This window comes from Eumetopias jubatus, unplaced genomic scaffold (genome assembly GCF_037043125.1).
Source record: "Eumetopias jubatus isolate StellerSeaLion01/CBP00866 unplaced genomic scaffold, mEumJub1_p1.0 scaffold_6, whole genome shotgun sequence".
In the NCBI taxonomy this organism is placed as follows: Eukaryota; Metazoa; Chordata; class Mammalia; order Carnivora; family Otariidae; genus Eumetopias; species Eumetopias jubatus.
The window spans coordinates 115,856,269-115,962,037 of record NW_028274812.1 but is presented as its reverse complement, the minus strand read 5'-3'; the positions used below and the strand labels follow the sequence as shown (position 1 = coordinate 115,962,037).

General features: G+C 40.7%; 2 protein-coding genes across 7 annotated transcripts; one reads left to right on the top strand and one right to left on the bottom strand.

Moving 5' to 3' along the window:
* The first annotated feature begins 21,490 nt into the window (after positions 1–21,490).
* Positions 21,491–58,809, top strand: KCTD20 (potassium channel tetramerization domain containing 20). Of its 4 annotated transcripts, none has more exons than XM_028120516.2 (9): positions 21,491–21,589; positions 44,045–44,247; positions 47,009–47,282; positions 50,116–50,218; positions 50,577–50,697; positions 50,786–50,902; positions 51,983–52,180; positions 53,620–53,730; positions 55,162–58,809. In XM_028120516.2, exons 2-9 carry the CDS (start codon positions 44,091–44,093, stop codon positions 55,452–55,454), a joined length of 1,374 nt encoding a protein of 457 aa, XP_027976317.1. In that variant the 5' UTR covers positions 21,491–21,589; positions 44,045–44,090; the 3' UTR covers positions 55,455–58,809. The 4 variants fall into 4 exon arrangements, with proteins under 4 accessions (XP_027976317.1, XP_027976320.1, XP_087880134.1 ...); XM_088024008.1 differs by lacking the exon at positions 21,491–21,589 and adding an exon at positions 21,950–22,026; XM_088024009.1 differs by lacking the exon at positions 21,491–21,589 and adding an exon at positions 42,810–43,261.
* A 3,812-nt stretch (positions 58,810–62,621) lies between these two features.
* On the bottom strand, positions 62,622–102,573 carry STK38 (serine/threonine kinase 38). Of its 3 annotated transcripts, none has more exons than XM_028120753.2 (14): positions 102,288–102,573; positions 98,046–98,181; positions 86,986–87,037; positions 85,967–86,089; positions 84,113–84,196; positions 80,336–80,459; positions 77,927–78,081; positions 73,364–73,466; positions 72,477–72,538; positions 67,637–67,754; positions 66,453–66,576; positions 66,155–66,250; positions 65,093–65,187; positions 62,622–64,631 (listed from the first exon to the last, which is right to left on the bottom strand). In XM_028120753.2, the coding sequence occupies exons 2-14, from the start codon at positions 98,174–98,176 to the stop codon at positions 64,501–64,503; spliced, it is 1,398 nt and encodes a 465-aa protein (XP_027976554.1). In that variant the 5' UTR covers positions 98,177–98,181; positions 102,288–102,573; the 3' UTR covers positions 62,622–64,500. The 3 variants fall into 3 exon arrangements, with proteins under 3 accessions (XP_027976554.1, XP_027976553.1, XP_087880133.1); XM_028120752.2 differs by having other exon boundaries at positions 98,046–98,178; XM_088024007.1 differs by lacking the exon at positions 102,288–102,573 and adding an exon at positions 96,745–96,794 and having other exon boundaries at positions 98,046–98,124.
* Between the last annotated feature and the right edge of the window lie 3,196 nt (positions 102,574–105,769).

Sequence of the window (105,769 nt, the reverse complement as noted above, 5' to 3'; positions counted from 1 at the left end):
ACATTTCCGGTGCTCAGTAGCTACATGTGGCTAGTGGCTGCATTGCAGCTTTAGACAAAGAAGCCAAGAACTAAAAAGAAATGACTGAGAGAAAAGCAATAAGCAGTTATCTGAGCTATGCAAACCAAGAGGGGGTGGGAATTAGCAAGTAGAATTCTGACTCATTATTTTTCAAAGTCACTACATTTTCCAGAGCAGAATACTACTTGAATATTTTGATTTTTATAATCTGGGCCAGATTAGGGAAGAGGGTGCTGTGGGTTGAAGGGTTGTGGGTGTCTGGGCATTTTTGGCACCTTGGGCAGCTTGACAGTTCTTTTTTTTTTAATCCCTGTGACTTCTTTATTTTATAACTGAAAGTTTGTGCTTCTTAATCCCCTTCACCTATCTTAACAGCTTGGCATTTTAACTATATGCATCAGACAACCTTCTGATCCTAATTTGATTTCTCAAGTAAACTTTCCTTTGGAAAAAGGACACGCTCTCCAGCTAATGCATCACAGCCAAACTGGCCCTGAATAGAATTATTACATTACTAAATTTGTCAAAGTCGACAGTTGAGATACAGTTACAGAGTGAGGTTCTTTTTTTTAAAGATTTTATTTTTTTATTTGAGAGAAATAGAGAGCATGGGGCAGGAGGGGCAGTGGGAGAGGGAGAAGCAGGCTCCCTGCCTAGCAGAGAGCCCAAAATGGGCCTCGATCCCAGGACTCTGGGATCACAACCTGAGCTGAAGGCAGATGCTTAACCAACTGAGCCACCCAGCCACACCCAGAGTGAGGTTCTTATCTGAAAAAGCCAGCTGATAGTCTTACCCATCAGCCCATTTTGAAATTGTCACTTTGTACTATGTATTCACATGACATTGCTAGATAACTGAGAATAAAATATCTAACCATGGTCTTTCAAAATAAACAACCGAGAATGTTGGAATTGGTTTTCCCCAAATTGGTGTGCTTTTTTTTAAGATTTTTTATTTATTTATTTGACAGAGAGAGAGCACAAGCAGGGGCAGCATCAGGCAGAGGGAGAGGGAGAAACCGACTCCCCGCGGAGCAGGGAGCCCAATGTGGGGGCTCGATCCTGGACCCTGGGATCATGATCTGAGCCAAAAGCATACACTTAACCCGACTGAGCCACCCAGGCGGCCCCCAAAATAGGTTTTTATTATAATTTTTCCCAAACAATTCTGCAGGATGTTAAGTGGTATTTATTGAAAAATAATCAATGCTAGTAGTTTTCCATCTAAAATTTATTTTTAAATATATGTAAGGAAAGCACTATGCTCTTTTACATAGTTGTTTGTATAATTAGATAATTGCCTTTAGGAAATGGTGTGCCTACCTGAAAACACCAGCAAATCCCAGGATTCATGAAAGCATGATAATGGATAGGCACATGGAAGTGAGGCAGCTACTGAGCTGATGATGTATGTTGTCTATTTAATAATCATTGGCTTATTGTATTATTATTTCAATATATATATTTATAATATTTTTCACCTAATAAATTATGTTATCTACTTTGGAAGTTGTTCTGATACAAAGTTTAAAGTATATATGAGTGAAGTTTTTATCATTTCTTGAAGAAACTAATTCATGTGTGGATTTACATTTTGCTGTCTATGTGTGGTAGGCTGAATAACAGTTCAGATATTCACATCCTAACCCCCAGAACCTGGGGATATTTTACCTTATGTAGCAAAATGCGTTTTGCTGATGTGGTCAAATTAAAGCTATTGAGAAATTTCTAATCATCCTGAGTTATCTGGGCACAACTTAATCATATGGGTCTTTATAAGAGGGAGGCAGAAAGGTCAGAGTCAGCAAAGGAGGTATGACAGTGGAAGCAGAGGTCAGAGTGACCTGAGAAAGATTCTATGAACCAAGAAATACAGCCTCTGGAAGCTAAAAACAACTGGAAGCAAGGAAACGGATTCTCTCCTCAAGCCTCCAGAAGGAAGGCAGCCTTACCAACCCATTTTATTTCATTTTTTTTAAAGATTTATGTATTTATTTTGAGAGAGTGAGAATGAGAGAGAGAGAGAGAGAGTACATGAGACGGGGGAGGGTCAGAGGGAGAAGCAGGCTCCTCGCTGAGCAGGGAGCCCGATGCGGGACTCGATCCCGGGACTCCAGGATCATGACCTGAGCCAAAGGCAGTCACAACCAACTGAGCCACCCAGGCGCCCTTTACCAACCCGTTTTAGACTTCAGACCTCCAGAACTGTAAGATAATAAATTTGTGTTGTTTTTGTCACTCAGTCTCTGGTAACTTATAGCAGCAGAAATAGAAAATTTATACACTATGCTGATCTGAGTGCATATTACTATCAGTACATTATAATTTTAAAAGTGTTCATGTAAATTAAGTTTAGAGATGGACAAGAGTTCATTTGATAGTGTTTCTATAATAATAACTAGACAATCATAATAACTAAGATCGTGAAACTCTAAATAACTACTTATTGGTGGTAGCAACTGTAAATCCAACTACTTTTTTTTTAAGTAATCTCTATATTCAACATGGAGCTTGACTGAACTCAAAACTCCAAAATCAAGAGTCACATGCTCTACAGACTGAGCCAGCCTGGTACCCCTAACTACAAATCTTTATAATGAGTAATATATGTTGATCAACAATGAAAAATACATATTTAGGGGTGCCTGGGTGGCTCAGTTAAGCGTCTGCCTTCGGCTCAGGTCATGATCTCAGGGAACTGGGATCGAGCCCCACATCAGGCTTCCTGCTCGGCGGGGAGCCTGCTTCCCCCTCTGCCTGCTGCTCCCCCTGCTCATGCTCTCTCTCTCTCTCTGGCAAATTAAAAAAAAAATCGTAAAAAAAATAGATATTAAATATAAATACAAAATACAAAAAATAAAATTTTATATATTTTATATATATCCCCTACTAAACTAGGCATTGCACTACACACTGGGGATATAGCAGTCAGCAAGACAGAAATGGCCCCCTTCTAGCAGGGGAGGCAGACACATATACTTCATTAGAATCATGGTAGGTGTTATGAGAATATATTATAGGGAGTGAGCCTAACCTAGTCTGGGTGGTCAGACGGGACTCATCTAGGAATGATGTTTAAGAGGGGACCTAAAAGATGACTTGGAATTGGCCAAGAGGGAATAGGAAGGAAGGGAAAAGAATGTCTCAGGGAGCTAGAACACCACGTGCAAAAGCCCAAAGTCAGTAAAGACTTCAAGGCACTTGAAAAACTAAAAACAAAAACAGTGGAGACTTTTCAATTCAAGATAGCTGAGATCTTCCCCATACCAGTTCTCTCAAAAATAACAAGGAGGAAAAAGAAAAATACAGATTTCATGTTTATTGAACTGGTATTTGAACTGGTAGTCACCCCAAACCACAATACATGAAAATTGAAAATGGATTGAGGGTGGTGAAGGACTTAGCAGCCTCAAGGAAAGTCAAGCCTAAGTGGTTAAAGAAGGAGAAGCAAGGCAGGTCACCCTGAGGAGCCCTGGAAAGACTCACAAACTAGAAGTAGGTAAAGTGCAGAGGGAAGTTAGAGTGGAGGTGGGAGGAGTGTAATGCTGAAAACGGAGATTTGTTTGAAAATCTGTTTAATAAGTGGACAGATCCCCACGTCCCCACTCCACCTGACATAATCAGGCTACTGCTTTTACCTCTACAGGAAACAGGAAATGTCACCTCTGGAGAAAGCAAACCAAAGGAGTTCTAGATGTGGCAACATGAGGCATAGATCAGAGTGAGAGTAAGATATCCGACTGAAAAAAGAGGAATTAAGTCTGAAACCAAAAATGAGGCTTTTTCTGCTGCTTCTGCTCAGACACAGAACTTTGCCACCAAGTTCTACTTTTAGCAAAGAATAAAGGGCACTTCTCAGGAAGAAATGAACCATGCCAGAAAAAAGAGCCACAGATACTGACATTTGGGGGTCCCCAAAGGAAAAGCTTTCAATTAACAAGACTCAAACACACACTCAGGGCCTCTGCTCAGCTTTTAGGACTTCACTCTTAAAATCTGAACGGATAAAAATCACCAGATACCAGAGGGAAAACTTTAACATGAAAAAGTAAAAAACCTCCAACATGTAGGAATCAGGGAGAGAAAAGGAATCACAAAAAACAGAGACAATTCGGGGGCACAAAAATACTTCAAAGAAAGACACGTGGGTGGCTCAGTCGGTTAAGCTAAGCATTTGCCTTCTCCTCAGGTCATGATCCCAGGGTCCTGGGATCAAGCCCCACATCAGGCTCCTTGCTCAGCCGGGAGTCTGCTTCTCCCTCTGTCTGCCATTCCCCACTGCTTGTGCACTCTCTCTCTGACAAATAAATAAAATCTTTAAAAAAATACTTCAAAGAAATTATAGTATCATCAGAAAATTATTGTATCCATGAAACAAGAACAGGATGCTAAAAGAAGAAATAGTCTAAGAGCAAGGAAGAGCAGTTGAAAATTACAAATACTAAAATTCATTAAAATTCAGTAAAAAATTATATATTGAAAGATAAAGACAAAGAAGTCCTCTGAAATAGAATGACCTTGGAAATTGATACAAGTCAGAAAAAGTCACGAGGACATTCTACAAAAATAACTGGCTGATTTTTTTTAAAAAATTAGTCTTATAAGGAGATAAAATGGTAGGCAGATGAAGGGCATTGCTCTAGATTTAAAAAGGCTAAAGAAATAAAACAACCAAATGCAATGTGTGAACTTTGGATCCTGGCTTTAAAAAAAAAAAAGGAAAGAAAAACTGCTATAAAAAAATGGTATTGAGGAATTATTGTTACTTTTCCTGGACACAATAATGCTATTACAGGCATACAGGGATTGTCCTTATTTTTAGGAGTTGCATTTTTAAAATATTTGGGGGTGTAATATGTTATCTACCACTTTCAAATAGGTCAGCAAAATAGTTAAATAAATAAAGCAAATATGGGGAAATGTTGACAATTGTTTAAATAGTGGATATACTGGTGTTGATCATACTATTCTCTCAACTTTGAAATTTTTCATAATTGTTATAAAGTACATATGTCAAAATGCTGATTACTGTTGCATCTAAGTAGCAGCTATATCCATGTTGAATTTACCATATCCTCGATTTTTCTTTATGTTTGAAATTTTTCATAATAAAAACTTAGGGATAAAGTCATGAGAGTGATCTAAAATTTTATAGACCTGTATGTTAATTCTGTAAGAATTGTGGCCTCTTTTGTTATTGTTGTGTGAGTGTTTTTTTACTGCACAACATATTTTTTTAAATGTTTTATTTAAATTCAATTTAGTTAACATAGTGTATTAGTCGTCTCAGGAGTAGAAGGTAGTGATTCATCAGTTGCATATAACACCCAGTGCTCATTCCATCAAGTGCCCTCCTTAATGCCCATCACCCAGTTACCCCATCCCCCTGCCCACCTCCCTTCCATCAACCCTCAGTTTGTTTCCTCTTATGGTTTGCCACCCTGTTTTCGTCTTATTTGATTTTTCCTTCCCTTCCCCTATGTTCATCTGTTTTGTTTCTTAAAATCATATGGTATTTGTCTTTGTCTGATTTATTATGCTTAGCATAATACCCTCTAGTTCCATCCACATCATTGCAAATGGCAAGATTTCATTCCTTTTGATGGCTGAGTAATATTCCTTTGTATACCTAGACCACATCATCTTTATCCATTCATCTGTCGATGGACATCTGGGCTCTTTCCAGCCTTTGGCTATTGTGGACATTGCTGCTATAAACATCGGGTTGCATGTGCCCCTTCGAATCACTATGTTGTATCCTTTGGATAAATACCTAGTAATGCAATTGCTGGGTCATAGAGTAGTTCTATTTTTAACTTTCTGAGGAACTTCCATACTGTTTTCCAGAGTGGCTGTACCAGCTTACATTTCCATCAACAGTGTAGGAGGGTTCCCCTTTCTCTGCATCCTTGCCAACATCTGTTCTTTCCTGACTTGTTAATTTTAGCCACTCTGACTGGTGTGAGGTGGTATTTCATTGAGGTTTTTGATTTGTATTTCCCTGATGCAGAGTGATTTTGAGCATTTCTTCATGTGTCTGTTAGCTATTTGTATGTCTTCTTTGGAGAAATGCCTGTTCATGTCTTCTGCCCATTTCTTGACTGGATTTTTTGTTTTTCGGGTGTTGAATTTGATAAGTTCTTTATAGATTTTCGATACTAGCCCTTTATCTGATATGTCATTTGCAATATCTTCTCCAATTCTTTAGGTTTCCTTTTAGTTTTGTTGACTGTTTCCTTTGCTGTGCAAAAGCTTTTTATCTTAATGAAGTCCCAATAGTTCATTTTTGCTTTTGTTTCCCTTCAGTTGTGGCCTCTTTTGAAAATAGTTCAAAATAGAATGAAGAAGTCAATACATTGGCTGAATCCAGTCAAATGAGGTAGCTATTGGGGCACCTGGGTGGCTTAGTCATTAAGTGTCTGTCTTTAGTTCAGGTCATGATCCCAGGGTCCTGGGATGGAGCCCCACATTGGGCTCCCTGCTCAGCAGGAGGCCTGCTTCTCCCTCTCCCACTCCCCCTGCTTGTGTTCCCTGTCTCGCTGTCTCTCTCTGTGCCAAATAAATAAATAAATAATTTTTTTTTTAAAGTGAGGCAGCTATCATAAGTCCTAATCAGATTGAAAATTAGTCAATGATATAACTGAAATCCTCCTTAGTTTTAGTGGAACAGTTTGGGTGTATAAAGGTCAAGTGAAATCAAACCTATATTTGGGATATCCAAGAGAATTTGGCATATAACAGAACAAACAATCACTCATATTTATAAATTTATTAGGCTTACAATAAATGCACAAGTACTTGGAAAGGCTTGTCAGTCAGACAATTAAGGTATGTAAAAAAGAATCAAAATATTTTAAATGTTTGTGATTTGAAAAGATTTATATTTAGTTAAGCGGCAATAGCCTCTATTCAATCAACTGCTAAAATCTGCTAGACTTTTAACTACAGTAATAAAATGTATCAGCTGAAATATAATTTTCTTTTTATTCTTAACAGTTTAGGGAGATTAATTTCTGAATAGTATTTTTATGTGGTTGAAAACCATCTTTGAAGTTATTAAAAGTCAAACATATTGACAAAAGAAGAAAAAGGTAAGACTAGAGGATCTAGAAAGCACAATATCTAAATAATAGGAACTGCAGGGGTGGAAGAGAGAAAAACACAGAGAAGGGAAGGGCTCATCAAAAGAAAGAAGTAAACTAATAGTGATGAAAGCAGGGATTTAGGGGGAGGAAAAAGATTTTTGTAATAAATTATTTTTTTAAGATTTTATTTATTTGATATATAATATCATCAAATTATATGATAATTTGAGAGACACACAGCAAGAGAGGAAACACAAGCAGGGGGAGTGGGAGTGGGAGAGGGAGAGGGAGAAGCAGGCCTCCCACTGAGCAGGGAGCCCCATGTGGGGCCAATCCCAGGACCCTGGGATCATGACCTGAGCCAAAGGTAGACACCTAACGACTGAGCCACCCAGGTGCCCCTGTAATAAATTATTTAGCAGTGACTGGTTTCTAAATTATGTGCCTGGATTAGTTTTAAAAAATAAAAAATAATTTAAAAAAAAAGAAGCAAAGCAAAAGAAAGCCAGTGTGATTGAAGAATAATGGGTAAGTAGCCCCCAAAAGGAAAGATATAGAGGCAGGAGCCAAATCATGCAGGGCCTTATATGCCCGACTAAGGGTTTTAGATTTTATCTTAAAAGAAGTGAGATGGGGCGCCTGGGTGGCTCAGTCCATTAAGCTTCCAACTCTTGATTTTGGCTCAGGTCATAATCTCAGGGTCATGAGATTGAGCCCCGTGTATGGCTCCACGCTGGACATGGAGCCTGCTTGAGATTCTCTATCCCTCTTTCCCTGCCCCTCCCCTGCTCACACTCTCTCTCGAAAAAAATAAAAAATAAAAAAAAATAAAAGAAGTGAGACGCTATTTGAGGTATTTAAATAAGGGAATGACAGGATCAGATTTCTGTTTTAAAAGACCACTCTGGCTACTGAATGGAGGGGATTTGCAAGCAGGCAAGAGATGACTATATTTCAGTAATCCGCTAGGGTGGTTAACAGTGGAAATGGAGAGAAGTAGACTGAAGAAGTAGAATTGATTGATTAGAAAACAGGATGAGGGGTGCCTGGGTGGCTCAGTCAGTTAAGCTTCTGCCTTCGGCTCAGGTCATGATCTCAGGGTCCTGGGATCGATCCCTGCAGTAGGCTCTCTGCTCAGCGGGGGGGTCTGCTTCTCCCTCTCACTCTCCCTCTGTACTCTCTCTCAAATAAATAAACTCTTTTAAAAAAATTTAGAGGGACGCCTGGGGGGCTCAATCGTTAAGTGTCTGCCTTTGGCTCAGGTCATGATCCCAGGGTCCTGGGCTAGAGCCCCGCATCGGGCTCCCTGCTCTGCGGGAAGCCTGCTTCTCCCTCTCCCACTCCCCCTGCTTGTGTTCCCTCTCTCGCTGTGCCTCTCTCTGTCAAATAAATAAAATCTTAAAAAAAAAAAATTTAGAAAACAAGATGATAGGGAGATGCCCAAGTTTTTGTTGAGCAAATAAGTGGATTATGGTGGCATTACTAAACCAGAGAATTCCAGCATAGAATTAATATTTTGCTTTGTTTAGTGGTAGGTTTTATTTGGGAGAGGGGTGTTGGTGACAGGAAATGCTAAATTGGATATATTGAACGCTGTCTCTGAAAATCATTCAAGTAAAGATGTTAAGTGAGCATTTGCCAAGACAAATTTGGAGTTCAGAAGAGATATCAGGGCTGGAAATTTGAATTTGTGAGTCATTATCCTAGAGAAGATGAAAAACGCTGTGTAAGTGAAAAGAACACCCTTATGTTCAATCACTAAGGAAATATTTATTAAACTCCTACTATGTGCCAGGCACTGTGCTAGGTTACAATTGTGAGCAAAACTTTTATGGTACAGGATATATAAGTGGATTCCACTGTGGGCAGTACCAGTCCCTACAGGGTGTTGTTGAAATTGTTGTCACATATTTGTATAGTGGTATTAACAGGGGGTTATATTCAGATTTAACAGGTTCAGTCAGGTACCATAGACCTACTCCAATGCCTGCCAAGATCCTACCCACAAAAAAATTGTCCTACAACCTATATGCTATATTTGTACTGCTCCTCTGGATATTCATGTAGGTTAAAAAAATCCATGTATAATTATGGATTATTCTCCATACTTAGAACTTAAGTCTGTTTCACATATAAATCCAAAGATCTTTTGCATGGGTTTTATATACACTTGATTTTCTAAGAATGCATTATAGCATAAATTCAGAGAAATCAAGAGAAACATACTTTAATTGTTGTTTTTCTGAACTTTACCAAAATTTGTTTACTATATCAGAATACCAAATCATAGACTACAACACCACACATGGTAATCGAGTTCCTAATTTAACATACCTTATCAGACTGTATTTGTGGCTGTCACATTCCCAGTGATTCTATGTATAGGTACAACCAAATGACTACTTAATTGAGCCTTCTCTTGTATTATGCCTGAGTAGTGTACTGAAATACATATTATTTTATGGTAACTCCTATTGTAAATTACTTTCCTTTCATTCTCCTCTATGAGAAGGGTATTATATAGATTTTTTCAAAAACTGGATTTGTACATAGTTCCTATTAACCATACATGTCATTCCAGGAGAGAAGACAAGATCTGACAACAGAGTTGTTTTTTAAAAAGTAACTTTCAGGGATGCCTGGGTGGCTCAGTTAGTTAAGTATCTGACTTTGGCTCAGGTCATGATCCCAGGGTCCTGGGATCGAGCCCCACATCGGGCTCTCTGCTCAGCGGGGAGTCTGCTTCTCCCTCTCCCTCTGCCTGCCACTCTCCCTGCTTGTGCTCTCTTGCTCTCTGACAAATAAATAAATGAAATCTTTTAAAAAATAAAAATCAATGAATCAATAAAAAATAAAAAGCAACTTTCAAAGTGTTCTAAGTCCCTTACATTAACCCAGAAGAGGTAAAAGTACAAATATAAATTTATGTTATACTTAGGAAGTTCTACTTTTTATATGATATAAAATTAGATCTATATCAATAGCTTCATGAGACTGGGACGGTAATGACAGTGTGCTAGCTCCAACCTGGACCTGAAGGGGCCTAGTGTGTGTCTCTGTTTGCCCTTTTGTACTTCTTGCCATCTCCAGAAGAGCTTTCCCTGGGTAGCTGCTTGCCCCTCAAACTGAGCACCAGAAAGAATGCAAAACAGAAGCCAGCAAAATGTCAATAGGTTAGAATTAGGGATTCTTCCCCCTCCCTTTTCCCAAAGAAAGGGAATTAGAGATTCTTTATTCTCCCTATTTTCCAAATTTTCTAAATGAGCATAAATTACTTTTCATACTCAGAAGATGGAAAGGTTACTAAAGAAATAAAATCATTAACTCTCCTTGCAGCAGAGTAACACATATTTATATTTCTCCTAGGACATGAATTTATTAGAGTGCACACAGTAGGCAATAAACATTTGTTGATGAAAAAAGGAACCCTCTTAACTCACCTCTCCTGGGCGAGTCTTTGTTCTTGTCTTTCTCTCCCTTCTAAGACAAGCTTCCTCATTTTCTCCACTTCCAGTTTCTCTCTCCCTCTCTGACTCCTCCTTCTCCTTCCCTATTTTTTTAAATAATTTATTCTCTATATTGTCCCAGCATTTTATAAATTTTTTTTTTTTTTTTGAGAGAGAAAGAGCATGCATGCACTAGCGGGGTCGGGGAGGGGCAGAGGGAGAGAGAATCCACAAGCGGACTCCCTGGCTGAGCACAGAGCACTCAGGGCTCATAATCTCACAACCCTGAGATTATGACCTGAGCCGAAATCAAGAATCAGATGCTTCACTGACGGAGCCTCCCAGGCACCTCCTTCCCTAATTGTTCTTAGTCATTCTCTCTTCTTTTCCTTCTCTCTAGCTCTAAGTTTTCTTCCCATGTTTCTCTCCTTTTCTTTTATTCTTCCCTTTTTTTCTCTTTAATTTAGTATTGCCTCCCACGTTCTTTCTTCTCTCCTCCTTCCATGGGAATTCTACCTCTTAGCTATCGATAATAAATACTTATAATGTTTATTGAAAGTTCATTATTTACAGAAATGTATCCTGTTTTTAGTGTTAATTTTTAAATGTAAAAATAGATCTATACTTGTGCTTAATTTTTTAAGGATTATTCTAATGACACATTAACAGCTAAATTAAGTTGCTTTTTAATTATGTGTGATTCTTTCTTGACTTTTCAGTGGTCCGTGATCCTAGATGAAAGCTCCACTACCTCAATTCATACCTCTCCAACAAAAAGGACTGTCCTCCAGTGACCTTCAGGTCCTGGAAATTCTGCTTATTTGGACAGACAATATTTACACACATAACCAAGGTCATCTTTAAGAAGCTTTTGGAGCCCAGGCCAAATTCCACCTCCTGACACATGTCCCTATATATATTTCTTTTTTTTTTTTTAAAGATTTTATTTATTTGACAGAGAGAGACAGAGCGAGAGAAGGAACACAAGCAGGGGAAGTGGGAGAGGGAGAAGCAGGCTTCCCGCGGAGCAGGGAGCCCGATGCAGGGCTCAATCCCAGAACCCTGGGATCATGACCTGAGCTGAAGGCAGACGCTTAATGACTGAGCCACCCAGGCGCCCCTCCCTATATATATTTCTACCCAGGTAGCATCAGGTTACAATGAGCATTACAGGCAAACTCAGAAGGGAAAATAAATTACAACCATGGGCTGATCACTCATCCTCTTTGGACCTTAGTTTCCTTCTTAACAATTGAAAAACCTGACACTGATGATTTCTAAGGCCCTCTCCACATTTGGCATTTTATGACTGAATCCCAAACAATGAAATTTCTAAAACAGAAACATGAAACCCAAGGGGTGGGAGTTTTTTAGTAATCTTAGAATTTCAAAGCTAAAATGGTTCCAGGGAGTTCACCTAATGTGACCTAAAATAACTTCATCTCTTTGAGCCTTGATTTCTATATCTGTAACATGGGACTAACAAACCCTGTCTTGTCAGGCTGCTAGGAGAATTAGAGCTACTATCTGCCTACTTGTAAAAAACAAGACAACAGGCCCAAAATGGAATTGCTTATGCTAAGTTCCACATCACCAAATGGAGACTTAATTACAGGTTTGGCTCTCTCAGGAATGGAATCTTAAACCAGTCAATCAGGAATCACGGATCAGCACTAGTGAGGTAATCTGCCTAATAGACCCCCTGAAACCCACTAAAGGAAAGTAACTTTGCAACAACCAACCTGTTTTTTTGCCTAGTAATAACTTCCTTGTTCCTCCTCCTTTCTGCCTGTAAGTCTTTCATTTTTACAATTCCTCAGAGCTCCTCTCTGTCTACTAGAAAATAAATCTTAATTTTTTTAATTTATGTATATTTATTGAAGACTAATTGACATATAATACTGTATTAGTTTCCAGTGTACTACACAGTGATTCAATATTTACAGACATTATGAAATGGTTACCACAGTAACTCTAGTTACTGTCACCACGGTCAACTCTAGTACATCTGTCACCATACAAAGTTGGTATAATATTATTGACTATATTCCCTACCCTCAATGTTACATCCCCGCATCTTATTTTATAACTGGAAGATTGTACTCTTAATCTCCTTCACCAATTTCATGTGTTCCCTCCTCCCCTCTGGCAGCCTTCAGTTTGTTCTCTGTATCTGTGATTGGCTTCTGTTTTGTTTTGTTTGCTCATCTGTTTTGTTTCTTAGATTCCACATATGAATGAAATCATACGGTATTTGTCTCTCTCTGACTTATTTCACTTAGCATAATATTCTCTAGGTCCATCCACGTTGTTGCAAATGGCAAGATTCATTCTTTTTTATGGCTGTAAACTCTTAAAATTTTTAATGTGCCTCAGTTTATCTTTTAACACTACCCTATGGAAGGTGGTCAATAAATGGCAGCTATCATTTGAGCTACAACTCCTTTTATTTTTTAAAAAAGATTTATTGATTCATTGATTTATTTGAGAGAGAGAGAGAGAGAACAAGTGGAGGGGAGGGTCAGAGGGAGAGGGAGAAGCAGGCTCCCCACTGAGCAGGGAGCCCAATGCGGGGCTTGGCTCTATCCCAGGACCCCAGATCATAAGCTGATGCTTAACTGACTGAGTCACTCAGGCACCCTTAAAAGCTCCTAACTTTTAGGTAAAAAGAAATGACTGACCCACAGGTGACCAGGCTGGTACCAGATGCCTAATCTCCTTAATACCTGATCAGCCTTCTCTCATCTGACTCCTTCTCAGAGTCAATTTCTTTTTTTTTTTAAGATTTTATTTATTTATTTGATAGAGAAAGACAGCGAGAGAGGGAACACAAGCAGGGGGAGTGGGAGAGGGAGAAGCAGGCCTCCCGCTGAGCAGAGAGCCCGATGTGGGGCTCGATCCCAGGACCCTGGGATCATGACCTGAGCTGAAGGCCGACCCTTAACGACTGAACCACCCAGGCGCCCTCAAAGTCAATTTCTAAGTACAGGTTTCCCCCACTACTTGAAAGTAGAGCATTCTTATGAAAACTTTCAGAACCCAAGATGGCATAAAGAAGAAGAAATCACCAGTAATTTACGTGGAAAAATTTTTGAGCATTCCCAGACCCAAGCAAATAACCTCTCTTAAGTTTTCCTGATACCTTAAGGACACATCTTGATAACAAAAGCACAAAATAAATTGAGATAAAGCACAGATGCTCACAGACACAGTTCAAAGCCATGGCACCTTGATGCCGAGATGCTGAGCATAGTTCGGTGGGGGAAGAAACTTGTGCTCAGGTGCACATTGCTTCAATGATTTGCTGCAAAACAAACGCTGAATGCTATTTTTGCTTTTTGCCTTTTTTCTTGTAAAAAACAAAAATCCTCTTCAGATTTCTTTCAGTTGGCAAAACAGTTACTAACGTAGGTCTTTTGTAAAAGCAAAGTAGCATAACTCAAACTTTCAAAAAGCAAAGGATACTTATATATGATCTCCACTCCAAGCCCCAAACGTCTACTAATTTTCAACATCTTAGGGCCTACCAGCAATTACAATAAAGAATAAGAGAGAATACCCCAAACTGCTATCTAAACTTAAGTGTTAAGTGCTTCCAAAACTGGGAGCAAGAAGACAAACTTTCCTTTTTTTTAATTTTTATTTAAATTCAATTAATTAACATATAATATATTATTAGTTTCAGAGGTGGAGAAGTCAGTGGTTCATCAGTCTTATATAATACCCAGTGCTGGGTGCCTAGGTGGCTCAGTTGGTTAAGCGTCTGCCTTCAGTTCAGGTCATGATCCCAGAGTCCTGGGATTGAGACCCACATTGGGCTCCCTGCTCAGCCGGGAGCCTGCTTCTCCCTCTCCCGCTCCCCCTACCTGCCACTACCCCTGCTTGTACTGTCTCTGTCAAATAAATAAAATCTTAAAAAAAAAAACAACCCAGTGCTCATTACATCACGCGCCTTCCTTAATGTCCATCATCCAGTTACCCCATCCTCCCACCCCTACTCCCCTCCAGGAACCCTCAGTTTGTTTCCTAGCTTAAGAGTCTCTTATGGTTTGTCTCCCTCTCTTATTTAATCCTGTTTTATTTTTTCCCTCTCTTCCCCTATGATCCTCTGTTTTGTTTCTTAAAATCCACATGAGTGAGATCATATAATTGTCTTTCTCTAATTGACTTACTTTGCTTAGCATAATACCCTCTACTTCTATCCACATCGTTGCAAATGGCAATATTTCATTTTTTGATGGCTGAGTAGTATTCCAAAGACAAACTTTCTGAAATTGCTTTCTTCACCCTTGTTTGTATGTTGCTATCATGTGATTAAAAAAGAGTGGTTGGGGGCACCTGGCTGGCTCAGTCGAAACATCATGTGACCCTTGATCTCAGGGTTGTGAGTTCAAGCTCTACTTTGGGCTTACGTTTTAAAAAAAAAAATCAAAGAGTGGCTAAGGAAGGGCTGAGTTAGTAATTTCCTGTAATTCCTTCTCCTAGGGGAGAAAGAGAGAGAGAGAGAGAGAGAGAGAGAGAGTGTGTGTGTGTGTGTGTGTGCGCGCGCACGCATGCAACCCTTAAAAATAAGAATCTACGAGGTCAATTACTTACTGCACCATTAAAAACTACACTAGAGGGCGCCTGGGTGGCTCAGTTGGTTAAGTGACTGCCTCCGGCTCAGGTCATGATCCTGGAGTCCCGCGATCGAGTCCCGCATCGGGCTCCCTGCTCAGCAGGGAGTCTGCTTCTCCCTCTGACCCTCTTCCCTCTCGTGCTCTCTATCTCTCATTCTCTCTCTCTCAAATAAATAAATAAAATCTAAAAAAAAAAAACTACACTAGAAAGCACACATCAGATAGAGAACCAAATGCCCCCTTAAGAAAAGACGTTAAGGAGAGGTGGGTGAGGGGGGTTGGGTAACTGGGTGACTGGTATTAAGAAGAGCACTGGGTGTTATATGCAACTGATGAATCACTAAATTCTACCCCTGAAACTAATAATACACCATATGTTAACTAAATTGAATTTAAATAAAAATTTCAAATTAAAAAAAAAAGATGTTAAATTCTCTTTAAAAGTAACTCAATTGTTACCAATGATTATGGATAAAAAGAGAAAATACTGAAACTATTTTGTCATCATAACATGGTTTATTTTCAGGGCGCCTGGGTGGCTCAGTCCTTGAGCGTCTGCCTTCAGCTCAGGCCATGACCCCAGGGTCCTGGGATTCCCCGCATTGGGCTCCTTGCTCCGCGGGGAGTCTGTTTCTCCCTCTCCCCGCCCCCGCCCCCCCACTTGTGTTCCGTCTCTCGCTGTGTCTCTCTCTGTCAAAGAAATAGATGAAATCTTAAAAATAAAAAAAAAGGTTTATTTTCATTCAAACTGCATGTTAAGGAAAGCAGTATATTTGATACATTAACGAGGACAACTTTATCTCATAAAAAAGTCTTTGGGTGTTCCTTTTAAAGATAATATTTGTTTGGATGGGAATGTGTGTATATGACATTAAGAGTCGATACTTGAATAAAAAATTGTTTTAAGTAAAAAAATAACATTAATACTGATAGTACCCTGAATTTCTCTAGTGCTTTGAGATTATAGACTTTTGCATACATTTTGACTACGTTTTCTTCCTCATAACAACCTCAAGGCAAAGGTGGGTCAGTTATCATGTTACAAATTAGGAAACCCAAGCTTATGCATGACTTGCTCAGCCAGTAACTGGTGGAATGGCCTCAAACTGAGGTCATCTGGCTCTTTTTCCAATGTTTTCTTTCACTACATCATACTGCTTTATGAATCTGATATCACTTCATGTTTTTGTACTTCCTTTTTCGTGTACTTTGTACATTCACAAACACAGATGTGCTTCCAAGTGGCATCATAACTCCAAATAAACAAGAACACTTTGGGCTCTTGGTTAACAAGCAGAAGAAACCTTTCTGAATCTACCTAGTTCATATTTATCTTACTGTCTTTTTTTAAGATTTTATTTATTTGAGAGACAGAGTGTGTGTGTGTGTGTGTGTGTGTGTGTGTGTGTGTGTGTGCATGGGGGGGAGGAGCAAAAGGAGAGGGAGAAGCAGGCTCCCCACTGAGCAAGGAGCCCAATATGGTATTTGATCCCAGGACCCCGGGATCACGACCTGAGCCAAAGGCAGATGCTTAATCAACTGAGCCACCTAGGCTTCCCTTTTTGTTTTTCATTATAAAGTTTCTCAAAGAGTGGAGGCAAGGGGCCAGGACACATGCTTTGGTAAACAGATTTTGCCTTATATCAGTTACTGAACGTTTGGGGAAAGGAGGAGGTAGGATTTGAGTAAGATAAGAGAATCTCTTGGTTTTCTATGGTGCCTCAGTGGGTAACTAGAGTCCATTTTGCAAGCCTAAAGTTTACTGGTTCAAACCCTAGTTTGAAGAATGTATATTTTGGGGCCTTGTTTGTTTTCTTTTTCAGATGCAGTTCATTTAAAACTCGTATGAAGTTAAAAAAAATATTCCCAGCATTCTCAGTATTGGGTTCAAGAATGAGACTTTTCTTGTGTTCTGTGTTCATAAACAGAAGCAATGTGTGTTGACAGAGCCGGTGCATGTGATTTGGAAGGTCAGAGTCTGTTTGTAAACTGTAACAGGAGTAATGAGAGATAAACATATTATCAGTTTACACCCAGCCTCTGCTGAAACACCAGGGTAACATATTTCTACATTTTCTGACTCTTCCATTCTGACTCCCAGCAGAACTTCTATTTATAGAGGTTTATTTGATTCTTGAATCTCAAGCTGAGCATTCTATGTCCTTTTAAAAAGTCATAGAATTCTGAGATGAATTGTCCTCACATGTGGGTGGGTAAGGGAGGGAGCTCTGGCCCTTGGCAAAAATCTCTATGGGTAATGTTATAGATTACTCTCCTGACCATTACTGGAATTTAACCATTAAGTTTCAAGAAACTGTTCCTTATCTTTCATTATTCCATTCACCTTTTCTCTAACATTCAAAATACACTCTACTACCTATTGTCCATTACCTGCTAAAAAAAGACAATATTTAAAAAAACTCAAAAGTGTATTACGATGTGGACTGTCTTTCAAAGGATTTGGGGTTTTTTAAAGCATTGTTCTTTTAAAAATAATTTCACCTTAATATTGTTCCAGGAAACCAAATGGATACATTTGCAAATAGCTAGGTGTGGAGAAAATGTATTTCAGCTCTTGGGTAGGTCTAGCCCGTCCCTCCAACCTTTTTTATATCTTTTTATCATAAAATAAAACACAGAAACAGAAGACACTATAAAGGAAATGTTCACCTTAATAAATTATTCTAAGGCAAACACCCTTGTAACTAACTATCACCAGGTCAAGAAACAGAACTTTGCTACCTCCCCTTAGAAGTTCCTTCCAAGTAAGTGTCCCTTCTCAATCACTCCCTGCCATCACCATCTTTTAAGTTACCATGATCCTAACCTTTATAGTATCACCTTCACTTCTTTTTTTCTTTAATGGTTTCTCCACCCAAATGTTCACCCCAGACAGTATAGTCTCTCCCCCAAGACATACAACACACTTCAAAAATTTTGTTGAAATCTTTTAAGTCATTTTTTTTTTCAACTTAACCGTTTATCTCTTGAAAAACAGAGACCCTTTGACTTGTAGAGTTTCCCTGTCAGGACTTTGCAGATTGCATGATCATGGCACAGTTCAACGTATTCCTGTGTTTCCTACAAACTGGCAGCTGGATCTCAAGTCTGCATCAGATCTAGGTTCGATCTCTTTAGCAGCATTTTAAGTGGTGGTGTGGTCTTCCCTCAGGAGGTACATAATGTCCAGCTCTCTTTCTATGATCTTAGGAGCTGCTGAGGCATAATGCCTATATCTATTAATTCACAGGGAGTTAAAAAACTGGGATATTCTATCATTTCTCTTTTACTTAATAGTGGAATACTTTATCTAGATTCACTTCTCCTTATCTCTTATTTGATTACCCAAATAACCAAACATAACTTTTGAACGTTCCTTTAGTGGAGAAATCCTGCAATCGTTATGTACATAATTCTCTTGGGATCCTATACCTTTGGATTGTGCTATGTGTTTGTTGAATTTGCAGGTGAGACATTATAAATGAGACTATAAGGTTCACTGAAGTTGTATTTAAGCAGATGTATATTTAAAAAGATCCAGTAGCAAATTCTAGCCACTAGAAACTTAAAATTCATGATCCTCTGGTTGATTGTGTTTTCAAGATCCAGTCTTTGTTTCCAGCTGCTCATTAGCCTTTGCGGCTTTCATGAAGTGATTGTTAACAAAGGTGAACTGATAGAGCAAAGGAAAAAGGATTCTTGTGAATCTATTTTGCAGGGTTCTAGCCCCTCTCTAGAAAGTCAGAAATTAAATATTTACATCTGTATTTGAACACAATTTTGGACTTCCAAATGAAAGTGATTATTCTTTCAAAAAGTCTCATTCTACATGTCTGCAGTGATCTAGAAATCATATAACCTAAATCATTTAGTTTTAAAAAATGCAAATATAGGGGCGCCTGAGTGGCTCAGTCATTAAGTGTCTGCCTTAGGCTCAGGTCATGATCCTGGGGTCCTGGGATGGAGCCCCGCATCAGGCTCCCTGCTCGGCAGGAAGCCTGCTTCTCCCTCTCCCACTCCCCCTGCTTGTGTTCCCTCTCTCGCTGTGTCTCTCTCTGTCAAATAAATAAATAAAATCTTTTTTAAAAATGCAAATATAATTACTTTGAGAGTTCAGAAATCTTGGGATTTTTGCATTGTTTTTACATTTACTACATATGATGTAGAAAGGATAATTAGTTTCTTATGCAATAACTGATACCAGCTATTTAAAAATATTTTCATTCTAAGATGGAGTTGTTTGGTGTTGACAGAGGAAGGCATTTAAGGTGCCTCCCAGAAGCTCTCAGGAGTTCAACTGGAAGCAATTAGGGAGAATTGCCATATGCTCAGTGGGTGCTGAACAAGAATTTGGGGGTCAGATGATCCAGGTTCTCAGCCCACTAGCACCACTCTGTAGTTTAATGACCTTAGATACTTAACTTGTTTATGTCTTGTTTTCCTCATTTGTAAATCTGAGTAATAAAATCTATCCCCCAGGGTTGTTGAGAAGTTTAAGTGATGTGAAATACTGGAAAAGGTGCTTTGTAATATTTTCCGGTAGTAGACAGCATATTCAAGGAGATTTAACACAGTTAATCGGATGAACTGTATTGCCTTTTGAATTAGCCATTATGGCAATGGAAAATTCCAGGTCTGCCAATTTGACATTAGAAAGGGTTTCAGCTTCAGATACAAATGCATCTGAGAGATTCAGGTTTGGAGAGGCATTAACTTACAAATGAATGATAAAAATCAGCATACACCGGTGCTTTCTATGAATATATATTTCTCATACTTCATCTCCTTGGTGTCTACCCCCCAAAATTGCTAGATCTGATATGCTATTCATTACATGAAAGTAGAAACAAAAATAGAACAATTTAGTCTTAACTATTAATTAAAAGACAGTCATTAGCCTGATTGTCTGATCTTCGTGCCAGATTTTTGTGTTACAAATCTGCACAGAGAAAACTTTCCAGAAAGGAAGAATTTGCTTCAAGAACTATCCTGCAGGAATATTAAGGTTTTCTTCCTTTCCTTCTTTTCTGCCCTCAGGCATAACATTGCACTTTATAGAAATGGAAATAAAGGTATTAGTTTGAACAATCCTCTAGGTTACTTTGAACGTAAAGTTTGGATCCTAAAATCCTCGAAGACCTCTAAAAGTCAAATTATAATGAAAAAAATGTATAGCTTCAGTTTTTAAAGTTAAAGTTGTTGACCCTGATAACGCAGTTTTGCTCTACAAGTATCCAGCAACCATTTGCAACCTATTAGAATGAGAGTCAAAACCATTTCCTCATATTCCTTCCACTTCAACTCTAATCCTAATCTTTGGCCTCAAATTAGTTTCTAGAGACTTTTGTAACAAAAAAAAAGTTGACTCAGAATTTAAGAAATCGTGCTATTAATTTACACGGTTTTCAACAAAATTTTTAAAAGATTTTATTTTTATTTATGAGAGGGGAGGGAGGAGTAGAGGGAGGACAAGTAGACTCCCCCCCCCCCTCAGCGGGGAACCCGACGCCGGCTTTGTCCCACGACCCCGAGATCACAACCTGAGCAGAAACTTGAGTCCCACGCTTAACCCACTGAGCCACCCAGGTGCCCAGTTTTCTGCAATTTTAAAACTGTTTGCATAATAAGTATAACTTTATAACTTTTTAAAAATACAAAAGCCACTAGAAATCAGGACAATAAGGACTGATACTATTTCCTTCATGTTTTCAGCACTCGTTTTATAGGACATGGACCGTACCTTAATATGTTTGAGTGTTGAAATATTTTACTCGTAACACAACCAATTCTCCAATAATTTGCTTCCGGTTGATTTAAAATTTGTAATTCAACTTCGTTTGCTATATCTACCATGTGGTTTCATGAATTCAAAGTTTGAGAAAAATGTGGATGGTTTTTTTTTCCTGCTTTGGTCAGAACGCAAACCCAGGATAGGGGCTTCTAAGCAAAACGTGTTTAAGGAACTCCGTTATTCTTACTACATACCCCCTTCCCAGATGCGTGGAGAGATCGAGGCTCCACAATCTTCTTTGAGCATTAGCTGTCCTGGGGCTGCGGGAGATTATTTTACAACTCAGGTAACTACCTTTAATAATTGAAAGGGGGCATCCGCAGCTCAGAAATCGAATCCACCCCAGCAGTGCAGGTGCGAGAGCGTCCTCCTTCGGGCGGGTGGGCGTGTCGGGAAAGAGAGAGGGCACCTATCAGCGGCCACCCCAGGCGGCGGGTCCGAAGCCCGGCCTTCCCGGCGTGCCCCGCGCGCCGAGGGGACTCTTAATGTGAAGCGCCGGGTGACTCAGCCGCGTGGCCGCGCCGGCCAGGTCGGGGGGCGCGCGCCGCTGCGGCACGGCGGGTCCCCGCGGCGGCTTCTCGCGGCGCCGAGTGCGCGCGCCTCCCGGGCGGGTTCAGGGAGCGTCAGGTAAGTGTGGCTCGGAACCCGGTAGGGCGAGTGCGGAGGCGGACAGGGCCCGGGCTTTGCCTTTGTGTCGGGGGGCGTGGGGGGGGGGGGGTGGCGTCTCCTTAGGCTGCCGCTCGGGCGGACGCCCGCCGGGTCGGACCCCAGTTGGAAGGCCGCGGGACTAAAATCATTGCGAGGAAAAATCCGCAAGTGGGTTTCGGCCGCCCGTTTTCGTGCTGAGGATAAAGTCTTACAATCCGGGAAAGGGGGTGTCACCTTATATGGAAATCGTAAACGCAGTCGCGGGGACAGCTAAAGTGTAACTTGACTGTTTTCTGCAGGCCTGGGGTGTTTTCATCCCACCAGCAGAGAAATGACGGTAACCGCGGAGTGTTTCTTGATAACGCATTTGCAGACGCCTTTTTTCCTGGCAGTTAATGGAACTCATTAAGGATCAGGTAGTTCGGACGGACCTCTTGTCAAACTCTGTCTGGAGCGGAGAGTGCTTCTTGCTCCCTCCCCACCCCTGCTTCTGAGTCTTCCTTCTCTGCCGCCCACAAATTACTGGCTTTCATTAGTAGCTCTGAGTGCAGAAGAGCTGGGCAGAGCCTTAACCGGGGATCTTCTTTTGTTTTAAGTGAAACCGTACTTTTTATAGCAGACAGTGACTTCAGGTTTACAAGCCTAGTTCTGCACTATCACAAAACAAAACAAAAAAAAAAACCTCTTCTATTTTGGAATTTGTGATTCTTCCTGAAAATTCCTGGGTTGGACCGGTTTATTTTTAAACAAGAAGCCAGTGAACAAACACGGTAAACAAGGCCTTGGAGGAACTCTTTAACCAGTTCGTGAAAATGCATTTTCTAGGCCCTTTCATTGTGCCCCTATGAACTGTTAGACAGCTAGCTGCAGCTGTGACCTGAGAAATTGAGGGGTTTTTTTAATGGTCCCCAAAACAAAATGGTGTAGTCAAATGTAATGAATCCAGAGTCAAGAGAACCTCACCTCCGTTCCTATCCCCGTCCCCACCCCCCACTCCCATTCTGGGGTAGTAATTCTCAAATGTAAGTTTGCTCCTTAAAAATGCCAGTACCACTCCCAGAAATTTGATTCTCGAGATCTGTGATGAGTCCCTGAAACTGCGTTTTAAACAGGCACCCCCTTCCTTGGGGTGTTATGCCACACTTTGAGCCACACCACCATAGGGCTGGCCTGAGAATCTTTACAACTGCCCAACTCCGTCATCCCTTTGTTGATTTACTCTCTCCTCCCCTCCAACCAGTCATAAGCCAAGAAGCTGGCCTCTCCAAAGGGAAACTTAAGCTAGTGTTTTCTTGGACTCTGACACCAGGGTAGGAAATGACTTGCATACATATTCTGATATTGCCTTGGTGGGTTAGAGATAGCCAGTGCCTATTGGTCTGCTTCCAGTATCCTCAGAATTTACACAGTGCCATCAGGCCACATCTTCCCATCCCAACTAGCTCAGTGTCAGTCTTCCCGTTAGAACCAGGGCAGCCAATGCCATGTAATTTCCATGGAATTGAGTCCTCAGATTTCATGGTACCTAGCGGTACTGGTAGCATTTATGAGAGCTTTCAGTTCAGCTGAACTCGAATTCAGTGATCAAATACCCCAGTAATGCCTATTTTGTGGAAAGCCTGTAGGGGCCACTTTATTGCAAAGATGGCACACAGTTGCGCTGCTCCCTTGAAACGGAAATGAGGGCTAAGTAACCTCTGCTGCTAAAAGCTTTTTCTAGTTCCTCTTAAATAGATATGTAGGGGTGAGGTTAGAGTTAGGCTGACTTCTGTTTTTGACATCTTTTTTGTCTCCTATCTCTTATTAATCTTTTTCTAATTAGTCCACAAATATGTCTTTCCTTCTATAGCCCTGGACTTGCTGATTATTGTTTCTTTCCCCCTACCCCTGAATCTGAACATGTCTGCCCCTCCTTGGCTAACCTGGAGTAAAAAGTTTAGGAAAGTTGTTGGAATGCTGAATGACTTCTAGTGGGAAGACCCAGAATCGTGAAAATATGAAGCCTAGAGATATAAGGAAACGTATTACAAATTTATCTAGTGCAGTCCTCTCATTTTTCAGATAAAGAATCTGAGAGATGAGATGGCAGAGGTGAGGACCCCTGGCTCCTAGCCCAGTGTTCTTCCTGCTATAAGTCTTCTCAAGAAAAATGCTTCAAAAATTAAAAAGGTCGAAAGAAATTCAGTTATAAGTAGAGAGAAAATCTAGAGACTTCCACGTGACTACAAAAGCAGTATTTTCTGGAAGAATGGAGAGTGAAGGAGAATGTGATGTAACCATATAAATCATGGAGTGGGAGTACTAAAATAGGACTCTGAAGTTTGAAATAGTAGTAAAAGTTCAAATAAGAGCAAACAGTTACCTTGTAATCCCAAGAGACATTACAAACTTAATATTTTTTAAAAATTCAGTAAAGGTTAAGATAAGTACATTGGTGAATTTTTATCAAATATTAGATGTTTGAGCAATGTCCAGAATGTTTTGAAGTTGCATAACTATACTTGCTCTTATTGACGTTATTAGGTATTCTGTGGGAGACAATATAAAACTGATCTAACTAATCTGATTTAATATATTAGGGGAAATGAGATTAATGAAATAGTATATGCATTTCTGGAATGTAGGGAGGAAATAAGAATGGATGAAAAAAGTTTTTGATATTTTGAGGAGGAGCGCAAGCGCACATGCGCATACACACATGTGGGGGAGGGCCAAAGGGAAAGGGGGAGAGAGAATCCCAAGCGGGCTCTATGCCCAGTGCAGAGCCCGATGCAGGGCTCAGTCTCACGACTTTGAGATCATGACCTGAGCCAAAACCAAGAGTTGGACGCTTAACCTACTGAGCCACCCAGGCGTCCCAGGAGAACCTCTTGATATTTTTGCTTGGAGTCCTCAAATTAAACATTGTTGGATTCTCCTTGTATATTCATGAAAGTAGAATTAGAAGGGTAAGGGCTTAATAATTAGACATTATGTGCCAGACACTGTACTAAATGCTTTTATATCCATTGTCTTATTTATCTCCATTATAGAGCTGAGGAATCAAAGGTGCAAAGAGCTTAAGTTTGCCCAAAGTCATACCCCTAATAAGTGGCAGAGCCACTGTTTAAACTTAAATCTGCCAGCCTCCAAAGCCATTAAGATATATGCTCGATAGTGCCCTCATTATACTTCATTGGGTGGTAGTTCAGGATATGGGCATTGAAGTCAGTCTTTCCTAGGTTCAAATCCCAGCTCCTCTATTTACTAACTTGGATAAAGTACTTATCAGTTTCTGTGTCTCTGAAACGGAGGTTGTTGTAGTTATCTAACTCAGGGTTATTAGAGTCATGTTAATTCATGTAAAGTGCTTAGAACTGTGCTTGACACAGTAAATTCTCAGGAAATGTTGGCTTTTTTTTATTTCAAGATATTCTTTAGATTCAGATTGTCCTTCCTACTGTTAAAATGCTAAGGCTTTATGATAAGTATAAACTTTATCTCTGTTCTTACTAAAACAGGTGGAGCCTTACAAAAATTTTGGAAAATACTGGGGTATAGTGCAAAGATCCGTGACTGGGGCCAGAGGGTTTGGTGTCTATTTGTTCATAGAGAAGGTTGTAAGGATCAGATGAAGTTAATAACTATGAATGAAATTTAAATATTATTTGTATAGCATATACAGTTATTAAAATTAGAGGAAAGTTACAGTAAATTATTGACAAGATTATTAAAAGAAAGTTTGGCTTCCTTAAAAGAGCTAGTGATTTACAGTTCTATAGGAAGATCACAGTCTCTACCATAAAACCATATAAGATTCCTTCCATGTGTTTGTCCTAAATCTCTTTTTTGGTGGCAGAGCCTGAAATTTAAATTTTGCAGGTTTATCTGTATAGTAGTTTGCTAGGGCTGCCATAAAGTATCACAGGCTGGCTTAACCAACAAATTTAGGAGGCTGGAGATCTGAGATCAAGATGTCAGCAGGATTGGTTTCCTGTGAAGCCTCCTTGCTTTGTAGATGACTCCTCCCTCTGTCTGTGCCCTCATTTCCTATTCTTAAAAATCCTGTCCCACCCTAATAACTTCATTTCACCTTAATCACCTCTTTAAAGTCCTTATTTCCAAACAGTCCCATTCTGAGGATTTAGGAGTTGGGACTTCCAACAACATACAAATGTTGAGGGGAACACAGTTTAGCTCATGACAATTTGTTTAGGGAATTGTTATTTTTTTAATTTTTTGTTTAGGGAATTATATGCCAGGTAATCTGAATGTTCCATTGCCCTTATTGTTGAGTGCCCTGTGCCCTGGGTCTCAGGCGGCATCCTTTATCCCTGTGCCTGCCTCCCTATCCTAACTTCCACCTGTTACTTAGAACCATGCTTGCCGTCAAGTACCCTAAGAAACACATCATGCCTCTGCATTAAGTCATTGCTTTTGGATTTAAAGCAAGAATCTGCTTGAGAAACGATGCCATATATTTAATCTAGTAAATTCTTAATTTGTTTGGTAAACAAATTTCTTCTTTCATCTAAGTGGAAGAATTTGGAAATCTCTTATGTAATTTTTTTAAAAACTTCTAAAATTTTTTCTTAAACTGTTTTAAGCCTTTTCTAAGGGAAAAAAACGTTCTGGGACACCTGGGTGGCTCAGTCAGTTAAGCATCTGCCTTTGGCTCAGGTCATGATCCCAGGAGGCAGACACTTAACCAACTGAACCACCCAGGCACCCCGTAATATGTGTTTTTTAAATTGTATTTTATTGATTATTCCAAAGTCTCTAAAATAAAAGTGTTACGACATTTAAAATGGAAAAAAAGAAAAATGGTTCTAAAACAGGGAGCTCTTCAAGGAAATGTTAGAATGTTTGTTTTTTTCTTTTTCTTTTAAGATTTTATTTGTTTATTTGTCAGAGCACAAGCACACAAGCAGGGGGAGTGGCAGGCAGAGGGAGAAGCAGGCTTGTTGCCAAGCAAGGAGCCCAATGCGGGACTCCATCCCAGGACCCTCGATCCTATAATGTTTTTTTCTTAGAAGAGGCTTAAAGTCTGTTTCTCCCTCTGACCCTCCCCTCTCTCGTGCTTTCTCTGTCTCAAATAAATAAAATCTTAAAAAACAAAAACATGGACACACACACTACAATTAAGGGAGAATAATATTTTCAGTCTTTTTTTCTATGAATATATTTATTTCAACATGCCTTTTTTAAATCTAATAAATATATTTCTTCTTTCATCTAAGTGGAAGAATTTGGAAATCTCTTACGTAGTAATATATTTTTAAAACTTCTAAAATTTTTTCTTAAACTGTTTTAAGCCTTTTCTAAGAAAAAAAAAACGTTCTGGGACACCTGGGTGGCTCAGTCGTTAAGCGTCTGCCTTCGGCTCAGGTCATGATGGATCGAGCCCCGCATCGGGCTCCCTGCTCCGCGGGAAGCCTGCTTCTCCCTCTCCCACTCCCCCTGCTTGTGTTCCCTCTCTCACTGCCTCTCTGTCAAATAAATAAAGTCTTTAAAAAAATAAAAATAAAAAAATACTGTTTCATGCTACTTTAGTTATTAATCTAAAACCTACTTCTTCTTAGTCTTTTAATGCAGTGAATTATATTGATTTTTAGAATGTTAAGCCAGCCTTCCTTGTAATGTATTATCCTTTTTTATGTACCTGGATTTGATTTTTTTTTTAATGTTTAGGATTTTTGTGCTTGTGTTTATGAGAGAAAATAACCTCAGAAAATGAAATGGGAAATATTCCTCCTTTTTCTTTTTTTTAAGATTTTATTTATTTATTTGACAGAGAAGAGAGATAGCGAGAGCAGGAACACAAGCAGGGGGAGTGGGAGAGGGAGAAGCAGGCTTCCTGCCGAGCAGGGAGCCCGATCCCAGGACCCTGGGATCATGACCTGAGCCGAAGGCAGACACTTAATGACTGAGCCACCCAGGCGCCCCCCTCCCTCCTTTTTCTATATTCAGGAAGAGTGTGTATAAGATTGATGTAATTTCTTCCTTAAAGATAAGGAAGAATTTGCTAGTCAAGCCACTTGGTCCTGGAGTTTTCTTTATGGAAAGGTTTTAATTATGGATTATGGTTCTGTGTGTATATATATCACAATAATATATATCCTTTATCTATAAATACACACGCAGGCGCACCTATATATATGTTAAGATATTTATCACAGGGAGTTGGCTTCTAGAACTGTGGGGACGGGGCTAGACCATCAGGAAGAGTAGGTTGCAACTCTGGACAGGAGTTGAAGCTGCAACCCACAGGTAAATTTCTTCTTTCTCAGAGAAGCCTTAGTTTTGCTCTTAAAGCCTTTCAATTGACTGAATCAGGCCCACTCAGATTATCTAAAATAATCTTCCTTAATTAAAGTGATTCTAGACTTTTAATCGCATCTACCACATACTTTCACAGTAACATGGAGATTAGGGTTTTGACTGAACTAAGACTGTAGCTTAAGCAAGTTTACATATAAAACTATCATAGCTTCTCTCCAGTCTTCAAGTCTTGGCTACTTAGTTGTCTGATGCCTTCAAGCAGTTGTTGTTCTGTTTTACCTATTTTTCTGAAGGATTCCAGGCAATAGGACTAAAACCAAGCATGGAAGTTATGGTGGGTGTGGGGAGGAAGGCAGACTTCAGCTCACCTCAAAAAGAAGAAAAATTTTTCCCCAAGGATTGCTATTCAGTGAGTGAGCAAAGCAAGAGACTTTATTTTTGGATATTTTTAGGTAGCCTGGACTAAACTGGTAGAAGTGTTTTTGTAGTCCTAGGTACAAGGTTATTGGGATCCAGATTTTTTGAGATTCATGATTGTTAAAATGTGGGGGAGGAAATTGGGAGCCCATCATAAGGTTGCCGGGATCTTTGTACATTAAAAAAAATAAAATCTGGCCATCATTTTCTGTCATTATTTCATAAAAGACATTTAATATGAAAATTGAAGGTATAATTTAGGTACAAAGGACTGTCCTTCCCAAGAAAGCATTACAGTAACATATACTATAACTCTTCAGTTCATATTTTATTTATTTATTTTTTTAAAGATTTTATTTATTTATTTCAGAGAAAGAGAGATGAGAGATAGAGAGCACGAGAGGGAAGAGGGTCAGAGGGAGAAGCAGACTCCCCGCTGAGCAGGGAGCCCAATGTGGGACTCGATCCCGGGACTCCAGGATCATGACCTGAGCCGAAGGCAGTCGCTTAACCAGCTGAGCCACCCAGGCACCCTTATTTATTTTTTTTTAAAGATTTTTTGTTTATTTGACAGAGACAGAGACAGCGAGAGAGGGAACACAAGCAGGGGGAGTGGGAGAGGGAGAAGCAGGCTTCCCGCTGAGCAGGGAGCCCGATGGGGGCTCGATCCCAGGACCCTGGGATCATGACCTGAGCCGAAGTCAGCCGCTTAATAACTGAGCCACCCAGGCACCCCAGTTCACATTTTAATATTTTTGAAATCATGATATATCAAAATCATGTATATATCTAATATGCTAGTACTGTTTCCTACAAACCTGTTATTAGATTGATGATGTCCCAGTCAATGTCCAGTGTCTTTGAACTGGAGTGATTTGTCTGTGTATATGTATATTGCATTGTCCTCATTTCTGCTAAGAATTCACTGAAAACTTTTGACACTAATTGGTACTGGTCCTTGAACCATCTTCTGGCAGTGATTTTGGGTTGTCTCCAGAAATTTGAACATGTTCTGTAGCTACAGTACAGCTCCATGGATCTCTCCCCTAAGAGCTTCAGCTCTTTCTTGCCATACATTCACTTCACTTTTTCCTATAAAATGGCCTACTGTATTGACTAATACATTTTTAAATTTTTTAATTGCACTGCCTTGCACTGTTCCTTTTAAGACATTGCTAGTAGTATGTCCCTTGGATATTTCCTGGAAGTTTACCAAAGTAATCTTTAATTGTATCTCTCTTCCTTTAAAGGACTTTAGGTTTTTAACAAGCAGAAGAGTGTCCTGGACATTAGGAAACTCACCCTGGAGATTGTGTTATATGTTGACTGGCTTTTTCTTAGGAATACTAAGCTTTGCCTGGTCTGTTACGTGCCTTGGATTGTTCTTAGCTTAAGGTGTCACTAGCATGACTATAACTAGTTGAATCCAATCAAAACAAACACCTGCGTGGAAATTATAGAATTTCATCTATGCAGTTTTTAGGTAATAAAGTTAAAAGTTAAAGCAGAATTAGCGAAGATCTTTGAACTCTGGGAATTCACACTGTAAAATCAATCCCCATGTGGAGTCAGTTGTTTTAGAAGTCCTCTCATAGCCACTATTTAAACAGAAAAGGTGGTATGTATGCCCATTATTGTTCCAGTGAGGTTGTATGCCCAGGCCCCAGATTTTGGGCTTGGGATTATATCTCCAAACCTGTGCAACTTAGGTAGAAATCGGGAAGTAAATCAGACCTATAAGAAGAGGTAACACGATGATAACTTAAAATAGACGGTGAAGCCAGAAACTTGGGTTTAAAACCTTGCTCCACTATTTATTAGCTGTGTGACTGTGGGAACTTTCCTTAACCTCTTTCTTCCTCACCTATCAAACGAGGGTAATAATGGCACCTACTTCATAAAGTTTTTTGACTGGGACACCTGGGTGGCTCAGTCATTAAGCGTCTGCCTTCGGCTCAGGTCATGATCCCGGGGTCCTGGGATCGAGTCCCACATCGGGCTCCTTGCTCAGTGAGGAGCCTGCTTCTTCCTCTCCCTCTACTGCTCTCCCTGCTTGTGCTCTCTCTCTCTCTGACAAATAAAAATCTTAAAAAAAAAAAAAAAAAACACAAGCTTAATTAAAAAAAAGTTTTTTGACTATTTTTTAAGTTTTTTTTTTAAGATTTTTTTTTTTTAATTTATTTTTTGACAGAGCGAGAGAGGGAACACAAGCAGGGGGATTGGGAGAGGGAGAAGCAGGCTTCCTGCTGAGCCGGGAGCCCGATGCGGGGCTGAGCTGAAGGCAGATGCTTAACGACTGAGCCACCCAGGTGCCCCAGGTTTTTTGACAATTAAATAACATTTATGGGGCGCCTGGGTGGCTCAGTCGGTCGGTTAAGCATCTATCTGCCTTTGGCTCAGGTCATGATGCCAGAGTCCTGGGATCTAGTCAGTGGGGATCTAGCTCAGTAGGAAGCCTGCCTCTGCCCTCCCCCCACCTCCGCTCCCTCCCTCTCTCATGGTTTCTGTTTCTCTCAAAATCTTCTAAAAATAACATTTATAAAGTACTTAGAACCATATGTGGCACATGATACGTGTGAATAAAGTTTATGGCCATCTGTACTTAAGATGTAAGGTTTGTAGCAATTTGACATATTGAACAATCTCAGCTGATTCATTTGTGATTCTAATGTAGAATGTGTTCTTGAGTACTTGGGTTTTAGATTTGATTACTGGTTTAAGGATGGAAGAAAACTTTGCTGTTTGAGAGTTGCAATATTTAAGAACTTCTTCAGATAAACTAGGTTCATCTGTTTAACATTTTAGGATTTACCAGAGTTTTTCCATTACTTAAAGATTTGCTTGGTAGGCAGTTGAAGTGCTAAAACAAGAAAAGAGAATATATGAAGATTGTAGATATAGTTTGAAATATTTGATGAAAATACCAAACTTCTAGGATAGTGGTTATAGAGTATTCAATATATTATCGTGTTTTCTATTTTAAACTGGGTGGTAAGTATAACAGTTTTTATTTATATTGCTTAAATCTTTTTGTTTCTAGTACAGTAGTTTTTTAATTAATTTGATAAATTTGTAAAAGAAACTAAGGGCAATCTTAATTATAAATTGAACACAAAATCTTAAGTCTTAACTTAAATCCAAGTAATTATAATATAGTCTTTTTGTGCACAAAACCTGTTCTTGGACATAAGTTATATGGACAAAAAGGTACTGAGGGTAGTAAATTGGGGATGTCAAGTAGAAAAGACAGGAAAATATATCCAAGCAATTATGATCTTGTCACTACTGTCATTGTGCATTTATCTGCCAGCCTGTTAGCCTGGCCTCAGCAATTCATAGGGGAGAAGGAAAGAAAAGGGAAGTGGAATCAGCTCCAGCCTTTCTGTGGAATTGGAATGTCCTCTTCTCTCCTGCATCTCTTCTCTCATTTCTTCTACCTTGGCTTTCTTCCAAGGTAGAAGAAATACGGAACGGACATCTGTCTGCCAACAGACATCTTTGAATTTTATGCCTTCCCCAACTTGTGTAGTTTTTGCCTTAAATTCTATTTTGAAGGCTATAAACAATAGCTGCACCAACTCTCTTTTGGGTATGTCTTTTTCCATCCTTTGCCCATTTTTCTGTTAGGTTAGTTTCATGCATTTTCCTAAGCTCTCATTGAATATTGTGATAACAACTCTGTGTAGTCTGTTTCAGATACACTTTTTCAAACCTATCTTTCTAGGATCCCTTACCATACAAAGGTTTTTAGTTTTTTTTGTTGGGGGGGGTTGTAGTTAAATTTGTCTTTTCTCTTTTAGCTTTTGAGTTTTTGGTCCTGATTAAAAAGGCCTTTCTACTCCAAGATTGTAAGTCTCTTAGAATATTCTTCAAAAAGAATATTGCTGTGATTCAGTCTCTCGTCCATGAAATGAAAAGTTAAACTAAATCATTTGTTCTCAAACATACCCAGCCCACAGGATCACCTGAAGAGCTTGTTAAAAATTCATTCTCAGATCCTACCCCAAACTTACTGAATCAGAATCTCTGGGGAATGGAGCCCAAGAATTTTTTTTTTTAAAGATTTTATTTATTTATTTGACAGAGAGAGACACAGCGAGAGAGGGAACACAAGCGGGGGAAGTGGGAGAGGGAGAAGCAGGCTTCCCGCTGAGCAGGGAGCCCGATGCGGGGCTCGATCCCCATGACCTGAGCCAAAGGCAGACGCTTAACGACTGAGCCACCCAGGCGCCCCCAAGAATATGTTTTTAACGAGTTCTGGATGATGCTGATTGTCGGCTAAACTTGAGAACCACTGGACAATATAATCACTAAGGTCTCTTATTCCAAAATATTACTTTTCTGTATTATAAAACTCTTGTGTTTTGAGTTTTCTCAACAACTAGATTGTAAGCTCTTTGAACATAGGCAGGACTATGTCTTCTTAAGTACTACCCTTCTTGCCATTAACCTATTAAGATCCTGTTACTTCACACTGGGACAATTCCAATAGCCTCTTCTTTTAACTATTCTAGTCCGTCTGTGGCTGTATTTATCTTGAAGCATTCATCTTCAAACATTTTGAACATGAGCCTTCTGTATATAAAAACTTTGGCCACAAGACAGAATTCTGTTTTCTTTGTAATTCAAGGCCTCCATAAGCTGGCTCCATCTTGTTTTTCAACCTTACCTTCCCCCAGGGTTTTATATATAGTCCTCTGGGTTGTGCATTGTACAGCTCCTTAGGTGATGGTATACATGGGGTTCCCCGCAGTTGTAGGATACGATCATGACCCTGATTTCTGCCATCCTTTTTCATTAACCCTTCACTCTAGCCTGATTGGTCTCCCACCCCACCCCCCTTTTATATAGTAATAAGGCCTTGTTCACGCTTACTTTCCTGCCTGTTAAACGCCATCTACACTGTCCGGCATGCCCTTCCCTCTTTTCTCTATCGAAGTTCTACATATTAACATCTACAGAGTGGAGTATTACATAGTAATAAAAAGAATGAGGATGGTTTCTAATCATACCTTTGTAGTGAATTCCAGGATATATTGTTAAGTAACAATAGCAAAAGACAGCACTTGATATAGAGGTCCATCTTTTGTATAAGAAAAAGGAATTATGAATTTATACGTATGTATGCATTTTATGCTTATTTCTTCAAAGAGAAACATGAAGGAAACAGAAATTAATAAAACTGGTTATCTGTAGGGAATAGATGGGGAAAGATTGGAGGGAAAAGGGAAGGGAAAGATACTTTTCTGAGCAGTCTTTTTTTTTTTTTTTAGATTCATACATTTATTCTGGGGTAGGGAGGCAGAGGGAGAGGGAGACAGAATCCCAAGCAGACTCCCCACTGAGCATGGAGCCCCACAGGGGCTCCATCTCACAACCTTGAGACCAGGACCTGAGCCGAAATTAAGAGTTGGGTGCCCAACTGACTGAACCAGCTAGGTGCCCCATAATACCTGAACTTTTGAACCATGTAAAGGTTTTACATATTAAGTATAAAGAGAAATGAACCTAACCTACAGACATACAGAGAAAAAATAAATTGAACATAGCATACTGATTGTACATCCCTAGTGGGATGTACTTTAAGGACAAAAAGAACTCCCCCCCCCATTAGACACTTAAAATTTGGTATATTTTTATTGTTAGTAAATAGTTTAGTAATAATATTGATGTTATAATTTTCAAACTAGTTTATGAACCAAGAATTTCATTGTGAGGGAAAAGATATACTAATTTAAGAAAAAACTATAGTGTTGAATTTGAGTTGAAAATATTAGTATAAATTCATAGTTGTTTAAAAAAAAAAAAGTTCCCAACTTTGTCCATTGAAATGGCCTAGAAGCAATGACACCCTAGTGGCTATAAGGACAGCTAGTGCTCATATCCTGATTTATGAATGCCATTGCCCACTAAAAGGAAAAAAGATTTCAGGGACAAGTGGCTGATTCCAGGTCTGGGGTAGAGATGGTAAAAGCTGAGCTTAGAGAAATCTTATACCAGAAAGTAGCCTCAAAAGCAAATAGAATTGTGTTAAAGTGATACAGGACGATGGCTTGAAGAGAACCCCACCCGCCATATTTGCGGCAGTTTGAACCAAAAATTGGGGACAATTTAAAAAGAAAATTATGGTAATGGATTATTATACTAGATTAAAACAAATCTTTTTTTTTTTTTAAGACTTTATTTGACAGAGAGCGAGTGAGCACACTAGCAGGGGGAGCGGCAGGCAGAGGGAGAAGCAAGCTCCCCGCAGAGCAGGGAGCCCCATGCAGGGCTCGATCCCAGGACCCTGGGATCATGACCTGAGCCAAGGGCAGACGCTTAACCAACTGTGCCACCCAGGAACCCCTAGATTAAAACAAATCTTTAAGTTCATAATGGTATTTAGGAGAAATGAGGGAAGAGTAAAGAAAGAGTTCTACTTCATGGAAGACTGCTATACAGCAGATGTAGGATGAATTACACAATTAGAAAGCCATCATTTTGTAGCCCCAAATGTAATAACTGATTCAGGCAAGAATCATCAGTAGATTGCTAAAACCACTGGGTGAAAGGTTATTGGGAGATAGGGTATTACATCTCTCTCTACAATGAAGAGAGATCTGGAATCACCATTTAGTGATCAAACTTATCCCCTGTAGTGGGGTAATCTGGCATTATGTGCCTCTAATGTGATGGTGTTTAGAAGGATACAACTGCCATCTAGGGTCATATTCTTGTTTAGACACAAGAAAATGTTTTACTTATATGGAAATAGATCCAGGATGTTGGAACTGACCTAGACTTTTTTAAAATGTCAATTTCAGGGGTGCCTGAGTAGCTCAGTTATTTGAGCTTCCAACTCTTCATTTCGACTCAGGTTGTGATCTCAGGGTCGTGCGGTCATGAGATCAAGCCCTGCACAGGGCTTCTGTTTCCCTCCCTTTCCCTGTCTGTACTCTCTCTCTCTCAAATTTATATTTTTTTTCAATGGGGGGAGGGAATATGTAATATTAAAAGAGAACAACCAAATGCAAGGAATGGGCCTTGATTGGATTATGGATCCCAAAAAAAAGGCTATAAGAGAAAATACGAGGCCAAATTAGTAAATTTGATTATGGATTATATGTTGAGATTACAGAATTGTTCATTTTCTTAGCTGAAAATGGTACTGTTGTCTTTTGTAGGAGAATGTCATAATTCTTAGACTATGCGTACTGAGGTATTAGGGATAGGAAATATGCCTATCTGTAACTCTCGGGTGATTTGGAAAATGTGTGGGTAGAGGGAGGAAGCGTGAGTGCACACAAATGAGAGAGGGTGAACATTGGTACGTCTGAGTGGTATATATGAGTGTACTGATTGTAATGATTTTTCCATTTTCCTGGAGATTTGAAAAGTTTCAAAATGAAAAATTGGGGCAAAAAATCTTATCTTCAGAGCCCAGCACAGATTTTGTCTGATGAAGACTTCCTTTTCCCAACCACACTAGCTAGAGGTGATTTCCTTTTTTTTTTTTTTTTTTAAGATTTTTATTTATTTGACAGAGACACAGCGAGAGAGGGAACACAAGCAGGGGCAGTGGGAGAGGGAGAAGCAGGCTTCCCGCTGAGCAGGGAGCCCGATGCGGGGCTCGATCCCAGGACCCTGGGATCATGACCTGAGCTGAAGGCAGACGCTTAACACCTGAGCCCCCCAGGCGCCCCTGGAGGTGATTTTCTCATATGAACTTCTATGACTTTTTTGTTTCTCTTATGATCCCCAAACCTAAATGCACATGGGAGCTGCCTGAGGAGTTGACTTTTTTTTTTTTTTAAGGAGTTGACTTTTTTAAGAAATTACAAACTCCTGGACCACACCGTATGCCTATGGTGGGAGGATAGGCCTGAGAATCGAACCAGTGTTTTTAGAACCACTCATCCTGTATATATTAGTTTATTTATCTTTTTCCCATATCCCCACCTAACCAGCGTGGGAGCTTAGGATCAACCCTGAAGTTGTTGCTCAATCCTTTGTGTCCCTCATTGCTGGCCCACAATGTTATGTGTGTTCCACACGGTAGATGTTTGGTAAATAGATGCTGACTATACATGTTGACTGATTTGTTGATAAACTGAAGAGATTACCAGAAACCTTTCTGAATTTTGAGAAATTAAAAAAGAAACCTAGGGGCACCTGGGTGGCTCAGTGGGTTGGGTGTCTGTCTTCGGCTCAGTCATGATCTCAGGGTCCTGGGATCGAGCCCCGCATTGGGCTCCCTGCTCAGCAGGGAGTCTGCTTCTCCCTCTCCCTTTGCGCCACCCCCCCCACTTGTGTGCTCTGTCTCAGATAAATAAAATCTTAAGAAGGAAGGGAGGGAGGAAGGAACCTAACTGATAAAAGTGTTTAGTTAATACAAAAGATTTATTAGAAGGCTGTGTAGTTTTGGGGCGCCTGACTGTCTCACTCAGTAAAGCACACAACTCTTGACCTCAGAGTTGTTAGTTCAAGCTCCTCATTGGGTATGGAGCCTACTTTCAAAAAAGAAAGCTGTGTAGTTTTTAGTTCTAAAATTACAGGTTTGGTTTAAAGAAATAACATGTCTGTTATCAGTAAATGTTTGAAATTAAGAGTTAACAGTGGTGTCATTGAATTTTATTACCTCTGCAAATGGACATATTCAAAATCCAGTATTCTTTTTTTTTTTTTTTTTTAAGATTTTATTTGAAAGCGAGAGAGGGAACACAAGCAGGGGGGAGTGGCAGAGGGAGAAGCAGGCTTCCCGCAGAGCAGGGAGCCCGATGCGGGGCTCGATCCATCATGACCTGAGCCGAAGGCAGACGCTTAACGACTGAGCCACCCAGGTGCCCTCCAGTAGTTATTCTTAATATAAAAAAAAAAAAACAGCTACACAGAGATAGAGGGCTGTTGGAATTGAGATAAGGGATGATGTGGTAGGTAGGTAATAATGCAAGAAAGAAACAAGCAGAGATTAAAAAATGTTTTTGAATATGATTTTTAATAAGCTTGAAGCTAGGTTTGAATATATGAATAGTAACAGCTAACAATTTTTTTAGTGTTTACCATATGCCAGAGATTGTGCTTGATCCAAAGTATTTGTGATCCTTAAAATAGCTCTTCTAAATAGATATTATCAATTTACAGATGAGAAAATTGAGTCTCAGAGAAGTTAGTCATGTGTGCAGATTCATATAGCAAATAAGTGGTGGAATCGAGAACCGAACTATGCCGTCTGGTTTCAAAGCACTTGCTGGCAAATATGGGCGGCGGCATAGGGTATGGTTAAATATAGCTTCCCTTAATTTGAGACTTTAAGAAATGGTATGGTAAATGGGAAAACATTTTATAGCATTAGTTCTGTGAAAAGAAATAGAAACAAAAGATAAAGCAGTTAAGGGAAAGGGGTTGATCTTTACTAGGGATTCATTGCTTAGGATCATAGGGAGAGTATATAAGAAGGGCATGTATAAAAACCTTGACCAGGGCGCCTGGGTGGCTCGGTTGGGCGACTGCCTTCGGCTCAGGTCATGATCCTGGAGTACCGGGATCGAGTCCCGCATCGGGCTCCCTGCTCAGCGGGGAGTCTGCTTCTCCCTCTGACCCTCTTCCCTCTCGTGCTCTCTATCTCTCATTCTCTCTCTCTCAAATAAATAACATCTTAAAAAAAAAAAAAATAAAACCTTGACCAGTATTCAAGAAGTGCAGTATCAGGAGTCCTTTTTCTGCACAGAAGAAGTCTTCTGGTATAGCTGCAATTTTACCCTAGACAGCATAATCTATCTTTAATGCATATGTATTCATATGTGTTAAAATAGCAGAAGTAAACTTAGGTTTTACTTTGAAATTAAAAATTTGATTAAACACTGTCTCAACAATAAACAGCAAAATTGTTATAATATTAATAGTTTTCAATTATCCACACATTTTTAAGATTTCATTGGAATGAGTTATGGCAGTAATCTTTTCAGGTAAAATGAATTTTTACTTCCTATAATAAAAGTTGGAACAAATGGGCGCCTGGCTGGCCCAGTCAGTGGAGCATGTGACTCTTGATCTCAGGGTTGTGAGTTCAAGCCCCACGTTGGGTGTAGAGATTGCTTAAAAAATAAAATCTTTAAAAACAAAGCTACATTCTGGGTAAGAAACTGGTATAAGGAATGTGTGTATAGTTGCTTTCCATTAAATGTAATGTTCTATGACTCTGTTCACAGTAATTCTAAACTTACAAAACATGTTGCTCATTGCAGAAAAAATATGACATAATTTTAAAAATTAGAAGAAAAAATTTCCCTGTTGACAACTTAAAAATACCATTTTAGGACTTCTAGCTAAGGGACATAGAAAAATGATGGCAAGATTGTTGAAATTATACATGACATTGGCACAGAAATAGATGAATCGGTAGAACAGTGTAAAAACCAGATCAGGCATTTATTATATGTTAGTATTTGATAAAGGTGACATCTCAAATCAGTATGGGAAAAAATGGACTCTTCAGAATATATTAAGGCAGTTAATTGGTTAACCATTTGAATTTTGGTAGATCCATACCTCGTGCTGTATACAAAACAAATTCCATATGGGTAAAGATCAAATGTAAAAAGAAAAAGGCAATAAAACACAAAATTTGGTTATAACCATGTAATAGAATATTATGTACCATTGAAAATGATATGAGTGTAACTCTTGACATACAGGCAAAATCATGGTATGTTGAGAAATACAGCATAAAACAGCCGAATTTTAAATTGTAAAAATAAAAAAGAAATATATCTATGTATTTATGCTTAGGAAGGTCTGGAAGAGGAATTCTGGGTGACTTTTGTCTTCTCAGTATTTTCTGTCAGGAGCAATAAGCCTGTACTGCCTGAGTGCAGGATTGTTCTTCGTGTTTTAGAATTTTGCAGGAGTGAAAGGGCGAAAGGAAAGACAGCCTGGCAACAGAAGAGGAAGATAAGGTGTTTTTCTGGGTTGGGGCAGGTTGCGGGGGGCATGGAAAGACACAGAAGGTCAGATGCAAATGAAGAGTTAGGCAACTGAGGCCAAAAATAATTTGTAGAATTCCAGAAGCAGTACAGGGTATCGGCTCACTGAATCAAAATGAGAAAGGTGGCTGAACTCCGAACCGGACAACAGTCAGAACAGAAGTATATTCAACAGTAGAGGGTGAGCATGATGACATGCTTAGAGAGCTAAACAAATACGGAGCAGTTGTGTAGGGAGATTGACACAGAGCTCCCAAGTTTATCTCTTGCCTCTTGTATGGTGCCTCATGAGTTTTGAGAGCTTTGCCATGCATCCTGTTTGAGAAAGGTTTGTCAAACTTGGTAATGACAGACATTCTCCTCTGTTTTTATGGATGAAAATACTGAAGCTTAAAGAATGTTTTGGTGACATGGCTAGTTAATAACGAAGCCAAAGCCAGAACCTGCTTTGCTTCAATCTAGTGGGTGGTCTTGTAATCATACCTCATTCTCTCAGACTTCCAGGGAGATGAGAGCAGTCCTGGGAAACACCCAGTGATTCTAGTCAAGCCTGACAAACTTGATATGAATTAATCACTGTTACCTAATACCTACCCAGCATGGTGGTTTTTCCCCACCCACCCAAAACTTTTAAGGCTCTCAAAGGTAAAATTTTTGATGAAAATGACTTGTTAATTTACCACATTAAAATGAGTTATCACATTTCACTTATCACATTAGCAAAGATAAAACTGAAACACTCAGCAAGAGTTCTGGAAAATGAATGCTCTATGCTGCTGGAAAGACTTTAAATTGGTATATTTGTAGAGGGCAATCTGGCAGTACGTATCAAAACTTAAAAATTATTTACCTTTTTCCATATCAATTTTACTTCTTGGAGTTTATTCCAAGGATATAGTGGAGAGATGCCCAAAGATAACATGTGCAAAGATTTCACCACAGCTTTGTTGATTTTTTTTTTTTTAAGGTTTTATTTATTTTAGAGAGAGTGGCAGGCAGGGGCAGAGGGAGAGGGGGAGAGAGAATCTCCAGCAGATTCCCCACTGAGTGAGGAGCCCGACACATGGCTTTATTCCATGGCCCTGAGATCATGACCTGAGCCAAAATCAAGAGTCTGACGCTTCACTGACTGAGCCACCCAGGCACCCCTCATGTAGACATTTTAGATTATATCTTTCATCTCTGTTGTCTCTCCCCACCCCCACTGTTACCCCTTTTTAACCAATTGCCAGAAATCCTGGTATTATCAGAGAATATGTGTGAAGCAAAATGGAAAACCTGTTCACCTTTAATAGAAAACATTAATAGAGTTCTCATTACTATGCATAAATAAAGCATAATGGAACTAGACCGAAGTCCATGATAGGTGATTAAAACAGTCAAAGAAATGTGGTTTTCATATAAGAACAGACTGAAAAGACTGGGATTTGTTTGGCATGAAGGTTAGGCAAAGATGTAATTTTTTTTTTTTAAGATTTTATTTATTTATTTGACAGAGAGGGAACACAAGCAGGGGGAGTGGCAGAGGGAGAAGCAGACTCCCCGCTGAGCAGGTAGCCAGAGGCGGGGCTCGATTCCAGGACCCTGGGATCATGTCCTGAGCCGAAGGCGGACGCTTAACGACTGAGCCACCCAGGCGCCCTGATGTAATTACTTTCTAAATCTAGTTATGGAGTATAGATGAAGGGTAGACTGGTTTATTTACCAAATTCTGTGACCTCCTACCTCATCTTCACCACCCAGCTTACTCTGAAGTAAAAAAAAAAAAAAAGGCTAACTGCCTTTTATTTTTTTATTTTTTTTAAGATTTTATTTATTTATTAGAGAGAGAGCATGAAAGGGGGGAGGGTCAGAGGGAGAAGCAGACTCCCTGCTGAGCGGGGAGTCCAATGTGGGACTCGATCCCAGGACTCCAGGATCATGACCTGAGCCAAACGCAGTCGCTTAACCAACTGAGCCACCCAGGCGCCCGGATAACTGCCTTTTAAAAGATCATACCCTTCTCGGGGTCCTGGGATCCAGCCCCGTGTTGGGCTCCCCGCTCAGCAGGAGGTCTACTTCTCCCTCTTCCTCTGCCCCCTCCCTGCTCATACTCTCTGTCTCAAATGAATAAATAAAATATTTTTAAAAGAATAAAAGATCATAACCCTTGTACATTAACAGTCTGAAGGCATTATGCTTTTGAGATACATTCATGTTAGGGTTGTTTGCCCCTAACCCCATTACAACTAGATTTTAAAAATCTGAATAGTTCAGTGCAAGATACTGTACTTAATGGCACAGTGATCCATGTAATTATCTTGTTTTCTTCAGAAATAATTGATTAGAGGAAATTGCAAGTAAGAAGAAAATATATAGATTTATTATAACTAGAGGTTATTTTGGATTAATACTCAAGATGATTATGTTTTTGGGAGAAACCAGTGTGTCTGTTTTTAGGTACAATATGTCTCCGAGATAATTCCACTAGCAAAGATTGTGTGTAAATTTTCCAAGATGGGTGAACAAACAATGAATCATGGAACACTACACCAAAACAAATTATGTAATATATGGTGATTAACATAACAATAAAAATTTAAAAAATTAAAAAAAATTTTCCAAGATGGGAGATTATGATTATGATGCTAAGGGGTTTTGCTATTCCAGGTCCGCAAAATCATGACTTAACAAAATATGAGCCTTCGTGGGAGGCTTGTGAAATAAAAAATATATTTGTGTGGCTTTTTAGAGTGTATAAAAATGCTTGCACATACTGTGTGGAAGTGAAGCTCGAGCTGCTTGCTAGATGTTAAGTTTTCTTAATGGCCATATAGTCTGAGTTCCATTATTAATATAGTTCTGACGCCTCATCCTTGCCTGAAGCAGTCTCTTCAGCTACTGTTCAGTGTGCTTAGGGGCAGCACAATCCTTTGGTTTCTTTTCTTTTTTTTTTTTTTTTTACGTTTTATATATTTTTCAACAGAGACAGCGAGAGAGGGAACACAAGCAGGGGGAGTGCGAGAGGGAGAAGCAGGCTTCCCATGGAGCACGGAGCCCGATGTGGGACTCGATCCCAGGACCCTGGGATCATGACCTGAGCTGAAGGCAGACGCTTAACAATTGAGCCACCCAGGCGCCCAGTCCTTTGGTTTCTTAATCAAATGTTGCTATGACCTTTGGGACTGTGTTTTGGCCAAAGATAGTTTTGTAGCAATAGAGACTATATCGTTGAAGTGCTTGCTTTTGGTTTTCTTTTTTCTTTTTCGTTTTCCTTAGATCTGTTCTGAGGACCACGATCCATTTGGGGGATGGTTACAGAACTGAACCATGGTTGGCAGTGAAAATACACGTTCAAAGTTGAATGAAAGCCTCATCCTGGAAGGGGAGTGGTATTATGTTTAAACTGGCTGCTCTGGTGTATGTGCAAGAATTTGGTGTCAGTGAGTTAACTTTTTAGGTTTCAAAGTTTAAGAGAGTTTTGTTCTGTCCTTCTAGGATTATAGAGGAATTAATTCGTAGAAGACTTTGGGAAATGCTGCATTAGCATTAATCCTAGTGAAGAGTGTATCTATAGGTTAAGTGAAACATTGTCGTTCAGAGCCAGTTAAGCTTAAAGAAGCAGACCCCCTTTTGGTCTTTCCAGTGTTGGCACTATGTTGGCAGTAAGCTCTTTCCAGTTGCATGGATCTTTTTCTTATCCTGTTCTGTAGACCTGATTTTGACATCTTCTGAATCAAACCTGAGGGCAGTGGTGGTTTTATTTGACTTTGCCAGTTGCTAGGGATCTGTTTTAACCTCTACATGCTACGTGTTCCTGCCCTTAGTGACCTGATTTGTTCCTGAAATGGTTAGCATGCAACCATTTGCATAAAAATTGGTGGTGACGTAAGATGGTTCTTCCACCAGAATACAAGTGGAAATCAGTACAGTAGAAACTGAAAGTGCTAATAAGTAGGGTGAACTTCAGGAATATTTGGGCATCCCCCAAGGATGGAAGGGTTGCAGGGCGTGATTACCTGGAAGAAAGGTATGAAGCTTCTCACATAGACCCTCCTCCCCATTCTGCCCGATGAAATTATCTTGTTTTCTTCAGAAATAAGCATTTGCCTGGCATGAGGCGGTAGCTTGTTTTGTGTTCCCTACATGATTGTACTGCCTGGGGGAGAGTTAGCCTTCCAGCCAATGATGTCTTGTAATTTTGAGGTGGGGCCTGGGGTTGAGCATAAGGTACAGAAAGTGAAAGAGAACTTATAAAAAGGAACTTGATCACTGTAAGTCCAATTTTTTTTGTGTGTGTGTGTTTAGTGCAGGTGACTTCTTGTTTCAACTCTTACATGAGCATTATGGTTGTTGACAGTTTTCATTTCCTAGTGCTTAATTGTTGCAGAAACACATGTGTCTCGATTATTTTTAATATATGGGCAGATTTTCTTTAATTGACCCATTGGATTCTTCCCCTCTTTTGGTGATCTAAACAACACCAAATTACTGCACTACCATTTAACTTAGAGAACTGATCATGATTGTGGCCAAAATTGTGGATTTGATGTCTGGTTTTGGATACGGCTTAAAATTATTCTCAAATAACAAGTTGATCAACATTCTTACATTGTTAGTGATGTGGTAAAGACCATTTAAATAAGACCAGTTCCTCCCAGTATAAAATCACAGAAATAAGTTTAAGATGTCATTTCTTCTCCGAACAAGAATGTGAGCCGTCTGTGAGTTCTCCAGCTCGGCTTTCATGCCTTAAAGTCCTTGGAAACCTGTCTGGAGAGCTTTCTAAATCCTGCACATTCCTGTCTTCCAGGCTTTTTTTCTGGTCCAGCAGACAGTTCAGGATCCAGAACCCAAGGATGAACGTTCACCGCGGTGAGAGCGACAGGGTACTGCGGCAGGAGGCGAGCTGCCTAAGCGATGACCCTGCAGCTGCGGCCCAAGAGAGAGAAACAAATAGCCTGACTGCTTCCGCTCTTCAGAGTCTCGCTTACCCCCTAGGTTCCAGGAGCGATGGTACGATGGTTAGATCTTGACTTAATTTGGAGGGCTTTCTGACCCGAGAGCGTCCACTCTACCCAGAGGCATAAATAACATCTCCAGCTGATTGGCTTAGCTCACATGTCACAGTTACCTAAGGCTGCCCGCCACAGACAGCCCCCTGACTCAGTCAGTCCTGCACATCTAACTCGGTGGTAACAGTGTGAGGAAAAACAGTCCTGGATCTGGAGTCAGAAGACAGATTCAGATTCTAGCTCAGCTGCTTATCATCTGTAACCGTGGATGAGCTCCTTAATCTTTCTGAGCCCTGCTTTCTTAATTTGGAAAAGGGGGATATTAATATTCTTCTTACTTCACGCGACTGGGAGACTTTGGAGTTAATGGATGTGTAGGCTCTTGATAAACTGTCCGGTTCTTTTTAACTTTGAATAAAGGCAGCGGCAACACTAATAATAGCAGTTACTGTTTATTGAGCACTCACCATGCTAGGAACTTTACATACATGTTTTTAGATAAAGAATGGCAAACTGTGGCCAAATCCAAACCACTGCCTGTTTTTGTAAATAAAGTTTTAAAATGCAGCCATCATGCCCATTTGTTTACATAGGGGCTTTGGCTGCTTTCCTGCTACAGTGGCATAGACTGTGACCCACAGAACTTTCTGGCCTTTTATCGAAAGTGTGCCGATCCCTGCTTAGAGTCCTCTTCCTTGTGCAGATGACGAAAGGAAGCTTCGGAAGCTTACAGAACGTACTCAGGCCCACACCACTAGGAGGTGGGCGGCTGCCATTTGAACCCATGTCTTTCTGACCAGGTTGTGCTATTCTAGATGCATCCACTGGCAGAGGGGCAGGGTGTGCCTGCCATCCTAGCATGTGCCGTTAGGGAGAGTTTGCGCATGGAGTCCCCCTTCCTGCTCACCCATGTATGCTTCCTTGAGGCGCCCTTCAGCAATCAGCCCACCTGAATTGCTTCATTGCTGTGGGGGGGTGAGGGTGGGGAATCAAGCATCCCGAATTTGTGATGTAGGTCCCTACTTTCATTTTTTAGAACAGCACTTTGTGAAAGCCCATCTTGGTGATGAAAGCGTTTCTTTGCTAGAAGCTTGCCTGTGGATTGTGTGGAAGCTTAGCTCTTGTTGTGCAAACAGAACAGGGCCACACTGAAAATCTGTCAAAAATCGTAGGATGTGAACCCTCAATAAGCGTTTGGTCTAGATTTTGGTTTCCTTTTCTCTAGAAGCAAATGGGAAAGAAAAGTGAGTGTACTCTAGGTCACAATTTATCTAAGGGCCCAAAGTCAGGCTCATTTACCACAAGTGATGGGCAGTGATCATGTTCATGAATTATTGTATACAGACTTAAAATACGTGCAGGATGGGAGTCAGATATTCTATTGTATCTATAACCTTTTACTTTTTTCAAAAAAATCTGAAGAAAATGTAGAAAATTTAATTAAGCTTGTCAGATCTAGGTGGCGGGATACGCATATTGTGTTAACTTTGGTATGTTTGAAATTTTTCGTAAAAGAGACTTTTTTTACATTAAAATATATTAGGAGAACTGCCAATTTAAAAGAATCCTATGATAATACTTTTATATTTTCCCCCAAATTGTCTTCTGCATACATCCAGACTTCAGATATTTAGTTTTAAGCCTTTTTTGCATGATATGGTATTAGCACACTTTGAAGTGCTCTCACATACTTTATTTTAGTTGATAGAAGAATCCTGTGAGAGAGGTGGAGTGAACATGATTCTCATTTTACAGAACCGAACAAGGTTCAGAAAATTGAATAAATTGCTTTTAAAGAAAACGGCTCCTTGGTGATACTAGGACAAAAACAGGTTCCGTGAAGGAATCCTAACCCAAGGCCACTTGCATTGGAACCTTTCTGCTGAGGGCAAGCCCTGCCTCTTCAAAAAATGGTGCTGGTGATGGTAGGATTCTCCAGCGCATAGTGAAAATGCATTTTTACGTGAATTTCTAGGAAAAGTAATGCATTAGACAATTAGAGACTGTCATCCCTTCTGGGGAAATAAACTTTAGAAACGTGGAAATTTTTAGAAGGATGTGGAAAAGGAATAGTTTCAGCGCCCAGAGGTAGCAGGTTCCTTAAATATAACACAGGAACTACAAGAGTATTATTTAGAGCTAGAAGTGGAAACAGAAGTAAAAAGTGATTTCCTCTGTGAAACAAGACCAGGGGAGGGCATGGAGTCTGGCAGGGCCTTGCTGGTTGTCCACAGAAATTCTCTACTGTTTAAATTTTTTTAAGCCATGCATATAATTTACTTTAAAAGTTTTAAATCATTTTTTTTATTTTATTAAAGATTTTATTTATTTGACAGAGGGATACAGCGAGAGAGGGAACACAAGCAAGGGGAGCGAGAGAGGGAGAAGCAGGCTTCCCGCAGAGCAGGAAGCCCGATGTGGGGCTCGATCCCAGGATCCTGGGATCATGACCTGAGCCGAAGGCAGATGCCCAACGACTGAGCCACCCAGGCGCCCCATAAAATTTTTAAATCATTTTAAAGTGTGGGCATTACTGCCTTCCTTCTCTCCTCCCCACCGTGCAAACCTGGAAAAAAGCTCAGGGGGATCCAGTATGAGTCTCTAGCCTATTTTTCCTTTACTTGTTCAAGGCAACAGTTTTTTGCCTGCGAACACCTAAAAGTTTGAGGATTTTCTTGTTGTTTTTTAAAGAGATGAGGTTTATTTCCCCCCCAAGCCTTTTTGCTGTCAAGTTATTTTGGTTTGTTTGTATGATCTTTTAGACCTTTCACTTGACTATGCCTCTCAGCCAGCAAATCTTCAGTTCCCTCACATAATGCCACTTCCCGAAGACGTCAAAGGCTCCTGCTTCCAAAATGGGAATAAACGGAACCATGAACCCTTTATGGCTCCAGAACGATTTGGAAACAGCACTGTGGGCTTTGGCAGTAACGTTCATTCCCAGGCGCCAGAGAAAGTGACACTTCTTGTAGATGGCACACGTTTTGTTGTGAATCCACAAATTTTCACTGCTCATCCGGATACCATGTTGGGAAGGTAATTGATGATAATTTCCTTCCAAATTCACTCTCTTCTCTATGAATAGAAATATCTTCTGTTTATCTTGCACTAGATGTGAGGAAAAGAAGCCCTGCATTGCTTATTTTTCTACCTTCACAACTTTGTGAGACAGGGAGGGCAGGCTTATACAAAGCCTTATATGTGTTGATGATTTGGGGGATGTACTTAATTTATTTACAAAGCCAGTATAGTAAAATGGGCCCCCACAAAGGAGAGTGCAATCAGAACTATGGAAAATAATCTGCTGAATATCCTTCCCTCTCCCTCTGAAACAGAAGTCACACACCTCATCTCTCTTAGCCATAATTCGTACACCCTCACAGAAGTAATCTTGTCTGAGCTCCATAGGTCAAAGACAGGGTTAAGGGAAGATCTGAGTTGTGGGGTTTTTTTTCTTTTGTCTTTTAATAAAAAATAGAATTAGACACGTGTTCCACATGACACAACAGCAAAACTGTTTTACAGGAAAGCCTTTTGGCTGCTGTCCGTTGCCCGCTCTGCTTGGCAGCAGGTGTCAGGCTGTCATTTTCTGATGCCTCCATCTCTATTCAAGTTTTCCAAAACTGAATCTTTCTATCTGGCTGTTGTACTGTGTCATGACTGCTCTCTCTTTTCTTCATGTTCCATTCTCTGTGCTGCTTCATTGAAGACCACAGTCTTACCCTCTTCTCCTCATCTCCTGCCTCCAGCATTTTAGGGGTAGAGTTTAGGAAATGGAAGAGCCTGCCAAGGAGGAGCACTGGCCAGAAAGTGTTCTTGGAGCCTGGACTGGGAATTAGGAGGTTCTCCTTCTGGCCAACCATAGACCTTAACATGAGGAAGAGCAAATTGGGATAAGAGTAAAAATAATAATAATAATGATGATGACGTATGTGTATATACACATAGACATTTGGCTTTTGAGGATTTTCATCTACTTGGAAGTAGATCTTAAAGATCTAACCTCACTCAGGAGGTTAGATTTCATTAGAAATCAGAATGGACCACACTCATTTGTTGAATTTTAGGCTAAATGGAATCCAGCTATTCAAATATATTTATATTTGAACATACACATGCAGATTCATGATGAACCATTTTTAACTATAAAGAAACCTGTATATTTCTCAAACATCTGAATTAAGACTAAACTAGAACATCAAAACATTTTCCAGACTGGCCCTACATTTTATCAGACTTGACTTCCTGTCCTTAGTCTTGGTGTTTCTACCACTGCCCCCCCCACCACACCCACACCCCAAAACAGTGTTCCCTCGGTGCTGACTGGCTCTTTGAGGTAGATTGCCTCTGACAGTGATCACGAGAAGAAAGGCAAGCATTTTCTGTTAATTCTTGGGTGACCCTCTTTCTTTGAATCTAGGAATGAGTTGTCCCATGGCAAGAGCGTCTGATTCTTTATCTAGGTGGTTTATCAGCTGAGGTTATCAGTTCTGAGAGTTACTTAGGTTTGCACTGTCCTGAGGTTACATACAGTGTTGGTAAGCCTAGGCAGTGAGCTAAAAAATGTGGGCCACTAGTCACAAGGGGGACAAGCCGAAAGATTGCAAATGGATTAATGTTAATCCATACCACTACCAGATAAATAACTCTGAGCTTAGGTCTTGCTGATGATAGTTAAGGGGTTGGAGGGGGTGGCATTACATGGCATGTTGTTCACTATTTTGATTCATAACTGTCTTGGCTAGACTTTAACCAGAACATTCCAGAAAAATGTCAGCATTCTTTGAAGACACTTTTATCAGGATGGATTTCTTATATATGGTGTTAGTGGTTTGGAAAGTATGTGATTTGGAATCTTTTTCAGACCTTTGAAAAGCAGCCAATTTAGGGTGGAGGATAACAGTTTTAACATTGAACAGCAGGGCTTCCCAGCAGGTTAAGAAAGGAAATGACAGTGAGGCGTCATTGGGAACTTAAATCCGGCTGGCTGAAGATCCTGACTGCCTGCCCCATCCCTCACACTGGTTTCCCATTCCACAGCTCAGACGTGCAACAGGAGTGGTGGAAGTCAAGGGGCCAGTGTTACTGGAGGGGATCTGAGAGGGAGGAAGGAAGGATGGGAGAAGGTGAGTAAGGAAAAGCAAGATCTCCCTGTGCCCTCCTGACCTCTGAGTTCATGCACAGAGCAGGCTTGCCTCTCTAAACTATGTCAAACCACTGAGAAGCCTAATACCTCCCATCCCTGTCTACTTGACCTGAAGTTCCTGGCATTAGAGTTACTCCTTGGATTGAAGAAGGGCATTTTCCCCAGAGCTCCAGCATTAAAATGTACCAGGAAAGGGAGAACAGTAACATCTGCACCCACCAGTATAGATGCATCTATCACATTAGATGTTGAAAAGCAAAACTCAGAACTGAGGACTGACACGCTAGATAAGTAAGGAGGAGGGAAAGGACCGGGAAGGGTCAGGAGCAGGAGATGCACGGTCTTCCTGAGCTGCCGGCATATCCCTGGGCAGTGGGGAGGGCGTGAGAGGCAACCCTCACACGTGCCAGAGATTTTCCAAGGGCCAACTCTGCAGATGCTGCTTTACTTCATTTGCTGTGACAGAAGCTTACCACCCGTGATCCTTGAGGACTTGCTGCTTCATTTCTCCTTGCTCTCAAACGCTGTAAGCAATCACTACCACCTTTTCTGTCTGGAGGGAGCTGCTGCTTAGGGGTTGGGTCCCACTGCTGTGTTTTCAGTTTATACTATGAGAACATGGAATGGAGTCTTCCAGAATGAGGTGGAAAGGGGAGCAGTCCTCATGCGTGAAGAATCCCGCTGGACTGGAAAAGATTAACATTGTTGCCTGATGTCTTTCAGAATGTTTGGACCAGGAAGAGAGTACAACTTCACTCGGCCCAACGAGAAGGGAGAATATGAGATTGCTGAAGGAATCAGTGCAACTGTATTTCGAACAGTGCTGGTGTGTAGGAGCCTTGTTGCATCCTTTTCCCCAGGGGCAGGCATAGGCAGAAGCCTCAGGAGTTCCATCGAACTGTTACTGACTTTAGGGTCTCTGGTTCCCAGTTCCCTTTCCCTCTTACTTTCTGTTCCTATAACTTTGAAGTACTTCTTGTTTGTGTGAGCTCAGTCAGCTCTCAAGGTGTGACTAAGCATGCCAGGAGAGCCAGGAGCTGCTTTGCCAGCTGACAAGTCAGCCAACTTGGTGATAGTTCTAGTAAGCTACCATTTTAACAGAACCAGGAATGGATAGGGGGTTGAAGAGGTCACTTTTCATCTTGGTTCTTTGCCTACATTTCTTCTTTTTAATCCATTTACAGGATTATTACAAAACTGGTATCATCAATTGTCCTGATGGCATCTCTATTCCAGACCTTAGAGATACATGCGATTATCTCTGCATTAACTTTGACTTCAACACTATCCGATGTCAAGATCTGAGTAAGTTACAGATACCTATTACCTGCATTTGAGCAGCTGAACTTTGAGTTTGCTTGGAATCGACTGATTTTTTTTTTAATCACTAAAGAAGAGTTTCAAGTGTGGGCTGAAAATCATTTGCAGAAGCAGAGACGTGATACTAACCTATTCCCTCTCCGGCTTCACAGCACTGTGAGGAAGTGGAATAAACCAAAGAGAATGCACGGTGGGTTCTGAATCTAGCTTGTCCAGTGAGGCACCGAGCTAATCGCTTACCCTCTTGGGACCTTGGTGTCTCAACTAATAAATAAGGATACTGATTCTTGGACATGAGTGAGCCTTCCCTCATAGAGTCAAACAGCGTAAATTGGCTGGGTGGTTCTTAGAATCATTTTTACCGTTATTATTAACTTTGTGTTTACTAAGGGCTTTCTAGATATGAACTTGCTTAATTCTTGCAACAGTGTGAGCCCTAGCAAGTCAGGTGATAACCCCCTTTAACAAATGAGAAGACTGAGAAATTGACTTGTTCAAAGCTCTAAAAAGCTGGGATTAGAGCTGATTGACTACAAACACCATTCTCTTATTAACACCTAGGCTTCCTGAAATTATTTAAAAAATTATTCTTTGAGGTTCACGATACGTTTCCCTGCATATTCCATGAAGTTCTCTAGACTTGTGGTTTCTCTACTGGGTCTAGCGCACACTTAGAGCAAGTCCCTTGGTGTCCTCAAACTTCAGATGATCCCTCTTCTGTGGTACCATAACTCCACGAAATTGGGGTCCAGAGCATCTTCAGAAGAGGTACTACAAATGATGGTTCTTTCTCTTGTAGAATTAATGTGTGTGGTTTGACATTGTATAGCTAACAAAACCTCAGTTGGTCAAAATGCTCAGGGATTATTAAACATGAAGGGGGCACCTGGGTGGCTCAGTTGGTTAAGCATCTGACTTGGTTCCTGTTCAGGTCATGATTTCGGGGTCATGGGATCGAGCCCCACATCGGCTCCACGCTGGGCATGGAACCTGCTTGGGATGCTCTCTCTGTCTCCCTCTGTCCCTCCCCCCCTCCCTCCCTCTCGATAATAAAATAAAAAACATGAGGAAGTTAAGGAGTGGTAAAACGTGCAACATATCTAACAAAATCAGCTTAATTAGCGCCTCGGAGCAAGAAACCATTTTCTGCCTTTATGGGCCACCTCTCTGGAACTTCTCAGTGGTAACGGCCATCACCTCATAGTCTTTTCCTCTCCAGTAATATCTGCATTCGGCCGGGGGGTTGCTCACCTACGGCTTCTCTCCCCAGGTGCTTTGCTGCATGAACTGTCCAACGACGGTGCTCACAAGCAGTTTGACCACTACCTCGAAGAACTGATCTTGCCCATCATGGTGGGCTGTGCCAAGAAAGGGGAGCGAGAGTGCCACATCGTTGTGCTGGCGGATGAGGACTCCGTGGACTGGGATGAAGACCACCCCCCCCCCATGGGGGAGGAGTATTCCCAAAGTAGGAGCCCCCGCGTGGTGCAGACGCTTTCCGCACCAGACGTGCTGCCCACAGTAGCGGTTAGATCCCGGAAGCGGCGTGAATGTCACTGTTGAGCTGGCGAGGCGCACGCTCACCTGGACGATCAGGGCACGGGATGCAGGGCTGAGGTCTCTGCTGAGTGTGTCACATTGTCACACCTGCTGCTGCCCCTGGTGTCGGATACTGGGGTGAGACAGAGGCCAGACTGAGGCCATTTAATGGTGGCGTCACTCTCCTCTCCACTGGTTCCACTTTTAGTGAATGTACCGATTCAGAAGGTACAAAAGGATGGATATACATTGAAGAGTCTTGATCCCATCCCTGCCTCATCCACCCGGTTTTCCTCCTCAGCTTCTTTTATATCCTTCAGACGTATTCAGTGCACATACATAAGCAATTACATCCATGGTTTTTCCTTTTTTTCAAATGCTTCCATAGTCTACAGACTGTTTAACACCGTGTCTTACATAAAAAGCTTCCGCGATCTTTTTAATGGCTGTCTAGTGTTCCACTGCACGACCGTGCCAGGACGGAATTAACTAGCCCTGTTGTTGGACACTTAAACTATAAATTGTGAATGATGCTGCAATAAATAGCCTTTTAAATGGAGTCTTTTTCACACGTGTATCTCTATAGAATAATATTCCTAGAAATGGAATTTCTGTGCCAAAGCTTTGTTCCTTTATAATTTTGATAAATGTTGCCGAATTCTCCTCCTATATTACACTCACAAAACAATATGTGGCAGGTTTGTTTTCCACACCCTCACCAAAACAGTGTTTTACTAAACTTTTATCTTTGTCACACTGATAGGTAAAAAATAGCATCGCATTTATGTTTTCATTTGCATTTCTCATTTCATGATCAACACTCACCATCTTTTTTATTTTTAAGAGCCTTTTAATTTCCTTTTCTGTAGCTTTATTTGTGCCTTTTGCCCATTACAGAATCGGATTGTCTTTTACTTAGTGATTTGTGAAGGCTCTCTATTTCTGACCACTCTTTCTATATATATTAAGGAAATTAGCCCTTTGTAATGTGAGTTGCAGGTATTTTTCCCAGTTGACTTTTGGTTTTTTGTTTTTGTTTTTAGCTTTGTTACAGTGGTTTTAGCTAAGCAGAGATGTTGTATTTTTAAGTAGTTGAATGTGTCAGTTTTTATATTATGGCTTCTGGGTTTTATGTTGTACCCAAAAGGTCCTCCCCACCCTGAGACTATAAAAATTTCTCATGTGGTTTCTTTCTTATGTTTGATCTATTACTTAACATTTAATCTGTGATCCAACTGGATCTTTTTTTTTTTTTCTTTTTTGGCATCAGGGTCAGGTATACCTTTCATCAGTCTGATTCTGTTAGCTCATCTCCCTCCTCTTTTAGAAGTCTTTACTCCATGATTAACTCAATTTTTCTTTTTCCAGTTCTTTATAGCTCCAAGCTCTATAGATTCTTCAAATATATTGAGAATCGTGATGTCGCTAAAACAGTGTTAAAGGAGCGAGGCCTGAAAAATATTCGCATTGGAATTGAAGGTAATAAATATCCCCATTAGTATTCAGCTTGCATGGCTCATGGAGTAGGTCTTATCTATGGGCCCAGCTTGTGTCCTTAAAACCCGGCTTCCAGAGGACAGAGAGAATAGGCACACATGAAAACTACATTCCTACCCGTGTGAGGGATTCCTGGTTTTGTTTTTTTTAATCCTTGTATTTCCTTTTCATTTTATTTCCAGTCATAAATGCTTACTTAAATTAAAGCAGCTGCAGGAATAAGTGCCGGTGTACTGCTTCGGGACAAAGCAGTGAGGGCTAAAGACACGGGGGCGGAGGGGGGGGGTGGTGGTGGTTGTGGAGCAGGGCCCGTGGGCTCACCAAGTGGGAGAGTCATTCCACCAACCCAGTCTTGGTGAAGATCTTTTTGGGATCTGTGAAGATCTTTTTGGGATCCTATATATATCTGTATAGATATATATCTATATATAGGCCCATTATATATCTGAAGTATAATAGTCCTTCTGAAAATTAGAGCTTGGAGACTCAAAATTTGATTTAATTCCACTACATACCTTTGAGGAATGTCTGTGTGTATTGATAGAATGGTTTGAAGTGATCTTGAGCAAATGGCTCCCAACCTGTGGTCTCCATAGAACGGTCTTAGACACTGATTCTTCGAGAATGCTGAAGCCATCCTGGTCTCCCCTCCATGAGTCTTTGACTCTTGAGTTTTGCTGTGCTTGCTATCTCGGTCTTGCCTGCAGAACCCATCAATCTTCATTGCGTCTGACTTAGGTTGGAATTTCAGGTGGGAAGAGATTTTTGAGGTCTATTAAACCTGTTTCCACTGTGTCCCTCCTTTGTCACTGGAAACCCCAGGAACAGGGTGACAAGGATTACTCCATTCCCCATCAGACTGTCCTACCATTAGAACATTCGTCCATATATCTAGTAGATAACTTACTCTCTCTTCAGTCTTCCTTCTAGTTCTAGCCTCTGAAGCTACTCTAAGATTTCTCCCATTTCCATGTGATAGCCTTTCAGATATTTCAGGCAACTTCCCTGTTTTTTTTTCTTTAGGCTACACATTACACACTTTCTTAACCACTTCTCCTACAGTATGAGATAAGCACTAGAATTAGAGACTGGAATTCACCATGGCCTAGCAGGATTTCTGTTCTGTGGCATTGTTGCCAGTAAGTACAGGCCTCTGGAATTACTAAGAGGCTGTCCCCGCCCTGCCATTAGAAGAGAGAGAATTTTTGTTACTTCCCTTCCAGGGACAAGACCTACTAACCTGGATAGGTGGGAGGTGAGCGCGTAGGTGGGTGGGAGTGGCAGGGCATGGTCAGGGGTCATTTCCCCAGCCTTTGAATGTGGGAGGAAATTAATGTGGTTAGAAGAGAGAAAGTGTGGAATCTAGAGTGGGCGCTTTCCTGGAGTCATGAGAATGGCCTTTTTCTGTTTTAGGTTACCCTACCTGTAAAGAAAAAATTAAGAGAAGACCCGGTGGCCGGTCTGAAGTAATCTATAACTATGTGCAGCGCCCCTTTATCCAGATGTCCTGGGAAAAGGAAGAAGGGAAGAGCCGCCATGTGGATTTCCAGTGTGTCCGAAGCAAATCCCTCACTAATCTGGTAGCTGCAGGAGAAGATGTCTTAGAGGACCAGGAGATAGTCATGCACCACCCACCCCAGGTGGATGAACTCGACCGGCTGAATGCCCCACTTTCTCAGATGGCATCTAACGACTTTCAGGATTAGGGCCAGCTGTGGACCCGTGTCTCTTCAGAGCCCTTCTCTGTCTGCGATGCCCACAGCCAGTCCTCCCCTTGGTTTGTCTCCCCGAGTATCAGGAGACCTGCTTCTCCATCCTTTCCCTTTCTCCTACAATTAGCGTGTGTCCCTTTCATTACTGAAAAGTCTGTGCCTCCGGCAGGGGATAAAAAAGCACTCACTGGCACATAAGCTACCAGCTTTGCAGCAGCCCTGGTAACTTGAAAATTTTGGATCTGGTGCCGTTTACAGAGTCTTTGCATAACTGCAAAAAGTAGGAAAGGAAGTCGACTCCCATTGGCTCATATTCATCAAAGCAGTCCTCTCATCCTTGATACTTTGTCCTTGGCTTTTTCGTTTGTTAGTTTTATACCAGGCAAATTACGTAGCAGAGCAAAGGGACCAAACCTTAAAAAAAGACAATCTCTAGCTTCCACAAGCAGGCGCTAATGGGATTCTCATTAGGGTTCAGTGAAGATGCCATTCCTGGTAGCCTCTGTGCCCAGACCTGCATCTGGGAAGAACTAGGCTCTCTTCAAAACGTCCAAAAGGAGATTTCTTAAGAGTTTAAATTCAGTTTTTTCATTAATGCAATGAATAGTTCAAAACCGCACAGATCCGACTGAAGTCCAATAATAATGTAACAACATTTATGAAACCTTTTTAGGTTCAAGGTTTTTGAGCCTAAAGAAATCATTTGGAATGAAATGTACAACTCAAGTAGAAGAACCTGTCCAGATCAGGCCACTTTGATTATCCTGGCTTGGAATCTGGTGTGAAGCCATAGGTCTTCACCCTAGGCAGCACATTGCTGTGAGTGTGGCTGGGAAACCTTAGATGATATGGCTGAAAGGCTTTTAATAGACAGGCAGAAATTTCTCACAAGTGCTTTGTTTCTCAATAGAAAGACTTCGAAGAGCTCCAGGGAAGGGGGCATTTGGGGTAAAGCTGGGTGGGGAAATGTCACCTGCCCCGGCTTTGTCCCAGTGCAGGATTTTTCTTTGTATATTCTTTTCATACTATGGAATTTTTTTTGGATATCAGGATATTTGTTTTTGAAGTAGCCTATCACTGGGTTAGAAAACCATACTACTGTCATCCCCAAAGGATAGATGAATTGAGGGGTATTAGGCCTAGTAATTTTGTTTGAACTTGTTGGCTCTGTGTTAATAATGCATGTTGTGTGTGAACCCAGACCACTCCTCCCAGTACTGAACCATTTTCCCTCGTGTCCTCATGGCTATTAACAGCAGAACTAAATTTAGAGTCTAGAGCCAGATGTTAAGTGTCTGGGGATAATCTCCCATTTTATGATAAAGTTGGCATTCTAATCACCTACCCAGAGCCTTTACCCATCACAGATTTCAGAGGTACATAGTTTCCTTCAAGTTCTTTAAGGAAGCATGACTAGTTTTCTTAAATTCCATTCCCGTAAGATACCATAGAGCAAGCTAGGTGACTCCATTTTGACTGCCCTAGTTGTAGTCCTCCAAGGGTAAAGTCAGATGGGTGTTGAAAGCTGTTCTTTCCAGGCTTGAAGAACAAGAATGTTCTTAAGTGTGTTCTCTGTGCATGTGACCAGCATCACAGTGGAAATCAATACTCCGTTCATTACTCAGAAAACAGTAGTAGTAAGGGGTTAAACTGAGCCATCTCCCACTTAGAGAATTCTTCTGACTACCACTAGCATCCAAATTGTAAGGCTGATGGTTAAAGTTTAGGGTGAAGGTTTTTTTGTAGCCAGAGGGTACTTTTATGTCTGTGAAGCTCCTTGACTCCTATTTGAGGTCAGGTTTGGCTTTGACCATGCCAGTATTTCATTCATACCCGCTGGTAGTTGACCAACCCAGATAATCGTTTAATGGTGCTGCTTTTCTGCTTCTCAATTGACTTCCTCCCATGCCATCACAAAGGAAATCTGAATGAACTGTGTTAGTCTAGTAAGTATAACGTCTGTTCTCCATCTTCTGTATGAACGTCTAAGTGTGAACATGCTGCAGCTAACCCTCTAAAACCAATTAGTCCTTGCTTAGGTAAAAAGCCAAGTATGAAAGTATGGCATGGACTTAGCACTCTATTCTATGTAAATGATTAATTTCCTCGGGCTTTCAAGAAGTATCTCTCTCCCCCGCCCCCCAATTGGGTTAATGTGCTTTTGGTCCCAACCCATGGGGTGAGTGAGCTGGAAACCGTACAGGTTAATCTGCCAGTGTCACTGGATGGTGGAGACGAAGGGAAAAGTGGGGCCCACAGGTCCCTTCTGGTGAAGAGGGGGGTTTCTTCTGCACCCACCACCCTCCCAGCCTGGAGCTGGAGCTCAGCATCACTGCAGTTTCTGAGCTCCCCTTCCCCAGGACCAAGCCATTCCATGATGGCAGGACTGCTGAGTCTCCACAGGGACAGGGGCTGGGTTGCAGTCATTCCCTTCAGAGTCTGTTACTGGCCAGGTGGCAAGAGAGATTTCTAATAAAGGTGGAACTCAGGTTTGGTGGGTTTTTTTTTTTTTCTTCTAAGTGCCTAAATAAGTAAGCCAGGCTGTTTATACAGAGCCATCTTCAGAGGAAGATGTTTCGCTCAGACGGTCTTAGTCAGAGGTAGCTCCGCAAGCCAAGAGGAACCTGAATTTGAGATTTAGAATCTGAGTTTGTGAATGCATCATTATCATGTATCGCTGACTGGGAAACATTTGGCATTGAGCTGGAGAGTGGGCAGAGTGTTAACATGTGTCTGGTAAGATGATCATGGTTTCTCCAAAGTGGAGGAAAAGTATTGAAAAGATGTTAGCAAAAATGGTAAGGAAGCTAGAAAGTACATTTACTGCATAATATGTAATAGCCACTATTACTAGCTAAATTATTAATAGCTAAATTCCAAGAAACCAGTATGTCATCTAATGTATACAGGTCTATGAAAATACTATGGAATAAGCCCAGGAAGGATGGAAATATTTGCAGAAAACAATCAGCACAGGCTTTAACTCAATTGTCAAAGTGTGATATGGAGTCTTTTTTTTATCGAGTGTCAACAGAAAGTTAAGAATCAAGGGGTTTTAGTAATTTATCCAGTGCCACTTCTTGCCATTATTTTGAAATTGTTAAAATGCGCATACAAGTTCAGAAAGCAAACCTGATGCCTTCCCTGGGGGAGATGGAGCCACATTCCGTGCTCTGGGTGGGATCACCTCTGCAGGAGAACATTACATTTTCTCTTAAAGGCAAAATGCTTGTAGATTTTTGCCTCTTTACTTTGTATTTACTTTTAAAGTTGCACTTGTTCACCTACCAGTGTTTACGAAATCCTTTAATTGGGATGCTTTTTCTATAATAAAATATTATCATTTGCATCCATGGTTTTTTTTAGCAGAAAATAAAACTGGAAGTCAAGATGTTAAAAGGGACCCAAAGCAGCAGCACATTGATTGCCTGGAACAGAGCCTCTTCCTTTCCTGCGGGGCCACAGGATCACTTTTGAGCCTGCGTGTGCCCTTCCCACCCTACTATCTGTAACTCACAGGTTCCAGAACCCTAATAGTCTGCCTTCTTGAGTTCCTGGCTAATTTACATTCAAGACCTGAATCCTCAAGTCCAACCAAGTAGGACCCCACAAAGCCAAATATAAGTTTGGAAGATAAGAAGACTCACCGACTTTTATGTTCTGGTTTAAAACGAGGAGCCATGGCAGGAATGAAAGGCAGGTCCCCTGGAAACACTGCTGTAAAGCTTCTGGCTCCTCTGATCTCTCTGATTTGGCCCAACTCTAGTCAGGTGCCTCCTGAGTTCCAGCTCACTTAGCCCGGGAGCTTATTGGTGATCCAACTTCAAGGCCAGCACCTTCCCAGCAGGCCTGCCTTTATCAGCACAGAGGTTACGGACACACTCTGAAGAGATGGCCTGCTGAGTATACTCTGTGCCAAGCACTGCATGACCACAGGGACACCATGACCGGGACACAGTTCCTCTCCAAGGGGTTTTTATACTTGCAGGGAAAAGAGATCTATGAACAGTCCAGGTCACTCAGGAAACCCAAAAGGATGGAGTAGTCAGTTTTTACCATGAGGAGAGTTCACAAGAGGATTCTAGAAGTGATCCATGAACCAAGTTGTAAAGAATGAATACTAGTTGTTTTGGATCCACGAATATGCAGGGAGGAGGTATTCCAGGCCAACTCAACTATATGAGCAAAGATGCAAAGGTGAAATGATTATCAGGGAAGGTGGGGTGATACAGAGATGAAACCAGAGTAAGGAAGGACCCTTCTACCTCAGACAAAGGTGTCTGGTCTCATTTTTAGAAACCATTGGGAACCCAAGAGAGTTTTATGCAGGAGAATGACATGTCAGACCTGAGGCTTGAATTTCTTCGGCAGCAGGGAAGGCAGTGGACTTGAAAGGGGAAGGACCAGGGACAAAAGAGGTCAGCTAAGGGGTCACTGCAGTAGATGCTTCAAGAAACAAAGGCACTGGTAGGATGGATGGCCGTGCCCCAGAGTTCTGCGTGTTTACCGATGGGAGCTGGGTAAGAAGTTTCTGGCTGGACAGCTGAGTAGGCAAGAGTCAGGCAATGGGAAGCAAGAGGAGCTCCGTTCGGACGGTGTTTGAGCCTGAATGAGGCCTTCGGCGGTATCTAGCAGGCACTTGGCTATGCGGGATCTAGAGTTCTAGGGATGAAGCTGGGAGGTTGGTCACTTTGAGGACCTCACCACAAAAAATGGTAGCTGAAGTCACTGTGTTGGGGAGATCACCGAGATCACATGAGTAAAAAGAGGGCAAAGGCATTGCTCGAATGATCACCAGCATTTAAGTGGTGGCAAGGGAACCAAGAAGGAAGTCAAGTGAGAATAGAGTTTTCGTTTTGTTTTAACAGTATGCGTGCAGCAGGTTGATCAAGTAAGGTGAGGGCTGAAAGGGGGCGCCTGGGTGGCTCAGTCGGTTAAGTGTCTGCCTTCGGCTCAGGTCATGATCCCAGGGTCCTGGGATTGAGCCCCGCTGAGCGGGGAGCCTGCTTCTCCCCCTGCTGTCTCTTCTCTCTCAAATAAAATCTTTAAAAAACAAAAACGATGAGGGCTGAAGTATAGGTAGTATCCATTTCCCCGGAATGATCTGTGAAAGCCAACACTGACTTAAAAACCACCACCACGATGCTCTTTCAGGCACACTTTCAGAGAGCATCTTGCCCAAATCACACTGAAGTGTCCATCATATACAGAGCACAGTGCTGGGCACTCTGGGATGCACTGGCCATGGCAGTCAGGACACCCGTGACCAGAGGAATGACGATAAAAATGAATACTAGTATGTTTTATACCCGGAATAATGAATACATGTTTCACACAAGGGACAGAAATTGGATGAGGTGAAGTGGGAGAGGGAAATGAAGTAACAAACGTGACCACAGAGTGTTCCTCCCAAAGGAACAACTCCCACGCCTCGGCCGCAGCACAAGACCAAACCTACCAGCCTCCAAAATCCCGGGCTATATCACCTCTGCAAGTCACTGCAACTAAGAAACCTCTCCCAGAAGCTTCCCTCAGCTTCTGTAACACCTCTAGGCCAGCTTAACAGTACTGGTACACCGTTAAGAACTTCACAGCTAGTGCTGTGTGCTGTTGAGCCACTTGATGGGAATTCTCCACCTGCTCTGCAGTTCAGGACCACGGCAGGCTCCCCAGTGCATCCCAGAGTGCCCAGTACTGTGCTCTGTATTATGATGGACACTTCAGTGTGATTTGGGCAAGATGCTCTCTGAAAGTGTGCCTGAAAGAGCATCGTGGCGGTGGTTTTTACGTCAGTGTTGGCTTTCACAGATCATTCCAGGGAAATGTATACTACCTAGCAAAGGAAAATACCATTCACTGAACCCTCTGAGTTCAAGAAAAACTACCATTTGGGGTTACAAACAGGAGAGAGTGAAACCCAAATATGCCTTCCAAGGAACCAATTAAGAGAAAAAGCATTAGCAGTTGATGGCAGAGGATTCCTATTATGCCATATAGATGAGTTTTAAAATTGCAACCTGCTATTCAGAGCCTGAATATTAATCCCAAAGGAACTCATCCGTAGCTTACTTTTGAAAAAGTAATTCTAAAAAGAAACAGGTACTAGGCGCCTGGCTGGCTCAGTCAGTAGAGCATGTGACACTTGATCTCAGGGTTGTGAGTTCAAGCCCCATGTTGGGTGTGGAGCGTACTTTGAAAAAATTAAAAAAAAAAAAGTACTGAAGAAAATCGTGATGCACCCCTGAATCAAGAGGAGACTGGATGACATCAGTATTTAGTTTCACTTCAGTAGGCAGTACGGTTCAAGTCCTATCTCCTAACTCCCTCTAAGAGAGCAGGAAGCAGAACTATCTGAGGAGGACCAACACCAAACCAATGGTTCTCAACATGTTTCTTGAAACCCTAAGTTCTGCAAAGACAACACCCATTCTGGCTGCATTCAGCTTCCTCCTCCCGCCTGCATTTCTGATCCTGGATGGTCTTTGCTCTTCTTGCTTCTTTTTGAGGCTCCTTTCCCTAGCCCAGAGAGGGTACTAATGAGGGGACCCCACAGGACTCCTGGTCTGGTGGACCTGGAGGGTTCAGCAGAAGTCCCATCCCAGGAGCCTGTGAGGTTCCTGGTCAACACCAGGCTGGGTAAACAGCTGTACAAATGTCCACAGCAATTGTCAGCAGGTGTCCCCTTGGCCTCACTGCAGGGGAGATCCCACTGCCCCGCAACCCTGAGCCAGGTGGGAAGAACACATGCAAGTGGCCAACAGAAGATGGTCTCTTTATACAAACTAACCCAGAAGGCTCGTTCTCAAGGAAAAAAGCAGGCCCCAGTCTCCCTAAGACAGAAAAGCACATTGCCTAAATATGGTGATGAAGTGTTCCAATGGTCTGCAATTGGGTTAAAAGAAGCCACCAGCAATCTGGCCCCTTTCAGTTACAAGCCACATTTAATTTTTTTAAAACATTTTATTTGAGAGAGAGAGCACAAGTGGGGGGGGGGAGGAGGGGGGAGGGGGGAGAGAAGCAGACTCCCCGCTGAGCAGGGATTCCCAATGCGGGGCTCTAACCCAGGACCCCGAGATCATGACCTGAGCCAAAGGCAGATGCTTAACCAACTGAGCCACCCAGGCGCCCCCACGTTTGCTTTAAAACACATCAGATTCACACTGTTTTCACACAGTTTATTCAGAAGTTTAAAATGTGGGCATTTTCCCCTAAAACAAATCATCCCCTGCCACTCCCCACACACAGACTATCACCACTCCTGTGAACTCTTTACCGTGCTTACCACACATACTTGCAAAACACCTGGGGGTCAAAACCTCAACTATTTGGTAATACAATGAAACTACAGAGTTACACAAAAGAATCTCATTTACTTCCTTTCACTAGCAGACCGTGAATGAAAGATTAAGGGGCAAACATTACCTTCGTCCAAAGTTAATACTTCCCTAATATTTTTTTTCTTCCTCTAAGACATTAAAACCCAAAGCAGTTTCATTTACTCCTGTAACTCTGATATCCCATTTTTCGTTTGTGAATAGCTAAGCCAGGACATACTTTTCAAGGTGATCTTAACCTCAAGACTGGTAGAAAGCAGACTCCCAGCTGCAGCTTGGCCATGACGCTTTGCAACAGGCAAAATCACCACAGAGGTGAAAATGATGCTTTCAGAGTTCTCAAAAACTTTAAAATAATGCATTACTATGGAGCCTCCACATTTTTCTGATGCAGCAAAATTCCTCTTAAGGTGGTGGCAGCTGTGAAAGAAAAGGCACTTTGTGCTAAAATTCCGAGGGTCTCTCATGAGTGCCACAGCAGAGAGGCCTGCTCAGCTCAAGCTGCAGGCTACCCTTTAGGGTGGAGAGGAGCATCCCCCAGGAAGGCCTCTGCAAAGGAAAAATCTGTAATCATGATTCCAAGGCAAAATGGTTACTTAAACTGGAGAGGACAAACACAAAGACCGAGAGAGAGAAGACAAAACACAGTTGCACCAAGGACTTAGGAGTGAACTTCACAGGGATTTGTAGGCTGGCTCCGCACTTCGTACTGGGCCGGTTCCTTCACTTCCAAGGAGGTTCTGGAGACCGAGCAGGGGCAGCACCTCAGCCAAGGGGGTTCCAGGCCTGCTGCCTCGGCCTGGACTCTCCCTGCTGTGTTCCCAGGAACAGAGCGAGTTCCTGCTGGCAGCACTTGTGGCTATTGCTGGTCCGCGACAACATCCGTCTTAGGGATTTTCTAATACAGCCGTGAAGAGACGGTAAGGGTTTTCCACATGATCTGGGAGTCCTTGGCAAAGCCCAGTGGCTTGGTTCTTCTGAGAGCGACAATGGATCACGCTAGTATCCCCCATCAACACTCAGAAAAGCAGCATGAGTGTTTCAGACAGGCAGGAGGAGAGAAATCAATGGATTAAGGGTCTTTATCCTAGTACCATAAATAAAGTGCACCATGAATGGAGGCTATCAAGAGCCACTCGCCTGAGGCCGAGGTATGGGGAGAAACTACCATCACCACCCACTCAGAGGATGGTGGATCATTTCCTTCAGCCAGAATGCTGGTTGCTGAGGCTTTCATTATTGCTTTATTTCCTTAGTACTATGGAAATTTTAGCTGTAAAGGAAAAAGAAATACTGGGTGGGCTTGGCAGAAAGCATGTCTGTCACAAAATCACAGAAATTGGCTGATATTCAATAAGTCTATGTTACAATCTCAATAATGTTTGATGATGGCTGTTTTTCTCCTTCATTCTGATGAACTTAGGAAAACAAGTTTTTTAAAACCTCTATCAAATCGGCTCATGAGGCTTCTCACCAAGCAGTACACCTGTTTATGGCTGATGTAGTAGAAATGGCTGTCTTTGTTCTACAGGTTTCCAACGCATTATGGAAGAGAATCCACTTACTGTCACATTTCAGCAGTTTACCATGACACACTGGCGGGTTCCATAAACTTCTTGGAAACTCTTTCAAAAGAGTGTGTGAGAGGAAAACCGTGATGTTGTACCAAGAACTCCTGCTCCACTGAGGATTCTGTTTCAAGGATACTATTTGGCTGCTTTCATGTAGGAAGGTATTGCCCCCCGAGCTGTCAGGCCCTCAAAGCGCTTGTATGTGTAATTGATGAAGACCCAGTCTTTGTTCTTGTAGTCAGTCTCAGGGTGATTACTTGTAGCCACTGGGAAAAAAATAGATGTGAGAGTTGATTCACTGCCTTACCCCGAGGGACTACTCAGTACTGAGGACATGACATTCGGAAGAAGATACCACAGTTTTTATTTGGGAAAAATTGTTTTTCACTCTGCAAATCTTCTACATTTGCTTGTCTATGTTCTTTGAACCTCCTACTTCTCACAAATACTTTTAAAGTTTTATTTCCCCATTTCTGTCATTTCAGGTTACCTAACCTTTAATAAATAAAAACAAAAGAACAAACCTTTGTGATTTCCCCACCCCATCTAGCAGCTAAGCATTCTCCATTCAACAGGGTGTCACTGCTCCCCAGCATTAGCGCTGGAAAAACACTTACAAAGAACTGGAAGAACTAAAGTTCCTCTAGCTGACCTATAAACACAAGCCCCAGACTGGGGGGAAATAATGTGCTTATCGTGCAACAGGAGGCACTGTTGGTGATGTTACCTGTTGGCTTAAGAATATCAGATTCTGGAAACTCATCGAAGTTTGAGGTATCATCAATGCTTTTGATTTCAATAGATATTGCAGCAGGTCTCTCTCTGCCAAGAACAGACATGCCAAAAATTACTACGGTTAGTAATCACGTGGATCACAGCTAATTACGTCTTTCTCCACAAAGCCCCCTGGCCTGACACGGGGAAGACTATCCACAGGCAGGCAGCAGGTGTTTTCTCTGAAAAGCTTCTGACACTGAGCAACCACGCCACCTGGCCACATCCAAACAAAATGAGAAAACAGAACTAACAATGATCCATAGCTGGGAAGAAAGACAAAAATAATGAGAAAAACTAAAATCCGAAGTTAATGCACTGCCCTCAGGGTCTGCCCTGTCTGTAAAAGGGGAACTAACCCTCTGGATGCCCACACTGCCCCCCTCCTTGGGCAGGGCACTGCCCTTCTACCAGAGGGGCTAACCAAGAGAAAGCTAAAAATACGGCAAAAAGGAGCCAAAGGTAAAACTGAGAATAATGCAAATCGAAACACAAATATGGAAGAGAGGACAAGGTCTTCGCCTTCTGTTTCTGTTTGGCAACTGCCGAATGCCAAGTAAGAAGGGCGGCTACTGGCCGCACTCCACAGCCCTCCACGGCCCCGCCGTGGCCAGCTCCAGTCTCCCTCTCCATGCCCCTCCCACTTCCACTCAGTCCTTTGGACTTGAGCGCCCTGTGGCCAGGGACAGCCCTGCTGGTGGCTACCAACACTGCAGAAGCTGGTGTGTTCTAGGTAAGAGCAAGGGCAACACGCTTCTTAGGTGCTCCCTTCACCATGGAAGCCAAATGTCACTTCACTTAGGAAATGACTGCTGGCTTCACCATATCCCCTGGCACATGGCTGACGGGAAGCCCCCACTCCCATCCTCACCACGAAGGAAAATCTAGAAAAGACCCTGAATCTCCAAGAAGCCCTCTTCCCTTACCTGGCTTGCCAATAATGGTGCTTCTAAATTACTATTAAGCAAATTACAGCCTTTCTGAAATAATCCTGAAAGTTTTTATATGGATATACCTGATATGTTCCCAGTCAACGCCTTCAAAAAAAGAATTACTTTTGATTTCCTCAACTCCAGGGGCTCCAATTCTATGTTCCCACTCACAGCAGAATCTGGAAAACACAGAGGCCTTTCAGCATACCTCAAATAGTCTCTTTGGAAAAAGAGAAGGAATAACCTCCCCGCTTTTTTTAAAGAGAGAAATGGGAGAGAGCAAGGGACAGACCCAGGTAAATAAGTTAAAAAAAAAAAAATGAATTCACTCATGTCAAAAAACCTGGGTGGGAGGTGGGGGAAATGTTCTCTGACTAATACCTCAAAATTAGATCCTTGGCTTTCTCAGAGATAGGAACTTCTGGAGGAAAAGTCAAAGTTTCTTTCCAGTTCATCACCTTCTTATATGTCTCTTGAGGGGTCTCAGAACAGAAAGGTGGGTAGCCTGTAATAAAAAAGGAACTTCGGAGCTTTTACACCCCAAAACTTTGAATCTGACTGAGAGCATTCTCCTTAATATGATTCTATCCATCTTTAACCCTCCATAACTTCCTCCATGACTTCCACTCATTCCAGAAAACATCTAAACTAATTTTTCATTTTCCCCCCAAACTCCCAAGCCCAAGGTGAATTTGTGCTTCTGGTACCACAAGGGAAGCAGCTAATAACGGAAGCTGGGAAAAGAAAGGAGGACATACACAGCGTTGCACATGGGAAATCCCTGTGCCCAAAGAAGAAATGAAAGGATGAAACAACATCACTGAGAAATGACTGTTCTAGGAATATCCTTATATATGGGTAAAGTGCAAACAAGTTGAACAAGAAAAAAGCATAGGTTTTAAAGGTGACCATCGTGCCTCTTTTTGAGAACTACAGACAAGGGGATAAATACTCTCAGACCATATTACTCCGCATGCCCTCCACACAGATCACATCCGCCTCCACAGGCATCCATCCAATGTTCCCGAAGACAGTGCAGCCAGAAGCCATCCTAGTCATCCACAGACTCAAGCACTCAGTACCACCATGGACATACTCTCTCTCCTAGTGCTCTTGGGCATATGGCCGCCCACCCCCCCAAGTGTCCCCTAAATACACAGACACACCATCCAAATAAGAGGGAGAGAGATCAGAGGGTTCCATGCTTTGAAAGCTTAGAGAGAGGAAGGGGAGAGCAAGAAAGTAGAGTATGTGAGGCAACGCCCCAAAGTTCTCTGCATACAGTGAATGTTTAAGAAACGCCAGAGCCCAGAAGAGCTGCTAGGAGAGGATGAAAAGGGGGAAGAAGAACAGGGTAAACGATCGGCAAAGCAAGCACAGGATGCCAGGAAGCCAGATGACACAGTTGGCTATTTGACGGCCATGAGCTTTCTACCTAGGATACTTCTCGTTGAAAGATAAGAGGGAAAAAGTGCTTCGATCACCCCCAACTGAAACAGTCTATTATCAATATGGGACTCTTTCCTGGCTGCACAGAAAAAGTCCTCTGAAAGCATGCAACTTACCGATGAGCATCTCATACATGATCACCCCAAGCGACCACCAATCACAGAGCTTGTTGTACCCGGTCTGCATGAACACCTCAGGAGCAATGTAGTCAGGAGTGCCTACCGTGGAGAAGGCCTGAAACACGTACCATACATCAGGGGGACCCCGCAGGCAGGAGGGTGCCCAGAGTTCTGTTCTAGAGACCAAAGGTTCCAAGCACCACCTACGGCTACCCACAAACTAAGCAGGATGCCCGGTAGCTTAATGGCAAACCTGATTTGCCAGAGCACTTCCAAAATGAACAATAAAGCTTCGTCAGGGAAGCAAGAGATGCTTCCTACATACAGCCAAAGCCCATGGTCAATCAGGACGAAGGTATCCATCTTAACAACTAGTACCATAATTTACTGAGCACCCAGTGAGTGCCAGGCTCCATACCTCTTATATGCTTCTGAGCCTATTTCATCCTGACACAACTTAGCAAAGGACTTTATCAGCAAATAAAATCTGACACCCGAAACAGCTTTGTTCATAGGCTCAGGACTAGTTAAGTGGCAGAGCCCAGTTTGAAAATGAAATACCTTGTCTAAATCATCCCTCTTTCTATCATATTCCTTGATTTGGCAAAATCATAAAGGGAAGCTTTATTATTACAAGCTAGTCATAATCCTATAGGTTAGAGACTTATGGCTATTTACCAAACGTACTCATTTATGCAAACCGTTCTTAGGGGAATGTTTTCTAAATTCAAGTAATCCACTCTCATATACCAGGACTACCATACAATACTCAAAGCCTTCCAGTGTGCTCAGCATTTGGGCGTTTACAACATAGAAGGCTCTGATCTAAGCGCTTTTGATATTACAGAACTTCTAAGGTAAAAAATAACATGTGTTGTCTTTTGAAAATGTTTATTATGGCATACTGCAAACATACAGGAAAAAAACAGACAGGACAACACGCCTGTACCTATTGCCCATATTAAAGAGAGGTTAATCATCTGCCGTATTTGTCTCAGACCAATTGTTTTTTTAACGACACAAAGCTACAGAAACAATTAAAAGCAGTCCCTCCCTCCTTCCCTACTGAAGTCAAAACCACCCTGAAGTTGCTGTGCTACGCTTGTATGAATATTTGCATAAACGACATTATTTCCTGAATATTTCAATTTTTAACAAAGGGTTTCACTACAATGCTACAACTTGTGTTGGCTCAGCATTATGATTTTGTGATTTATTCATGTAGCTCTGGTTCACCCATTTCACTGCTGTACACATGTTCCATTATACAAATGTCACAATGTTTTTTTATCCATTCTTCTGTTGGTTTCAATGTCTCACTATGACAATACCCGAACAGACATTCCTGTGACACCTCCTGGGCACTAGAGCAAGAATTCTCTAAAGGATATATACCAGAAGGAGTACCACTGGGTCTTGCATTACAAACATCTTCAACTTAACTAGACATCTTCCAACTGTTTTCCAAAGTGCTTAAACCTATTTAAACAACCCCAGTGGGGATGAGCTCCTGGTGTTCCACATCTCACCAACACTTGGCTCTGTCAGACTTTTAATTTTTGCAATCTGATGAATATGAAATGGGATCTTGCTGTTTTAATTTACATTTCCTTTATCTTTAGTAAGGTTCAGCATGTATTCATTTATTGATTAGCCATTCAGGTCTCTTTTCTCTGAATTCCCGTTCAGATCCTTTGCCCATTCGTTTTTTAGTTGCATTATCTTTTTTCTTATTGATTTGTAGGAATTCTGTATGAATCCAGGGCATTAATCCTGATTCAGACATAATCCTTTATAGTTTTACATATTGGAAGTAACTTCTCCCAGTGTGAGGCTTATCATTATTATTATGGTTTTTAAGTGATGTAATATATGTTATATACCCAAAAATGTGTAGTTATCAAATTATGAAGAATAATAAAAATGAATAACCATGAGTTCAACTGAAGAAATGAATCATTACCAATGTCATTAGAGCTAAACATGCACTCCTTCCCTTCCATCCTCCTGCCTCTCCTAACCCCTACGGTTCAATTTTGTTTATCATTCCTCTGCTTTTACAAAGAAATTTAATTTTGCCCACATCTGTCTCTAAGTGAGATCTTAGCCTTATTTTGGGGCTTTGTAAAAATGGTATCATTCTACATGCAGTCTTCTGTTCTTTGATTTTTCTTCTCAACGTTTTGTTCCTAAAATTGATCCATGATGTCAAATGTAGCTGTAGTTCAATTACTTTCACTGCTGTAAAATATTCTACCCCACAATGTAACCATTTTCCTGTCAAGGGGACACGGGGTTATTTCCAGTTTTTTGCTATCACATAAATGCAATAAGCATTCTTATACATGGCTCCTGGTTCACAAGGACAAATTTTTCCAGACCATATGATTAGGGGTAGAATTGCTGGGTTGTAGGTATGCACATGAACTACAACATAATTCCAAAGTAGTGGGACCGTGTGGCTTATCTTCTCATTTGTTTATGTCTTTCAATATATAGAAGGGTTTTTTTTTCCTTTAAAGTAAAATCAAATTTTCCTTTATGATTTGTACTTCTTGTATCTTAATATTTTTAAAAAATCCTTCCTTACTCCAAGATCATGAATATATCACCCTATACTTTCTTCTAAACTTTTAAAGTTTTATTTTTCCATCTACTACTTTTTTTGTGTATGCTAAAAGGTAGGAATCAATTTTTTCCATATAGAATTGTACACTGTTTTCTTTTAAATTAAATAATACAAATGCCAGTTGTTGTTTTTAAAGCTTTAAAGTCTGACACATGGACTGTGCTCTCCTCAAGAAGTATTTTCATTCTAATTATAAAAGTTAAGAAACTACAGAAACCCTTCAATTTAGAAACCAGATTTATCCCAGCAAAGCTGAATGTTAAGTAAATCTTATTTGCTAAAAAATTCTATTATAAAACCAGAGATGGGGGCGCCTGGCGAGTTCAGTCAGTAGAGTATGCAACTCTTGATCTCGGGATTGTGAGTTTAAGCCCCATATTGGGCACACAAATTACTTAAAAATAATATATATATATATATATTTTTTTTAGCACTGCAGCCAAAGGTTAACTCTTGACTTGCTTTAAAAAAAAATTTAAAAATCAGAAGATTCCTTACCTTTCGTTATCTTCCAAAACACAGGTAAATATCAGTTTCCCAATAATGCAGGAGCTATTGTTTGAGAAACAGTCTCTTCAGTGGAGGGTCTCAACCTTCACTGAACAGTAAAATCACCCAGAGTCCTTTCAAAAAATCAGACACCCAGATTACATACCCCAAACCAACTGAATCTATCTCTGGGAGTAGGACCCAGGCAGGTTCTAAAGTCCCCCAGGTGATTCTGATGTGCAGTCAAGGTTAAGATCTACTACTCAACAGAGAGACATAACGGAAGCATCTGACCAAATTTGTTCCTGACATTACCTAACCCTCAACAAGCTATGCAAACAGTTTTTCAATCACATACAGAATTCAGATACTTAAAGAGTATCAGAGTCCCTAAGGAAAGGAGACTATCATGTGAATGACTATACCAATCTTAAGTATCCCCAAGTTAATGTTAGGAAAAGATATCAAAGATGAATTTTAGTTACTACATCTCCAGAAGGGTTTGGTTTAAGATAATGCCTCTCCCAGTGCCCAGCTGACCAAAGAAATCATTATACTCAAATCATGGTCTGGTCTGAGACCCCACTGATGGGCCTCAAAAAATGCAAGCCTTTCTTTTGATGCTTTCTTAAGCAACCTTACAGGCCTCCATTTTCACTAGGACAGACAGCGACTTACCAGTGACCTACTAACCAAGTTATTAAAGATACTACAGAGAACTCTAATTCAGTATTTTACCAAGAAGTCTGACTGAAATACAGTGTTTGGCAAACCCACCAAGTTACTACTGCATACGCCGACAAGCAGAAGTGCCACCATTTCTAGATGATACATGTGCATGACCATCATTCCGAATTAGCCATCATTTTCCACGGCTGCTATTCTTGCTTTCTACAACCGTTAGTTTAGCTTTACCATCATTTATTTCCTCCACTATGGGTTTCTAGCAAAGCCTAAGTATGCAGTGATACGCCTTTCTATTATCTCTGTTCTATAATTTTCCAATAACTAGACCCTGGGACATAGAGATTATACTTCAGATATAAAGCAATGAATCAGAATAAAAGTCTGCCTAGACAGCAATATTTCACTCGTGAATTTGTTCTATTTAAATACTTACAACATACCATCAAGGTAAATGCAATAATGTTACTTATTTTTAAGCTTGTAGGGCATAATTTTATGTGTACATACTTAAATACTTATGAAGTTAAAAGCACTTTCCTTAAATTTCTCTCCAATTTTTATCAAGTTCTCTTTTCCACCACAAAGTAGGAAAGCATGGGGCAGGTGAACTGAAGTCCTGACTTGGCTAAGTGAATCAAAATTTTAAGTTTTAGAACCCCTGCCTTAAAGCTCTGGGTAGGTATCTGTAACTTAGTTTCACCTTGAGAGACCTCCAGTTTAAATATATCCCCTTTACAACACCATAAAAATAGGGAACAGGTGGAACAGGAAGGAAAGGGGCTGTCACCAATATAAAGGGTCAGAATGAGGTCCTCCATTAAAATCCTCACAACCAAAACAACCTAATACTACCTTCCCTCCTTCAAAAGATTACCTTTGGTGCCACTGGCAGTGATAGTGTCCTATTAAGGTAATCTTAGAAGCAAGGAAGAGATACGCTGTAAACATTTATTGAATGCAAATTTATGTATCTATTTTTAAAATTTATTCATACTCGGTTTGTAGCATTTAAAAGCCACAGATATTACTTACTAGCTGACGTCTATTTCTTTTCCAGGTTTCTGCTTTCCTTTTGGAATTCATGTTCTGGAAAGCTAAAAGCAGAGAGAACAAGTCCTAATCAAAATTCAGACAGGTATGTTCACTACTTTTTTTAGGCTCTGGTTCAAGCCACATGAGGCCTTAAAATCTTGCTTTTCTGCCCATACATCAGTAACACTAGATAACACACTTCCCAGCAAGTCTGTAAATTGGAATCAAAGGGGTCTGATCTTTAGCATTAGCTCAAGAATCACAGTCACGTGGGTCATGCGGCCAAAGAGGACACAGTCCTTCATCAGAATTACGGGGAATACGGTTTCATCAGTAGCAAAGGTCCCAAAGTGGACCTAAGACACTGATAATTTCTCAAAACTATCATCAAGTTTCCAAAAGTAATAATTGGTACATATTCAGAGACTTCTGAATTTAGAACACATTTTTGGCATAAGCTTCTCCAGGATGAACTGTAACTGTACTACATAGTTTCAGTGGTTTAACAGTGCTGGAGTGAAAATAACACTTCTAAAGATCAATTTCTGCATGACAGAAAGAAGCCCCTAGGATAAATCTAATCTGGAGTTGGTCCCAGGACTTTTTCCTCTATTTTTGCTTACCTGCCCTATATTCACCCCAGTAACCTTCTCAAGCAGAGCTCCAAAGAAGGCTCTTTTCAACATCTGCCTTAAAATTATTTGGTAGCACTCATCTTGCCTCATCATACAATAAAAACTGCAGGCACACCTGGGAAGAGATTTTTATTCTCTAGACTCATGCTGTGAGTATCTCCTAATCTGTCCTGCATATTTTGGTTACCAGGTGAACAGCTCTTCTAGGCCTAGGTAAGGGATAAAAAGGCTAACACCACTGTTTACACTTACTGAAATCACTGGGGAGGCTGTGGTTCAGATTCCTATAAAATTCTGTCCTATGTGCCTTTTTCAGTCCTGTGCAAAGGCCAAAGTCAGAAAGCTTCACATGTCCCTATGGGGAAGAAGAAACAAGGTAATGGATGAACACTCAAGGATGTGGAACAGACATTACGTTCTCTGGCTCCTTACAGTATCCATTACAGCTCCATAAAGTATGCTGTCTTTTGTTCTTTGTTTAGAGGGAAAAATAAAAAATAAAATGTTAAAAGATCCATTATACTAAATACTACTAATAAAAGTATTTCAATTTTTGCATATTATCTTTTTGTCCAGATATAAACTTCCCAACACAGTTGAACCCTCCATGGCATCTAAAGATACTTTTACTACTTTTTTTTTTTAAGATTTTATTTATTTATTTGACAGACAGAGAGCACAGCAAGGGGAGCAGCAGGCAGAGGGAGAGGGGGAAGCAGACTCCCTGCTGAGCAGAGCCCGACATGGGGTTCAATCCCAGCACCCTAGGATCATGACCTGAGCTGAAGGCAGATGCTTAACTGACTGAACCACCAGACTTCCCTCCCCACCTTTTTTTTTTTTTAAGATTATTTATTTGACACAGAGACAGCTAGAGAGGGAACACAAGCAAGGGGGAGTGGGAGAGGGAGAAGCAGGCTCCTGGCCAAGCAGGGTGCCCGATGCGGGGCTCGATCCCAGGACCCTGGGATCATGACCTGAGCCAAAGGCAGACGCTTAACGACAGCCACCCAGGCACCCCAGCGCCCCCCACCTTTTTTAAAAGGTAGGCTCCATACTCAGCGTGGAGCTCAATGAGGGGCTTGCACTCAAGACGCCCAGGTCAAGACCTGAGCTGAGATCAAGAGTCAGACTCTTAACCAACTGAACCACCCAGGTGCCCCCTCTTTTACTACTTCTTAAATTCACTCTCTCAAATATTCCTATGTTTCTACATGGTTTTCAAAATCACCATTTTTAATGTCTACATAAAATTCGAATGACTTAGGGGGTGCCTTCAGCTCAGGTCATGATCCCAGTGTCCTGTGATCAAACCCCGTGTCCCTGCTCAGCCAGGAGTCTGCTTCTCCCTCCCTCTGCTCTTGCACGCACGTGCGTTCTCTCTCTCTTTGAAATAAATAAAATCTTTAAAAATATATTCAAATGATTTAGTACCTCATTGCTTACCTAACCATCCTCCTAATTCTGGATCCTTACTCCATTTCTATTCTTCACTCTCATATAATGTGGATTATAAGGACCCCTGATAAGGACCCCTGTGATAAGAGTCTTTGTTCCCAACCCTAACCACGCATGGTAGAGAGGATGGTCTCAATAAATGATTGTTAAATAATGAGTAAATGAACAAATCTTTGTTCATGTAACTTCTCCTCTTGAATTGTTTCATTATGATACAGTCCAAGGAATAAATTATTCCAAAGACAGAGAATGAACGTTATTGCACAGTTCCTGACAAATGTTGCTATACTGTATTTTAATCATAAGTGTCTGGCTTTATCATCCTCTTCAAGGAACACTCACACCTCCTCTGAGCCAGGCCCCATGTTTTAAATGTGTCATCTCATATATAACTCTTAAGCCACACTTCAGTGACTCAGACTCGTTAAATGGCTTGCTGGTGAAATGGCAGAACCAAAGCCAGAAATCAGTTCATGTTCCTTTTCTCCAGACCAGGATTACCTACCCTTTCCAACCCCCTGATCTCATCTGGAAAATGGAAATAATGTTATCTTCTTGGTAGGAATGATGAGAATTAATGCATGTAAGGCTCCTAACCTAGTGCCTGGCACATACTAGTCCTGAGGAAGAGGCAGGTGGTCTTGGGGTGGTGAAATTTCAAGTAGATAAGGAAGTAAAGCCAAAAATAGGGGAGGGAATCCTGATGTTCAGGGATCTACACTGCTCAAGGTCACACAATTAGAAGTGGTGTGGCCAAATGTTCTGCATGGAGCACTGGGTGTTATGAACAAACAATGAATCATGGAACACTGCACCAAAAACTAATGATGTAATATATGGTGATTAACATAACAATAAAAAATTAAAAAAAAAAAGAAGTGGTGTGGCCAAGGTTTAAGCCCCAGTGACTTCAACATCTGTGGTCTTTCCATACCACCTTCCTTCAGGACATCTTTAGGCCTTAACATATAAACTTCTCAGGATACAAGGAGGTTACAGAAGCCCTGCTCAGATGGGTCAGGTTTTACATTGTTTTGTTTTGAAGAAATCCCATTAGGTTTGGCCGTGTGTGTGTGTGTGTGTGTGTGTATACACACATGCATGCACAACAAAGTAAACTGCCAAACGAAGACAGCCTTGAGCTTGCTAACATGGTATCATTTTTTTCAGATCTGCAAATAACTTGTACAAGTCAAGGAACAGAGTTTAATTTCTAGTTCTCAAAACTACATTTTACCTGGACACCTCTAAGAAAGGAATGTGTCTTAAAAAGCAGTACCTGGAGCAAATGCTACTCAAGCTACATTTTCAGGGAATTCTATAGCTATTCTAAGTATGCAGCAGGAACTCAAAACATCTACAGTTTCACTTCTAGAATCTGTATGGCTGAACACCTAAATAAGCTTGCTTGTGAGAACATTTTTCTACAAGTCTGGGCTAGGATCCTGTAGAGAGCTAATGTGCACCTAAAAGGGTTCCCCACTCCTCCTCAGCTACATTGAGGCCCCAAGTTCTTGGCCTTCAATATGTTTGCTGGACCACCACATAGACTATGCAGTTCAACTAAGCCTACACTAAGACAGCCAGGGTACAGGACCAGGGCATCTGAACTCAACCATGTAACATACGGCCAGCGCTCTATTAAAAGTATATCTAAACATAATGACATAGAAGAATAATTTTATATACATTAACATTTTATTTTATTTTTTAAAAATTTTATTTATTTATTTGAGAGAGAGAATGAAATAGAGACAGAGAGCATGAGAAGGGGGAGGGTCAGAGGGAGAAGCAGACTCCCTGCTGAGCAGGGAGCCCGATGCGGGACTCGATCCCGGGACTCCAGGATCATGACCCGAGCCGAAGGCAGTCGCTTAACCAACTGAGCCACCCAGGCGCCCTATACATTAACATTTTAAAAGCAGAATACCAAGCTACTTTTAGGATATTAACTGTATATAAATTATAGACACAAACAGTAAAGGTACTGAGGCTACTGTACCAAAATAGTAGCTACCTTTGAATGGTAAGATTATAGGTATTTTTCTTCTTTATTTTCTACTATGTATACATTATTCTTATGATGGAGAAAAAAGCTACTAACCAGAAATTATTTGGTAAATCTCTTGCCACCTTGAAATAGAAAGATAAAATTTTTTAAAAAATTATACCAAAAGTTCAGGTTTTTCAAAGATCACAAGAAAATTATCAAAAGACAGCAAGAGGGGTGCCTAGCTGGCTCAGTCAGTGGAGCGTACGACTCTCGATCTCAGGGTTTTGAGTTCAAACCCCACACTGGTATAGAGGTTACTTAACATACAACTTTAAAATAAAAAATGGCAAGAAAGAAAAATACCCTAAGAATTAAATTCACTGTTCCACTACATAAAAGAAAAGTTCAGCCAAGACAACAATTCTGTGTAACAGAACATAACATCCTAAAATTTTAGAGCTGGAAGAGACTTTGGAGCTTCTCTGGATCAATATATTCACTTTCTAGATACATGGGGTCTGGACAATGGGGAGACTTGCCAAGGAGCAGTCAGCAATCTAGCAGCACTGGGATTCTCTTCTCATTTGCTGTGAGCTGAAGAACCAAGCAAGTGAACTCATTTGCATGTCTATAATTTTTTTTAAAGATTTTATTTATTTATTTGACAGAGAGAGACACAGCGAGAGAGGGAACACAAGCAGGGGGAATGGGAGAAGGAGAAGCAGGCTTTCCCCTAAGCAGGGAGCCTGATGCGGGGCTCGATCCCAGGACCCCAGGATCATGACCTGAGCTGAAGGCAGATGCTTAACAACTGAGCCACCCAGGGCCCCTCATTTGCACGTCTAAAGAAAAATACAAAAAGGCCAGTATAGAGGTTGAAAAGGACTCTTCTTTAAGCAGAGGGCAAATGATCTCGAACCTGAACTTTGGGATAGACTGTTGTTGTTTTTGTTTGTCTTACTTCCTGGTTCTTGGCTGGGTTCCTCAATAAGGTTGCCCAACAGAGGGGTTCCCAATAGGTGCTGCATTAGTAGAGTTAATTATATGCTAGGAAAAGGTGACTTATCTTTGGCTTTATTATAAAATAAGCTTCTAAATCAATTTTCCTCTTAATCATTTTCAAAAACGTCCTTTATTGTTAAGAAGAACGTTCAATCAAATTATAGAATCATATGCCTTTCAGAGAAAGGAAGTAATAGCAAACTTACCTGTAAAAAAAAAAAAAGAAAAGAAAGAAAGAAAGAGAAAAATATACAAGGCAGTTCTGTCTCCCTTACTGTGATTACAAGCGGTGCAGGTATGAAAGCAGAGACTGCTCAGATGAGGAAACACACATCGGGCATGCTACTCCCCTAACACAGTACCTTGCTGTCCAGGAGAAGGTTGTCTGGCTTGATATCTCTGTGGATGAATCCAAGTTGGTGAATGGAGTCTATGGCTAATACTGTTTCTGCTATATAAAACTGAGCCTCCTCTTCCGTCAGGGTATCTTTTTTCATTAATAGGGTCATCATGTCCCCTGGAAACAAGAAGACACAAGCCACCACACACACACACACACACACACACACAGACAATACATGAGTAAGTGCCAGTTTTCAGATAGGTCTTCCCTATCTGCCTACATAAGGCAGTGCTAAACAGGCCACTTTGTGTTCCAGAAACTGACCCTACACTGCCAATATGGGTGAAAATGGGAAGTAGTATCTAACACTTAAAGGTAAAATTCACAGCCCCGGAGAACAAAATGCTTTTAAACTAATCTGATGCTGACCACTGAGCAGTGATTTCCACTGCACTTTGGAGAGGAAAAAGAAATTTCTCTCTCTCTCTCTCTCTCACACACACACAATTTGCTTAGGATAATTTTTTGGACTAGGGGAAAAAATTACTTTACTTTTCACTTTGCCTGCAAACTTCTCTATACCTAGAACCAAATGGCATTTCCACACAGGTTATACTGCCACTGTTATAGACAGAGGCCGAAATGCCAAACAAAAACTAAATGTATGAGGAGGCTGAAAACAAGTTCTCCAGTCTCTACTTACAAAACACTTGAATGTAAACAAATAAAAAGGTGGGATTTAGGTAGCAGAGTGTAAGTCAACAAAAGCTAAAAAGGAACTGAAAATGCTATCTACTGGGATATGCAATGGCTGCCTCCCCAAAGTGCAGAGTGAACACCTCCCAAGATCAGTGGAGTTTTTTCTCCAGTGTTTTATTACAGGTAGTTAAATATACACTGATATGCTTTATGCAACTTGTACAACACAATATTCTAGCAGTTAAAAAGTAAACTCCCTAGTTTTCTACAAAGTCAAAATTTAATTATTTCCTGCTTAATACCAGCAACATAAAATGGCGGGAAGAAAAAAAAAAGATTCTGATCCTAACTCAATGGTTAGACAAAAGCAAAGCAAAGAAAATGTGTTAAGTAGTTTAAAGCTAAGAGAAACAGGAAAGATTCAGTTTAGATTCCATATAAAGCCATTTATGGTCAGAAAACAGGGAAAAGAGAAAGAAACCTCTGATTTTAACAGAGCATCATGCTGCTTTTTTAATTTCATTTATAACTTTAGGGGAATTTTTTGTATCCTTGGAAAAAAGGGGATATCTTATGCTCAGGCAAAAATCAAACCATTTATTAAAATGCTCTCTTTTTTGACCCAAGACTTGAAAAACAGGATTCCCTAATCACTCTTGGCAGCTACATATTCACTATGGAGGCACACCAGAGAAGTGGGGGTGGTGCACTCAGGCCAGCTCTTGGGTAGCTGTGTAGCCTTAGCGCTGTGGCCCAGGAGAGTGGCCTCACCTGTGCGAGTTTGCCCAGATGATCAGAGAGCTCAAGGCAGATGATCTATGGCTCTGCAGGCCAGCTCCACCGAGTGCAAAGGGCAGGGTCCAGGAGACATGAGGAGCTATGGAAGATGGCGCATGTAAGGCTTGAGGAGACACGTGTCAAGGGGCTGGGGACTGAGCTGGTTCTTATTCCTATTTAAGAACTGGCATCTAAATGTTCAAAAGTCTCTCCTCATTCTACAGCACAGACTCTCCTAACTTTTATCAATTGTTCATTAAAAATTGATGACCCTAGATCTAAATAAAGGTTATCACAGGATCAAAATATTATGCCACAGTTGTATATGCTTTGCTATAGAACCAAAAAGAGAAAAAGTTTTCTTTTTTTCCCCCACCAGAGTTTGCTCACAGCTCATCTGCTCACTGGCAAACAGACTGTGAACAGATGGTATGTTCTGTTATGGGTTTACTTTGGAGCAGTCTTAGGAGATACACATGCTGAGTTATGTAAAACTTGAAATCTCAGAAATGAGAAACTGTTTCTGGCTACTAATATAGGTAATGAGAAATTCACTCCTTATTAATATAAGTTACAGAAAAAGAAACAAAAAAGTTGAAGCAAAGAATGTAGTAGCTTCAATTTGGTCACTTGGGTAACTGATTATACATGATTCCCACTGACAGGAGAGCAGGCAGAGTCCCTATTTTATTCCTATATATTGAAAAAGAAAAAAAGAAAGAAATGTCCATCTGAAATCATGAGAATGAATGAGAAGGTTACTTTTATGGCACTAAGAATTGTAGAGAGGCACCCCAGCACAAGACAGGTTACTGACCTCCTTTACAGACCTAAAAAAGATATAGAAAGCAACTTCGTGAGCACAATTAAAAGTAGAAAGGAGGGTTAACTGACGTGAGAGAGAAGCCACAGAACAAAAAGGAAAAATGACCTTTCATCATCAAGTAATTACCTCCAGGCAGGAACTCCATGATTAGGTAGAGGTTTAGCTTATCCTGAAAACTATAGAACATTTTCACAACCCACAAACTGTCTGCCTCCACTAGAATGTCACGCTCCGCACGAATGTGGCCAACCTGGAGGTATACGCATTTGATTAATGACAAGCCTTGCTCCACTTTATTCGACTGTATATTTGTTTAAACAATTTAAATACTATCTGAGTATTAAATTGTGATGATGCAAAAGATCTAATTTCTGCTCAAGCAAACGTATGAACTCAAAACAGACAACATTTGACTTGAAGGTATTCAGTCATGAACACCTGAGTGATGAAAGGCTTAAAAAAATAATGAATGGGGCTGTAATGCAAACGGCAACTTTCGCAGTGCTATAAATTGAACCTCTGATTAATTAAAACTACCATTCTTTGGCACAGCTTTTTGTTCCAATAACCTTTTACGACAAAAGTAAATCCCCAAGATGAGACTCTCTATAAACAAGTCCTGCCTCAGGTCTGCGATGTATCGCCAAGGACAGTGCCCTGGCTGACAGTTCTAGAATACTATTCCACAGCACTCAGTTCACTGCTGTGCACAGAGTAAGTGCTCAGTTCTTACTGAATTGAAATATAAGAATGCCTAAGAAAAGTTACAGATTCAAATTTCTGATATTTCCAGTTTTCTGCTCTTATAAACTATCTAGCTAAGGAGACCAAGTTGCCAAAGGTTTGGGAGAACTGGAAGAATTACTTCATTAAAATAATGTTTTATTATCAAATTTACCTTATCCACCTTAAATGTGTAATAGTAATCAAAACACTGCTGCATGTTATCAAATCCTACCCCCCCTTACGTAAGTGTCACAAGATGCAAAGCTGGGTCCTATCAGGACTATGTTTATTAAGACCCAGTCCAAATCTTGAATAGAGGTTTTGTTCTTAACATATGCGGGGCTTGAGTTCTACTCTATATTCGGAGGTGAAGATGTATCAAAGCTCACAAACTGGCACTTCCTTGGCAAACTCGACCCCTGGTTGTTAGTTTTGTTTGCTACGATGTCCTATATGCTTGCTTGTTTTATTGGAATGTCTTCGGCAAAGTCAGGCACTCACTCTTCCCATTGAACACAGCTCTCACCCCTCTTCCGTCTTACACGTAACCTGCCTCCTTCTTCCCACGGGCCTCAGGGCACTCGAGTTTACAGATTTCAGTTTCAAGGCTCTACTAAAATGGTTTGGGAACTTTTTAAATAGCTTCAATGTTGCAGAAAACTTTGTTTTGTACATCTCTACTTAGGATACAAGGGTGGGAAAATGGAAGAGAAAGGTGGTAAGGAAATCATGAAGAAGCTGAGTAAGTGCAGATGCTTTTCCTCAGCTTTCATACAGAAGCGAAGCTTTTGGGAAACAGTAATGCCACCTGCTCGACTGCAGCTGAGGCTAGGCCCCGGGCATTAGCAGACATGAAGCCCATACAAGTCAACCTTCACCTGCTTCTGCTCTCCTGGCTGCAGGGAAGGCCTTTACTTGCCACACGGAGCCAAAGAAATGGGGAGGCACTACTACTACGACTTGTCAGTGCCCCTGGAGGACAGAATGGGGACTGCCACATTCTCTGTGTGTCAAGGGGAAAGCTATAGGCCACCTGTGCACACCTGCTCTTCTCTTCTGGGGCTGACACAGCAACTAGGAGTGGAGTTAAGTAAATAGAGGGTCAGGGAGGAAAGAACCAGAGGTGCAACTCTCATCAGAGGCTTCCTTTCCCTGTTCCATAAATATTTAATGGGGTGGGGAGTTACATGCTAGCTGCTCTCCTGAGCACTAGAAAAGCAGAGATAAAAGTCTGTCTTTTGTCCCATTCTAATACAATCCTGGCATCACAACTAGAGGCTGTCCTTTTGCAATGTAAGAGACACATGAAAAAACTAGCTAAATGCTGGTCTCTTATCCTTTAAAATTTATTTTCCGAAGAGCAAAATCTCCACCCTATGGATCAGAATAACAACCTGAACTCTCAGTGAGTAGCTTTAATTCCCGTTCAGTTTAGTAAAAGCAAACAAAAAATTTTTCCTATGGATAAGGCACCTCTACCTACAAAAAATAAGGCTCTGAATCTAAACTTTGTCAGCCCTACCCAAATGTGATGGATTTGTCCTGGTCCACCTCCTCGCACACTTAGCACAAACTACGCTTCGAGATGGCTGACCCAGGCACTGTGTGTGGCCAGAAACTGTAACTGGACAACAGTGAGATCAAACCCAGGGAGCAGAGTCCAGCAGCAGCAAGGTGAGCTAACAATTCAGTTAATGCATTGTTTAAAATCCTAATTCTCACAGAAAGTCCCTCTACTCTCATGTAGGAGAATTTTAGAAAATGATTTTGAAAAAGGTACAATATTCAAAAAACTGTTTTTACACCTTATGTTTGGATCGACCTCTGTGACCATGCTGGGCAACTGGCACACGCTATGAAGGATCAATAAGGGAAAACCATGATGCACACTTCTTTTTACAATGTGAATCTGAACATTAATTATTTGATAAAGAAACGTTTTAAGGCTTCGTTAAAACTACAGGAAATAGGTCTTGTAAAAATAAAACTTACTTATGAAATACAAAATATACTGACTAATCAATACAGTTTTACATTTCCCTTTTCAAGACTAACTGAAACTCTTTCAGTGCCTACACCCATACCACACACTAATTTTTAGATAATACATAAATAGGGCTGTTGAGCGTTGAGTGAGGTTGGTATTAGCATAAGCTATGGTGTCTGAAGGTTCACTGCCAGGGTATTTGATACTCTCAACCAAAATTCCTGCAAGTCTAAGCTTCTGGGTAGCACATGAAAATTGAAGAGAAAATAAAAACTCCAAATTGTGACTGGCACTCAAAAGAAGGACAGAGAAGCCTCAATGATTATATCTCCTCTCAAGAGGCAGAAGGGACCAGGTGCAGACCGGTCTCCATCCCTGCTCTTGCGCTCTATACCCAGAGCTCTCCTGGCCACAGGGTCTCTCTTTGCCCTGATTCTTTACAGGACATACGCAGGCATCATCCACTACTGTTCTGAAGCAAACTGCTGAATGAAATTAGATTTACAGAAAGGCAGCATTCTTGTTTTTAATATACTGCCCAATATTTAAAATTTTATTTTGCATAAAGTACTTCTGCATCTTATAAATCTATATGCAAAGTAGGTTTAGGTTTTAGAAAGTGTTCTGAATCCTTAAAAGAGAATTTGCACTGCTCTGCCGTTTGCATTAGATTTTTTCAAACTCATTCAGAAAGAAGACTGGTCTCTCTTGGGTAATAACGAGCTACTCAGAAGACCCAACTTTGGTTTGAATGTACAGAATGAAGCATATTAAGACACATTTTAGATTGCAAATTCCAAGTTCTAGTTCCTAAGTCTCAGTTCCAAGGTATATATATACAATTTCTCTCAGCATTCAGTAGGAACACGCTACCACAGCAAGTGTGACCTCAAAAACAGGCTCCTCGTGACAAGCACAGATTGTGATCAATTGGGAGACACAAACAGCAGATGCTTCTAATAGGTTTTCAACTTTTAAAAGACCACACAATGTAAGGCATTATTTGTCCTTTTTAAAATATATATAACTGCTTCTTTGTTGGGGAAAGAAAAGTAGTATTAACTATATATTCATACATGACAGTGCTAAAGAAAACTGTAATAAGAAAATACATTTCAAATTAAAAGAACAGTTTTACATGACAAAGAATTTATAAGCTGATTAAAATCACTGCTACAATTGTGGTTTACCTGCTCTTTTTCAAGCATATCTGCTTTACGGAGTATTTTCATTGCATACACATGCCCTGTATCTTTCTTCTGAACAAGCCGCACCTAAGAGTTATAAAAGAAATGCCAAGTCAAAAGTTCTCAATGTCAAGCTAGAGCTTTCATGTGTTTTAGGAAATAATTTAAAATGAGAAAGTATTACAATATTAATATAAGCAACCAGCAATAACAAAGCAGAAAAAAAGTGCTTTTTAATGTTCCAAAATGGATATACTTATTGTACACCATGAAGTCAGCCCTGGGAACATTCTCAAACATCTCCATATCTGAACAGCTTTGGCTCCCTAGTTGAACAAATCAATCTAATTAAAAACCCTCACTTTCGAACTTAAGGACTCATTACACCAGAGGCACATGTCATCCAGTCAGCTCAGAAACCCTAAGGAAGCCATGACAACAATCTTTAAAACAACTGTAGCAAAAGCTCATGCATAGGAAAAATGTCTAGAAGGAAAAAAAACCTAAAATGTATAATTAGGGAAATGGGGTTTTATGCAGTTTTCCTTTCTCTTTTTTTATCTTCCAGTGTTTTTAGAAAGAACAGATAATTTTATGATGAAAACTAATGGTCTGCAAACCCAAAGACAAACTTCTTGGCAAGTCCCTGCACATCCTCCCCCCACCGCCCCCCCCCAGATACGTATGCTTTCTTCTCCCTGCACCTTTTTTCATGTTCTTCCTGACTGCGTCCCACATCCCTTCCTCACTAAACAGAAAGCCCTTTTAGAGGTGGTACCGTACCTTTCCCTCTCTTCACGAGCCAACAGGGATTCTGAACACTGAGGGATCAATTTAATCTTTCACCTGTGTGCCTCCAAGTATGTACTCACATTTCCCCTAGGTATGGGTTTTTAATAATATGCTGCTCCGTTTATACAAAGTTAATGAAACTATTGCATCAGTAAGTCGTTCACTTTGGGTGTTTTCCATTAATGAAGATGACCTTGCACGGGCTCATTCAAACCCTCCCCAACAAACCGCCCCTGTGACCAAGCAGGATGCATCCACAAGACCAGGTGGGACAAACCTGCAAATACTTTAGACTCTCTACCACTACCTGTATAACCCATTTCTATAAATTCTGTCTCCTGTGGCCATCATTTAGAGCAATAGCAATCCAGCAGGAAGAAATAAAGGGTGGAGATATGCTGTTAGTTTGCTCCTGGAAAGGCAGTGTGATGCTGCGAAAAGCAAGAGCTTTAAGTTCAGGAACTCCTTTAAGAAACAAAACAAATGGGCAAAGGGGAAAAAAAGAGACAAACCAAGAAACAGATTCTTCACTATACAGAACAATCAGATGGTTACCATAGGGGAGGTGGGTGGGCGGATGGGTGAAATAGGTGATGGGGATTAAGGAGTGCACTTGTGATGAGCACCCGGTGATTAACAACTTAAAAAAAAAAATCAGGAACTCCTGGGCCCAGCTTCTGGTACTGCTGCTCACTGGCTGTGTGACAATGGAACATTATACATCCCCTCTGAGTCTTAATTTCATCATCCATAAAATGAGTTAGATTGTAGGAGAGAAGCACTCAGTAAATAATAAATATTGATTTCCTTATACCTTTTAACTCTCCTTCTAGATCAATACTTAGAGCATCAACATCATCTCCGGCAAAAGACAAGAACAATCAGAGATCTGGGACAGTGGAGGGGGAAATAAAGGCCAGAAATAGCAGTTACAAGGTGGGGCTGGCATGCCTGACCCACCTACCCCATATTTCAGTTCTATTAACAATCATGAGCTCATGGTATGTCAGCAGCTTCAAAGTTCTGAGGTGTTTTTATATCTGATAAGTAGCTGTGGTTTTTTACCTCACCGAATGCTCCTCTGCCTATTACTTTTAAGGACTCAAAATCTTCCAATCCAAGTCTTGTTCTCTTCAAACGAAGAAACTCCGTTTCCTTCCGAGCATGCGCTGATCTCCTCAGTTGCTTCTAATGTTTAAAGGGGGAGAGAGAGGTGGGAAAGGGAGGAGCTGAAACTGCACCTCCACAGCAGTCTTAGTTGTGACTGGAAAGCAGGACCACACCAGACTAAGCATAAACTTCTGAACCCTTAAGAGGTCACATCTCTCCTCCCCAGCCTTTGGACACAATAACCAAACCATACTGAACAGATGAGTGCCTCCTCTGAGGACTCTGATCAACCTACTTTGGCAATCAACTATTCTAAGTTTTCTAATGAAGGAAGAATAAACAATATTTTCCTTTAAACTTCTGTATATAAAATAAAAGGGTGGGTTTTTTTTTCTTTAATTTCCCTCTGGGTTTGGTGTTTTTTTTTACACATTGGAGTTCATTTTATACTCTATATTTCCTACAAGTTTTCAGTATTTTTCACCATTTTCCTGGATTCTATGATTCATTCCTATTTTTGAAGGCATTTCCACTGTCATTTCAGTTCCTTGCACAGTTTCTTAACTATATTTTCTCCTACCACATCTGTAGGCATTGGGGAAAGGACTGATCTGAAGAGAAGTTTTGCCTTGATAATGATTTCAGAACTTTGCTCCACTTCTATAGAGACTTTTCTGGGATTTCCGTAAGTATGCTGTAATTTGCTTTTTTTAATTTTAATGTGATCTCATCTTTTTCTTTTCTTGGAATTCTAAATCTAGTCCATTTATTACAACTGTGCCTAGATAAATCTTCCTCTCCCTGGTACTTGGTAGTGAATTTTTCCCTTTGCATGAATACCTAATTCCAGAAGTACCCCAGCCCTCACAAGTTTCTCTGTTACTAAGCCAAGTACCCTATATACCAAGGCTAACAACTTGCTGAACAAGATTTGCCATGCTGGGTTCAAGGAAAAATTTCCGAATATGAATTACCTCTTCATCTTTTAGGCCTTCTTCTTCCATCACTTTTTCTAACTTCTTTTGTCTAAAAATAAAGATATTTGAAATAACAATTGAATACCTTTCTGATAAGTCTATATAAACAGTATTTTTTTATTTTTTAAACACAGTATTTTTTAATGGTAAAAAAAGGTAAATCTCAAAATGCCTCATTAAAACAATAAATTACAGGGGCGCCTGGGTGGTGCAGTCAGTTGGGCGACCGACTCTTGGTTTCAGCTCAGGTCATGATCTCAGGGTTGTGGGATGGAGCCCCATGTCGGGCTCTGTGCTCAGTGTGGAGTCTGCTTGAGGATTCTCTCTCTCCCCCTCCATGTGCCCCCCTCCCCCTCCCCACCACTTGTGGCATGCACATGCTCTCTCTCTCAAAAACAGATCTTTAAAAAAAAAAAACAAATTAGTTACAAAGATAAGTGAAAAGATTCCCCCCCTTTGTTCTGCATTTTGAAAAAAACTGTATAAGATGTTACTGTAACAAAGAATCCTATTTCAAAATGAAAAGTTCTCTCTCTTTTTTAAAGTATTTCCTCCTTAACAAACCACAAACAGTAGTGTTTGATAACCTCTTCTATCAGGGTGTCTCTCTCTCCCTGACTGAAATCTACTTCCTTTATTTTTACATCTTCCTCCTCCTCCCTGCCACAAGCAAAGAGCTTAGATAAACAAGAGTAAAGGCAGAATTTAGAGATTCAAGGGGAGAGGCACGAATGATCAAAACAGGTGACTGTCACCACCATTAAAACTTAAGACTCTAAATCCCTGGAGTATTAAACCTTAAAAACTGCATCCAAGAATATTTTGGCTCTACAGTCTCATACAGATTTGATAAAACTAAAAGAAACAAGAAAAACTTCCTTGTAACCAATTCCACACAACCTGCATTTATTCAGCGTAAGTGAAAGCACATTGGCTGGGATCTCTATCCCTTATCAGCATTTCAGATAACAGGTAATGTGAGCAGGACAGGGAAGAATGAAAAGTAGGAATATAGGGCACCTGGGTGCTGCAGTCACTTGAGTGCCTGACTCTTGATTTTCGGCTGGGGTTGTGATCTCAGGGTCATGGGATCAAACCCCGAGTCAGGCTCTACCAGGCTGTTGCTCTCCCTCTCCCTCTGCCTCTCCCCTCTTAGAACTCTGTCTCTCCTCTCTCACAAATAAATCTTAAAAAAAAAAAAAAAAAAAGTAGGGAGTATATGAAGCAACAGCTTGTAGTCTAATGTGGGGAGGCATGTAGCACTTCAAATGTCACACTAAAAGGGCTGGCTCTTCGTCTGTAGAGAACTAAGAGCTACAGGGGCTTGTGTGTAAAAGAGTGATGTGATGAGGTTTCTATTTTAAAATGACAGTCAGCAGTAAGGAGCTGATGGACTGGCAGGGAAAGTAACTGACAAAGACTGAGGCAAACTAAAAGCTCTCCTAATGATTCAGATGATATGGAGTACAGATCTGAAAGGAGGGCTGGAAATCTACAATGGAGTGAACAGAGGTACTACAAAGATGACTAATTCGTGATAGGAATCAAAGGAAAAATCTTAGACTTTCTTGTGTGGGAGGATAATGATGCCGCTAAACAAGACAGGAAACACAAGAGAAAGGACCACGAAAAGATAATGGGTTTTATTTTGGTCAATAAATAATTATTAAAATAATAGTAATTAAAATTAATATCATGTTAGAAATCATATTACAAATCCACAGGATCAGATTATATATAACAAGTTGTGATCTAAGCTCTCCAAAAGTGAAAAGATCTACTCTGACCCTGATGGGGGAAAAAACAAAGCACTTACATGGCTTCCAGTCTGCCGACTTCTCTGGGTTCCCAGAATAGTTTGTGATGTGCATCTTTGTTAGCATGTGTATTAGAGGGATAAGGCTGTACTGCTGGTACTTTCAGGAGTGTATGTTAATTAGGTGAAGCAGAGAAGAGTAAAAGGAATCAAAGATAACATCATGGCAAGAACTGTAACTCAACTATGGTCAGCATTTTTTATGCCCTGAATAGCAAACACCATCATACTTTCTGACTCTATTTTGAATGACCACACCAGACTGGGCTAGAACAATGTGCCCAGTGTGTGTCCCAGAGATGGCTGCTTCTGACTATATTTTAAATCTTAATTCAAACTAAGAAGTTTTCCATAGCTTGACTGCAAGTGTAATTAAATTAGTTTCTGTACCTACCCGAGAGTAAAGTTACCAGAATCAACTCCTTGAACACAATCAGATTCTTTCATTAGAAAAAAGTATCCAGAAAAAGCCCATCATGCAGAATTATCCACGGTAATGATTTATTGGGTCCAAGCCAAAGAAGACCTTAAAGACACCCAAAATGACAAGCACAGCCCGAAACGAGGTTTACAAGTGACATCCTCTGTGAGATGACACTAAGAAATTACTGCTAACTTTGTTAGATTCATGTTGGCATTGCAGTTATACAAGCAAATGGCCATATTTTTAGACACGTACACTGAACTACATAGGATTGAAAGGACAGATGTTTGAAATTCGCTTTAAAACACAAAAGCAAGAAAAAATAAAATGGAACAAATTTTTTTTTAAGATCTTATTTATTTATTTGACAGAGAGAGAGATAGCGAGAGCAGGAACACAAGTAGGGGGAGTGGGAGAGGGAGAAGCAGGCTTCCCGCTGAGCAGGGAGCCCGATGTGGGACTCGATCCCAGGACCCTGGGATCATGACCTGAGCCGAAGGCAGATGCTTAACGACTGAGCCGCCCAGGCGCCCAAAATGGAACAAATTTAACAAAATCTTGATAATTACTGAATCTGAGGGATGAATATATGGGAGTTCACTGTATTAGTCTTTCTGTGTGTGTGTTTAAAAGTGTTCATAATGGGGGCACCTGGGTGGCTTACTCGTTAAGCGTCCGCCTTTGGCTCAGGTCATAGTCCCAGGGTCCTGGGATCGAGCCCTACATCGGGCTCAGCGGGAAGCCTGCTTCTCCCTCTCCCACTCCCCCTGCTTGTGTTCCCTCTCTTGCTGTGTCTCTCTCTGCCAAATAAATAAATAAAATCTTTAAAAAAAAAAAAGTGTTCATAATGAAAAAGAAAAGCAGGCCCCTCCACTGGTATGTCTCTGATCAAAGACCAGTTTAGCTAACACTCCAGGCTTTGGTGAAGCCATTCTTCCACTCAACTCCAATGTTCCAGAGCAGAACTCTGGGAGAGAGACTGGCCACTTTCACACGTAGAGGCCACACCCATCCTCACCCCATCAAGGCCTTCCATGAGCTCTATTCTATTTATTTGCGTGTGAGCCCACTTCTCATAGAAGACAGTAAGATCTTTGGAAGGCAGGGCCCATATCTGAATCCTCCTTCTCCACTAAGAATAGTGTTTGTACACAGCAACTTTATAAAATGCATGTTGCCAAATGGGGGGAAAAAGAAAATCAGAGTTTGTAACAATGTGCAAGACACCTTCATGACTATGTGTAATTAGCTCCCTTTGCTAACTGTAAATTAAGTTCATCTCACAACACAACTTGATTCAGAGGTTTCAGGGATGAGAGAAAAGGGCTAGTCCGTTCTACGAGAGCTGACTAGACAATATTTCTCATTTCTGTTGAGGAGACATTTAAAACCAGGAAAAACAGTACAGAAATAAGCACTAGCTGTTATTTCCATGATCAAAACTGAGAAAAATCTCAAGAAATACCCTAAAAAGAGTTTTACACAGATTTTTTAAAAAATCTCAACACATTGCAGTGCGTGGGTCGTGCCCTAGGTCAAGTGTCCGACTCTTGGTTTTGGCTCAGGTCATGATCTCAAGGTCATGAGATCATGCCCTGGGTCAGCTCCGTGCTTGGAGCTGAGTCCGTTTGTCCCTCTTCCTCTGCTCCTCCCCACTGCTCTCTTAAAAAAAAAAAAACTCAACAAATTACTTTGGTTTGACTGATACATCTAGTCAGTGAATAACATTCAAAGGTCAAGACTTACTCATCTCTGGGACTTAAATAAAACTGACACTTGCTCATTAATAATAATCACATATTGCAACTCAGTACCAGATCAGACCAAACACAGCCACAGGAAAACCTGGGTAAGAATACCTAAAAGGAGTAGCAGACAGTGCTGGTTCTCAAAGGGTAAAATGTAGGAAAGTTCTTATTTGATTTGGGGGCAGGAGGGGAGGGAAGCATACCATTACTTCCTATAAATTGGGTTTTTGTGGCTTTAATTAATCCACCAAAATAGTATTCATGAAGAACAAAAATAACACAGAATATTTTATAAGAAAAAAATGTCAGCTTCCTTGGTTTTGATTTCAGGCTGCTATAAATTATTTTTTGTATGAATAACTAGGCAATCATCAATATTTACTGGGTACCTAGGATCACGTAAGAGAGAATAGAACGAGAACTGCTATTCCTAGATAACCTTACCATCAGAGGCAAAACAAAGTTTAAATAAAGAAGATGAACTCGCACTCTTAAGTGGGTTCAGTTTATAGTCTACCAGTAGCATTAACAGGAGACCATCAAACAGAACCAGACTCAGGGGGTTTAATTGTTTTTAAATCGATCAGTAGAACTTTCTGTAATGTTTCTAAACCCACCCAATGTTCTCATATTCTACTTTTATACAGGAAACCATTCCTAAATGATTTTTATTCTTTCTTCTACTTCTAGGCTTTGGTTTCATCTCTCCTGTTGTTAAGTACTTTGTTTCAAATATAACCTGAATATATAGTGCATTTCTACTATATATAGAACAATGCAAAAGGTACATATGCGTGGAAGAAATACTAGAGATTTTAAGGCACCCAGACAAGGCATATACATTGAAAAGTTATTACAACCTGATCTCAAAATTTACTAGCCCAATACTTATTTCAAACCACTCTTCACATACTAGTTATATACTCATAATAAAATGTTTCTTTATCATTGATTGTCTATTATTTAAACTCTGCTTATTTATCAAGGTTCTATGACATTTCCACCCATAACATGAAAAAGCCTGAAAATCCATTTCTTTTTTTTTTAAGATTTTTTTTTTTTTTTTTGGACAGAGAGAGCGAGAGAGCACAAGCAGGGGGAACAGCAGAGGGAGAGGGAGAAGCAGGCTCCCCACCAAGCAGGGAGCCCGATGCGGGGCTCAATCCCAGGACCCTGGGATCATGACCTGAGCCGAAGGCAGACACTTAACGACTGAGCCACCCATTCCTGAAAATCCATTTCTGACAGGTTTGGTTTTTTTGTTTTTTTGTTTTTTTTTTTAAATAGGCTCCACGCCCATCATGGAGCCCAATTCAGGGCTTAAACTCAGAACCCTGAGATCAAGACCTGAGCTGAAATCAAAAGTGAGACACTTAATCAACTGAGCCACCCAGGCACCCCATCTAACATTTTTTTTTCTAAGATTTTTTTTTGACAAAGAGCACATGCGCAGAAATAGGCAGTGGCAGGGAGAGGGAGAAGCAGGCTCCCCGCTGAGCAGAGAGCCTGATGCGGGATTCAATCCCAGGACCCTGGGATCATAATCTGAGCCAAAGGCAGACGTTTAACCAACTGAGCTGCCCAGGCACCCCTACTGCTTTTTTTTTTTTTAATGAAAAATAATGATGATTTGATAACAACAAAAATTACCAAAAACAAACATTCTAATCCTCTTAAATGTTTAACATTCTCTTCTTACACCTGTCTTTTGATTAATTTGGTCTTTAAGAAAAGCAAAACCACCAATGCTTTTGGAAGGTGTTTCCATCTTAAGAATCCAAAACAAAAAGCACTGATTTCAACTCATTTCTGGATGCAATTTTAGCGTAAATCACAATGTAACACTTATTTTTTTTTTTAAGATTTTATTTATTAGGACACCTGGGTGGCTCAGCTGTTAGGCGTCTGCCTTCAGCTCAGGTCATAGTCCCAGGGTCCTGGGATGGAGTCCCTCACTGGGCTCCCTGCTCAGCAGGGAGCCTGCTTTTCCCTCTGCCTGCCACTCCCCCTGCTTGTGCTCACTCTCTCTCTCTCTCTCTCTCTCTCTCCCCCTTTGGCAAATAAATAAATAATAAAATCTTTTAAAAAAATAAAATAAAGATTTTTATTTATTTATTTGAGAGAAAGAGAGAGCATGAGCAGGGGAAGGGGCAGAGGGAGAGGGACAAGCAGACTCCCAGCTGATCACAGAGTCCCACACAGGGCTCAGTCTAATAACTGAGATCATTACCTGAGCCGAAATCAGATGCTTAACCCAACTGAGCCACCCAGGCACCCCCACAATGTAACATTTATTAATAAAACATAAACAAAACCATATGTCATACTATTCCTAGAGAATGTGATATATATTAATAATGAACCATAAGGCAGAGCCAGTAGGATTAAAAAATCAACTATTATTTTTTTTAAAGATTTTATTTATTTATTTGACAGAGAGAGACACAGCGAGAGAGGGAACACAAGCAGGGGGAAATGGGAGAGGGAGAAGGAGAAGCAGGCTCCACGCTGAGCAGGGAGCCCCATGTGGGGCTCGATCCCAGGACCCTGGGATCATGACCTGAGCCGAAGGCAGACGCTTAACGACTGAGCCACCCAGGTGCCCCAAAAAATCAACTATTATTAAATAAAACAAGGTTCAGTCAGTTGAGCATCCAACTCTGGGTTTCAGCTCAGGTCATATCATCACAGTCATGGGACTGAGCCAGCATCAGGCTCAGTGCTCAGCGCAGAATCTGCTTCAGATTATCTCTCCCTCTCCCTCTTCCTCCCGCTTGCTTGCATGGTTGCTCTCTCTCTCTCTCTTTCAAATAAATTAAAAAAAATTTTTAAATAAAGAAATAAATTGGGGTGCCTGAGTGGCTCAGGTGGTTAAGTGTCTGACCCTTGGTTCCGACTCAGGTCATGATCTCAGGTTCCTGAAATCAAGCCCCACATCAGACTCCACACTAAGCAGTCTGATTCTTGCCCTCTCTCTCTCTGCCCCTCTCCCTGTTCATGTGCGTGCTCTCTAAAATAAAAATAAATAAATCTTTAAGTAAATAAACAAAACAAGGAACTTAATCAGAATTCATAGTATTTGTTTTGTAACTGCACCACCAGAAACTCTGATTTCAATACAGTGGTTGTATTAAAAAGAACTATCTACCTCCAACAGCATACCTCGAGATATATTGTGCAAATTTATCTTTGAATTCCCCATCATCCTAACATAGGGCACTCTGCAGGCATTTGTCTATTTCAAAGAGCAGCAGCTAGCCACCACCAACTATAAAATATTTTGCTATTCCACATACAGATCTGCATATTTAAAGTCTAAACATGATTTACACCCTCATGAAGAATGTGACTGCAAAAGCCCTTATCAAAATATTAGCATATCAAATCTAGCAACATACAAAAAGAATAATATGTTATGATCAAGAGGGTTTTACCCCAGGAATGCAAGGTTAATTTAACATGCAAAAAATCAGTCCATTGAATTCATCATATTAAAAGAATAAACAATGATGCAGAAGATGCAGAAAAATTATTTGACAAAATTCAACACCCACTCTAATAAAAAACTCTCAGCCAACTAGGAACATAAGAAAACTTCCCCAACCTACAAAAGGCATCCTTGAAAAACCTACAAGTAACATCACAACAGTGAAATAGTGAGTGCTTTCACCCTTAAATCAGGAAGAAAACGAAAATGTCTACTCTCACCACTTATATTCAACATTGTACCTGATATCCCAGCCAATACAATAAGGCAAGAAAAAGAAAGAAAAGGTGTATAGATTGGAAAAGAAGAAGTAAAACTCTCTATTTGAATATGACATGATTGTTTACACAGAAAATCCTAAGGAATCTACAAAAAAGCTAGTAGAATAAATAAATTAGTAAGTTTCAGGATATAAGGTCAATATACAAAATTCAGTTATATTTCCATATGTTAGAAGCAAACAATTGGAAAAAATTTTTTAAATATCCACTTAAAACAGCATAAAAATAAAAACCCCGAAATACTAGTAACAGAAGAACAAAATAACATGTAAGACCCCCACACTAAACACTACAAAACACTGCTGGGAAAAATTAAAGACCTAAGAGAATGGAGAGATATAGTATGTCCATGCATCAGAGATTCAATACTGTTAAGATGTCAATTCTCCCCCAAACTGATCTACGGATTCAATACAATTATAATCATAATTCCATCAAGCTTTCCTCTAGAAATTGACAAGCTAATTCTAAAATCTATATAAAAAATGCAAAGAACCAGGATCCTGGGTGGCTCAGTCGTTAAGCATCTGCCTTTGGCTCAGGTCATGATCCCAGGGTCTTGGGACAGAGCCCTACATCGGGCTCCCTGCTCAGTGGAAAGCCTGCTTCTCCCTCTCCCACTCCCTCTGCTTGTGTTCCTGCTCTCCCTATCTATCTCTCTGTCAAATAAATAAATAAAATCTTAAAAAAAAAAATGCAAAGAACCTAGAATAGCCAAAACAATCTTGGGGGAAAACAAAACAAAACAATGAAGCTGAAGACTTACACTAACTAGAGGACTTCAAAACTTACCACAATACTACAGTAACGAAGTCAGTGTGATACTGGCATAGGGACAAACAGATCAATGAAATAGAATAGAAAACCCAGAAATCAGGGCACCTGGTTGGTTCAGTCCGTAGAGCATGTGACTCTTGATCTAGGGGTAGTAGGTTCAAGACCCACATCGGGTGTGGAGATTACCTAAAAATAAAATCTTTAAAAAAAGATAAAAGAAAGAAAAAAGAAAACCCAGAAATACACACATACTACAGGGTATTTGATTTTTGACAAAAGTGCCAAAGAATCTGATGGGGAAAAGGAAATCTTTGCAACAAAGGATGCTAAAACAACTGGATATCCATAAGGAAAAAAAAATAAATCTCAACCCCCATCTCATAGACTTATTAATTCAAGATGGATCATAGAACTAAATGTAAAAACTAAATTATAAAACTTCCCAAAGAAGATACAGAAGAATATCTTTATGACTTGGGGGCAGCAAAGTTTTACTACAAAAGAAAAAAAATGCCAAATTAGATTTCACCTAAATTTAAAACCTCTGCTCATCTAAAGTCACTATAAAGAAAATGAACAGGAGGGGCACCTGGGTGGCTCAGTTGGTTAAGCCTCCGACTCTTAATTTCAGCTCAGGTCATGATCTCAGGGTTGTGTGATCGAGCCCTATGTTGGGCTCAGTGCTCAGCAGTCTGCTGGAGATTCTTTCCCCTCCCTCTCCCTCCCCCTTTGCTCCTCCCCCACCCAGCTCTCTCTCGCGCGCACACATGCTCTCTCACTCTCTCTCTAATAAATAAAATCTTAAAAAAAAAAAAGACATACAAACAGACATTTTGTTAGCAAAAATGTAAAGTAACTGGAAACTCTCACACAATGCTGATAATATTCTGGAAAAAGGTCTAGCAGTTTCTAATGAAACTAAACATATACTTATGTATATTTATGATCCAGCAATTCCACTCCTAAATATTTACCCAAGAATTGAAAACAAATGTTCACAAAAAGATCTGTACACGAATGTTCATAGAAACGTATTCAAAACAGCCCAAAACTGAAAAAAGCCCAGATGTTCTTCAACAGAAGAATGTAAAACAGAGGTACAGTCAGAAAACAGAATGGTACTCAGCAATATAAAGGAACAAACTATTGATACAACAGCAACATGGATGAACTTTGAAAACATCAGGCTGAGTGAAAGATGCCTTACTCAAATGAGTACTTACTATATGAATCCGTTTACATTCTCCATTTGTATGGAATAGGCAAGATTAATCTATGATAGAAACAAATTACAACAGTGGTTGCCTGGGTTTGAAGGAACATCTCCAGGAATCAAAGAACTTTCTGGGATGATGGTAATGTTCTAGGTCTTGATAGGAGTTCAAGTTCTACAGGTATATACATTTGTCAAAACTCATTGAATGGTACCCTTCAGATTGTGCATTTCGGTTGGAACCCCACACTGGGTGCAGAGATTACTTTAAAAAAAAAAAAAAAAAAGAAAAAAACACACCTAGAGGAAGATTGTGCATTTTACCGTATGCAAGATTTACACTCTCTTAAATATACATATGTGTGTATATATACACATGTATACATATGTGTGTGTATGTGCGTGTATATATATACACACATATTGAACCCGTTTGTTATACAAGGACACATATTCAGAAGTAAAACACTGAAATCTCCAACATGCTTTGAAGCATAGCAAAAAATTAAGATGGTTTAATGAATGGATAGAGGATGAATATGTAACACAACAATGAATGACAATTATAGACCCTAGATGATGTATATAAGGGTATTCAGCATATTAATCCTTCAACTTTTCTGCACTTTTGAATATTTTCATAATAAAATGTTGGGAATAAAATTTTAATTACAAGTTACTACATGAATAGTGTACACCAGGTCAATAACAACAGGTGCCAAGTGATTAAGTGATTACTATGTGAGAAGCACTATGGTGGTTACTCACATACATTATACATATAATCCCCACAGCAATCCCGCAAGGTAAGTATTATCCCCATTTTCCAGATAGGGAACTGACACACAAAAAGACTAGGAAACTTATTCTGGCCTCAGACAGCTACCAAACGATAAAGGCAGGATTCTAAACCCAGGTCTGATTCTATAAGGGCTGTTCTTTCCGTTACATCATACTGCCTTAACAATGAATCCAAGGATTTAGCCCAATTTATTTTTTTATACTACTATGGAATTGTGTGTTATTTTCTTTTCCTAAGAGTTTATTTTTAAGTAACCTCTGAACCCAACGTAGGGCTCAAACTCACAACCCCAAGATTAAAAGTTGCATGCTCTACCAACTGAGCCAGCCAGGTGCCCCTGTGCTATTGACTAGTAGTAGAAATAAGTGGGTTAATAGCAACTGTAATGGGATAGGCTATTACATTGCTGCTGCTATTCTTATCTCCTTTCAACGATATTATGAATGTGTCTCATGATACTAGACACAAATGCCAAAACCATGACACAATTTTCTCAAACAGTTCTTTACCTCATTTCTCGTTCTTCATGTTGAGCGATAAGGTTGCTATAAAAATTCTCCAGTGTCACTTTGGTCATGGTCACCCTTTCCTTTGTGTGATTACTCATGGAGGAACAAGGTGTTGAGCCTGTCATTGCCATGGCTGCTAGAAACAAAAAAAGAAGAGGTATTAGTTTTGGAGTAGAATCCACCAATCATACACTCTCCTCACCTACTGGTAGGATAGTAAATTGGTACAAGTTTTCTGAAGGACAAACATATAATATACAACAAAAGCCAGACAAACAGAATACTTGATGAAAATAAGTATATATTAATGTCCTATGACCCAGAAATACCATCTCTAGGTATTAGGCCTAAAGAAATTGTCTCATAGACTCTTAAGAAATGCACAAACTTGTGCATTACAAGAGATGTTTATTATGCCATCATTTGTGTTATAGGAAGTTGAAGCCAATTCAGTAAGGAAATAAAATGCTGTGGGTGCACAAAGAAATAACATGCAGCAGTCAGAAGCAAATCTATCTGTACCTAAAAGTGACATGAATATATCTTTAAAACATATGTTGTAATTTTAAAAAGGAAGAGAACAAGATCATAATATAAACATAAATTAAGAATATATAATACAGACACAGTATAATTTTTTACCATCCAAAAATCTACCTTGAAGAAATCAAAGACCCATAAGGATTCATACGCAGGGGGTTCAATGTAGCACTGTAATGATAAAACTTGAATACACAACAACAGAACTGATTAAATTATAAAAAGTCCTATAATTGAATAATGCACAATTAAAATATGTTCAAATGTTTAATGTCAGGGGAAAGGTTTCCAATCTAAGCAGGAAAAGGTTACAAACCAGAATATATACCATGATTTCAATTTTATTTATGTGTTTACTAGATGTGCACAGAATTATTTGAAATATGTATCAAAATGCTACTAATGGCATAACTCTAGGCAGTAAGAATGCAATAGATCATTTTACTCTTGTTTGGGCTTTTCCACATTTTATATATTTTCTTCAATGAGCATGTACTATTACTATTAAATTACCAATAACTTTTAAAGATTTTATCTTTAAGTAATTTCTCCACCCAATGTGGGGCTCAAACTTACAACCCCAAGATCAAGAGTCACATGCTCTACTGACTGAGCCAGCCAGGTGCCCCAAATTACCAATAACTTTTAATTTATACCATTTCTACAGTTAAAAAAAAATCTGTAACTAAAATGCTCATCTACAGGTATATATGTACTCTGACATGTCTTACAGTATTTGAAAAATGTATGTTATTTGGATTTACAAGTTAAAACAAAAAACTGATAAAAACAATGTTACAAAGAAAAAACCTGAATCATAATTTTAGTGATGGAAGATATCTTAAAAACAAAATACACTGACTTCCTCGTTTTACATATGAGAAAACTGATACCAACAAGATTTAAATAGCTTATAGAACATTTTTTTCATAGATTTAAATCTCATTTTCCCCCAGATATTTTTACCAGCCCATACTCTCACAGTTGGCCAGACCATTCACCTCTGGACTTGCTCCAGCACTGGCAATAATGCTCAATATTTTATCTTTATCATGCCTTCCTCCAACATGACCGCCTCTGTCTGTCCTTTCATCCCAATAAAAAGCTGAGTAAAAATCAGGAGGGGCCAGAGGCCATTTTCAAAGATAGTACACTTTATGAAAGTTTCCTTAAGGTTCTCCCCTTAATACTTAGCAGCTTTTTAAATTTTCTCATAGATTAGGGCTACTAAGGAATGTGCAAACAGTTATTTATTACTAAGACAAAAGGCTTAACATTAAGCAATTTTATTAAAAGATATTCAGGGGAAAATCACGTAAAAGAATAATCCTTTCAGAGCAAAGAGATTCAAAATCAAGGCTCTACTTCAAACATTTTTATTCATGAAGTGCCAAAATTATAAGTAATAACAAATTCAAGAAAGTGAACTCAGTTCTACCTTACTATGTTATTTGTTACAATGTTATTTTTTATGAGGAAGTTTCTGCTAATACCAAAGCAAACCCAAATATTTTTAGGATATCAGTAGAATTGTTTAAAGACCTCTGGTTTATGAAGCTTGGGTGTGGTTCCTTATTTGTCAGCCTGTACCCCCTCCACCCACAATGAAAACCACATGCACTCTGAGTCTGGTGAAGAAATTTTCAAACCAGATTTAAAAACAAGTCTGAAGCAAGGGAGTGCTTTGTACTCCTCCCTTGTCTGAACACTTCTAGAGACCCTTTTTATATACATATATGTGGTTACATTTTAACAACTGAAATTATTCAAAAATGCAACTAACTAAGACAAACAGTGCCTTTCATAGGGCACTGTTTAATGGTGGTTAATAAATGTAAGTTGAGCAAGTTAATGATTTTTTAGTTGTCAACAAAACTAAAGAACAAAATTATATTTACATTGATAAGTATATAAATACTGAGGTGTGGAATGTTTTTACTCATTTAAGTCACTGGCATGGCTTTCTAAGCTTTTAAAAAGATCAACAGGAGATTAAGTGTACTCAAAGATGCTCACATAACAGACCAACAAATTTCCTAGCAGAATGATTTTCAACCTTCACGTACAGTCTCTAATGTAATGGCAAAGGTTGCACTATCCTTCCCTTTGACCTTTCTTCAAAACCTCCTCCTCCTTCCCTTCCTCCACTCATAAAAGGCTTAGCCTGTTCTAATAACCTTTCATCAAAAGATACAATTACTATTGCCCTATAGCAATTTATAGCTTTACTGGGTCAACCAAGTACTTTTTATAACACAGGGCTTTCCCTCACACTTTTGATAATTCAAACCTTCATGCCCTGACCTACAGGCCCCTTCCCTATTCATTTCATTCTCCATCTCTGCAGAATAAGGGAATAGGTAGGTAAGAAATTCTTAAAAGTTTTAAAAACTTAACAAAAGAATGTGATCTGCAAAGGTACTGCAAACATAAGAGTAGATTAAATGAAAACCAGTTTTATTCAACCTAGATGGTCATCCTTGATTGACTGACTTTACAGTGGTACTGTTATCTCTATGAATACCCCTTCCCTCACCAATTATTTATTTCTTTGTGATTGACAATCCAGTATCTTTCATTTGGGTAAATGAACACGGATATCATTCCTTAAAAATCACATATCTTAATTTCTCCTCCTGAACTGTAAGCCATGGGAAAGCAAGCACCTGTCTTACATACACTACTTTTAATATCCTTCTCCCATCTCATGCACAATGCTATGCACGTAGTAAGCACCTTATAAAAGATTTACTGAGAAAGCACTCATCTTTCCTGACCATTACTAGGAACTGAGAATATGCATGTATGATGGGGATAGAACTGGGAGGGCAAGTGGTTTTCTATACAAAGTTGGAGGATAGAGTTCTGGTCCTCTTATGAGTGGAGCCTGTTATCGTGGTGTTTGTTTTATATTTAGGGAAACGCCATCTACTGCCTAGCTAATTCTAATTCGGAGCCAAGGTGAGCTGAAAGGGAGAGGAAGCACAAGGTTTACCTCACTTCAACTTTCCTCTGTACATTTCAAAACCAACAAGTTTCTCTTTGTGCCTTTTAGTCAATTCAAAGTGCAAACTGAGAGATCTGATCTCTCTACTAGCTGTTTCTGCACACTTTCTGAAACAGACTTCCTCCAAATCCTTATCGACTTTCCTTTTCCCACTCTTGTCTTAAAAAAAAAAATCGTCACTCAATTTTCCTGTGATTTTAAGATTATCTGAAGCCCAGTACTCTAAGACTAGCCATGGGGAAGGGGCCCGACTCAAAGGAACCACACCCCAAGACGGGCTTTCCATATCTCTGCCTCACACAACAGCTCTTAGGTTCTCAGACCCCAGAAAAAAAGAAAAGAGATGGAAACTGGTAATGACTGAGATTCCAGAGGAGACTTAAGCGGCTGCGGCGAGCAGACAAAGCTGGCAACATGGAAAAGAGAAGAGAGCCCGGGTCCCCGCCCCAGCTGTACAAAAAGAAAGAATGGGGTGGGGAGCCTGAGACTGGGAAAATGTGGCGAGGACCGGCAGCAGAGCCTCTGAAAACCGGGAGGAGGGAGGCTGTCAGTAGGCTGAGGAGAGCGGCCATGGGGCCGTCAGGACACGGCTGGTAGGAGGGCGCCGGCGGGAAGGGAGAACCCGAAAAAGAGACCGGCGGAGATGAGGGGGAGAGATTGGGATGGACTGAAGACGGCGGCAGCAAGACACTCACCAGGGCCCCGGGGAAGGAAGAGCTGGGGGCGGCGGACAGCCGCAGACGCCGGCCGGGCCAGCGACCTCTCTCGACGGGCGGACAGGCGAAGCCCCAGCGGCAGCACCCCGCCGACCAGAGAAGAAGATAGGGACGCGTTAGGGTCTCTGAGGCAGGGGCCGAGGGGCGGGTGCGGGTAAGGACAACAGGAAGCGCTCCAACTGCCGGAAAAGACGGCAGCGCGAAGGGGCCAAGGCAGCCGAGTCCCCCGCCGCGTAGAGGGGCTGGCGCGGCGGCCAAGGGCCAAGACTGCGCAAGCGTGACTTCCCAGCGCCGCGGCGGGGGATTTCAGGACTGCGCGTGCGCGGCCCCGCCGCACCCACTCTGCCTCTACCTGAGCAGTAGAGGCCGTATGGAGGGCAGAAGTATGAGATGTGGCGCGGATTCTGGGAGGGATAGGCTGGGCTCGGGGAAGGTGCCCGTTGTTTTCTGGTTTCTTTGTCTGTTTGCTTTATTTGGAAATAATTATAGACTCACAAAAAGCTGCAAAATTAATACAAGGAAGTCTCGTGTACCCATCACCCTCCCAGCTTCCCTCACCATCTTACATAACTATACTACATTATCAAAACCAGGAAATTGACATTGGCACGGTACAACTAACTACACCAATACAAATGACTAGATTGCAGACCTTACTCAGATTTAACCAGTTTGCCACGCACTCATTTGTTCATCTGTGTGTGCTTGTGTTCTCGCACTCATCCGTTCTATTAAACTGTATCACTTGGATAGTTGTCATCCCCCATCTTCCCCTGATTTTTGATTATCGTAGCAGTAAATCGGCTAGAGCCCTTGGTCCCATCTTACTCTTCCTTAAAGTAAGGACAAACACACCTTACTTGGGATCTGGAGAGCTCTCATAACATCAGGCCATCAGGAGGGCATCCCAGTGTGCACAGAAGAACCTGCTTTTCAAGGCTATGCAACTGCTTAGTCTGTACAACCCCGGGTTAAAAGGTCCCAAGCCTTTGGACACTCATTCTTTCCTTGAGAATGGAGCACACTGCTCTTGACCAGAAAGTGTCAGGCTCCCGGAAACAAAGATGAGTAAGATATGGTGGCTAACTGCCTTCAAAAAGACTATGTAGGAAGCAAAATGCGCAAGTTATTCATTATGGTGTTTTGTGCTAGTTTGGTGCCTCACTCTTTTTTTTTAATTTATTTATTTTTTTTAGATTTTATTTATTTGAGAGAGAGAGACAGAGATAGTGAGAGAGAGCACAAGTGGTGAGGAGAGGGAGAAGCAGGCTCCCCGCAGAGCAAGGAGCCCGATGCGGGACTTGATCCCAAGACCCCGGGATCATGACCTGAGCCGAAGGCAGAGCTTAACCGACTAAGCCACCCAGGCACCCTGGTGCCTCACTCTTGAGTAATTTTAAGACTATAGAGCTTGGGGGCGCCTGGGTGGCCTCAGTCATTAAGGCCTGCTTTCGGCTCAGGTCATGATCCCAGGGGTCCTGGGATCGAGCCCCGCATTGGGCTCCCTGCTCCGTGGGAAGCCTGCTTCTCCCTCTCCCACTCCCCCTGCTTGTGTTCCCTCTCTTGCTGTGTCTCTCTCTGTCAAATAAATAAATAAAATCTTAAAAAAAAAAAAAAAAGACTACAGAGCTTTGTTTTACCCTTCAAGCTTGGGGTCCTGGGCTTTGTTTCCTTAATGGTCTTAAAAACATAGGCATTCTGGACGCCTGGGTGGCTCAGTTGTTGAGCATCTGCCTTTGGCTCAGGTCATGATCCCAGGGTCCTGGGATCAAGTCCCACATCGGGCTCCTTGCTCAGTGAGGAGCCTGCTTCTCCCTCTCCCTCTGCTGCTCCCCTGCTTGTGCTCTCTCTCCCTGACAAATAAATAAATAAAAATCTTTAAAAAAAAAGTTAAAAAAAAAACATAGGCATTCCTTGACTACTTTCATCTTCCTAGACTTCAAAACCCAGTTTCCTTTTGTCTCGCCTCATACAAAAATCACTTCACCCTTCATTCTCTGCCCAAAGGCCCTTCTCCCCCAATGCCTTTTGTTAAAGTCTTACCAGTCCTTAATGACTTAACAGTGCAAGATGTTTGCATAGTGCTTTTCAGTTTAGAAATCCCATTCACTCATTTAATCTCAGTTCATCCTCACAAGTCTTTGGCAGGTCACATAGGATGAGTTTTTACACGTAAAGTAACTAACACTCAGAGAAGCAAAGTGACTTGCCTGAATTCTCACAGCTAGTAAAGCAAGCAGCAAAGAGGGGAGTCCCGTTTTCTGATTGCAAATCCAGTGTTCTTTCTGCTTTCCCCTTTCCCCAGCTGAAACCTTAACTTTTCCTTGGAGCCTTCCCAGGTTCTCAAGAAGTATCTCATTCTCTATTCTCTGTAGTTCAATATTAATTTATCTGTACCCTAACTCTAATAAACACTAAGGTTTTCCTCAGAATAGCTCAGCCAGAATATGCTGCTTTTCTCTTGTAGACTCCCCTGTGGCCAGGAAGTAGGCACAAAACCTAAATGCCACCAGTCAACTTATACCCACCCCAGACTGTGAGCTGGAAGAAGCGAGTGTGATCTGACCCTACACCCACGGGACTGGGCCTTATTTGCCTCCCTCTACTACTGGTGTTGTTGAATCCTGCCTTTATTCTAAATGCTGATATTTTGTTCATCATGCATCTTTTGCATTAATTTTTATTTTTTTAAACATTGTATTAAAATATTATTGTGATTACTGAGTCTTTTGCCACCCTCATAAATCTTGTATCAAGGGAAGTGTCTTGCTCACCTCACCCTACTCCAGACCCTGGAAAAATCACTCTGAATCCATTCTGGTCAGAGTGTAGCTGCTCCATACAGCTTCTAGAGACCTTCACAGAGGTCTCAAACCAGAATTGTGTCACATGGCCACCCTTCCTGGGAGAGCAAGTACTCAGCTTTTTTTATATTCTGTAATGGAGGCAGGCAAAAAAGAAAGGGAGTGAAATGGATATTGGGTGATCCAGCCAATAATGTCTGCCATGGAGTATATATTACTTTGCTATTCTCTTTTAATCTCACTTCTTAATCTAAATGGAGAATAGCATATTGCAGGATGCTTTTTTCTTTAAGTTTATTTATTTTCTTTAGTACTCTCCACACCCAGTGTGGGGCTTGAACTCAAGACCCCAAGATCAAAAGTCACACGCTCCTCTAACTGAGCCATCCAGGGCCCTTATTAATTGACTTCTGGTTAATGGGAACACTAAACAGTCAATCCCTTTATATTTCTTTTTTTAAATTGTATTTATTTGACAGAGAGAGACACGGCTAGAGCAGGAACACAAGCAGGGGGAGCGGGAGAGGGAGAAGCAGGCTTCCCGCTGAGCAGGGAGCCCGATGTGGGGCTCGATCCCAGGACTCTGGGATCATGACCTGAGCCGAAGGCAGACGCTTAACGACTGAGCCACCCAGATGCCCCAATCCCTTTATATTT

Coding starts and splice junctions, on each gene's coding strand:
- KCTD20 (XM_028120516.2), top strand. CDS start 44,091: ATGAACGTTCACCGCGGTGAGAGCGACAGGGTACTGCGGCAGGAGGCG. Junction 50,219..50,576: donor CTGTATTTCGAACAGTGCTG/GTGTGTAGGAGC, acceptor ATCCATTTACAG/GATTATTACAAAACTGGTAT. Junction 50,903..51,982: donor TAAACCAAAGAGAATGCACG/GTGGGTTCTGAA, acceptor TTCTCTCCCCAG/GTGCTTTGCTGCATGAACTG.
- STK38 (XM_028120753.2), bottom strand. CDS start 98,176: ATGGCAATGACAGGCTCAACACCTTGTTCCTCCATGAGTAATCACACA. Junction 80,460..84,112: donor ATATGCTTGAAAAAGAGCAG/GTAAACCACAAT, acceptor GTATACCTCCAG/GTTGGCCACATTCGTGCGGA. Junction 66,577..67,636: donor CATGTATGAGATGCTCATCG/GTAAGTTGCATG, acceptor TTTTTATTACAG/GCTACCCACCTTTCTGTTCT.